The sequence below is a fragment of the Panthera pardus genome, unplaced genomic scaffold (genome assembly GCF_024362965.1).
Source record: "Panthera pardus isolate Hobbes unplaced genomic scaffold, ASM2436296v1 HiC_scaffold_15, whole genome shotgun sequence".
NCBI classification, from domain to species: domain Eukaryota; kingdom Metazoa; phylum Chordata; class Mammalia; order Carnivora; family Felidae; genus Panthera; species Panthera pardus.
Genome location: NW_026526710.1, coordinates 16,017,554 through 16,138,534, shown reverse-complemented (window position 1 = coordinate 16,138,534; position 120,981 = coordinate 16,017,554). Strand labels below are relative to the sequence as shown.

The 120,981-nt window shown below is 48.3% G+C and overlaps 4 protein-coding genes and 1 long non-coding RNA gene across 14 annotated transcripts; 2 read left to right on the top strand and 3 right to left on the bottom strand.

The window, feature by feature from the left end:
• Nucleotides 1–36,685: 36,685 nt before the first annotated feature.
• On the bottom strand, nucleotides 36,686–70,846 carry LOC109253607 (uncharacterized). 3 transcript variants are annotated; one of them, XR_008422169.1, is made up of 5 exons: nucleotides 70,484–70,846; nucleotides 66,993–70,238; nucleotides 49,957–50,177; nucleotides 49,148–49,287; nucleotides 36,686–37,247 (listed from the first exon to the last, which is right to left on the bottom strand). It is a non-coding gene; the product is annotated as an uncharacterized LOC109253607 (long non-coding RNA). The 3 variants fall into 3 exon arrangements; XR_008422168.1 differs by lacking the exon at nucleotides 49,148–49,287 and adding an exon at nucleotides 38,777–38,841; XR_008422167.1 differs by lacking the exon at nucleotides 49,148–49,287.
• On the top strand, nucleotides 69,119–89,705 carry SMTN (smoothelin). Of its 7 annotated transcripts, none has more exons than XM_019426720.2 (20): nucleotides 69,119–69,227; nucleotides 73,989–74,137; nucleotides 74,527–74,620; nucleotides 74,707–74,785; nucleotides 74,881–74,978; nucleotides 75,884–76,204; nucleotides 76,293–76,365; nucleotides 76,970–77,041; nucleotides 77,122–77,643; nucleotides 77,833–78,005; nucleotides 79,943–80,035; nucleotides 81,128–81,280; nucleotides 81,368–81,443; nucleotides 82,489–82,653; nucleotides 82,751–82,813; nucleotides 83,036–83,102; nucleotides 84,066–84,239; nucleotides 84,418–84,535; nucleotides 85,127–85,278; nucleotides 89,402–89,705. In XM_019426720.2, the coding sequence occupies exons 1-20, from the start codon at nucleotides 69,177–69,179 to the stop codon at nucleotides 89,550–89,552; spliced, it is 2,844 nt and encodes a 947-aa protein (XP_019282265.2). In that variant the 5' UTR covers nucleotides 69,119–69,176; the 3' UTR covers nucleotides 89,553–89,705. The 7 variants fall into 7 exon arrangements, with proteins under 7 accessions (XP_019282265.2, XP_019282262.2, XP_053758138.1 ...); XM_019426717.2 differs by lacking the exon at nucleotides 79,943–80,035 and adding an exon at nucleotides 86,231–86,396 and having other exon boundaries at nucleotides 89,402–89,517; XM_053902163.1 differs by lacking the exon at nucleotides 79,943–80,035.
• Nucleotides 89,706–89,862: 157 nt separating this feature from the next.
• Nucleotides 89,863–92,533, bottom strand: SELENOM (selenoprotein M). The gene is made up of 5 exons (XM_019426721.2): nucleotides 92,167–92,533; nucleotides 90,939–90,974; nucleotides 90,721–90,755; nucleotides 90,290–90,368; nucleotides 89,863–90,212 (listed from the first exon to the last, which is right to left on the bottom strand). The coding sequence occupies exons 1-5, from the start codon at nucleotides 92,284–92,286 to the stop codon at nucleotides 90,054–90,056; spliced, it is 429 nt and encodes a 142-aa protein (XP_019282266.1). The 5' UTR covers nucleotides 92,287–92,533; the 3' UTR covers nucleotides 89,863–90,053.
• A 7,728-nt stretch (nucleotides 92,534–100,261) lies between these two features.
• INPP5J (inositol polyphosphate-5-phosphatase J) lies at nucleotides 100,262–109,320 on the top strand. The gene is made up of 13 exons (XM_019426722.2): nucleotides 100,262–100,425; nucleotides 102,063–103,216; nucleotides 103,563–103,679; nucleotides 103,811–103,919; nucleotides 104,129–104,245; nucleotides 104,581–104,756; nucleotides 105,169–105,280; nucleotides 105,421–105,530; nucleotides 105,669–105,852; nucleotides 107,762–107,899; nucleotides 108,062–108,139; nucleotides 108,256–108,360; nucleotides 108,559–109,320. The coding sequence occupies exons 1-13, from the start codon at nucleotides 100,321–100,323 to the stop codon at nucleotides 109,063–109,065; spliced, it is 3,012 nt and encodes a 1,003-aa protein (XP_019282267.1). The 5' UTR covers nucleotides 100,262–100,320; the 3' UTR covers nucleotides 109,066–109,320.
• Nucleotides 109,321–109,433: 113 nt separating this feature from the next.
• On the bottom strand, nucleotides 109,434–119,079 carry PLA2G3 (phospholipase A2 group III). 2 transcript variants are annotated; one of them, XM_019426728.2, is made up of 7 exons: nucleotides 114,306–119,079; nucleotides 113,159–113,291; nucleotides 112,776–112,910; nucleotides 112,206–112,513; nucleotides 111,386–111,515; nucleotides 111,161–111,277; nucleotides 109,434–110,511 (listed from the first exon to the last, which is right to left on the bottom strand). In XM_019426728.2, exons 1-7 carry the CDS (start codon nucleotides 114,844–114,846, stop codon nucleotides 110,307–110,309), a joined length of 1,569 nt encoding a protein of 522 aa, XP_019282273.1. In that variant the 5' UTR covers nucleotides 114,847–119,079; the 3' UTR covers nucleotides 109,434–110,306. The 2 variants fall into 2 exon arrangements, with proteins under 2 accessions (XP_019282273.1, XP_019282274.1); XM_019426729.2 differs by lacking the exon at nucleotides 112,776–112,910.
• Nucleotides 119,080–120,981: the final 1,902 nt, after the last annotated feature.

Genomic DNA, 120,981 nt, shown 5'->3' with positions numbered 1-120,981 from the left:
CCAAGGGTGTTGCAACTAAGACCAGATATCACTGAAACCAGCATAGTCTGGTGGCACTCAGACAACCAGCAAAGCCAAGAAAGCCTGGAAAAAGCAAGAGCTGATAATCACTAGAACCAGAAATGGTCTCCAAAGACCCAGGGCTGATTAAACTCCTTTAAGAAGGGAGGACTTTTGGGGCACAGGCCAAGTCATGATTTCAGGTCATGATCTCATGGTTTGTGGATGCAAGCCCCATGTCAGGCTCTGTGCTGACACCTCAGAGCCTGGAGGCTGCTTCAAATTCTGTGTCTCCCTCTCTCTCTGCCTCTCCCCTGCTCACACTCTGTCTGTCTCTCAAAAATAAACAAACATTAAAAAAAAAAAAGGAGGGAGTACTTTTGTAGCCAACTGTCAGATTCTCTAGATGCTGAACCTTCCATGTCTGACTGAATTTGAAAGGCAACTTCTGTCAAACCTTCTTCTTGGGGTGCCTGGGTGGCTCAGTCCATTAAGCAGCCAACTCTTGGTTTTGGCTCAGGTCATGATCTCACAGTTTGTGAGTTTGAGCCATGCATCAGGCTCTGCACAGAGCTTGCTTGGGATTCTCTCTCTCTCTCTCTCTCTCTCTCTCTCTGCCCCTCCCGTGCTCATGCTCTCTCTCTCAAAATAAAGTAAAAATAAAATAAAAAGCTTCCTCTCAATTGATCTCTGAACATAATAGAGATCCTCCACTGCTTCAACATAAGCAATAACACCCTAGAACAGACCTGGACCAGACTGAGTCCTCATTTCAACTGCGGGCTCACTGACCGATTTGGTATTCAGTTCATTAACTTCTTACCCCTTATTGTATCTTGTTGTGCTGGCTTGTATTGTGCCTTGCTTTGTGTGACATGTGTGAAGCCAAGGTAAATGCCTACTGAAATGTCATTGAGTTTGGAATCCTGGTTAACAATTACGTTAACCTTGCTTTATGATAGAATAAGGGTGACATTATGGAAAGACATAACTTGTGTCTTTGTAGTACGCTCAAGACATGGGCTACAAGAGTTCAATTTAAATTACCTAGGTATAACTCAAAGGATTTGGAGATTAAAAAGAGAGAAACATAGAGATATATGTGTACATGTGTATATTTATGTGTATGGAAATGCAACTTGACCCCTAAATGCAAACTGGTACTCAAGTGGAAAAAAATGATCTGATTTAGGAAAACTAGGTGGACTTACTAAAGAAGGTACAGTATATCTTAAGAGCACATATACTGAACTGTATGAAATGTGAAATCTTTTAGGGGTAATTTTGACAATAATAAAATTTTACATTATGAACTGACTTTAGAAGCCATCACTAAACACCATGTTAGGACATAACTTCACTCCTTATGTGTGGACGAGAAATTAACATCTGATAACTGATGTTAACCTTTAGTTAACAGTCCCTGGGAGACAGACTGTTACTTTGTTTTTTTTTAAGAATTTTTTTAAACATGTATTCATTTTTGAGAGACAGAGGGTGAGTGGGGGAAGGGCATAGAGAGAGGGGGGAGACAGAATCCAAAGCAGACTCCAGGCTCTGAGCTGTCAGCACAGAGCCAGACGTGGGGCTTGAACCCATTGACCCTGAGATCATGACCTGAGCTGAAGTCAGATGTTCAACAGACTGAGCCACCCAGGAGCCCCCAGACTGTTACTTTTAATACTTACCCACATAGAGTTCTATATTTTGGATTTGTTAAGTTTATTCATAATTTATCACTTTCAAAAATTATAAAGATTTATAAGTCTTTATATAATACACATTATCTTTCTCCATTAATATATATTCTTATAATACTATTTTTAATGGTTGCATTTAGTTGGACATTTAAGTCTTCTAGTTTTTTATAATGATAAACACTCTCATACATAAACCTTTGTTCATTTTTCCATTTATTCTTTTATGAATTCATCCTGGGGGCGGGGGGAGGGGGAGTGGGGAAAGGATATGCATTGTTTAGTAACATCTTTGTGGGGATAAAGTAAAATAATGCTGAAAAGAACCTCACTTCTATAATTTTTGCCACTGGGCTTGGACCCAGGTCTGAAAATCCCTGAAGGTTAAACAAACATCTGGGCCCCATTTCAGTTGCCACAGACTAGGCTTGTCCCTGAATGGTACATGGACCCTGACCCTGACACTGACTCTGAGCTCAGGAAATTCAGCCTTTTTTTTCTTTTGAAGTTTATTTATCTATTTTGAGAGAGAGAGAGAGAGAGAGAGAGAGCTTGAGCAGAGGAGAGGCAGAGAGAGAGAGAGGGAGAGAATCCCAAGCATGAGACTCCATCCCAGGAACCACTAGATCATGACCTGAGCCTAAATCAAAAGTCTGACGCATAACTGACTGAACCACCCAGGTGCCCCCAGGGAACTCACGTCTTGAGGGGAAAACTGACAGAAATAGTTACAAAATAATGCAACTCATGTCAAAATGAAAGTGCAGTGTCAGAAGTGGGCTACACTTCTCAAACTTTAACAGGCACATGCATCACCTAGAGATCATTTAAAAGGCAGACCCCTGATTCAGTAGGTCTCCTGGAATAGAGCCTGAGATTTTGCATTTCTACCAATTTCCAAGTGATGTCAAAAGTGTGGTCATTTGCACACCACACTTTTGGTAGCAAGCGTACAAATAGAAGATAAACAGAGCTTTCCAGATGCCTGAACAGAATTTTGAAAGATGAATATGAATTGCCCAGTGAGTTAAGGAGGGAAAAGTTACCTTGATGAGGTGTGGGACCCAAGGAATTTAACAAAAATCCCCTATGCCTGGACTAGCAGAGCAAGACTAACTCCATTTTGTGCTACACCCACCATCTCATGTATAACCCCCATATGACCTACTTATTGCTTAAGACACTCCCCCACCCTAGTCAAGCCGCTAAGCACACCCTTACTGGAAATCGGCTCATATAGGAATGCGGAACCCCTAACCGCCAAACTTGCGCGCCAATTCTTAAACCCCACCTTTTGCCCGCCAAACTTGCGTGCCAATTCTGACCAGAGTGATAGGCAAATTCAAACAGTTACTATAGGGTAAATTGTAATTCAATTGGCCACCTGTGTGTGGACTGACATGACTATGCAACTTTCTGTGTGTGTTACAATCTCATTGGCCACTGGCCCCTATAAAACTGCTACGCCTCTTAACCTAGGGGTCCAAGTCCCTGCTCCGCTGTGTCGGGTATACTTGGGCCCAAGCTCAAGCTTGCAAATAAACCCTCGTGCATTTGCATTGGTATAGGCTCCTTGGTGGTCTCTCGGATTCGAAATCGGGGGCATTACAGAGGGACCACAAGGCAAATGGAGGGCAAAATACAAGCTAGCACACACACCACCCCCCAAAGTGGGATATGTGTTACTCCTCAGGCAAAAACAAAGGAAAAGAATTTTGGCTGCCCAAAAACAAAGGAAAATGGGGAAAAATGGTTAAACTGAATAGAGTCTCAAGCAGTTTACAAGAAAAAGGCAATCCCATCAACAGCCTAAAGTCCAGGAACTCCCTACTGTCTTAATGTTAATGCTTTGATAGATGGCAAAACAACATTAGCTTGACAATAGCTAGGCCTTCAATAATCTGTGAGTCTTTAGCATATGAAAATCCTTTTGGAGCTCCCTCTCCCCTGACTCCATAAAATGGTCCCCATCCCGCCCCGCCCCCCTACAGTGCAGCTCTTCCTGCCCACGGGTCCTGTCCCCATGGCCCCCCTACAGTGCAGCTCTTCCTGCCCACGGGTCCTGTCCCCATGCTTTAATAAAATCACCTTTTTGCACCAAAGACGTCTTCAAGAATCTTTCTTGGCCATCGGCTCTGAACCTCACGAACCCCACCATCACCCCCAAATCTCAACACGCTGGCAAAGGCAAGGGCTTATGAAAAGACACAGAGGCACAAATGGCATGGTTTGTCTAAAGCACCAAGTTCAGGGACGCCTGGGTGGCTCAGTCACCCAGTCAGTTAAGCGTCTGACTTCAGCTCAGGTCATGATCACATGGTCCTTGAGTTCCAGCCCTGTGTTGGGCTCTGTGCTGACAGCTCAGAGCCTGGAGCCTGCTTCAGATTCTGTGTCTCCCTCTCTCTCTGACCCTCCTCTGTTCATGCTCTGTCTCTCTCTGTCTCAAAAATAAACATTAAAATAAATAAATAAAGCTCCAAGTTCAAAAGGTAAGATTCAAAAGCACCAAGATCAAAAGGAAAGATCAAAACAGCTTTCTGACCTTCCCTAAGGTGGCATCAATGGTGATGAAACAGAGGAGGAGGACACTTCAGGGTGAACTCCCCAATTGGATAACTGACTGGATATGAGAAGTAGAGGAGGGCATTGGGGTTAGGGGGATGGGTGCCCCCACCAAGTGATTGAATAAAGAACCTAGTGCAGATTTGACATAGAAAGTAATGAGTTCATTTTGAGATTTGTGGAAAGGAGGTGGAGGAGTAGGAAGCAGTGAGACATTAGTGAGCCCTCTGGGGACAAGCTGGAGCAGGTAACAGGCAAGTTGTCAATGTGTTGGGTAGTCAAAGCCATGGACTGAAAGAAGGATTCTCTAAGCCAAAGGAATAGACTGAGACCCTCAGAACCACCACTGTAAAGCTGCAAACCCGTAAATGATGTTTCTCATCCTATAGCTGAGAATGTGGGGATAAAGCTAGATGCCCTAGACACCCCAAAATTATCATCAACACCTCACACAAAGAAATTGCATGGAAATGTTCATAGCAGCTTTATTCATAATTGCCCCAAACGGGAAGCAATCAAAATGTCTTTCAATAGATGAATGGATAACTAAACTACGGTACATTGATATAGTGGATTGTTATTCAGCAATGTAAAGAAATAAGCTATTAAGCCATGAAAAGACATGGAAAAACCTTAAATGCATATTACAGAGTGAAAGAAGCTGATATGAAAAGGCTATGATTGTATGATTCCAGCTGGACAACACAACACTGTAGAGACAGTAAAATAATCAGTGGATGCTAGTTGTGGTATTGTGATTTATAATAAGAATTAAGCATTTGGCAAATCAAAACCACAATGAGATACCACCTCACACCTGTCAGAATGGCTGACATTAACAACGCAGGCAACAACAGATGCTGGTAAGGATGCGGAGAAAGAGGATCTCTTTTGCACTGCTCGTGAGAATGCAAATTGGTGCAGCCAGTCTGGAAAACAGTACGGAGGTTCCTCAAAAAACTAAAAATAGAACTAACCTACGACCCAGCAACTGCACTACTAGGTATTTATCCAAGGGATACAGGTATGCTGTTTCAAAGGGGCACATGCAACCTCATATTTATAGCAACACTATCAACAATAGCCAAAGTATGGAAAGAGCCCCAATGTCCATCGATGGATGAGTGGATAAAGAAGATGTGGTATGCGCGCGCGCACACACACACACACACACACACACACACAATGAAGTATTACTCTGCAATCAAAAAGAATGAAATCTTGCCATTTGCAACTATGTGGATGGAACTAGAGAGTATTATGCTAAGTGAAATTAGTCAGTCAGAGAAAGACAAATATCATATAACTTCACTCAAATGAGGACCTTAAGGTACAAAACAGATGAACATAAGGGAATGGAAACAAAAATAATATAGAAACAGGGAGAGGGACAAAACATAAGAGACTCTTAAATATGGAGAACAAACAGAGGGTTACTGGAGGGGTTGTGGGAGGAGGATGGACTAAATTGGTAAGGGGTATTAAGGAATCTACTCCTGAAATCATTGTTGCACTATATGCTAACTAACTTGGATGTAAATTAAAAAAAATAATTAAATAAAAATACAAAAAAAAAAAAAAAAGAATTAAGTATTTGGTCTTCATCCCTGTTCTGACACAAAGCTCCTAAAAACCTTGGAATTTGCTAAGTGACAAGAGTGACAAAATGTGTCTTTGTTATGTGAATGAAGTGGCTTTTGGAAAACCCCTAGGTAACCTAAGGGTGGGGGCTCGTTCCCAAGAGAAACAACCACGTGATTCAAGGGTTAGAATTTTCAGTCCCACCACCACCCCCACCTCTAGGGTGGGGAGAAGGGCTTGATATTCAACTCAATCATACCTATATTATGAAGCCTTCAAAAAAACCCAAAAGGACAGGGTTTGGAGAGCTGCCAAGTTGGTGAACACATAGAAATACAAGAGAATTCCAGAATGCCTTCTGGAAACTCTGGGCCTCTTCCCACATACCTTACCCTATGCATCTCTCCCATCTGGCTGTTCCTGAGTTATATCTTTTTATAACAAACTGGTAATTTGGTAAGTAAAATGTTTGTCTGATTCTTTGAGCCACTCTAGCAAGTTAGTAAAACCCAAGTATGGGTCATGGGAATATCTGTCTATAGCCGATTGGTCAGAAGCACAAATGACAACCCAGACTTGTGATTAGCTTCTGAAGAGTTGGGGGGTGGGAGGTTGTGTCTTGTAGGACTGAACCCTCAGCCTGTGGGATCTTAAGCTCTCTCCAGGCAGATAGTGTCAGAATTGAGTTAATTGAGTTAATTGCTTGTGGTGTTGGAAAAGTACACACAGAGGTTCGTGGAGAGGGATGAATAATGAGGCACAGGGGATTTTAAGGCAATGAAATTCTATGATCCTGTAATGGTGGATACAATTCATTATTGCAATTCTCAAAACTCAGAACTGTACCACACAAAGAGTGAACCTTAATGTCTGCAAATTTTTAAAAAATCACATAGGAAGTTGGGGGATCCTAGGAAGGAAGGCAGGCCATGGTAAAAGAATTTGACTCTATGAATGTATGAGTAGGTGAAACAACTTCACTGAAGGGGATCGGCTACTGATCTAAACAAATCTTTGGAATAAGTCCAGTCTTTTTTTTTTTTTTTTTTTTTTTTTTAACGTTTTATTTATTTTTGAGACAGGGAGAGACAGAGCATGAACAGGGGAGGGTCAGAGAGAGGGAGACACAGAATCTGAAACAGGCTCCAGGCTCTGAGCTGTCAGCACAGAGCCCGACGCGGGGCTCGAGCTCACGGACCGCGAGATCATGACCTGAGCCGAAGTCGGCCGCTTAACCGACTGGGCCACCCAGGCGCCCCTGGAATAAGTCCAGTCTTAAAGGCAAAAGGAACTACACAGAAGCATTGCTCTATTGATATCATTGTTTCCTATGTGGGTACAGGTTAACAATTCTGATATAAGAATACTGGAATAGAATGGTTAAATAAATGGGTATCAGGTGGCAATTTTCTGTGTTGGAATAGGAGTTTACAGATAACCAAAGGTAGAAACCTGGAATGATCCATGTGGTATTGGATACATCAACATGAGCTCATGTTCAGCTCTCTCTCTCTCTCTCTATATATATATATAGCTATATATAGAAAAATGCATAGATGTGTGTGTGCATGTGTGTATATAGTTATAGTTAGTAAAACACAAATATTTTTTGCTTTATCAGCTGAAAGGGCCTAAAAGAAATGACACTCCTGTAGCCCCAAGAATGCCTAATGTCCAGATCTTGGTTTCTAATGCTGATCTTCAATAAAAGGAACCAGAACTCCTTGCAGAAATAGTTGGTTCTAGGACAGGTGCAGGAAATACACAAGATGATCCAGGATCATCATATAATGCCAAAGAGTAAAGAAATACTCAAAAAAAAATTAATGAGAATATGTCACAGAAACCAACTGAAACAGTTCCTGATGGCCAAAGCTAAAACAATTTGAGCAAGAAAAAAAGTAGTATTGGATTATGACACAAAGCAAAAAATAAATATCCATTAGTCCATAATGATATAAATGATTGAATAAATTAAGAAAAGGGAGAAAAGACGACAAGTCTTCTACACAGAATGGAATGAGCTGAATAGTGTCCCTCAAAAACTCATGTTCACTGGAACCTCAGAATGTGACTTTCTTTGGAAATAGGTTATTTGCAAACAGAATTAGCTAAAGATCTTCAGCTGTTCCACTGGATTTACAGTGAGCCCTTAATCCAGTGATTGGTGTCCTTATAAGAAGAGAAGAGGACACAGAGATACACAAAGAAGGCCATGTGAAGGTTGAGGCAGAGATTGGAGTCATGCTGTCACAAACTAAGTAATGCCTGGGGTTACCAGAAGCTGGAAGAGCCACAGAAGGATTCTTTCCCAGATCCTTCAGAGGAAACATGGCCCTGCCAACACTTTGACTTCAGACTTCTAGACTCCAGAACTCTGAGAGAATACATTTCTGTTGTTTTAAACCACCCAGTCGGTGGTAATTTGTTATTGGCAGCTCTAGGACTAATACACAAAAGAATTCTAAATAATTTATGTAGATATTCTGCTCTCAAGGAGGGGGAGCATCAGTCTTCACCCATTAGGCACAGTCTGTGCATAGTGACTTCCTTGCAAAGTGTACGATATAGAAAGGGGAACAAAGAGTAACTTGACAGTGGAGAAACCTGACAAACACTACATCAGCTATGCGATCAAGGCCAATATCAACAGTCATAAATCGTGTATGCTTACTATGAGGTAATGAAAATGGAGACCTCTGTGGTCTCCCTCCCAATAGCCCAAAAGCATGAGACAAGCCTAACAGTGGAGCAGCCTAGAAAATACTTGACCAGTAGTTCTCAAAACTGTCAAGGTCACCAACAACCAGAAAATATGATAAACAGTCACAGCCAAGAGGGGACTAAGGAGAGATGACAACTTAGTGTGATGTGGTATCCTGGAGGAATCCTGGAACAGAAGAAGGACATTCGGTGAAAACTAAGAAAATCTGGATAAAGTATGGATTTTAGTTAATTGTAATGTATCAGTATGATTCACTAATTGTAAGCAAATGTATCATACTAATGGAAGATGTTAATAATAGGGAAATCAGATGCAGGGTACTCCATACTATCTTGTCAATTTTTCTATGAATCTAAAATGTTCTGAAAATAAAGTGTATTAAAAAGAAAAAAACTAAACACAAAGATGTTGAAAGTGAAGATCTTTCTCTTCTGTTTTGAAGTCTTAATCCTCAGAGGATTAGATTAATTAATACATTAATAAACTTGGTGCATATCCAAAAAAGAAAATTATTAACAACATCTCCCAGGGATGTGCTCCAGGGAGCCATGGTTGTCATCTCTGGCATCAACCTGTACATCCCAGCAACTCTTGTCTGACTGCATGAGCAGGATGACCCTGTCAGCCCTGATGACCCAAGCCCCTTGTTCTCAGAGAGTCAGTGCTCAAGAGCACCCTACAGAGATGACCCTCCCAGACCACAGCTGATTGGCCCAGGGGTGGACATCAAGTTCCAGTTGAGCAAATCAGACTCTGCCCTGGAACGTGCTTATTCCCTCAAAAGTCAGTCCTGCAGCATTGAACTGGAAGGAAAACAAAAACTCCAGTGGCCATCTGCTGGACAGACAGGGAGAAACAGTCAAGAGGCCAGGAATCTCTTGGACAGACAGTTCCCGCTCCAGCACATGGTGAAAAGGAAGAAGCCTGTCCCTGGCAACAGGTGTTATCCATCAAGGAAAGCAACATGGCATTTTACAGAACGTGTGCTATTTGTACACATGGCAAACAACTATTATAATCCATTTGCCTTAAAAGAAAATGAAGAAAACCTGGGTGGCTCAGTCAGTTAACATCCAACTTCGGCTCAGGTCATGATCTCATGGTTCTTGGGTTCCAGTCCGGCATCAGGCTCTGTGCTGACAGTTCAGAGCCTGGAGCCTGCTTCCGATTCTGTGTCTCCCCCTTTGTCTGTCCTTCTCTCAGCTCACACTCTGTCTCTCTCTCTTTCTCTAGAATAAATAATATGTTAAAAAAACATTTTAAAGAAAGAAAGAAAAGAAAACCGAAAGATTTCTTCACAGGGGGATTTTGTAGAAAGTTTAGTGCTAGTTAGGTTTTTCTTTTTCTTTTTCTTTTTTTTTTTATTTTTATTTAACAATTTTTTTTTTAATGTTTATTTATTTTTGAGACAGAGAGAGACAGAGCATGAACGGGGGAGGGGCAGAGAGAGAGGGAGACACAGAATCGGAAGCAGGCTCCAGGCTCTGAGCCATCAGCCCAGAGTCCGACGCAGGGCTCGAACTCACAGACCCGTGAGATCGTGACCTGAGCTGAAGTCGGACGCTTAACCGACTGAGCCACCCAGGCGCCCCTCTTTTCCTTTTTTTGTAATCATTAATTTTGAATGTGCTGGGGGAGTTATAAACAAATCCTTGCACCTATCAATAATATTTTAAAATAACAATAACAATAATGATAGCTTATGCTTACTAGTTCCCAGTTGCCTTTATAGGAACCAGACTAAGCATTTGACATATACTGTCTCTTTCATTCTTCATTAGCCCCAGGAATTAAGCACTAATATCATCTCCATTTTACACACAAGGAAACAGACACTTGGAATGTTAGTATCTTACCCACAATCAAATAGTGTTTAACTTGTCAGCTGAGAAGTCACAGTGTCCCTAAACAGAAGGAAATGTAGAAAATGTTGAGGCTGCTGTGCACTTCTAAGGGGAATCCATTGAGCTGAACCTGTTCAATGCCATTTGTTTCTGTAACAGAGCCGGAGCCTCCAGAAAACTCAGGAGATCTGCGGGGGCAAGGCAGGACTGTGAGCCGGACAACTGCATAGACCTGTCCTACAGCAAAGCCCATGGAAGAGTGGGCCTAGTGCTCTCCAGTTCAAAGAAGCACAGCTGAGATGTGGCCTACCATGGGCAAGATTTGGAGCTGGATCCCCACAACAAGACCTGTAAGGCAGAGCTGAAGCTTAGAGCGAGTCACATGGGAGGTGTCATCATCTTTGATACCACCAGCCTACTGAAGAACCCAGGCTTCATGAGCATGGCACCAAACCCGATGTATAGTTCCCAAGTTCAACAGCTGCTGCATAGGAAGGAGAGTGCAGTAAGAGAATGATGGCAGTGATGACCAGGACAGAGCTGGTGAATGCTGGACTGGAAGTGAAAGATTTAAAACAAGATGAGGATACACAGTGGAGAAGGTTAGTCACTGAAGTCTTGACTGCTTGAAGGCAATGATTTCAGACTGGAAAACAAAAACTGAAGAAATCTACATGGACACTGGGGAAAAGGAGGTGGATGGAAAAGTTGCCTGGTGATAGTTAAGAAGTAACTGGTCTTCAAGGTGCATAAGAGGGATTTATAGTAGGGAAATGGGATGATTTAGATCTCCTCATAGGCTGCAGAGGGAGGGAGGGAGAAAAACCAAAAAATAGAATCTTTTATTAAAAATTTATTTGTATTCAAGTTAGTTAATATATAGTGTAGTATTGGTTTCAGGAGTATAATTTAGTGACTCATGATGAGCACGTAACACCCAGTGTGGGTTCATCCCAACAAGTGCCCTCCTTAATGCCCCTTGCCCATTTGGCCCATCCCCCCATCGACCTCCCCTCCAACAACCCTCAGCTTGTTCTCTGTATTTAAGAATCTCTTATGGTTTGCATCCCTCTCTGCTTTTATCTTATTTTACCCTCCCTTCCCCTATGTTCATCTGTTGTGTTTCTTAAATTCCACGTATGAGTGACATCATATGGTATTTATCTTTCTCTGATTGACTTATTTCGCTTAGCATACTACACTCTAGTTCCATCCATGTTGTTGCAAATGGCAAGATTTCATTCTTTTTCATCACTGAACAGTATTCCATTGTATATGTATACTACATCTTCTTTATCCATTCATCAGTCAATGGACATTTGGGGTCTTTCCATAACTTGGCTACTGTTGGTAGCACTGCTATAAATATCGGGGTGCATGTGCTCCTTCAAATCAGCATGTTTGTATCCTTTGGATAAATACCTACTAGTTCAATTGCTTAGTCATAGGGTAGTTCTATTTTGTATTTTTTGAGGAACCTCCATATTGTTTTCCAGAATGTCTGCACCAGTTTGCATTCCCACCAACAGTGCAAAAGAGATCCTCTTTCTCTGTATCCTCTCCAACATCTGTTGTTGCCTGAGTTGTTAATTTTAGACATTCTGATGGGTGTGAGGTGGTATCTCATTGTTGTTTTGATTTGTATTTCCCTGATGATGAGACTCTTAACTATAGAGAACAAACTGATGGTTGCCAGAGGGGAGGTAAGTAGAGGGATGGGTGAAATGATTGATGTGGATTGGGAAGTGCATTTGTCATGATGAGCAACGGGTAATTTAAATAAATAAATAAATAAATAAATAAATAAATAAATAAATAAATAAATCCATCCCATAGCCTTAAATATGGCCCTATTACTTTAGAGAGAGTTTTTTGGTAAGAAATTCAAAATACTAGGTAATGGTGAAGAGTGAGGAAGAACAGAATGAACCACAGAATAGGGGTGTCCATGGAGCATGAGTGGAAGAAACTCCCTCTCTATGTTGTGTTTGCCATCAGAATTGTATATGGGAGATAGAGAAGCATGGCAAGTCATTTTGGGACCAGTCTTTAGGGGTGTCAAAGGAACAACAACAGCATCAACTCTACATCTCCCCACCCACAGAGATGTCAAAAGTAGTGCTTTGTGATGTTGAAGCCACCCCAGGGCTACCATTGGCTGGAACAGTGCCTTGATGACCAAAGCCAAAGGGTGTGGCTCCTTGTTGCCTAAGGGAGGGTGGGAGGGTATGTGTATATACACACATAGAGGTCAGGAACCCTGGGATAGATCACTGGGAGGCTTAAATATGGTGATGGGATGTGCACACCAGAAGAACCTAGCATAAATGTAGAACAACCAAGCATAAGAATGAAACGGCCAACCCCACGCACCAAAGGAAGGAAGGAGCAGAACATTTCCTGTCAATCCAACAACAAAAAAAATGACAAGGTGCAAAAGGGAATCACAAGGGCAACGTTAGGCCTTCAACAGAATTCAAAAAGAACAAAGAAAGCAGAAAAGCCAACAATAATAGTCTGTTACTACAGGATGAACAAGAAAATAAATCAAAATCGGCTGGAATATAAAGAGACTCTAGAGAGCTCCGATGATCCAAGTAATGCCCTGTGAGTGGCAGGGGCCAGAGATTTGGACCTATCTCCTGTGTCTCATGAGGATGCAGTGAATTGCCAACTACAGAAAGACCAAATCTGAAAAATAGAGGGTATACCAGTGGTGATGATGGCAATAAGTCAAGTTATCAACAAGGAAAAAAAAAACTTGAGAGCTGAGTCTTTTTTTTTAATGTTTATTCATTGTTGAGAGGCAGAGAGAGACAGTGCGAGTGGGGGAGGGGCAGAGAGAGAGGGAGACACAGAATCTGAAGCAGGCTCCAGGCTCTGAGCTGTCAGCACACAGCACAGAGCCCGACGAGGGGCTCGAACTCACAATGGTGAGATCATGACTTGAGCTGAAGTTGGACACTTAACCAGCTGAGCCACCCAAGCACCCCTGAGTCTTTTTTTTTTTTAAGTTCATTTATTTTGAGAAAGAGAGAGCACTAGCAGGGGAGGGGCAGAGAGAGAAGGAGAGAGAGAATCCCAAGTGGCTTGTATGATGATAGCTTGGAGCCTGATGTGGGGCTCCACACAGGGTTCGATCCCATGAACCAGAGATCATGACCTGGGCCAAAATCAAGAGTTGGACACTTAACTGACTGAGACACCCAGGCACCCTGAGAGCTGTGTCTTAAATCCAGATCTATCTGATTCCAGGGCCCATCCTTTTGAGACCAGTTGATACAGACCTTTCAAAACAATTCATGGGTTATAGTGGAATAGAGCACAGGCAAAGTCTTTGCCTCAGTTTACTCATCAGGGGTGCGTGGCTGGCTCAGTTGGTAGAGCATGCAATCTTGATTTCAGGGTTCTGAGTTCAAAACCCACAATGGGAGTAGAGCTTACTTTAAAAAAAAAACAACAGTTCCTCACGAGTAATACCTACCTCATGATGATTAAAAGAAATACAACCTATAAAATGCCTTCATAGTGTTTGACACATAATAGGCACTTAAGAAACCAGTATTTCCAGTGTTAACTGAGTATAAAATCCAACCAGCAGAAATCTTAGTTGGCCGAAACAAGGACTGTTTGGCCCAAACAAGGACAATGTATATGTGGGGGAAGGGGTGGGGGGGTGCTCTTTGGTTATCCTACTCTTTTTTTTTTTTTTTAACGTTTACTTACTTTGAGAAAGAGAGAGAATCTGAAGTAGGTTCCATGCTGTCAGCATAGAGCGGGACGAGGGGCTCGATCTCACAAACCATGAGATCATGACATGACCCTAAATCAAGAGATGAAGAGTCAGACGCTCAAGTGGCTGAGCTACCTAGGCATCTCTATCCTACTCTTGTTTTTAGGAGGGGATTTGAAAGATTAAAACACACACGCGCGCGCACACACACACACACACACACACACTGTTGCCATGTCTTGCAATGAAAAGCCACACAAGTTTTTAAGATTTTAAATTAGCCACAAACATTTCAAACTTAGGAAATCACACAGAAAAATACGGATTCCCAGTTTCTTTGGACAAATTGGAAGCCCTGGCAGCACTAGATGCTTATTCCCCAGTGCTGCAATCACCGGAGCTGAGAGGTCTTGTTTAGACAGAGGGTATGCCCTCTGTAGGCATGTGTCATAGTCACTACGACCCATAATGTTCCTAACGTGGAGGCCTCTGAGATGGCTCGCAATGTTCTTTTCTAACATTTTATTATATCAAACATACAGAAAAGCAGAAATAATAGTACAATGAACTCTGTATTCATTTCTTATGGCTGCTATTAGAAATTACCGTAGATTGGATGGCTTAAAACAACAGAAATTTATTTTATTTTTTTAAGGTTTTTTTTTTCAGAAATTAATTTTTTCACAGTTCTGGGGGAAGTAAAAACATGAGCAGGGACATGCTCCCTCTGAAGCCTCTAGGGAAAAAGCTTTGTTAGCTTCTTCCTAGCTTCTGGTGATTTCCAGTAATCCTTGGTGTTCCTTGGCTTGTTGGAAACAATCTCTACCTCTGTCTTCACCTAATGGGTTCTCCCTGTGTGTCTCTGTGTCTCTAAACCTCTCTCATTGTATCCTCATAGGATTGAGGGTCCCTTCTAATCCAGTATGACTGCATTTTAACTTGATTACACCTGCAAAGGCCCTATTTCCAAATAAGGTCATACTCAACAATACTGGAGGTTAGGACTTCAATATATCTTTTTAGGAGACACAATTCAACCCACTACAACTCCCCATTATCCATCACCCAGCTTCAATAACTATCTATATATTGCCAAAACTGCTTCATATATGCCTCCCGCCCCCTACTTTTGGCCCATTACTGATTTTTTCCCAGCCTTATGGAGGTATTTATACAATAAAATTCACCAAAGATAAGCATACAATTAAACCAATTTTGGTAACTTTATAAAGTTATACAACCATCACCACAATTATTTAAGAATATTGCCAGCACCCTAACACATTCCCCTGTGAGTGCAAACACTCACCTCCATTTCAAGCTCAGCCCTGGGCAAACAATGACCTGCTTTCTGTGTCTACAAATGTGTCTCCTCTGGGCATTTCATTTAAGTGGAATCATATAATATGAGACCATGTGTGTCTGGCTGTTTTCGTTTAGCATAAGTTTTCAAGGTTCATCCATGTTGTAGCATGTATCAGTATTTCATTACTTTTTATTGCTGAGTAATATTCTATGCTGAATAATTTTCCATTGTTACCATATTTTGTTTATCCATTCACCAATTGGTGGGCATTTTGGATTGTTTCCAGTTTGGGGCTATTATGTGTGATGCTGCCATGAACATTCATGTACAAATTTTTGTGTGGACATATTTTCATTTCTGTTGGGTTGATACCTAGAAGTGTATCTGCTGAGTAATGCACTAATTCTGTTTAGTGCCTAGTGTTTTCCAAAGCAGCATACTTTTTACATCCCTATCAACAGTGTGTAAGGATTCTGATTTCTTCATATTGTCACCAATACTTGTTATCGACTTTTTGAGTATGGCCATTCTACTGAGTGTGAAGTGCTGGATGATGGTTTTGATTTGCATTTATCTGATGACTAACGAATTTGAGGATCTTTGCATGTATGTATTGACTATTTGTGTATCTTCTTTGGAGAAATGCTTATTCAAGTTTTTTGCTCATTTTTGTTTAAGTTTATTTATTTTGAATGAGAGAGAGAACAAGCATGAGCAGGGGAGGGGCAGAGAGAGAGAATCCCAAGCAGGCTCTGCACTGTCAGCACAGAGCTAGACTCTGGGCTCAAACTCACAAACTGTGAGATCATGACCTGAGCCAAAATCCAGAGTTGGAAGCTTAACCAACTGAGCCACCCAGGTGCCACTTTTGCCCATTTTTAAATTGGGTTATTGGGCTTTTTTATTATTGAGTTATAAAAATTGTTTATATATTCTAGATATCAGTCCCTTATCAGATATATGATTTGTAAATATTTTCTCCCGTTCTTTGGGTTTTCATTTCATTTTCTTGCATTGTCAATTTGTTGTCCAAAACCGACCTCCATGCTCTGGAGCCAAAATATAACATGAAGACAGAGTTTGGGATAAAGAAGAACAATAGCTTTATTGCTTTGCCAGGCACAGGAGGCTGCAGCAGGATATGGCCTTCAAAACACTGCACACCTGCCGAGAGGAAGGGGCTGGGGCAGGGGGTTATGGGGAAATACAGGGTCTAGCTGGTTTTGACAGGAATCGTGTACTTGCTGCCAGCCTCTGTCAGGTCTTTAGGGTGGTACTGAGTTCTTCAAACAAAAGGCTAAGAAAGGAGGAGGGGAGGTTTGCAGAAGAGAGGAAAAATGTTACTTTAAAATAGAGTCTTGAGGGACACATGGGCGGTTCAGTTGGTTAAGCATGGCGCAGGTCATGATCTCATGGTTCAAGCCCTGTGTCAGGCTCTATGCTGACAGCTGGCGCCTGCTTGGGAGTCTCCCTTCCTCTCTCTCTCTGCCCCTCCCCCACTCTCTCGTGTTCTCTCATTCTCTCTCTCTCTCAAAATAAGTGAATTAACATTTAAAATAAAATCGAGTCTTATTGAAGCATTAGGGTAGCCCTTTTGATTTTTGTTCAACTTTATGCTTTTAAACTGTTCCACTTTGAAGCACAAAAGTTTTTAATTTTGGTGAAGTCCAGTTTCTCTCTTTTTCTTTTGTTCCTCATGCTTTTGGTGGCATATCTAAGAATCCATTCCCAAATCCGAGGTCATGAGCTATAACCCTCTATTTTCTTCTAAGAGTTTTATACTTTTAGCTCTTACACTTATGTCTTTGATCTATTTTTCACTAATTTTTACATATGGTGTGAGATAAGAATCAAACTTCATTCTTTTGCATGTAGTGATCCAGTTGTCCCAGCACTATTTATTGAAGACTATTATTTTCCCATTAAATGACGTTGGTGGCATCCTTGTCAAAAATCAATTGGCCATAGACACATGGGTTTACTTTTGGACTCTCAATTCTATTTCATTCATCTATATGTTCTTCCTTATGCTAGTAACACGCTGTCTTGATTATTGTTGCTTTGTAGTAAGTTTTGAAATTAGGAAGTGTGAGTTCTCTAACTTTTTTTTTTCAAGATTGTTTTGGTTACTCTTTGCAATTCCATGTGAAATCTAGAATCAGCTTGTCAGTTTCTACAAAGAAGCCAGCTAGGATTCTGATATTGGGTTGAATCTGTAGATCATTTTGGAGAGTATTACCATTTAACAGTATAGACTTTCCAATTCATGAACATGACATCTTTTTCCATATATTTAGATTTTTCTCCCATTTCTCTCAACAATGGTTTTTTTTTTTTTTTTTGGAGTATGTTTTGTGCATCTTTTGTTAAATGGTTCCTAAGTATTTTTTCCTTTTTGATGCTATTGTAAATATAATTATTCTCTTAATTTCATTTTAAGATTGTTCATTGCAACTGTATAGAAATACAATTGGTAATTTTGCATATTGATCTTGTATCCTGCAACTTTGCTGAACTTGTTTCCTACTATAAGCTTTTTTAATGTATTCCTTTGGATTTTCTTCTTTTTTTAATGTTTATTTATTTAGAGAGAGAGAACATGAGCAGGGGAGGAGCAGAGAGAGAGAGAGGGGAGAGAGAGAATACCAAGCAGGCTCTGTGCTGTCAGCAGAGAGCTCCCAGATGCAGGGCTTGATCTCATGAATCATGAGATCATGACCTGAGCTGAAATCAAAGAGTCTGACGCTTAAACCAATTGAGTCACCCAGGCACCCCTGTTCCTTTGGATTTTCTATATACAAATCATGTCATTGGCAAATGCAGATTTACTTTTTCTTTTCCAGTTCAATTATTTTTCTTGCTTGATTTTTCTGGTTAGAACCTTTAACACAATGGTGAAGAGAAGTGCCAAGAGTGGACATTTTGTCTTATTTCTGATCCTAAGGGGAAATTTTGGTGTTAAGCATGATGATAGCTGTAAGCTTTTCATAGTTACCTTTTATCATGTTGAAGTTCCCTTCTATTCCTATTTTATTGAATGTTTTTACCATGAAAAGGTGTTGGATTTTGTCAAATGCTTTTTCTGCATCTATTGAGATATTCATGTAGTTTTTGTTATTTATTCTATTGATATTATGTATTACATTAATTAACTTTTGGATGTTAACCAACCTTGTATTCCTGGGATAAATTCCACTTAGTCATGGTGTATAGTTCTTATTTTCTGTTGTTGGGTTCTAGTCCATTTTTTAAAAGTGTACTGTGTTATTATTATTGAGTTGTAAAAGTTATTTATATGTTACAGATACAACTTATTTATCAAATAATATGGTTCAAAAATATGTTTCCCAATCTGTAATTTGTCTTTTTATCTTTTTATAAATGTGTGCTTCACAGAACAAAAGTTTTTCATTTTATTAAAACCCAATTTAGTTTTTTCTTTTGTGGATCATTATTTTAGTTCATATCTGAGAACACAAAGGTTTTCTCCTGTGTTTTCTTCTAAAAGGTTTATAGCTGTAGTTCTTAAGTTTATGTCTGTAACCTTTTTTCAATTCATTTTTCAGTATGGTGTGAGGTAAGGGTGTAAATTCACCATTTGCATATTGATATCCAATTATACCAAAACCATTTGCTGAAAAAAAAACTACCTTTTCTTTATCAAATTGTCTTGACAGTTTGTTGCAAATCAATTGACCATAAGCATAAGGGTTTATTCTATTTTATTGATATATATCTAGCAATTTGCCAGTTGAGTTTGTATTTGGTCAGTGTAAGTCCTCCAACTCTTCTTTATTTTCCAAATTCTTTTGCCTATTTTAGAAACTTGCATTTCCATATAAATTTTAGGATAGGTATGACAATTTCTACAAAAATCCTGCTAGGATTTTACTGGGATTGTATTGAAAGTGTAGATCAATTTGGGGGAAATTGCCATCCTAACAAGTCCATGATCATGAATGCCTCTCCATATATTCCGATATTCTTAAATTTCTCTCAGCAATGTTTTGTAAGTTTTGGTGTATAATCTTGCACTCCTTTTAATAAATTTATTCCTAAGCATTTTATTCTCTTTTATGCTAATGTGAATGGAATAATTTTTCTCACTCCATTTTTAAATTATTTGTTGCTAGTGTAGACAAATACAATTTTGTTTTAAGATTTTATTTTTTAGGGGTGCCTGGGTGGCTCAGTCGATTAAGCATCTGACTTCAGGTCAGGTCATGATCTCATGGTTCATGAGTTTGATCCCCACATCAGGCTCTCTTCTGTCAGCAGAGCCCACTTTGGATCCTCTGTTCCCCTCTCTTTCTGCCCTTCTCCACCTCGTGCTCTCTCTGTCTCTCTCAAAAACAAATAAACATTTAAAACAGTTTTTAAGATTTTATTTTTTAAGTAATCTTTACACCCAACATGGGGCTCAAACTTACAACTCTGAGATCCAGAGTCCCATGTTCTACTGACTGAGCCAACCAGGCACCCCTACTATTTTTTCCTTTATATTAACTTTGTATCCTATAACTTTACTAAACTCATTCATTAGTTCTTACAGTTTGTGTGTGTGATGGGAGGGAAATTCCTTAGGATTAAAAAAAAAATTTAATGTATTTTAAATAATCTCTACACCCAATGTGGGGCTTGAACTCACAAGAGCCTCATGATCTTCCGACTGAGCTAGGCAGGTGCCCCTCTTTAGGATTTTCTATATGATGACCATGTTATCTCTGAATAAACACAGGTCTACTTTTTTGTTCCCAAAGGTGCCTTTAATTTCATTTCATTCTTTTTGCCTTGATGCCTATCTAGAACCTCCAGTACAATGTTGCATACAAGTGGCAAAAGTGGACACCCTTGCCTTGTTTCTGATCTTAGCAGAAAAGGCATTTCAATCTTTCACCATAATGATGGTAGCCATAGGTTTTTCATTAAACTCTTCTTTTTTCTTCCAAGATTTTATTCAAATTCAAGTTAGTTAACATATAGTGTAGTATTGGCTTCAGGAGTAGAATTTAGTGATTCATCACTTACATACAACACCCAGTGCTCATCATAAGTGCCCTCCTTAATGTCCATCACCCATTTAGCCCATTCCCCTACCCACCTCCCCTCCAGCAATCCTCAACTTGATCTCCATAGTTAAGAGTCTCTTATGGTTTGCCTTCCTCTCTGTTTTTATCCTAATTTTTACTCCCCTTCCCCTATGTTCATCTGTTGTGTTTCCTAAATTCCACATGAGTGAAATCATATGGTATTTGTCTTTCTCTGACTGACTTATTTTGCTTAGCGCAATACACTCTAGTTCTATCCATGTCATTGCAAATGGCAAGGTTTCATTCTTTTTGATGCCTGAGTAATATTCCATTGTATATATGTACACCACATCTTCTTTATCCATTTATCTGTTGATGGACATTTTGGGTCTTTCCATAATTGGCTATTGTTGATAATGCTGCTATAAACATTGGGGTGCATGTCCTCCTTTGAGTCAGTACTTTTGTATCCTTTGGATAAATACTGAGTAGTACAATTGCTGAGTCATAGGGTAGTTCTATTTTTAACCTTTTGAGGAACTTCCATACTGTTTTCCAGAGTGTCTGCACTAGTTTGCATTCCTACCAACAGTGTAAGAGGGTTTGCCTTTCTCCTCATCCTCACCAACATCTTCTTGTTTCTTGAGTTTAATTTTAGCCATTCTGACAGGTGTGAGGTGGTATCTCATTGTGGTTTTGATTTGTATTTCCCTGATGATGAGTGATCTTGAGCATTTTTTCATGTGTCTGTTAGCCATCTGGATGTCTTCTTTAGAGAAATGTCTGTTCATGTCTTCTGCCCATTTCTTAACTGGATTATTTATTTTTTGAGTGTTGAGTTTGACAAGTTTTTTTATAGATTTTGGGTTCTGGCCTTTTATCAGATATGTCCTTTGCAAATATCTTCTTCTATTCCATACGTTGTTTTTTAGTTTTGTTGCTTCCTTTGCTGTGAAGAAGTTTTTATCTTGATGAAGTCCCAATAGTTCATTTTCACTTTTGTTGTCCTTGCCTCCAGAGATGTGTCTAGTAAGAAGTTGCTATAGCAAGGCCAAAGAGGTTTCTGCCTGTGTTTTCCTCTAGGATTTTGATGGTTTCCTGTCTTCCATTTAGGTCTTTCATCCATTTTGAATTTATTTCTGTGTACGGTGTAAGAAAGTAGTAACCTTCTATTCTAAGTTTATTGAGAATTTTTATTATTACTAGGTGTTGGATTTTGTCAGAAAATTTTCCTGTACCTATTGAGATGATTGTGTAGGTTTTGTCCTTTATTTTCACTGGTTTTTATTTTTTATTTTTTATGCCCAATGGGCTTCTTTCATTTACGTTGGCATCTTGGCAACTGTAGGTTGTGCCCCTTATTGTTTACTTAATAAAAAAATGTTTATTTATTTATTTTGAGAAAGAGTGGGTGAGCAGGGGAGGTGCAGAGAGAGAGAATCCTAGCCAGGCTCCATGCTCAGTACACAGTTCGGTGTGGGGCTCAATCTCACAAACTGTGAGATCATGACCTGAGCTAAAATCAAGAGTCGGACGCTTAATCGACTAAGCCACTCAGGCATCACTTAATAATTTTCTTTAAATTAGGGTGCTTGACTGGCTCAGCCAAAAGAACATGTGACTCTTGATCTTGGAGTCATGGGTTTGAGCCCAAGGTTGGGTATAGAGATCACTTCAACAAACAAACAAACAAACTTAAAAAAATAATTTTCTTTAAATCAACTCACTTGAAAAAGTTGTTTCAGGAGCGCCTGGATGGCTCAGTCAGTTAAGCAACTGACTCTTGATTTTGGCTCAGGTCATAATCTCATGGTGGTGGGATCAAGCCCTGTGTTGGGCTCCCCACTGAGCTTGGAGCCTGCTTGGGATTCTCTCTTTCCTTCTCCCTCTGCCTCCCCCTTCCCCACACTTGCACACATGGTTCTCTCTCTCAAAAATAAATAAATAAATAAATAAATAAATAAATAAATAAATAAATAAGTATTTTTATTTTGAAATAATTATAGATTCACTGGAAGGAACAAGAAATGTACAGGGAGGTCCCATGCACTCCACCCAGACTCCCCAGTGGCAACATCTTGCATAATTTAACAATTTATGGACCATGCTTTTGATATCAAAACCGGGAAGCTGATCTCGATATAATCCACAGAACACATTCAGATATGCACTTGTGTCTGTGTATGTATATGTGAGTGTGTGTGTGTGTGTGTGTGTGTGTAGTGTTATGCAGTTTTATTGCATGTGTGGCTGAACCATCATAAGATTCCCTCCTGCTTCCTTTGTAGCCACACCCACTCTACTCCCTACCCATCCTTCATCCCTGGCAACCACTAATCTAGTCTCCATCTCTATAGCTGGTATTTAATGAATGTCACATAAATAGAATTGTGCAGTACACATCCTTTTGAGGCTGACTTTTTTCACTCAGCATACTTTGACGTTCAACCAAATGATTGCCTGTATGAATAGTTTCTTAAGGTTCTTTTTGTTTTTATTTATTTATTTATTTACTTACTTATTTATTGCTGAGTAGTATTCCATGGTCTGAATGTAGCATGGTTTTTTTCACCATTCATCCACTAAAGGACATTTGGGTAATTTTCAGTTTGGGGATATTATGAATAAAGCTTCTATGAATATTTGTATACGTGTTTCTGTAAGAAGGTAAGTTTTCATTGATGGGTTGTATGGTAGGTCCATTTTTAGTTTTGAAAGAAACTGTTTTCCAGAGATGCTGTACCATTTTATACTCCCACCAGCAATATGAATGATCCCATTTCTCCACATCCTCACCAGCATTTAGTGTTATAATTCCGTATTATTTTGTTCTAATAGGTGTGTGGTGATTTTACTTGCATTTCACTAATGTCTAATGATGTTGAACATCTTTTCGTACATGCTTCTTTTTGCCATCTGTATATATCCTCTTCGATGCAATGTCTGTACATGTTTTTTCCCCATTTTCTAATCAGAGTGTTTGGTTTTCTTAATGTTCAGTTTTCGAGAGTTCTTTATATATTCAAGATACTATTCTTTTGTCTGATATGTGGTTTGTAAATATTTTCTCCCAATCTATCATTTGTCTTTTGATCCTCTTATTGGTCTTCTGTAGAGCAAAATTTTTAACTTTGGCAAGCTCCAATTTATCAATTTTCCATTATGGACCATGCTTTTTAAAATAAGAATTGTGGGGCACCTGGGTGGTCAGTTGAGCATCCAGCTTCGGCTCAGGTCATGATCTAGCAGTTTGTGGGTTCAAGCCCCACATCGGGCTCGCTGCACTAAAGCTGCTATCATTGCAGAGCCTGCTTCAGATCCTCTGTCCCCCTCTTTCTGCTCCTCCCCCACTTGTACTTTCTCTCAAAAATAACTAAACATTTAAAAAATAAAAATAAAAATTGTATATATTAAAGGTGTACAACACGATGCTTTGATGTACATATATAGTGAAACAATTACTACAGTGAAGTTAATTAACTTACCTCCTCACATAGTTACTATTTTCCTGGTGATGAGAGCATGCAAAATCTGTTAGCAAATTTCCAATATTATTAACTATAGTCATCATGCTGTACAATAAATCTCTAGGTTTACTCACCCTACATAACAGCAACTTTGTACCCTTTGACCGATATCTCCCCATGCCCCCCACCCCACCACCCCAACCCCTGATAACCACTGTTTAACCCTCTGGGTTCTATGAGTTTGACTTTTTTAGATTCGACATGTAAGTGAGATCATGTAGGGTTTTTGTTTTTTTTTTCTTTCTGTGAATAGCTTATTTCACTTAACATACTGTATGGATCAATGCTTTTGGTATCAAATCTAAAAACTTTTTGCCTAGTCCTGGGTTTCAAAGATTTTCTCCTATGTTTTATTTTTCCCAGATGTTTTATAGCTTTATGTTTCACACTTTAGTTCATAATTCATTTTGAGTTGCTTTTTATAAGGTGTGAGGTTTTCTTTTTTCTTTTTTTCTTCTTGCCATTTTGGCACCATTTACTGAAAAGGTTATCCTTCCTCTATTGAATTGCTTTTGCTCTTTGTTAAAAATTAATTGGGCATATTTATGTGGATCTATTTCTGGATTCTCTATCCTATTCCATTGACATTCCCTGCATTAGGTCCTGTGGCTATATAGTATGCCTTAACATTGGGAAAATGATTCCTCCTATTTTATTCTTTTTAAAAATTGCTTTGGTTGGGGTGCCTGGGTTGCTCAGTCAATTGAGTATCTGACTTTTGATGTTGGCTCAGGTTGTATCTTGCTGTTGTGGGATTGAGCCCTGTGTTGGACTCCAAGTTAAGCATGAAGCCTGCTTGGGATTTTCTCTCTCTGCCCCTCCCCCACTCACATATGGGCACTCTCTCTCTCTCAAAATAAATAAACTTTAAAATAAAACAAAATAAAATTGAGCCCTTTCCTTTTGATATAAATTTTAGAATAAGGTTGTCACTGTCTAAAAAAAATATGTTTTGCTGAGATTTTGATAGAAATTTTGTTAGATCCATAGATGAATGTAAGCAGAATTGACATCTTTGTAATAATGAATCTTTCAATTCATGAACATGATATGTTTCTCTAAGTATTTAGGGCTTCTTTGATTTGTTTCTTCAGAATTTTATAATTTTAATCAGACAGATTCTGTTCATATTTTGTTGGACTTAGGCCTGAGTGTACAATTTTAAATGTAATGATGGGTTACATTAATTGATTTTCAAATAATGAACCAGATTTGCATACCTTGAATAAATTCCACTTGGTTGTGGTATATTATTCTTTTTATTCATTGTTGGATTTGATTTCCTAAAAATTCTTTGAGAATTTTTGTGTCTAAATATATGAGAAATACTGATCTGTAGTTTTTTTCTTTTTGAGCTGCTTTTGTCTGTGTTTGGTATGGGGATAGTACTAGCCTCATAAAATGAGTTAGGAAGTGAAAAATTCTCTTTTATATTCTGGGAGAGACTGTGCATAATTGGTGTTAATTCCTTGACTGTTAGGTAACATTCTCCAGTAAACCATCAGGGCCTGAAGGGTTTTGTTTTGTTTTGTTTTGTTTTTGAGAGCATTTAAAGTTTAATTTTTTAATAATTAAAGTATTATTAAGGCTATCTATTTCACCTTGACTGAGCTTTGGTAGATTATAGGTTTTGAAGAATTAGTTCATCTCTTCTAAATTCAGTTGTTTCTGAACTTAGAAGTTGTTTCTTCAGTGAAGTTATTTGTAGTATTCTTTTATTATCCTTTTAATAACTGCATGATTTGTTGTGATATCTCCCATTCCATCCTGATATTGATTTCTCTTTTTTGTCAGTCTTGCCATAGGTTTGTCAATTTTTAAATATTTCCCCAAAGAAATAGCTTTTTATTTTATTAATTTTCTCCATTGTTTTTCTGTTTTCTTTTTTGTTTGTTTTTCTGTTTTCAATTTCATTTCTCTCTGCTCTTATATTTATTATTTTCTTCTCTCTGCTTTGGGTTTATTTTTCTCTTCTTTTTCTAGTTTCTTGAGGTGGGAACTTAGATTATTAATTTAATATCTTTACTATTTTCTAATGTAAGGATTTTTTTAGTGCTATCAATTTCCCTCTCAGGACTGCTTTAGCTATATCCCACAAATGTTAATATGTTATATTTTCATTTTCATTGAGTTATATATTTTTTAAAAATTTCCTTTGGTAGGGGCACCTGGGTGGCTCAGTCCGTTAAGCATCTGACTTTGGCTCAAGGTCATGATCTCACAGTTTGTGGATCCTGCTTCAAATTTTGTGTTTTCCTCTCTCTGCCCCTCCCCTGTTTGCACTCTGTCTCTCTCTCTTAAAAATAAACATTAAATTTTTTTTTATTTCCTTTGATATTTCTTCTTTAACCTATGAATTATATTAAAGTGTTTAATTTAATTTCCAGGAGTTTGGAGATTTTCCTGTTGTCTTTCTGTTACTGGTTTCTAGTTTGATTCCATTATGGTCCGAGCACATACACTGTATGATTTCAATTTTTAAAAATTTGTTTAAGTTTGTTTTATGACCCAGGATATGGTTCACCTTGGTGAATGTTCCTTGGTCACTTGGAAGGTATATATATTTTGTTTTGGTTAGGTGGAGAGCTCTATAAATGTCCTTTAGACCCTTTTGGTTGATGGTGTTGTTCAATTCTCCAAATCTCTTCTGATTTGCTTAGTAGTTCTATCAATTGCTGAGAATGATATGCTAAAATTCCCAATTATAATTGTAGATTTATCTATTTCTCCTTCTGGTTATATCACTTTTGCTTGTATATTTTGGAGCTCTGATGTTTGTTGCATATACATTTAGGATTGCTATATCTTTTTCATGGATTGATCATTTTATCATTAAATATTGTCCTTCTTTGTTTCTAGTGATTTTCTTGCTCTGAATTCTAATTTTTTGACTATTAATATAGTCATTCCTTCTTTTTAAAATTAATGTTTGCATGATATAACTTTTTTATCATTTTACTTTCAACCTACCTATACACTATGTTTGAGATGAATTGCTTGTAGACAGCATATAGTTGGATCATAATTTTGAAGTAACTATTGATATGTTAGGCTTAAGTCTGCCATTTTATTATGTGTTTTCTGTTTTTTCCCTTTGTTTCTCATCCTGTTGCTTTTTACTACCTTCATATAGGTTAAACATTTAGGTAAAGGTAACATTTTTAGAGTTCCAGTTTGATTTATGATGTTTTTGAGTATTTTGCTTTGAATACAGACACAATATACATATGAAATGTGCAATATATTGTACAGAATGTATAACATACAAATTTATATATTTGTAGTGTTTCTGGTGACTCTCCTAGGTATTACCATATAATTATGTAATTCATCACAGCCCACTGGTGTTGATATTTACCACACTGAGTGAAGTCTAGAAATGATATTTCCCATTTAGTTCCCTTTACCTTTCCACTTTTTTGAGATAATTGTCTTATATAGTTCCTCTATATACATTGTGTGCGACATCAGGTGATATTATAAATTTTGCTTCAATCATAAAATATGATTAAAAATCATGAGGTGAAGGATAGTTTACTTTTATTTCTACCCATTCCATTGCTCTTTAATTTCTAAACCTTCTGTCATTTTCTTTCTGATGTGAGAATAAACTTTAGCCATTCTTTAGTGGCAAGTCTGCTAGCAGCAAATTCTCTTAGTTTTCATTCATCTTAGAATGGTTTTATTTCCTCCTTCATTCCTCAAGGATAGTTTCACCAGATATATGATTTGGGGTTGACAGTTTTTTATTTTATTCAGCAGTTGAAAAATGTTGTGCTATTTACATCCTGATTCTATGGTTTCAGATGAGAAAGTTGCTATCATTGAAGGTAATATTCCTTTATTGGTAATGTATCATTTCTCTCTGGTGGCTTTTATTTTTTTCTTTGTCTTTGGTTTTTAGAAGTTTAATTATGATGTACCTTGATGTGGATCTCTTTGAGTTTATCCTATTTGGGGTTCATTAAGCTTCATGTATCTATATTTTTATGTCTTTCACCAAATTTGAGAAGTTTTCAAATATTGTTTCTTTGAACACCTTTTTAGTCCCACACTCTTTCTCCACTTCTGGAACATGATATGAAAGTTAGATCCTTTGTTATCGTCCCACAGATCCATGTCCCACAGGTCCATGAGTCTCTGTTCAATTTTTTTCAATATTTAAAAAAATTTTTTTTGAAGCAGTTTTAGTTTCAAAGTGAAACTGAGATGAAGGTAGATAGATTTTCCTTATTTGCCATGCCCCATACATGCATGGCCTTTCTTATCAATATTCCTCACCAGAGAGGTACATTTATTAATAACTGATGAACCTATAGTAACACATCATTATCACCAAAAATCCATAGTTATTTTAGGGTTCATTCTTGGTTTTATATAGTCTATCAGTTTGGACAAATGTATAACAATATGTATCCTTTGTGCTCTACATATTCATCCCTCCCTACCCCAACCCCTGGTAACCACTTATATTTGTACTGTCCACATAAGTTTTGCCTTTTCCAGAATATCATATAGTTGGAATCATACAGTATGTAAATTTTTCAGATTGACCTCTTTCACCTAATACTACGCATTTAAGGTTTTACCATGTCTTTCCTTTCATTTCTTAATTGCTCATTTATTTTTAGTGGTGAATAGTATTTCATTATCTGTATGTACCACAATTTATTTATCCATTCCTCACAAAAAGATACCTTGGTTCTTTCCAATTTTTGGCAATTATACATAAAGCTGCTATAAAAGTTTATGTATAGGTTTTTGTGTGAACATACTTTTCCTCTCCTTTAGGTAAATAACAAGGAGCACAATTGCTGGATTGTATGTAAGAGTATGTTTAGTTTTGTAAAAAACTGCCAAGATGTCTTCCAAAGTGGTTGCCATTTTGCATGATCTTTTCATATGCTTATCTGCCATCTTTATATCTTCTTTGGTGAGGTGTCTGTTAAATGTTTGGCCAATTTTTTTAACAAAATTTTAATCAAAAAAATTTTAATTTTTTTACCTTCTTATTGTTGAGTTTTAAGTGTTCTTTGCATATTTTGGATGAGTCCTTTATCAGATGTCTTTTATGTATTTTTTTCAGTCCTTTTTCTCTCTGCTGTGCAGATTGAGAAGGTTCTATAGTCCTGTCTTCAAGTTCACAATTCTATTCTCTATCATGTCCACTCCCCTAATGAGCTTTTATTTTGGTTATTGTAGTTTTTAGTTCTGTAGCTACCACTTGGTTCTTTTTATAACTTCTATTTCTTTGTTGAGATTTTCTGTTTTTACATTGTTTCAAGAGAATTTATAATTATTGTTGGAGCATTCTTATGATGGCTGCTTTAAAATTCTGTTTGTCAGACAATTCAAACGTCTATTTCATCTTATGTGTTAAGATTCTTTTCTCATCCAAATTATGATTTTCCTAGTTCTTGGTATAATAGATGATTTTTTGAGTTTTATTTATTTAAGTAATCACTGCACCTAATGTGGGGCTTGAGTTCATGATCCCATGATGAAGAGTCACACACTCCTCCAACTGAGCCAGCCAGGCACCCCTGACAGATGGTTTTTTATTGCATCCTGGACATTTTGGTAATTGTATTAGGGGGCTGTTGATCCGACTAAAATCTTCTATTTTGGTAATCACCCTGTTCACGTGTAGGTTCTGGCCTATTTCTGTGGGCTTGAGTTCCACTGGCAGCCTAATTTTCTGAGCCCTTGCACAGCTATAATAATCTGCTTCACTCCTCTGGTGATGTTAAGGTTCCTGCTCAGTCCCTTATGGTGCCATATGTGGGGGAGAAGTGTTATTCTGGGTCACTTGCTGTCACCGAAGACCTTCTGGCAGCGGTGGGGTTGAGCAGACGCCGCTGGGCCTAGGACTCCCTATGACACTGGATACCAGAAAAGCAAGGAAACACAGGATTTTGCTGCTGCTGCTGCTTGCTGCTGCCACTGTGGATAGATGGGACTGCCCACCAGTGCCCTGGTTATGGAATGGAAGTTATTATGGCTGAGACTTTGCTCCTGCCCCTACTGGCAGCAAATGAAGCTATCCATATGGGCCACAGTTGTGGAGTAGGTCAATCATGTTACAAAACTCAGTGACATGTATTACCAATTTTAACTCCTTCTAAGAACACAATGGCCACACTAATATGTTTGGAGGACCAGTTTTAAGTTTTCCTCTACAATGCATATAATGATTGATAGGGAAATAAAAGGTATTTATCCTTGTACCACCTGAAATCACTTCATGCACACCTAAGGCCAATTTGGGGAACCAGCCCTACAGCACACTGAGACTGAAGCTTTGTTTGCCCTGCCTGATGGTGTGGTGAGTAGAGATAATGTCCCAAATGACCTAAGGCTATTTTGTGCCAGGAGAAACTCTAGAATGGGTCTTTGATGTTGTCACCTCACCACATTACAGGCCAAAACCATGATCTGGTTGAAATTCAGAAAACAGCTTGGTGTGTGCAAGCTGCATATCTCACCTCAAGCAGCAGCCAAATGCTCATATGCTTCCATATTTACCCACTTACATGCTAATCCACTTATATGATTGCCTGCTTACATGTTTACTTATTTACAAACTTTCTGCCCACACATTAGGTGCTTCCTCCCTGACCTCGTTCCACAATTACATCCTGACACACTTACCAGCTTACGTGTTTACCTCCTTACGTGCCACACATGTATCTCCTTGCACATGTACCTCTTACGTGCTTACACACTCATGTGCTAACACAATTACTCCTCCAGTCGCTTACACAATTACAGACTCATTTGATCGCAAGCTTACACAATTACATGCTTATCACCCACTCACACAGCTCCAGTTCCAGATCTGGTGTGGTCTCAGCTGCAAAGACACCCGGTTTAACAAGGAAAGGAGGTTGGATTTCAGGGAAGGAAGGCCCTTAGTCACACTCCCAGCAGTCAGGCCCACTCTCATCTCTGGCTCCCGCCTCATACCAGCCTGTTCTTGCAAGAGCCCCTGTCCACACCTCTGACAGTTGCCAACATATTTCCTGTGGTCTGAACATTTTTGGTGGGATATTTTTCCTTCGTCTCCATGTGTGTCAAGTTGGAAGAAAAACAACCAGCATTTGGGACACTTGCACATTCACAGCTTTGTGTGAGGCACCCTGTGTACATTCTCCTCTCCAGTCTTTTGGCAACTGGCCTGCTCAATGAACTGATCCGTTCCCTCTGGTGCGAGTCAGAGTTGATTTTCAAATCAGTAGACACTGGCTTCATGGATGGTGTATGGATAAATCTCCAGGGAAGAACATCCTGAATATGGCTAGTGGAGGGGAAAGAGAACTGGACTGGGGAGTCCATTGGCCTGAATTTGGTGTCCAGATGGGCCTCTTCTAAGCTGTGTGATCTTGAGGAAGTCATTTATCCCCTCTGAGTCTCTGTTTCCTCATACAAGAGAAGGGATAACTGGGGACATAGAGAGGCAGAGACTGGGTCCTTCTGCCTTTCTTTTCTATCCCTGAGTCCGGGTACACAATAGACTAGTAAATGCCTTCCAACTGGAACAATCTTGTCCAGACATTCATATTCCGCTGAGCGCCAGACAAGTGATAGGAAAGTGACAGAGCAGTATTCTCAAAGTGGGGTCCCCTCTACCTGTATCAGAATCATTACAATGCTGTGCTAAATACAGATTCCTGGGCCCTAGCACCTCTGGGGATAGGACCCAGAAGCCAGCAATTTAACAACTCGCATAGAGAGAATCGCATGCATAGTGTGTGGGAAATAATTTACACTGCTCCCTTTTCTCCACATAATGGATTCTTGTTCATCCTTCAAGTGAACATCAATGTCGCCTCCACCATGAAGCCTGCCTAGACTCACCCCAGATAGAATTAATTGTATCATCCTCTATGGGATATCTTATTCACATTTGTGTCCCAGACCTATTCCAGGAGCACATAGCAGATGGTCATAATTAAAAATAACCTCCTTCCCTTGACCTGTAAGGCCCTCAATGAACTGATCCTTCCCATTTCTACCTGTCCTCCATACCCCATCAGCTCATCTCTCCTGCCTCTGCCCTGATCCTCAATGTTCCTAGCAGACTGGCCTTCATTCTGTACCTTAATCAAGCCAAGTTTTGTCCAGCCTCTCAGCCTTTGCTCTCAGTCCTTCCTCTGACTGAAGCACTCTTTCTTCAGATCTTTGCATGACTGGCTCCTTCCCACTGCACATTCCAGTTCTAGATCAAATATCATCTTCTCAGAGATACCTTCTCTGCTCACCCAGCTGAAGAAGGTCCCCAGTAACATCTGTCTCATCACACCATTTTCACTTTACCACACATTTCTTTTTAAATGTTTGCTGTCTGTCTCTCCCCAGGGAACATAAGCTCACGAGATGAGAGATCTTTATAAATTTAGCTCTGTAATTCTTAACCAGGGTTGATTTTTACCCCCTGCCCCGGGTCATTTGGCAATGTCTGGAGACATTCTAGGCTGTCACACTGGGCAGGAGCTACTGGCATCTAGTGAGTAGATACCAGGAATGCTGCTAAACATTTTGCAAGGTACAAGACAAGACAAAGAATTACCCAGCCCCAAATAATAATAGTGCCAGAGTGGAGAGATCCTGGTCCAGCTCATCTCTGGTGCCCCAGTGCCTGGACCAGCACCTGGCAAATCTTCCGCAGTTCAAACATTTTTGTGGCATGAACGAATGAAATGTTTCAATTAAAAGTTGGATTTAATTTTGAAGCCCTAAAAGTCCTTAGAGAGCAATTAAGCCACAAGTTTTCACACTCTGTTTCTGAAAGCCTCAGGCTATGGAGCAGAGTTTCAGGAATTCTGTACACCATAAAGAATTTCCAGCTAAATGCTGACGACGTAAATTTTGTGACTATGGTCTGTTTTATATATTGGGGTCCCGATTGTCTGACAAGTTCTCCTGCTTACAAAAATTGTTCCCAACCAGCCCCTTATTTCACCAAGCTGGAAGCCAGGATACAAAGAAGCTGATAGGCCTGGGTCTCCCGAGTACCTGGCTGGCCTTGGTCACAGACTGGCCACAGCTCTGTGATTTGCCAAAGACACAATTTAGGAGCAAGTTGATGTGATATTAGCAGTTACAGGCATCAGAGACTTATGGGGTGGGTTTTTATCTTGGCTATGCCTCCAACCAATTGTGTGACCTTGGAAAAGCCACTTACCTCTTTGAGCTTCAGTTTCCCCCTGAGGATCTACAAACTAGAGATAATAATAGCACCTCCCTTATAAGGGTGTGATGCAGATCTAAGAAGTTAATATGTGAAAAATGTTCAGAACAGTGTCTAGCACAAAGTAACTGTGATATGTCAGGTGGGTGACCAGCTCATCCCAGTCTGCCTGGGATTTTCCTGGTTTTAGCACTAGAAGCCCTGTGTCCCAAGAAACCAATCAATCTAAGCAAAGAGGAATAATTGGTTATCCAGGCTGCAGTGCATGTTTCATTTTTTTTAAATTGTCTGATGTTCAGTATCTTCCTATATTAATGTTGTTTGACTTTTCATTACTTAGTATGTTTCATATAATCAGCATGAGAGAAGGATTACTGACAAATCATTTACACAGATGGGATAGCAGGGGACAACTTTAGCCTACTTTCTTCTTTTTTTTTCCTCCTAGAGTGTTTCCCCTTGCCACATATGGTAATGACATTAGTGACTTTTTGCATTGATTTATGAGAACATTTTTCCTGAGTACTATTTTTCTCAAAACTTTAATATTATCCCCATTTTTTTCAGTTTTATTGGGATGTAATTGACGTACAGCACTGAATAAGTTTAAGCTGTACGGCATAATGATTTGACTTAACCCACTTCTTAAAATTTTTTTAAGTTTATTTATTTATTTTGAGAAAGAGAGAGAGAGAGAGCATGAATCGGGGAGAGGCAGAGAGAGAATCCCAAGCAGGCTCTGCGATGTTAGCATGGAGCCTGACATGGGGCTCGAACCTATGAACCTTGAGATCATGACCTGAGCCAAAATCAAGAGTCAAGACACCTAACCGACTGAGCCACCCAGGCACCCATTAACCTACTTTCTAACAATGAAGCAAATGAAACTGTTGACCTTTATTTATCAATTCATGCAAGGAGACCCACAGCACCTCTACTTAGAAAGCACTTTTTGGGGGGGGGGGTGCCTGGGTGGCTCAGTCGGTTATGTGTCTGACTTCAGCTCAGGTCCTGATCTTGCAGTTTGTGAGTTTGAGCCCGGCATCAGACTCTGTGCTGTGCTGACAGCTCAGAGCCTGGGGCCTGCTTTGGATTCTGTGTCTCCCTCTCTCTCTCTGCCCCTCCTCTGCTCACACTCTTGTCTTTCTCTCTCAAAAATAAATAAAACATTTAAAAATTAAAAAAAAAAAAAAGAAAACACTTTTTAAAAATGCTTATTCATTTATTTATTTTGAGAGAGACCACTCACCTGAGCTGGGGAGGGGCAGAGAGAGAGAATCCCAAGCAAGCTTCTTCGTGCTGTCAGCACAGAGCCCAAGGTGAGGCTCGAGCCCACAAACCACAAGATCATGACCAAGAGTCAAGCATTTGGGGTGCCTGGGTGGTTCAGTCAATTGAGTGTCCGACTTTGGCTCAGGTCATTATCTCACAGTTCATGGATTCAAGCCCCACATTGGACTTTCCACTGATAGTGTGGAGACTGCTTCAGATTCTCTATCTCCTTATCTCTCTGCCCCTTCCCCTTCTCAAAAATAAATACACATTAAAAAAAAAGAGAGAGAGTCAGATGCTTAACCCACTGAGCCACCCAGGTGACCCTAGACAGCACTTTTATAGCCGTTGGTTTCTTACTGGATGTCCTCAAACAAGAGAACTTTGTTTCTTTTTTCCACAAGTCTGTATTTCCAACAGTTTACTGCTTCATACTAAATTTTCCCCAGTAACACAGAATCTTGGAACTAGAAAGAAGTTTATATTTAGTACAACTGTGCTATTTCCCAGATGGGAAAACTGAGTCCAGAGAAGCCACTCCCTTTTCTGAGGTCACATACTAATGAAGCATGACATTGGGGCTCAGACCCAGGGTTCGATTCCTGGGCCAGGGTGTTCTCAGAGGTTCTCAAACTGGGTTCCACATCCAGTGGAAACATTAAGTGTCACAGAGAAGTGGGTAGCTAAGGAGTGAGAGGGAACCTGTGTCACTCAGCAACCAAAACCCTCCTCCTTCTATCACAGAAGCTCCACTTTCATGTGCTAAAAAAATATTTTTTGAAGGCCACTCAATTGTATTATAAGATTGACATTTTCTTCCCTGGAAAATTTGCTCCCATGGAGAAAACTTAACTACTTCTTTGAACCACGTTTTTCTTTTTTACGTGGTTGGAAAAATGGATGCGTGGCCCTTTAAAAGCCAGCAGTTAAAATGAAAGGCTCATTCACTCATGGGAATGAGCTGGGTGAGTCAGGGCGTTGGTAACAACTAGCCCAGATGTATAATCTTGTGCCTATCACTTAGGAAAATGCTGCCGTTAGGGATCACTTAATAGAACCTTAGAGTGAGGGTCCAGGGGGATCCCAAGGTAGACAGTCTGCAAGAAGCAGGATGGTGGGGGACAAATTGCAGTGAGATCACCTAGAACCCAGGCCCAGGGTGCTGGGCAGGGCAGGAGTTGCTGTTGGTGAGTTCTGCTTCTCCCTACCCTCTCCAATATGATTTTAAGCTGAAACAGACAAAATCCAAGACCAGGAAAACATCCTGGGTTGACCCCCCCCCCAAAAGTGGAAGAAAGACAACAAGAAATGGCAAAGCAAAGTTCACAACCTTTGTCCAGAGGGATTCTGGCTTAAAGGAAGGGTGAGGAGGCATCAGCTGATTCCCCATAGCAGAGGTGAAAGCTCAAACTTGACACTCAGCATGACTGGGTTTGAATCTCAGGCTCACCCACTCATTAGCTGTGCAACCTCAGGAAAGTTACCTCACCTCTCTGAGCATCCTTTCCTCATTGGCAAATGTAGATTGAAATGGTACCGGACATATAGGTCCGGTGAAGGATTAGGAAAGAGGAGGGCGGAGCCTGGGTGGTTCAGTCCGTTAAGCTTCTGACTCTTGACTCTTGATTTTGGCACAGCTCATGATCACTGTTTGTGGGATTGAGCTCCCTGTTGGGCTCTGTGCTGACAGCACGAGCCTGCTTGGGATTCTCTCTCTTGCTCTCTCTCTTTCTGCCCTTCCCTGGCTCACACTCACGTGTGTGCTCTCTCTTTCTCTCAAAATAAACAAACTTAAAAAAAAAAGAAAAGAGGAGGTCTCTGCTCCTTACAGTGCTTCTGTGCCAAGGGAACAGTTGTAGCCATTTTCTATGAAGCACCAACTAAGTGCCCGTGTATGGATGCCAGAGCCTGAGCTGTGCAGCCTCTGTCTATTGGGGATTCTACCTGGTACTGCGGTAGTTCAGAGTAGGGCTCTCACCATTGTAATTTGTATCCAAAATAGTTTTGAGTCAAAGAACATTCTGGGAGACCCAGAGTTCATCAGTCTTTGCCATGGGTTACTCTGTTTGGCCAGCCCTCCCCACACAGCAAGGGCTCAAGAAATATTTGTTGAATGAGTGACTCAATGATGGAAGAAATTAATGAAAGATGAAATGTTGGTGAGTGTCCCCTACTGAATGGAGGGAGATTTGAAAAAAAAAAAAAAAACCCTCAGGAATTCATGAACATAATATTGAATGAAATAAGCCAGATACAAGAGAATGTTCAGCGTGATGACATTTGTATGAATTTCTAGAATGGGCAAGATAAATCTGTGATGATAGGAGTCAGAATCGTGGTTACCTGAAGATGGAAGGAAGAGAGCTAGGAAATGGCAGAGCTGGGGTTTAAACCAGAGGCCACTGCCAGCTAAGCCCATGTTCTTAACCCCTTAGCCAAACTGCTGCTCAGAAGCCATACAGCCCGGTTTCCCATCAGATTTTGAGAGCTCCTTTACAGCCTCTGCCAAATGATTGGCCAGGTTCCACTTGCATATTTCCAGTGACAGAGAGCTCATTACCTATATGCTTGCAAAGGAGAACTTGGGAGGAAGAGTTCTAGTCCTTATAATAGCCTCTGCTTTCTCCTGCTTGACCTCAGTTATCTTGTGACTGCCACACCTAGGGACTTTTATCCAGAAGTGGCCTGTCTCCTTGTCCAGTCCCTCCGGCTCAATGGGAAGGGTAGGGGTCATGGTGATAACTTTATAGTGGATTCTCTCACACACGCCATTCTTGTTCCTTTGAAGAGAAGAGAAGGCAAAAGTGTCATGGAGGATGATTTGGGAACAATTCAACAAATGTAAAATGTCCATATTCTATAACCCAACCATCTCTCTTCTTGCACATGCATCCAGAGATGGAGGGGCAAAGAAGCACAGAGCAGCAGGGTTTGTGAGAATAAAAACCTCGCAAACAATCTAAATGTCCATTGATGGAGGACTGGTTACAACACCAGAGTGTGTCCTTCCACTGAAGGATGCCAGAGCAGTTTAAAAGGTTGGGAATGAGGTATCCACCCAAGAGAAATGAGAACACATACCCACATAAAGACTTGCATGCAAACATTCATAGCAATATTATTCCTAATAGCCTCAAACTGGATACACTCCTAGAGTCCACCAACTGGCAAACGAACAAGCAAAATGTAGCATATCTGTACAATGGAATATTAGCAAAAAAAAAAAAAAAAAATTAAAGAAAAGAAAACATGAGGGGTGCCTGGGTGGGTCAGTTGGTTAAGTGCCAGACAATTAACAGCTTAGGTCATGATCTCATGGTTTGTGGGTTCCAGCCCCGCATCCGGCTCTGTGCTGACAGCTCAGTCTAGAACCTGCTTCAGATTCTGTGCCTTTCTCTCTCTCTGCCCCTCCCCGACTCATGCTCTGTCTCTATCTCTCAACAATAAACATTGAAAAAAAACTTTTTAAATTTCTTTTAATGTTTATTTTTGAGAGAGAGACAGAGTGCGAGCAGGGGAGGGACAGAGAGAGAAGGAGACACAGAATCCGAAGTAGGCTCCAGCCTCCAAGCTGTTAGCACAGAGCCCATTGTGGGGCTCGAACCCACCAGCTGTGAGATCATGACCTGAGCCGAAGTCGGATGCTCAACTGACTGAGCCACCCAGGCGCCCCTCCTTGGATAATTTTTTAACTTAAAACAAGCAAGCAAGCAAGAAAGAAAGAAAAGAAGCAATGCAAAAGAGCCTAGAGGCTACAGTCCATCCTCCAGCCCATCTTTTACAATTACTGGGCCCGTGGATTTAGGAAATTGTCATTTGTAAGCAGTAAATTGGATGTGTCTAAACTTAGAAAGGACTTCAGGAATGATCTAGTCCAGTTCCTTTGCTCTATAGGTGGAGAAACTGAGGCCCAGGGAGGGACTGCAGCCTGGCCAATGCCAAAGCTTATTGGGCTTGGGCCAGGGCTGCAGTCCAAGCCCCGGATGAAGCTCCTAGCTCTGCCCCCGCACTATACTCTGCACAAATTGTTTCGTGTCTCCGGGAAGGGGGAGTTTATAAATTTGGCCACGTTTTGGAACAACAGAGCCATAAATGGACATGCCCGCAGGAGGCTGGGAGGTACCTGACCTTTGAGGCTGGGGGTGGGGAGGGGAAGGGAGAACAGGGCCAACAGCCTCAGCCCTGGCCCAGATTCTTGCATCCAGGAGAAAAGAAAACTGGAGAAAGGAGCTAGTCCAGAGGGAGCCTGCAGATGAAGCAGGTAAACACGGAGGGCCACATGGACCTGGGTCAAAGGCCCCCCACCTACCACTGTTTGGCTGGGTAACCTTGGACACACGCCTTCACCTCTCTGAGCCTCAGTGGTCACCAAACCTGGTAAATGATGAGAACGTGTGGAAAGGTTATAAAAATGCAGATGACCAGGCCCCAACTCCAGCTTACAGAGAATCAGATTCTCCCAAGATGGGTCCCAGGCAACTGTATTTTCCAGAAGCATCTTGTGGTAGTCTGCATCACTAGAGAACTGGAATTCAGGAGTCACTGACATCAGCCTTAAAACAGGCTTCTCAAAATCATTATTTTTATTAGACTCTTGCCCATAGAGGAAAATCCGGGCTGCCTAGCATGCCATTCAAGGCCTCCACGGCAACAGAACAACTTCACCCCCTCCCCACTTCAGCCCTTTACATTCATCCCTCCGTTGTTTCAGCAAACAAGGTTGAGTGTCCCCTCTACAGCCCCACATAAAACCAGGTCTCTGCCTTCCCTGGCAGTCCAAAGTGGGAATAAATCAAATTCCACACTCCATGGTTCTCTTCCTTTTTTAAACACATTCACATTCACACTTTCCAAACGAGACAGTTCCTTCAAGTTGGACAGGCCACCATCCCATTTGGCTTCTCTTTTGATGGAAAATCCATATCCCCTCTTCCATGAAGTTTTCCAGCTGTTCTCTGCCCCCCCCACCCAACCCCAGATGGAATCACTACCTATACAGGGCTCTACCCTCTAAATGAATGAGTAAATAAATGAGTGGAATTCCTGATTGATTTGCCTCCCGGCCCTGGCGCAGTTTGTAGCCAATAAAAATGTTTGTTGCAATACAATGAACACTGGATTCTCTGAGCCAACTCTGATCTGAATGCAACTACCACTGAAAAACATTCAGTCAGTCAACATTTACTGAATATGTATTATGCACCGGGCATGTGTAAACAAACCAGATCACTCCAGATGGGGTTAAGAGCAAAAATGAGTGCTCTGAGAGAGAACAATTCAGAGGTGCTGTTTCAAAGAGGGTGGTGAGGAAGCCCCTTGGAGCTGAGGCAGAGCTGGCCTGCAGAGCCCTAGAAGGGGTGACTTGATTTGGGTTTGAGAAGGGCTCTTGGGCTTCTAGGTGGTGAGTGGAGGTGGGGTGGGGACAGTGCCAGAGCCGAGTGATGTGATTAACAATGGTGTGGAGAGGTGGGGCCCAGCCACACGAAGACAGATGCCACAGGGGGGCCTGCAGCTTGGGTGGGACAGCTGATCTTCCAAACTTTAGAGTCTTTGATGCTCTGAGCCTTATGTTTTAAACACACACACACACACACACACACACACACACACACACACACACACACACTTAAAGAAAACAAAATCCCTCAGAGCCTCAGAAGTTGGCTAAAGCCCATAGGGTTGTCTGTTTGTTTAAAAAAATATATTTTCCCACTGAATCTTCAGTTTTGTATTTCCAGCAGCTGGCATCCACCCAAGGGGACAAGTTAGCTGAGACAAACAGGCTTCCGTCCCTCTGTCATTGTCCTCTGGATCGCTCGTGGCTGCTAAAAGGGTCATTTCCTGAGGCCTCAGCAGGGCTAGGAGGGTGAGGTGTGGGGGCCAGGCCTTCCCACGGATGCAGCTGGGTCAGCTGCATTTCCCGAGAGGACATTGCTTTGGGGGAGGGGGTGGGGCAGGCAAAAAGCAGCCCCAGAGGTCAGGCAAGCAGCTCCGGCCCAACACTTCATTAGTAAGTCAGTCACTTGAGGTTTAACAAAACGATGTGGTGAGGTTCCCAGGCTAGCCCACAAGAAGAGCCTGTAGGTCTGATATTGGAGAGTCATTTGTGTAGGATGAGAGGAACTCAGCCCAAGAGAGGTTCTGGGCCACCTGATTTCAGGACTCACCAAATTCAGGCTAGGTGACCTGGGAATGATCCTTTAAGGTGAGGCTGGGCTGTGACTGGAACACAGAAAAGCCCTTCCCTCACTGGGAGGGGCAGGGGGCCCTGACTCTGGGACAGGGGACTCCAGGCATGGAGCCCACTCAACTCCATGACTATCTAAGCCACACACAAATTTTAAGTTACTAGGTTCAGCCCCTCCTAGTTATAATCTGGTTTCTTAAACTGATGCTCTGCCCCTGTGATGGGGAGGCTGCCAAGGCTGTGTCTGTCCCAAACCTATCAAATAACCTCCCACAAACCCATTAATCTTCTATCAGGATCATGCACCTTCCTCTCATGTCACTGTCCCTCATTGCTCTCCCAGTGTTCATTACACTGGCTTGCTTTGGGTTTCTCTTTCCTGCCCCGTGGCCTTTGCCCATGCTGTTCCCTCTGCCTGGATCAAGAGGCAAAGTGCTTCCTAGTTCCTTTTTCCTCCTAGAACTGACGCCAAATAGCAGTACTGATTTGTGCAGTAATTTGCATGATATCATCTTCCTCCAAAGCATCATTAAAGACGTTCTACCATTGGCCTCTAAATTGGCCACAGAAAGGGAAAGAAAGAAAAACGACAGTATGTGGAGGGGCTTTTTGGCCCGAGTCTGGAAGAGGTGCACATCCCTTCTGCTCACATTTCATTGTCTGAGAACATGGCCCCTCCTAACTACAAGAGAGACTGGGAAGTATGGTCTAGCTGGGCCTCAAAGAGGAAGAGATGGATATTCATGCATACTAGCTGACTATCACAGAAATGTGGCTCCCTGACACGAGAAGAAAGGGGTGATGGAGGCCTGGACAGGAAAAAGCCCCTGCTGTTGCAGTACACACCCTTCACATCCTTCCCCAGAGGGAGAGACATGTCTCCTGGGCCTGTGTCCACATTTTCCTGTGAATGTAAAACTAATTAGTGGTCAACTCCTGGAGCAGACATAGCCCCTATCTCATGGACGATCACCTCTACCCACCAAAGGCTGCTCACTGAATGCCTGATGGTGTTGTTCTGGCCTCAGGAGCACACTGGAAGTGCCAAGAATTGGCACCCCCAGAAGTAGCCCTTGGCCATCGAAGGATAGAAAATTGGTGGATAGACAACCCAGCTCCCTAACCCTTTGGTTGGGATGGCTGAGGTATGGCCTACACGGTCTCTGGGAGGTCCCTAGTAGGGCTGAGCTCTGGTTGTTCACCACAGTAACTGCCTTAATAATGCTTCCCCTACTGGCTCACTTCCACTCCCTGTCTTGCTTCCCCACTCCCTGACAGGGATTCCCTGGGTTCACTTCCCAGATAGATTCCTGACACTTAAATATTTGTTTTAGGGTCTACTTCTGGGAGGACCCAAACTAAGGCAGCTCCCTGTGCTCAGGAACAATGACCCATACTCTCCTCCCCTACCATGTCCAGCCTTGTGCTTCAGGGATGCACAGACATCCTTTTGAATTACTTTTAGAAACACACAAAAACACATGTCAATGGATTGGTCATCTTGGCCAGGGCCTTGAGGCCAGGGAGAGGGCCTCATGTACTTGAAAACAAGCCTCGGAGGATTTATCTGCCCATTCTGTTTCTTTCCCACACACAGGAAAATCCTGGGCAGGCAGAGCTTCCTGACTCGGGGTGGGGGGTGGTGGGGAGAAGCTGACAGCGCAGGGTGAAGACTCTCCTCCTTACAAGAGAAAATGTCTGGGTGGTTTGAGGGAATGACTGTTACCTTCCTCACTGACTGGAGAAAGGGAAAGTTCAGAATTCTGAGTTCTAGTCCTCAGTCTGCCACTAGTTTACTGTGTCACTCCGGGCTGTTCCCTCCCCCTGGGCCTCAGATTCCCATCTATACAGGTAGAATAATTGTGCACCAGGATATCTTAGCATTGCTACATTCTGCATTTCTTCTGAACTCAGATCCAGGCCTGGCACACTATTTCACTTGTGAAAACTTTTAAGGGATTCAGGAAGTTAAAGCATACAAGTATGTGGAGTATTTTGGAAAACCAGTATTAGCAACAATTAAGAAGAGTTATAGTGATTTGTCCTGTTAATGGAATTTTCCATGGAAAAATACTTTTTAAACATATATTTTCTTAATAGATTGGCATTCACTAGCAACTTTTCTCTTTTCTTTTTTCCAGGCTCGCTCTGGTCTCTACTTTACAGGCCAAGTTACTTTGACCAACGAGATCATGTTGTTCACTCTCTTAAAACTCATTCATGGATACACAGTGTCAAGCAGGGCCTCCCACAGTGCTTTGCACAATAGCAAATGATTGATTATTGAATTGAATTTGATTTCCAAGCTACTGTGGCCCAAGAAGACACCTTAGAAATGCTTGTTAGAATTGTGTCTAAAGTAAAAGCTAAAAGGCTATGAGTAAACGTGAGGGAAAGCTTATCTGAGAGTAAGGTGCTTGGTATGGACATTGTGGTATTGGTTTTGGTACTCAGTTGGCCTTTTAGCTTCATTTCAGCTTGTAGATAGATGAAGTCATTGCACAAGTTACTCCAGTTAAGTGAGTTGCTATTGTGCATGCGGACCATATTGGTTAGGGATGCATTAAGCTGCAAGTTGTAGGATACAGTAGCTTAAACCATAACCACATTGATTGCTTGCTTGTCTGCAAATCTGGATGCAGGTGGGCATAGAGTTAGTCCACCTGCTTAATGATGTTATAAAGACACAGGTCCTTTTTAAAAAAAAAAAATTAATACTTATTTTTGAGAGAGAGAGAGAGAGAGAGAGAGATTGAGAGCTCATGCATGAGCAGGGGAGGGGCAGAGAGAGAGGGAGACACAGAATCCAAAGCAGGCATCAGGCTCCGAGCTCTGAGCTGTCAGCACAGAGCCTGATGTGGGACTCGAACTCACAAACCACAAGATCATGACCTGAGCCAAAGTTGGACGCTTAACCAACTGAGCCATCCAGGCGCCCCAACACAGGTCCTTTCTACTTTTTCACTCCTCTAACCTTATTTTCAGGGCCTCATGGTCCCAAGATGGCTGTCATTTCTATAAGTATCATCCTTGTTTAAGGAGGGTAATACCCCTGAGCTCTCCTCTCCCTTTTGATCCTTTTATGAGGAAAGCTTCCTAGAAGCACCCTAGCATACTTTCCCTATGTCTTACTAGTCAGAACTAGGTTACATGAACGTTCATATTAGTTACCCATTGCTGGGGAACAAATAACCCCAAACCTAGATTCTTAACACTGCCGTAAATATTTTCCTATCTCTCAGTTTCTGTGGGTCAGTTGGGGATGGTGTAGTTTGGTGGTTCTGAATCAGGATCTCTTAGGGGTGATTTGTGCCTGTGTCTTCATTTATAAAGATGACTACATGATGACATGGAGAATTCGATGCCACTGAAAGAAAAGTTTAACATTACTCACAGTTCTCCTAGAAACAAGAGGCACAGCATGTGTGTGGGGCCATAGGGGGAAGCACCAGTGTTGGTCAGGAGGCAGAAAGGAGCAAGAGAAAGCCAAGGCCATAACCTTCATTAGGGTTTCTGTGGGATAGGCAAGGAAAGGCAGGGTAATGTTTGGGTAGTTTGGGTAATTCCAGTGGGCTCCAGGGCACAGGGGCTGTCCCTAGTTGTCTAGTACCTGGCTTTGGGATGATCTAAGTCAAGGGAAATATTAGCTTGGTATATGAGTTAGATAAAGAAGTGTCAAGGGGGTATGGACTCAGGATTGGTTGGTTTGTACATAAAAGGTGGGCTCACCAACAGGTTGTTTACTGTCTCTAGGAATTAGCTAGCTCTGTGTGGGGCAGTCTTTTACCAGCCAGCAAGGCCCCCCAAAGATGTTTAAACATCATAAAATATAGAAAAGTTAAAATATGATTAATATAGGGGTGCCTGGCTGGCTCCATTGGTAGAGCATGTGACTCTTGATCTCAGGGTTGTAAGTTCAACCCCCAAACTGAGTGTAGATATTACTTAAAAAATCTTAGGGCACCTGGTGGCTCAGTCAGTTAAGCATCTGACTTCAGTTCAGGTCATGATTTTGTCGTTTGTGGGTTCAAGCCCCACATCAGGCTCTCTGCTGTCAGCACAGAGCCTGCTTTGGATTCTCTCTCTCCCTCTCTCTCTCTCTCTCCACCCTTCCCCTGCTTATGCGCATTCTCCCTCAAAAATAAATAAATGTTTAAAAAATAAATAAATCAAATCTTAAAAAATATATGATTAATACAAAGATATCTCTGGCTGATGCTGCAAGTCAAAATGTTGGCCCACATTCAAAGGTTTGACTGGGGCTGGAGCCACTTTCCAGGTCTCTCACTCACATGCCTGGCATGTTGGTGCTGGCTACTAGTGGCAGGACTTAGTTCCTCCCATGTGGGCCTCTCCACAGGGCTGTTGAGTGTCCTCACACTATGGTGGTTAATTTCCCCGAGAGCAAGTAATAATCTAAGAGAGCAAGGTAACAGCAACAATGGTTTTCATGACCTACCCTCAGAAGTCACTCTTTGAAATGAGTCACTAAGTCTAGCCTACATTCAAGGTTGTGGGGATGAATTTCCATCTTTTCAAAAGGAGGGTGTCAAAAAAATTTACAGACATATTTTAAGGCCACCAGACCATTCCTGACTGCAAGGGAGTCTGGAAAGGCAAAAGAGAACAGGATTGTTGTGACTAGCTTAGACTAATCATGATTGACTCATAGCCTGGGATACAATCCCACCCCAGACAAAAATCAGGGTTCAGTTAATGAGGAAAGAGAGGGAAGGCTGGTGGGGAAGCATTTTATCTGCCACAATGGTGATGATAAAGATGAAGGGGACTAAGGTTTCCAGGTATCCTGATATTGCATGAGACATATTCCTACTAAAACATTATTTGTTGCTTACATGAAAGTCAGTTTTTTTTTTTTTAAAGAGAGAGAGAGAGAGTCTCAAGCATGCTCTGCACTCAGTGGCGTGGAACCAGATGCAGGGCTCAATCCCACAACCCTGGGATCGTGACCTGAGCCAAAATCAAGAGTCAGACACTCAACCAACCAAACAACCCAGGTGCCCTTCTGAAAGTCAAATTTAACTGGTGTCTTCTATTTTCATTTGCTAAAAATCTAGCTCCCATGGTGGGAAATAAGTCTTCAATGGTCATGGAAGGAAGCCAGTGAGGAGGTGGCACTTCTTAGGAAGGAGGAGCTAAAGGAAGCCTGGGGGTTCCTGGAAGAGGAACAGATGTTTCAAAGCCTAGGGTAGGTTCCTTTTGGTGGGGGAGAGCAGGAGGGTGAGGTTGAGGCTTTCTGTGGTCCCAGTCTTTCTCTCCTCTTCTCCCAGGCCACCTCCGCATCCACCCAACACCAACACCAACACCCCCAACACCACCATTTCCTCCATTTTGATCTCAAAAGATATCCAGGAAGCTCTATCTAGAGGTATCTCTCTGCAACACCCTGAAAAACCAACTCATAAAGCCAAAGTAGGGGCTGCGGGCAGCGTGGCAAAGTGCATGAGTGGTGTGAGAACTTGGAGCCTGTGTGACCTCAAGCAAGGCCCTCCCCTCTCTGGGCTTCCCTTTCCTTGGCTGTATAATGATGGTTGGTCTAAATCGTCTCCAAGGGCCCTTTTACTTGGCCTACGTGTCTCCTTCCCAAAAAGGAACAAAAAGACATGGGTGGTTTCTCTCGTCCCGTCTCCAAGCCAAATTCAGACGAAAATGTCCAGGGTGACATAGATTTAATATAAACAGTGGTGCACTGATACTCACAAATACCCCAAAAGGAGTCCCAGATGAGCTATTTTTATCCTTAAAACACACACACACACATACACACACACACATACTCACTCCAACCCCCATCACCCCCACGCATAAATTCTTCCAGTTGGTTTTTACAAGACAAGAGTTCCAGTTAAGAGTGCTAATTAAACAGCTTTGACTGTGGGCAGAAGGGAGGCTGGCAAAATCTTCTCTCTGGGCATGATGTCATCATAATTGTGCATTTCTCATGACCCAAGAATGTGAGTGTGTTTGCACTGCACGTTGAAGCCAGTGATGCAAGTGTGGCCTGGTAAACAGGCCCCAGACAGGCAGGCCCTGCAAGGAGCCGCTGTGCAGAGGCCTGGCGGAGGCCCAGGTTGCTCTTAACTCCTTCCTGGCAGGACTGGCTGGTGGGCTGCTGAGTTTTGGCTAGGGAGCCTTCTCTACTCAGCCCTTGCTTCTCTCCCAGCCAGGGTCCCTGCTGGTGACAAGCTCTGAATGTGGAGTCACTGAGACCTGAATTCTACCCACCTGCACCATTTGCTTGCTCGAGGGCCTGGGGTATGTGACTCCTCTGCCCTGAGCCTCAGTTTTCTCATCTGAGAAAATGGGGAGATGAATCAGGGCTTCAGTCCCTTGTCTTCAACTCTACAGTCCACAAAGCCCAAATATCCAAGGGCTTTTCCATATATTTGAAGAAAACTCGTGTGGAGGCCAAACCTGGGGCCCCACTTAGACTCAATACTTAAACTTCTCACTACAGCAATATTCATATATTTGATTGGAGATGGGTGGGCCCAGTCCCCACCAGATTAAAAAAAATTTAATTTAATGTTTATTTATTTTCGAGAGAGAGAGAAACAGAGTGCGAGGAGGGGAGGGGCAGAGAGAGAGGGAGACACAGAATCCAAGGCAGGCTCCAGGCTCTAAGCTGTCAGCACAGAGCCCGATGCAGGGCTTGAACTCATGAACTGTGAGATCATGACCTGAGTCAAGTCAGACGCTTAACTGACTGAGCCACCCAGGCGCCCCCAGCTCACCTTTTAAAACCCCCAAAATTCTGAGTTCTGAAACCTGACCAGCCCCAAGAGTGTTGATCAGGGGTTGTAGGCCTGGGGCACCTGCCTTTTGTTCACTGGGAGACGTACTAAGACACTGCCTTCTGCTGAAAAGTCCTCCCTGAGCACAGGGCTTAGCTCTGTGTCAGCTGTGTCCCAAGCTGCCAGCTCAGTGCCTAGAACACAGCAGTCACCCAACCAACAGCTATTGAATCAATAGCTGAAGTTACTCATACCCCATAAATGCCGGGGTGTTGATCAAGGGGAAACTGAGGCCCGAGCCTCTGAGATAGCCTTCCCTGGATCCTTTCCCACAGAGGGAGTTCTGACTTTCCCCAAAAAAGGTAGCTGCTCACATTTCTGTGTTGGCCTGCTCACAAACAGCTTGGTGACCCCCCTCCGACATTCCAGAGCAGCCTCCTCCCCGGCTGGCTGGTTTGCGGGCATCAACGAGTTTTCTTTGGCAGAAGGTTCAACTGATTGGGAAAAAAAAAAGGCGGGGCGGGGGGGGGGGACAAGTTGAAAGCTGGAGGTGGGGAAGGGGTGGTCACAGGGTAGAGTGGGGGCTTCTGGGGAAGCTGAGATCTGCCAGCTGGCCTGAGACTGTGGACCAGATTCTGGGACCCTTCTGAGGACTGTGACTGTGTCAGTAAGCTCCTGTCTTAATCCTAGAACTGGAGAATTACCCAGACCTGTGCAGAGCTGCCAGGATGGAAAAGGCCTCCCCGGTGTGGTCTGACCTATTCCCAGCTGCTGTGGAGCCCCGAGTAACTCCCTTTTCCTCTCTGGGTCTTCGCATGATAAGGTTGGAGAATCCAGCAAAACAAAGCTGACATTATAGACACAGACTTGAGTCCAGGCCCAGGCTCTTCCTCTGATTGGACAGGGAGTTAGAGCCAGTCACTTTCCTTCTCTGAGCCTCAGTCACCTCATCTGTAAAATGGCACTGAGTTATAGGGATTGTGTCCTGATGAATGTGTTTGGCACATAGTAGTGATAAAGGAATGTTAGTAAATTACCCTTGGCCTGGATAGCCCTCCTGATCTGATGTTCTATGTTAGGCACTAAGCACAGTAATAACCTCATTGTCTGAGCACCCACTATGTTCCAGGCACTGTGCTAAGTGATTTACAAGCATTATTTTTTTCCATCTTCCCAATATCTCTCAAATGGGTACCAGCACTATCCCCATTTGTCAGAGGAGAAGAAGATAAGGTTCTGAAAAGTGAAGTGACTCTCCCAAGGCTGCACAGTTAGTGAGAAGCAGAGCTGGATCTTCTGGACTCTAAACACTTCATACCAGGCTTCAAGAAAGATCTAGCAGCTAATTCTGTGCTCAGCTCCTTGAAGCAAGAGATTCCAAGCCCAGCTGGGCCACACCCTGATGTAACATATGACCAGTGCAGGGGCCTCAGTTCCCCTATTGGAACCATGGGGAAGATCCTCCTTACTCTGCAGCGCTGAGGTAAGGATGCTGGTGACCTTGAGAAGGATTTGCAAGCTATGAGATAGGACAGGCACTCTCAAAGGCTCAGAAATGGGGACCAAGGGAAAGAATTAATCCTTTCTAGTCTCCCTAGCAAGTATCAGATCAGCCATGGAGAGGCTGGAGTAGGGAAAGTGAGTGAGGGATAGTTGCATTGGAAAGGCTCTGGGTTAAGGGAACTACTCAGAAGCTAAGAAGTGAAGAAGTGGTCCCAGCCCTCCCCTAGGACCTGACCTTCGCCACAGTCTGTCCATCCATTAAGAGTTGGGCAGAACTGCCTCTAGAGTCCAATGGATCAGAGTTCAAGTCTCAGTGCCACCCATCTCCACTGGGCATCCTTTGGACTTCCCCTCTCTTCATGTCAGTCTTCCCAACTGTGAAATGGAGGTGATAACAAGAGCCTCATCAGGACTGTAGTGAAGACAAGCCTTGCCCAAGGATATTGGTTGAATAATTATCTCCTGGCACTTGGTCTGCAAGGCTTCTAGTCTGGAAGGAGAGACTATATATAAAGTGTCTGGCACAGGTAGGTGCCCACTGGATGGATGGAAGGAAAGAAGGAAGGAAGGAAGGAAGGAAGGAAGGAAGGAAGGAAGGAAGGAAGGAAGGAGAAAAGGTAGGAAGGAGAGGGAAAAAGAGGGAAGGGGAGGGGAGGGAGGAAGGAAGGAAGGTATGGATGGATGTGATGAGTATCTTACTCTAAGTCACACAGTCTGGAAGTAACTATTCCTGACCTCACACTGGGCACCAACGAAAGCACAAGAGCTGGTTAGAGAGAGGCACTACCTGAGCAAAGTTTTGGAGTTAGGAATTATTACAGCATGGATAAGACACTGGTCTCACTTGCTCAACAAGATCCTATGAGGAAGGGGATCTGATTACAGGCTCTCCCAGAGTCCTTTGGGGCAAACCCACCAGTTTGTACCGGGAGTAAGGCCCCACGGCCCAGAGGAGCAGGCAGGAGCAAGCCCAGCCTGGGGGTCAGGCCTCAGAGGGCCTGGTATGGCCATATTTGGTTTTCAAGGAACTGGGAGGCTTCTTACCAGCTCTGCTGCCCACGCACGGGAGTAAGGCCACCCACAGTTGCTGAGTCAGGCAGACAGCTGGGGTCGGGAGCAGAGGCCCCACAAACAGGCGACTGTAGCACAGTTGTCCAGAGCCTGGCCTCTAGAGTCAAGAAGATGTGGATTCAAATCCTGCCTGACTCTGATAACTGTGTGACTAGGCCAGCCACATCACCTTTCAGAGATTCTGTTTCCTTTACCTGTAAAATAAAATGACAGCAGTAAGGACGAGCGCCATGACTGAGTTTACTATGTGCCAGTCTGTGCTGAGGGTTCTGCCTGCATTATCTTGCTTAATTCTCATCACGATAGAGAAGTATTTTTATTGTACCCATGAAACACAACACATGAGACCAGTGTTTCTCATTTGTGCCTCAATAATTCCTGATCCCAAGCCTTTGCTACAGTCTCCTCCACCTGGAGTGCCTCTCTCTCCCTCACCAGCTCTATGTGTTCGTTGGTGTCCAGTACGGGATTCTGACTGTGGGACGTGGCTATCCCCAGACGAGGAAGCTGAGGCACACAAAAGCGAGGTCACATGCAAGTAAGAGACATAGCTAGGAATAGCTAGGAAGTACGGAGCAACTTCCCCACCTTCCCATTTCTATGATATCATCACTTCCCTACTCAAATACCTCCACCTGCCCCTATAAAACAATTCTCCCCTTTCCCAGTTTCCAATTTGCTGCCAAAGCCTAAAAAAGCCTGCTCAGGCCCTCCTAACCGCCCCATGCAGAAGGTAGGCTAGACAGCACCGCCATTTTATGGATGGGAAAACCGAGGCTCAGAGAACTAAAGCAACTTGCCTGAGAATTAGCAACCAGCCAGAGGGGCAACCAGAATTAGGCTGCAATGCTGACTCCCATTCCAGTGCTCTCTCCATCACAGTAAGCTGACCCTCCACGTTTTGAGAAGAGAGCTTTCACCTCTCCTCCCAGTCAAGCCACCTCTAGACAGATGTAAGGATAAAAGAGAAAATGGGGGGTGCCTGGGTGGCTCAGATTCTTGATTCTGGCTCAGGTCATGAACCCAGGGTCATGGAATCTAGTCCATGTCAGGCTCCATGCTGAGCGTGGAGCCTGCTTAAGATTTTCTCTACCCCGCTCCCCGCCCCTCTCTCCCTCCGCCTCCTCCCCCATTCATGCTCTCTCTCTAAAATAAATAAAATAAAATATATTTTAAAAATTAAAAAAAAAAGAGAGAAAATGAATCTGAGGCCCACTTGAAAGGAAAGGTCAGGCAAGACTAGTAGGGCATTTTGCAGATAGATAAAGAAATCTGGCCTGATCTGAAAATCATAAAAGAATGAAGTGAATGAACAAGCTATAACAGTTCTGAATCAGATCATCCCCTCGTGACATGCAGGAGACCAGAACAGCTTTCTAAACTCATTAGCTCATCTCACTCGTTTCGGAGGTACCTCTTGCCCTACCATGTGTCGGTAGCCGTGCTGTGCTGAGAGCCAGGCGAGAACTCTGCCCCAGAGGAATCATTACCTGGGTGCTTCCCAGACGCGGGGATTTTACATCCCAGTAAAGTGTTCTCCCCAAATGCGGCCACATTTTGTTATTTGTCAAAGAACATTAAAGAAAAGGAAAAATAAAGCATTACTTTCTACTCCCACCAAAAAATTTAATAAGGACTAATCTCAGAATCTAGCAATTTAAAAAAATTACCTTTATAACTCACCACATTGTTCTAGTTTTCTCCCTAGCCGCAGGCTGATGCAAACTGTATCTAAGTGGGCATTTGGCAATTCCAAGATGAGTGGGAGAGAGAAAACATCCACAGAAATCATTCAGAGTAGCTATATTCTTTGGGAGTCTTTGGGTTGAGAGCTACATAAAACTATCCCGGCTACCTTAATACAGATTTTTGGGGAAGGGATTTTATTGGTAGATTGGATTCTAGGGATTATGTAGTAGACAGTAGGGTCAACCAACCAACCTACACCTGGCAAGGACAGAAAACTCCAAAAACAAATAGAATTAGGTCTCTCTCGGTTACACTCTCGCTCTCTGCTTCTCTCTGTTACCGGTCTTCCCTCTCTAGTGGCAGATTGGGTTCCCCCACGTAGCAGATAAAGTGATGGCTAACAGCTCCCATGTTTCATAACTCATGCCACCATAGACAGATCAATTAACTTCTCAGTTCCAGTAGGGGGGAGGGGAGGGGTCCCGGAAAGTGTCTGATTGGCCCAACTGAGTCAGGTGTCTACCCCTGGACCAATCAACTGTGGCTTAGGATTGGTCCGTAAAAACATGGCAGCTTCCATGAAAAGTCATGGTTGGAGTCAGAAGAGGGAAGAAGATCTAGGCCAGAGGGCTGGGCGGAAAATACCATAAATGTCCATTGTGGAGATGGTAAATGCCCTAATAAAGGTGCAGATAAAGTATCACAGGAGTTCAAGGGAAGACGACATGATTTCTAGCTGTGGAGATCAAGTAGACCTTCTTGGAAGAAGATCTGAGCTGAGAATATGTGGAATATACAGAGATTCTAAATGCCATTTCAAATTCAAAGAGAAAAATAATAAGTACTGGTAGAGGAGAAGGTGTCATCTGAAGAAGCTATATAGTAATGCTTTACTTTGTCAAGATTTTTATTATTTTTAAAAAATGAGATATAATTCATATATCAAATTTATAAAATATTTTATTATGAAATAATTTTAGACTTATAGAAAGTTGCAAAAGTAGTTCAGAGTTCTGCTAAAGTCTTCACCTTCTGTACCCCTCACCTAGTTCCCCCTAATATTAACATCTTACACGACCTTGATACAACAATCAGAACCAGGAAATTACCACTAATAGAATACTATCAACTAACCTACAGAGCTTGTTTGAATTTTGCCAGTTTTACTTTTGCTGTAATCCAGAATCCCACATTGCATTTAATTGTTATGTCTGCTTAGTCTCCTCTAATCTGTGACAGTTCCCCCAATCTCTCTTTTCTCTTGTAACCTTGACACTGAAGAGTGATGGTAAGTCATTTTACAAAATAGCCCTCAATTTGAATGCCTAATGTTTTCTCATAATTGGATCAAGATTATGCATTTTTGGCAAGAATGCCACAGAAGCAATGCTGTACCCTTCTTAGTGCATCATTCAGGGGCTACATTCTGTCAACGTGATTTATTACCAGTGATGTTAACATCGATCACTTGGTTAAGGAGGCATCTGGCAAGTTTCTCTGTTGAAAAGGGCCCGTTTGTAATTAGTAAGCATCTTGTGGGGGAGATAGTTAAGACTACACAAAAATATAAATTTCTCATCATTTAAAAAGTGCTATCAAATGTACACTTTCTACTTTTATTCCGCAAACATCAACAGTACACCCACTAAGCGCTGGTCCAAGATAATGGCTTGGTTATGTATGGCCCCATGACCTTGCTAGACCGTAGGATCCTTATCTGTAAAATGGGTATAATTCTGTCTTACCACCCAGGGCTGCCAAGGATAAAGGAGAACCATGCTTGTTGAAAGTGTTCTGTAATGCTAGCTGGGATTGTTCATTCTCCTTCTGGGGATCTCCACTTTGTTGTCACTTCCACCTATCATAGGTCTTCATTTCCATCCTGCCTGCATCCATGCCTGCAGGCTTCTGTCTGTTCTCACTGACCAGACTCCCTCAGCCTATTTGTCAAGCCTGATTTGTGATGTCATTTAATAAGTTTTGGAGACAAAAGGTGAGCCCTGTAGAGACTGACAATTTCCTCCAGAATCTCTGTCTATAATTTTGGGAGCTGCCTCAAGGTGTTGAGTGACACCTGGGACCCATGGGTGGCAGGTGGGAGGTCCTTTCTTCCATGATAGAAATAAGTGGAAGAAGTAAGAAGTAGGAATTGCCTTCCTCCAATAATGTGTTGGCCCTGAAAAGGAAACTCTCACACTCCACAGAGTATTGAACAAGCTTGGATGGATACTTGTCTCTTACAGAGAGCTCTAACATGGCCATACTTTATTTATTTATGCATTTATGTATGTACGTATTTATTTATTTATTTATTTATTTAGGAGAGAGAGCAGAAAGAGAAGGAGAAAGAGAATCTTAAGCAGGCTCCATGCCCAGTGCAGAGCCCGACATGGGGCTTGATCTCATGATGGTGAGATGACCTGTGCCAAAGTCAAGAGTCAGATGTTTAACAGACTGAACCACTCAGGCACCCCTAACATGGGCATACTTTAAATTAACAACTTCATAATGCCAAAGGATGAGCTCACCCCTGACTCAACCTCCTAATTTCTAATTTGAGAACAAGACTTTAGCAAACCAAGAAAGAGGCACAAGTTAAGTAGCAGGTCTCACTAACCTTAGCTGTCACAGTCACTCCTGGGGTTGAATTCAACCTTTTTAATTTTTTTTCCTAATGTGTATTTATCTTTGAGAGAGAGAAAGAGAGAGAGTGGGAGTAGGGGAGGGGCAGAGAGAGAGGTAGACACAGAATGCGAAGCAGGCTCCTGGCTCTGAGCTGTCAGCACAAAGGCCAACATGGGGCCTGAACTCACGAATGGCAAGATCATGACCTGTGCCAAAGTCAGATGCTTAACTGACTGAACCACCCAGGTGCCCCGAATTCAGAGACAGGAGCCATCCATGCTTGGCTGGTTCTTTGTACCAGATCATTATGAAGATCAATATGATAGAGGATGAAAGTGCTTTGGAACTTCTATAGGACCAAGTCAATATTGCTTCTCCCATTCTGTCCCAAGGGCAGCTTTTAGGAACTGCTTGCCCAGAGTAAAGAAGGAAGGTTGAAGCCCCCCAGCTCTGACATCAGCACAAGCCACCCTCTGCCTTCCTTCAGCCAAGCAGATGAGCACCTCAAAATAGAGCCCTCTAAGTAGAGACCCAGCAGCATACAGGGCATTCCCTCCTGGGTCCTGAGCAGTTTCCTCCTGGACAAGTCACAGGCCTGGGTTTCTCCCACCCATCTAATATCTGGGACGCAAGCTGCTGTAGGTTGGACTCTTGCCCCACTAGCACCTGGGCAGGAATTTGTGGCAGCATCTCAAGACTATTTGCCAATTTTATTGACCTCTCCCCAGTGGGCCCTGGGAAACACCATCCCCTGTAGACCACTAAGGCAACAGCTCTTCTCAAAGGCCTAGGAACCTTCAGGTTTAAGAGACTTCCTCCCTCCTATCACCCAGTTGATTCTTGTGGCCACAAACCCAAACTACAGAGTGCACATGAATCCCCCTGAAAATCTTTTTGAAATACAGATTCTGGTTCAGTAGGTTTGGGGTGAGGCCTAAGACTGTTTCCACCAAGTGCCCAGAAGATGCCAAAGCTGCTGGTCCACAGACCACACTCTGAATGCAAGAAGTGTTTACTTCTAACCAACAGGCTGATCACAAGGAGGTCTGGAAAGCAGAAAACAATTTGAACTGAAACAACGACTTTGTTGTTTCTACCTTGAAATTTTTATAATCTTGATACCACTTCTGATGGCCTTCCAGCAGAGTCTCATTTTGCTCAATGTGATCCAGGGAGGTTTCTAGTTTTTGCAAACAAAGAACCTTTCCAAATACCACAAAGCAGTTTGCCCCCCAAGGTAAGAAAGGTTTACTCTCCCTCAGTCCACTCCTTATCTTCCAGCCCCAACCACCACAGCCTGGTTAGAGCCATCTGCTTCTCAAAAGAATCAAGTCCTTTGTAGGGGGACATTTAAATCTCCAACAACATAAAAGCGGTTTTCAAACATTACCCTGGGGATTCCTTATTGCCCTCTCTTAATATTTTTCCAGAAAGAGGGGCATCTGGGTGCCTCAGTCGGGTAAGTGTCTGACTTCAGCTCAGGTCATGATCTCACAGTTCTTGAGTTTGAGCCCCACGTCAGGCTCTGTGCTGACAGCTCAGAGCCTGGAGCCTGCTTGAGATTCTGTGTCTCCCTCTTGCTCTCTGCCCCTCCCCCATTCCTACTCTGTCTCTCTCTCTCTCTCAAAAATAAAATAAAAACATTGAAAATATATTTTTTTCCAGAAAGAGACCTGAGGTTCCTTTCTGAGCTTCAGTCCCTCGTTCTCCTCCCAGCCCCTTAGCTGTCTTGTGCATTAATTAGCTGGTAACTAATTACTCCCTAATTGTCAACCAGCTGACCCATTACAGGTTCCCACCCACATCAATGACAGGACAGGGGGTCAGGGCGAACCCCCTCCCTGTTGGCAGAGACTTGGCTGGGTTTACTTCTCCTGACCCCGCCCCCAGAAGGGGGAGTTATCCACCTGATTGGTCAGATTTCAGAATCCTGACTGGTCTTTGGTGGAGTGTAAGGCATTCTTTTCAAGATCCCAATCTCCACAGGTCCACTGGGGACTTAGGGCAGAACCCCTTGGAGGATTCACTTCAGAAGGAAGCAGCTACCCTGGGGGAATGCAGACCCAGGCTGGAGACGAGGGAGAAATAAAAATGCAGATTATCCTGTGAAATTTCCCGATTTTCAAATGTCAACAACAAATTCAAAAAGTGTTTTTTTATTTTTTTCTAATGTTTATTTCTTTATTTTGAGAGAGAGAGAGAGAGAGAGAGAGTGTGTGTGTGTGTGTGTGTGTGTGTGTGTGCGCGCGCGCGCGTGCGCCAGCGGGGGAGGGGAAGAGAGAGATGGGGAGAGGGAGAGAGAATCCCAGACAGGCTCTGCACTCTTAGCTCGGAGGCTGATGCAGAGCTCGATCTCACAAACCAAAGACCATGACCTGAGCCAAAATCAAGAGTTAGATGCTTAACGAACTAAGCCACCCAGGTGCCCTTACATTTTTTTTTTTTTTTTTTTTTTTTTTTTGAGAGAGAGAGAGCACACACAAGCGGGGGACAGGGGCAGAGGGAGAGAGAGAGAGAATCTTGAGCAGGCTCCATGCTCAGTGAGGAGCCCAAGGTGGGGCTCGATCCCACAACCCTGGAATCATGACCTGAGCTGAAATCAAGAGTCAGATGCTCAAACGACTGAGCTACCTAGGTGCCCCCAAAAAGCTTTTTAAAAGCCCTGTAGGCCAGATACATGTCTATGGGCAGGACCTGACCCAATGGGCACCATGGGTACGGTGAGGTTTGGTGAATATCTAGAGGTGTAAGGGTGATGGAGAGGAGTGAGGAAGGATGCTACCTACATCTCGGATTCTGGAACACCCTTACTGGCAAAGATGTGCTCCAGGAGGAACTCACTGCCACAGGCATATTGAGCAGCTACCATGTGCAAGGTTCTGTGCGAGGTTGGGGGTTACAAAGCACACTGTGAGGTTTCACACTTCTCCAAGTCAGGATGGGCAAATGGCAGGAGACCTGGGTTCTAGTCCTGGCTTGCCCTCCTGTAATTACTTTGTGTCCTCAGGCTAGTTCATCATCTCTGGGATTCACACACAGCCTGTGTTAGCAACAGGTTAACTAAATCGTGTGAGGAAAGATTATGAAGGACCTTGAGTGTCTGTGTAGGGAGTTTGGGCTGGATCTGATTAGGGGGTAGAAGCCACTGCAGGTTCTTGAGCAGGGGAATGACATTCTGAGTAAAGTATTTCAGGAAAATCAATCAGGCCACCAGTGCGGAGAAGAGGGTCCCATATCATCCAGGTGTGGTGTCGTGAGACAGCAACTAAAGCTTATGCAAATCAGATCTTATCATCCCTAGCTCAAAAGCCTTCAGTGGCTCCCTACAGTCCTCACAGTGAAGTCCTTCTTACTGTGGTCCATAGGCAGGACCAACTTCACGGGTGTATGATCTGTGCAGTTCCCCAGGGTCCCGTGCTTGGGTTAATGCTCTACTGTTACCATCTTGAAATTCTTAATAGTTTGTTTGTTTGTTTGTTTTTTAACAAGGGGCTTCATGTTTTCATTTTGGACCAGACCCCACAAATTATATGGCTAGTACCACCCATAGGGACCCTTTGGTCTGGTTCCTGCTCCCCTCTCCCTTCTCATTCCCACCCCGCTCCCCCCACTCTCTTACCCTTCAAACTCCAGTCACAGACTGTCAGCTCCAAAATACCTGTCAAGTCTCAGCATATGCTCACGAACCTCTGACTGGCTGGCTGCAAAGGGAGGCTCAGAGATGGGTCAAATGGGGAAGGAGGGGAGGCCACCTCTTTCCCATCTTGGACCTTTCCTTCTGTGTGAGCAGACATTTTCAGAATGCCCAGACCACACACCCAGCAGGGTCTGCTCTGGCTCTGGCCTTTCCCCAGCTGGAGCCCATTAGCTCCAGACCCTCTTGCCCTGCCCCTTTCTCAGTGATGGGACAATCCTAGAAGTGGATTGGGAAGGGAATGAATTTTGACAGGGCCAAACTGTAGTCTAAAGGAAGCAATAATGAGGGCATTTTAGACTTCTGTCAGCAGAATAGACATGGGTGCTTGGGGGCTTTGTGCTTATAAAGGTTTGTTGAGTGACTAATATACAACCGAGGGAATTTTTTCTTCTCTTAACCAAGTAAATAAAACCATTCACACACACCACAAGAGGTAGGAGGAAGGGACAGAATTTGCACAAAACATAATAAATGTGCTGACCCTGGCAAGGTAAGATCAGAAATAACATCACATCTGTCCAGGTGGCTCACATTTATTAGGCAGTGCTCACATACCAGGATCTAAGCTAAGCTCTCGACGCACATAAGCTCCTGAATGTTCACCCCACCCTATGAGGTTGGAACTATTCCTCTCCTCATTTTGTGGATGAGAAAGCTGAAGCCCAGAGAAACTAAGTAACTTGCCTAATGTCACACAGTGAAGAAGTGAGAGTTGAGACTTATACCCAGACCTGTCCAACTCTAGATCTGTCCTGAATGCTTCACTACCACAAAATAGCTACTAACTGGCTCGCTGTATGATTTCAGGCAAATTCCTCAACCTCTCTGAGCCTCAGATTCTTCACATATAAGTTGTCCCTTATTTAAACCACCCTGTGCTAGTGCTGGTAATAATTTTTTTTTTAATTTTTTTTGATGTTTATTTATTTTTGAGAGAGACAGAGACAGAATGTGAGTGGGTTGGGGTAGAGAGAGAGGGAGACACAGAATCCGAAGCAGGCTCCAGTCTCTGAGCTGTCAGCACAGAGCCTGACACAGGGCTCAAACTCATGAACTGTGAGATCATGACCTGAGCTGAAGTGGGACACTCAACCGACTGAGCCATCCAGGCACCCCTGGAATTAATTCTTTTTAGATATTAGGTCTCTGCTTGACCCTTCATGACAGCCTGGTGAGAGAGAGAATGTGGCAGAAACAATGCTTTATGTTCTCCACCATGTTCCCTCTTCCTGGGCACAAAGGAAGGGCGCATCCTCATCTTCCCTTGCAGTTAGTAGAGTCATGTGGCTACATTCTGGCCAATGAAATGACATGTCACCCCTGGGCAAAGCAATTAAGAGTAGGTGAGCCTCATTTGATTTTTAGTCTCCCTTTCCACATGCAGAAGATTCAAAAATGGATTCCAGGGAGGGCCTGAAGGAGTCATTGCTTGGAAGAGAGGTGCCTACCAAGAGAAATGGGTTAGGAGAGGGCTGCTCTTTATCAGACTTTATGTGAGTAAAAAATAAACTCTGCTTGGGTTAAGCCACTGAGATTTTCAGTTTGTTACATTAATTACACTGAATGAAACTGTATACCAGGGGGGGCCTGGCTGGCTCAGTTGGAAGAGCATGTGACTCTTGATCTCAGGGCCATGAGTTCAAGCCCCACATTGGGTGTAAACATTACTTAAATAAATAAATAAACTGGGGCGCCTGGGTGGCTCAGTCGGTTAAGCGTCCGACTTCAGCTCAGGTCACGATCTCACGGTCTGTGAGTTCGAGCCCCGCGTCGGGCTCTGGGCTGATGGCTCAGAGCCTGGAGCCTGCTTCCAATTCTGTGTCTCCCTCTCTCTCTGCCCCTCCCCCGTTCATGCTCTGTCTCTCTCTGTCTCAAAAATAAATAAAACGTTAAAAAAAATTTTTAAAAATAAATAAATAAATAAATAAACTAAAATAAAGGAGGGGGACATCTGGGTGGCTCAGTCAGTTGAACATCTGACTTCATTTCAGGTCATGATCTCACGGTTAGTGAGTTCGAGCCTTATATCCGGCTCTGCTCTCAGCACAGAGCCCACTTCAGATCCTCTGTCTTCCTCTCTCTCTACTCCTCCCCCACCTCTCAAAGACAAATAAACATTAAAAAAAAAAAAAAACAAAAAAACTGGGGGCCCCTGGATGGCTCAGTTGGTTGAGCATCCAACTTCAGCTCAGGTCATGATCTCACAGTTCATGGGTTCAAGCCCTGTGTCAGGCTCTGCTCTGGCAGTGTGGAGTCTGCTTAGGATTCCCTCTCTCTGCCCCTCCCCCATTTGTACTCTCTCTCTCAAAATAAGTAAATAAACTTAATAAAAACTGTATGCCAGTTATTAATTGCCACAGCAATGCTGCATAACAAATCACCCCAAACTGAGTGCAATAAAACAGTAACCATTTATTTAACTCATGATTTCATGGATTGACAATTTGGGCTGGGCTCAGCCAAAGGTTCTTCTGGTCTCAGCTGGGCTTACTCATTCATCTGTGGTCAGCTGTTGGATCAGCTGGTGACTGACTAGCACAGCCTCAGCTAGGACAACTCATTCCTGTTCCAGTGGTCTCTCATCCTCATGCAGCACAGCCCAGATTTGTTCATGTGACAGCTGAGAAGGTTCCAACAGAACAAGCAGAAGCTACAGGATCCCTTAAGGTCCAGGCTCAGAACTGGCAGTGTCAACTTCCCTGAATTCTATGGGCCAAAATTAGTCATATGGCTGAGCCCTGATGCAGGGGGTAAGGAAATAGATTCTCCTGATGGGATGGGTTTCAAGGTCACATTGCAAATGGGCTTGCTTACAGGGAGGCAAAGCATTGAAGTTATTTTTTTTTTAATGTTTATTTTTGAGAGGGGGGAGGGGCAGAGAGAGAGGGAGACAGAGGATCTGAAGCAGGCTCTGCACTGACAGCACAGAACCCAATGCAGGACTCAAACTCAAGAACTATGAGATCATGACCTGAGCAGAAGTCAGACACTTAACGGACTGAGCCACCCAGGCACTCCGCATTGAAGTAATTTTTGCAAACAATCTACTACAGGAAGTATTAGTGCCCCCATTTGAAAGACAAGGAAACTGAGGCTCAGGAAGATGAAGTAGATAGTGAATGGAAGAATTGGGATTTAAGCAAAGCCTGAAGCACTCTTCAAGCCCCAAGTTTCGCTAGTGACTCTGAGAAATGGACCTCTTCATCCAGAAGGAACCTTTCCACCTCTGCAAGCTGAACCTAGAATCTAGCACCCTAGCCTCCTGGGGGAAGAGGTCCCAAAATCTGGAACTTGCTCTAGCCTTTGGAAGAACAGGGCATCCTTACAGAAATTTGAGACTACAGAACATCTTGAGCTCCAAGCCTGAAGCGTCTGTGACTGCAGTAAACTGGGGCTAGCAGATGATTCTTCCCCTCCTGGCCTTCATACATCAGATGTCCCTAAAGACCTACTTTGCTGTGTGACCCAGGCATAGCCCACACCCCACTCTGTGCCTCAGTATCAGGAAGCAAGTGTAAAGAGAGAAGAGTTCAGCCTCTGGAATCACAGCACTGGCCTCCAATCCTGACTCTTGCTGTTTGTCCTGGGCAAGTCCCTTCTCCTCTCTGAGCCTCACATTTCTCTCTCTTCTATAAAACAGGTACAAGAAGAGTCCCTACCATGGAGGCTGCTGTAAGAATTGAATGAGTGTGGGGCACCTGGATGGCTCAGTCAGTTAAGTGTCCGACTTTAACTCAGGTCATGACCTCACAGTTCGTGAGTTCAAGCCCCGCGTTGGGCTCTGTGCTGACAGCTCAGAGCCTGGAACCTGCTTCCGATTCTGTGTCTCCCTCTCTCTCTGCCCCCTGCCCTGCTCACACTCTGTCTCTCAAAAAGTGAATAAACATTAAAATAAAATTAAAAAGAAAAAAGAATTGAATGAGTGAATACATAATGTAAATGCACGATGTAAACAACCCACTATCCTCAAGATGGGCGCCTACTATCTGGCAGGTGGTATTAGTATCATCTCAACCAAACCCCCATTTTACAGAGAAGAAAACAGAAGTTAAGGCAGGTGATGCAATTTTCCAAAGCCACACAGTTAAGGAGCAGTGATGTCCCAGCATACTCAGGTTTATCTGATTCCAGAAGCCAAGGTCCTAACTTCCCTAGAGTTTGAGAGTCCTGGGTTAGAGTTTGAGAGTCCTGGGTTTGAGTCTCAACTCTGCCCCTTCAGCCACATGACTTTGGGCAAGTCCCTTTTCTCTTTGGGTCTTTTTTCCTCATAAAAATAAATGTTTTTCCCATAATACCTCAAATGGGAAAATACACAGAAAATGCTTAGTGCAGCATCCAGGACAGACATGTATATGCTCAGCAATTAGAGGCTGCCATAATCATTAGAGGAGAGTTGCTTAAGTCTCTGTGCCTCAGTTTCTCTATCCATCAAATAGCGTTAATAATAGTCTTATCTTATTGGAGTGGCCATGAGGAATAAGTGAGTTACTGTGAGCTAGGCTTTAGCACAAAGCTTGGCACATGCATATACTTCATAAGCACTCGCTTTTATTTTTAAAGTCCTGAAACCTGTTTCAGGCCAGCACAAGACAGTAGGGGACCCTAGCAATCCACTGGCTGCAGCTCCAGGCATTGCCTTTGCTGCCACTCAGCTATTATTAAGCCCAGAGTCCTCCTCTCAAATCCAGATGGGGAGCTAGAAGGGTGGGCAGGGCCGGGCCTGGCTGGCGGATGGCTGGGAAAGCTGCTTGGAGGCCGGTTTGGGTTTGGGCCCCACCCCGCCTGCCCTCCCTCGCCTGCAGCCGGTCCAGCTGCCACGTCTACACTTGGCTCTGAGGTCTGCACCAAACACTCCCTCGCACTGTGGCCGCCTCCTCTGGGAAGGTTCAGAACATTTCCACAGCCTCAGCACTTTACCCACTCCAGAGAGACCAGGTCTGTGTGGAAACTATGAACTGGACACTGCTCACCTCTGGAGCCTGCAAAGGGGCCATCTATGCTCTGGCATAGAGGTCTTCATGCTTTCAATGAGACCTATTGGGTCCATCAAGGAGAAAGGGACACACAGCTGGGTTCAAATCCCAGCCCTGCCACCAACATGCTGTGTCAACTTGGACAAGTGACCTTCCCTCTCTGAGCTTCAGTTTCTTTATCAAATGGATATAATCTTAGCACCTACTGCACAGGGTGGTGATGATGATTAAATGAGTGAATGGCACATAATAGGCACTCAATATGTGCCAGCTATTGTTATTTCATGCTTGGGCGTGCCAGGCCAAGGGGGAAATAAGAGATTTGGGATGCTGGGGATCTGGGGTGCAGAGTGGCTCCACATCCAAATTGCTATGTGACCTGAAGCCTGTTCCTTGTCCTCTCTGGGACTCAGATTATCTATTTGGATCATAACGCAGGCATCTAGGATTCTGTGATGCCAAGATTCAGCAGCTATGCTGAATAGTTAAGAAATAGGACAAGGGCCCATGTGGGCAGGTACAGATCCCAAATGGCAAAAAGCAGGGTACTATGGTTAAGAATAAAGATTCTGGGTTCAAATCCTGCATGAGGTGCTAGCAAGGCTCGGCCTCACTGAGCCTGTCTCCTCTTCTGTATAATGATGGTCCTACCTCACAGGGCTCAAGCTGTGAGGGTCTTGGCAATAACAAAATAGCCTCTCATGTATTATAAGGGTGATCTAGAGCCATGCTCCAATCCATGGAGCCCCTGTCATGAACCTAGATGGATGTCAGGCATCAGGGAACTCCCAGAAATCACAAGAGGTCCAGGCCAGCCCATCCAGAATCCTCTCCTTTTTCCATGAGGCTGAGTTCCTGGGGTTCATCACTGCACAGTGGGCATCTCAGGCCTCCTTCCCCTTCCCAGAGCCCACTTGCCTCCAAGTTTCCAAGGAAGAGTCATTCCTTTCCCATCCCTCAGCACTTAAGGCCAGGCCCCCTTCTACTCCAAGCCCGGAAGTTTATCTGGCACTGTCGCTCAGAGAACACAGCAGCTGGATGACATCATAGAGGAGACAGCCTTGTCAAACTGGTTTGCCAAACAGGTCCCCAGTCCTACTCCTGGGGCTGCTGGCCATGATCATGGGGGCCTCCAGTTCTGCCCATGAGGAGGAAGGTCACAGCCCTTGGATCCTGCCAACCTCAGTAAGGACCAGTTGTCCTCAAGGACCTCATGCTCCAGCTTCACCTGCTTGACTTTTCACCAACAAAATCCTCAGTCTTACCTCCCTTCCTTTGTTCATGCTGTTCCCTTCACCAGATTGCCCTTCCCCATCCCCGCAGCATGCCAAACAGCAAGTGAGGGCTTCATTTTGTACAGCTTTTAGGGTCCAGATACTGTGTCTCCCCCACTCTGACTAGGCTGTGAGACCCCACCAGCAGGCCCAACCCCGACCCATGCCTAACCCTACATCCTTCCCTGTAACCAGCAGCCTCCCAGATGCCCTCATAGACCCAAGGTTCTGGCCTTGGCTGGCCTCACAGGTACTTGTGAACGTATCCCAAGGTGGGGTCTCCCTGAAAGTCCTGGTATTTTATGTTGTCTAGTCTGGGGGGAGAGAACTTAGGGAGCTCAGGCCATAATTCCTACATTGTGCAGATAAGAAAATCAAGGCTCTGAGAGGACCAAATCTTTGCCTGGGGCAGAGTCAGGGCTAAGACCCATCACCTTTCTTGCCTCCTGATCCCAGGCCTTGGCTGTTTTTGCAGGACCCTAGATGGGGGGGGGGGGGGGGGGCGGAGAGGAAGCCAGGGTAATTCAGGGATCTGGCACTGCTGGCTTGGTAAAATATTTATTCTCAGACTCAAGCACAAGAGCAAAATATTACCCTTGGCCCTTGAGCTGCTCCAGCCACTCTCTGCTCTGCCAGTCCAGGATTAGATCTGGAGGGATCTGGACACTTTCTATTATAGCCCCTTGCTCGGGAGGACCAGAAGCAGGCCAGTCCAATCCCATCCTTTTTCAGATGGATAGAATGAGGCCCAGGCTTCCCCAGTGCCTACAAGATATGTTCACTCTGCTCACCCGGCATTCAGGGCCCTTCACAGATGGGATGACCCTTATCTCCATTTCTTGCTCCATCCACAACCCATCTCTCCTCCTTTTCCTACTTACAAACCTCCTGTCCTTTACTCACACTATTCCCCTACCACAATGCCTTTCCCCCTCTTCTCTGGGTGATGAATTTCTATGCATCCTTCCTCAAGGATCGGTTTGCACATCACTTCCTCCAAGAAGTCTTCCAGGATTTCCCCCATCCTAGAGGCAGCAAGATGGAGGAAAGGGCCTTAGGCATGAGGCAGAATTCCACTCATTTGAGTGCTATTACCAGCCCAAGGTGCCTTCACCTCCCTAAGCTTCCTTCTCTGTAAAATCCAGGTAATACTTGTCTTGCACAGTGCTCAACTTGCAATAGGGCAAAGCCTGTGTTTGACATGCAACAGGTACTCAGATAATGCCAGGCCCTCCTCATGGGTTGTTTACTCCTTCCTAAACTGTGGCTGAAAGCTTCTCCAGCACTGCATGCGGCTAACCTTTGATCTTTGTTTCACCACCACCACTATCCCCCCCCCCACCCACCCTTTACAGGGAGGAAGGAAGAATCAGGCAGGTAGGTCTGGAAGAGGACCCCAGCCCTGAGGGCTTGACGTCAGGGAAGGACCCAAGCATCTCTTCCTTACTGCAAACACCTGGTGAGCACGCATGACAGATTAAGTAGGTGGGAGCACACTCACCTGTGTGGTTCCTCCCAGCCTGCAGGAAGGAGCGAGGGGTGAGGGGCGGGACTAGGTCGAAGCAAGCCATTCATTGGAGCAGACAGCCACATTCTCAGGCAGGCCCTGAGAATCCCAGCTAGCCTAGGTGTGCCCCACCCCAACGGGCTGTTCCAAGGGGCACCCCAGGTTTGAAGTAGAATCAAGTTAGCCTTGATTGGGCTCTGTTTGCTCCTCCTCCCGTGTGACCTTCACAAGTCTCTTCCCTCTCTATGTTTTGGTCTTCCCATGTGGAAAGTGGAACCACCTCTCAAGATGTGGGGATCAAAGAAGATGACACTTTTTAAGAGTCTGGGAGTCTCTCTAGATGGGGGTGAGGTGGGATGGGTGGTCCCAGAGGATCTGGACAGCAGGGCTGTGGGGCTCTGCTGGGACAGTACACTGAAACCACTCCCCCACAACCCCACCTCACAATGGGTAAAAGCAGATGCTGGACTTAAAAGGTGTTGGTATGAATCACACAGTTCCACTACCTATCAGCTGTCGTCCTCAACTGTAAAATGGGGCATTAACAGTTGGGCTCAAAACAGTCGTTATAGGGATTATATGCCTGGTACATGGCAAGTGCAAAATAAATGTGTTGGTATTGTTTTTATTTGACAGACAGGACTCCAGACCCCACCTCCCGGGTTCCTTAAACAGGCAGGGTCCAATGACCCTGGATCTGTGGATCTGTGGGAGGGTCCTGGGCCTCCAGCACGACATGAAGTGGCTTTCCCCAGTGGGTCTAAACTCTTGGGTCCTCTGGCTGATTCCAGGTGTTGTCTTGGGCATGTTGTCTCTGTCTGGGCCTCAATTTCCCCCATTTGTTGAATGAGACCATGGACTCTGTATTCCCCATTTAGGACTAGCGCAACCAGAAGCGCACCCTCAGGGGGCTGGGGAGGGAAAAGCATGACAGATGAATGAAACGTCCGTTCAAAGGTGTATCGACTGGGGAAAAGTTACTGTGATTGATCCTGCTCCACCTGAGATGTTCTTTGTGATGCACCAACATAGGGTCGAGGTGCTGCCGGTCACAGTCCCTGCTCTGAGGTGGCCGGGACCAGGTGTCCCAAAAGCAGCCTGGGCGGCAGCCAAGCCCAAATGCTAACGCGAGAAGGGGGCGGAGTCGGGGGAAGAGACAGGGTCTCACGAACAAAGAGGATGGCGGAGAGGGGCAGTTCTGAAGATTCCGCGAATCTTCAGACGGACGATCCCGAGCCACTTACCCCGGCTTTCGGCGCCCTCCCCGACTTTAGTGCAAAGCTGCGTCCTCCTGCCGACTACCGCCCAACCAGCCAAGGCCCCGGCGGCAGTGGCCCCAAGACTACAAGCCCCTACAGTCCTGCCCTCGAGGGGCGGGGCCTGCTACAGGGGCGTGGTCGTCAAATTGAATTTCCCCAATGGGGCACGAGGATGGGCGGGACCCTCCCAAGGATTGGCTGCCGTGGCGGCTCAGGGCAGGGCTGGCAGGGCCGCTGGCGCGGCTGGACGGGCGGCGCTTGCAGAATCTCGGGGACGGTTGCTGAGGGGGACTGGGATCCCGGTCGCGGCGCCTTCCGCCTGACCGTTCCTAGTCTATCTGTCGGATCCCGAGTGACCTAACCTGAGCCCGCGCTGGACGGGTGGGCCGGACTGAGAGGTGGGTGTGCAGGCCTCTGGGCGGCACCAGGACCCTCGACGGGTCCTGGGGGTGGAACCCGGATATCTGAACTAGGGTTCTGGGACTCCCAGACGTGGAAGCTCCCACCCATCCACGGGGGCTCTAAGCCATGAGATAAGGTTCTAGACTGCGGGAAAGGATATCACGGACCTCCAGGAGGCTCCACAACCCCCAGGGACCCTAGACTATGGGGGCACACGCCTTGGGGAAGGTCCCACATTACTCTGAGGCTTCTCTTAATCCCCGGAGACCCCAGACTATTTGTATGACAGGGAGCCCTGTCCCGCAGCAGCGGCAGTCCCTAAGGACTTCCTGGGCGTCCTAGATTATGCATTAGCGACCCCTGCCCTTCAGTAGACATGGGGGAATTCAGTGTCCATGGAACCTAAGTCTGGTGATTGCTGAGTGACACCCTTGGGATTACCCCAAAGTAGGTAGATAAGAGGCAAGGACCCCCCCTCCCCCAGATGAAAGATGGGTGGTTGACACCCACCCACGCCTAAGGGGATGGGACAAGCAAGCAGCGGCTTGAACTGGCAGGGTCTGAAGAACCCCAACTGTATGAATTAGGAGCCCCCCTCAGACCCCTTTACCGGATGGGGTGACTCGACAAGTGACTGTTCTGGGGAGGGGGAAGGCATGACTGAGAGATGAATCATTGAGGGGGGGTGGCAATCCTGGGGCCATTTCAGTCACCATACATTAACTAAGCACCTATGGTGTGTCAGGCTGTGGGCCCTCAAATTCCATAGACATGAGGGCTGCAGGAAGAAGGAAGGAGCTGCACTAGGAGGTTGGGCCAGGATTTAGGGGGCCATTTTGATGCAATGATGGAGCAAAAAAAGCCCCTAGGGGCACTTTGGAAGGGGGCTTCAGAAGCCAGAAGTGGCCAAGATTTTGATTAAATCCGTTCCTGCTCTTTGGGTCTTTGGAATCCTATTTTCCCCTTGTGACAAATCCCCGCCCTCTCCAATCCTCAGTTTGCCTATCCAGAGGCTGGACGTGTCAGGTTCTGTAGGCCATTCTAGCTGGGGAATTCGATTCTAAGTGTGTAAATTGGCAGGAGGAGCCGGTTGCATGGACACCTGGCTTCATGAGGTCTGGGCAACTGGCATCAGGGGGAGGGCAGGAAGGGGAGGAGAAAAGAGGAGTGTGTATAGAGGGCTGCCCTCAAGAATTGGAAGACAGGAGGTTACCTCCGATGGATTAAATCACCTGGGGTAAGGAGGGCAAGTGGCAGCAAGGATTTGGATATGGGCTCAGCCCACAGAGACTGAGCTTTTGGTCCGAGTGGGGGCTGGGCAGGCCCTGGGGATGGGTGGGTGGGGCAGGAAATGAGTCTGGCAGGCACCCCCTAGTGGTGAGCATGGCTGTGGTGGACCTTCTCAATCCTATAAGCTCTCTGATGCTTAAGACAGGGTGAGGGCCCAGTTTAGGCCACACAGCAGGCTGGCATTGAGTTCGCTGTGTTGGAACCAGGGACTCCCACACTTGGTTTAAGTTTTTCAACATACCACCCTAGGGCAGAGAGCAACCCCCAGCCAGCAGCCACAGGTAGCAAGAATGGGATACCAACAGATTATCATGGGTTAGAGAAACTGAGGCACAGGGCCCAAGTGTCTGTGGTTTCTAGAGGTCCCAGCAGGCCTGATTCATGTCTGTCCCCTGCAGATTCCTTGAGCTGGTGTCAGGTGCCACAGGCACCAGGGATCTCACCAGGAGGGGACGGACAGAGCTAGGAGCCATCGTGATGGCAGATGAGGCCTTAGCTGGGCTGGACGAAGGAGCCCTGCGGAAGCTGGTAAGTGGCCCGATCATCCCTGCTGTGATAACAGGCAAGCCAGGTCAGAGGCAGGGCCTGTCCAGGCTACCTCTCAGCTGACAAGAGGAGGGGAGGGAGGAGGGGGTAGGATGAGGGCTCAGGGGAACAGGGCTAAACCTGTTATGCATGGCTGATGCAGAGGACCCAGTAGCATGTGCCTGTCTGTGCCAGGTGCTGAGGCCTGGTCCCTCCCAGTCCCCCCACTGCTACCACCTGTTTAAACAGTAACTGCTGAGGACTCGCCCATGTGTAACCACAGGTGTGGGGAGGCTAGATTTGCTCTCCCAAGCAACAGTCTGGGCAGTGTCCACCCCTGGAGGCTGGCCCAATGATAATAGTAGCAGCAATGATTAAAAATGCCATGGCACAGTAGGGGTCAGGCTGGGTGCTAGACCATCTCACAGAATGCTCACAGCAGCTCCAAAAGCCAAGAGGGCACTGTGGCTCAGAGAGGTGAAATAACCTCCCTTAGGGCACCCTGCTAGGAAGATAGAGTGCCAGGATCCAAACAAACCCCAAAGAGGGCCATGGGGGACCATATCTTAGGTAAGTCAAGGTCAGAAGAGCCCATAAAAAGAGACAGGCTTTGGGGGCCCTTATAAGCTCTGTCACTTCTAGTCTGTCATTTTTTTCTGAGCCTCAGTTTCTTTACCTGTAAAATGGGAGCTGGAGATGTGTGCAAACATATATGTAGGTCCTAGAGTTGGCATGGGGATGGAATGAGGCATGGGCCCAGATCTTAGGGTGGAAGAAGGATGGGCCCACTCTTTCCTCACTTTCTTGAGGCCCTATCTAACCATAGCCTCCCCCCTCCCCCATTGCCATGCACAGAAAGGCTTTAGGGCAACCAAAGAGGGCAGACATGTACCCACTATCAAAGGCAGGAAGCTGCAGCACTGGAGGGGCCAGAGCTCTGCGCCCACCCTCCCAGCTCCGCCCTTGACCCTTGTGAGGGTGGACAGTGGAGGGGGAGTGGGATTAAAGATTTACCTTTCCTGGGGCGCCTGGGTGGCTCAGTCGGTTAAGCGTCCGACTTCAGCTCAGGTCACGATCTCACTGTCCGTGGGTTCGAGCCCCGCATCAGGCTCTGTGCTGACTGCTCAGAGCCTGGAGCCTGTTTCAGATTCTGTGTCTCCCTCTCTCTCTGACCCTCCCCCGTTCATGCTCTGTCCCTCTCTGTCTCAAAAATAAATAAATGTTAAAAAAAAAAAAATTAAAAACAAAAAAAGATTTACCTTTCCTAAGAGAAGGCAAGTGGCCTACCCACCCCCATACCATTCTTCCGGACGCAGGGGTCACTCGGCAGTGTCCAGTGCTGCCATAACCTACCCAAGGCAGTCAGACCAGCACCTTAGACTCTCTGGGTGTCTGCCATCGGGTTCCCACCACGTCAGCTCGACCTCCCCCCTCAGGTCAGGAAGTCAGATGGGGGTAGTAGACGCAGAGCGTTCCAGAAAGAAAGCCAGGTCCCCGCGCATCTCCATCTCTAGGGGTCCACTCTGAGGCTCAGGGTTCTCCAGTCGCCACTCCCTAACCCCATGCAGAGTTTGGGTGCTGGGTTTTCAGAGAAGCCAGAGCGGTAGCTGTAATCGGCCCAGCCCCGCCCCCTCCCTGGGAAAGGACTAAACCACTCGCTGCCCCTCGTCTGGGGGCGGCAAAACCGCCCAAAGTCTTTCGCATCCCCAGACCGGTTGCTCCCGCCATTACTTCGCCCGGGCATTGCCGAGGGTCCCGCCCAGAGCTCCGGCCTGGCTCCCGCCGGCCTCGTGGCAAGAACGGCCGCGTCCCAAGCCGGGCCCCTCCCCGCGGGGTCGGGCCTTATAAGGGAAAGCTGGCCGGCGCCCCAGCTTCGGGCCGATTGGGGACCCGGGCAGCCGCTTCCGGCCTACGCTCCCGCACATTCCTGTGGACGAGGCGGGGGTGCCTGCGCGGGATGGGGGCACTTGGGGACAGGCACGCCGCGTGCCCCTCCGCCACATACCGGACGCCCTCCTCCTCAGTCCCGGGTTCAAGTTCAGGCTCCGACGCTCCCTAGCTGGGTGACCTAGGGAAGCTGCTTAAGTTCTGTGAACTTCGATTTCTTCTCCGCAACGAGAGACATTAAAGCAGGCGGTGGCGGGGGGCTTCCTGTCTGGCTCCCGACTGGGCGCCTAGTGCTGGGCTCCCCGGGAGAGGCGTGGGCCGTGCCCTGCCTGGGAGGGCGGGCGGTTCCGGAGCCTTCGGACCTTCAGCGCCCCCTGGCGAGGCCTCGCTCCACTGCCGGCCCGTCCCCCATGGGACTGAGCGAATGCCTGGAAAGTCTCCTGTATTGTGCTAATGGGGAGACTGAGGCCCAGGGAGAGCCAGAGCGGGTCAGACCCCACCCCCTACTCCCAAACGGCGAGGGCCTTTGCGAGGGCAGAAAGGCCCGGAGACCCGCCCCCCCGCCCCCCCCAGGAGGAGGAAGTGCCCTCTTTCCTCCCGGGAGAATTTCACTGGGCAGTTTCAGAAACCGCCCTATCCCCTTCCCCTTCCCTCTGGTGGACAATGGCGCTTTGTACTTCCTTCCCTCCCTCCCACAGCCCCCTCCACACACAACGGTGGGGCCTGAGAGGGTAGGGAATATAGGACGCACAGCAGGGTTACTGTGGGCAGGCCTTTGCTTTCAGGCCCAAAGGGGAAAGGTCATGCTGGGGAATGATCAGTGGAATGAGGTTGTCCTTCCCCCAGCCCCATCCCACTCACTTGGGGAGAGTATCAGACAGGGACCAGGGACTTCTACTTTCCAGATGGGGATAGTGAGGCTCCTAGGGATTACAGAGTTAGCCAAGTTTCCACATCAGGCTGTTTTCAGAAATAAGAACCCAGTCTCTGGAACCCAGGGCATTGGGAAGGGGTACCCAGGAGACAAAGGGCTAGTCATTTTATCTCTTAGCCTCTTTATCCTCTGTCTGTCTCGGTCTCTACCCTCTGGTCTATCTCTAGTCTAGACTCGAGAGGGTTCCTAACATAGTATGCCAAGGTCCTTGAGGTACCCACCATGGCAGACACACCCCAGCAACAGAGCTATCTTCAGCCCAAGGCAGACTCTGGAGTCTGAGAAACCTGGGTTCAAATCCTGGCTCAGGTCATTTGGCCTTTAGCAAATGACTTCTCCCCACTGAGCCACAGTTTCTTCATCTGTCAAATGGGAGTAATAAGGTACCTAGGGTTTCTGTGAGATTAGGACAAACTGGGGACTCAGCGCAGGACCTGTTAGATAGGTTCTCAATGTTACTGATATCTCGTATCTTGTACTCTTTTGCCCTTGCCTCTCTCTCCTTCTGAGTGGCTGGAACCAAGGAGGGGGTGATGTTTACTGCATGTACAGCTATGAAGGGGGGACCCCAAGTCACTGCCCCCATCCCCATCCACTGCCCTGAGGTGGGAGTCATTGTTCCATTTGGCAAATGAGAAAAACAAGACACAGAGAGGTTAAGGACATGCTCCTGACCACCCAGCCAGGACTGGACTGAAGCTGGAGCAAGCTGGGGGTTCTGGCCTGAGCCTCAGGGACCCTCCCATAGCTCTTCAGCAATGTGGAGCCTGAAGGAACCATGGAGGGATCTGTCCCCCGGGGCTCTCCCTACTCTTTTCAGACTGGGACAAGTGATGGCAGAGTTGGGCCAGCCCATGCACCCTGTTGTAACTTGGACCCCCACCCGGGAACAGGAAGGAATGATGGGGGAGGAGCTATAAAGAAAGGAAGTAGAGGGTTCCTGGACCCTCCCCCTGAATGATCTGGGGAGTGGGGACAGAGGAAATCACTTTGCCTATACTTGCTCCTATTTGGCTCAGGCCCATACTGGGGATTTATCTCAGCCATTATCTTCCTGGGGTCCCTGTGCCAGTCCTCTCTCTCTTGAGATTGGGCTGGGGAGGTGGGTGGTAGCAGTGTAGGGGAGGCAACAGAATTGACTGACTCTGCCCAGAAAAGGTGCCCTTTCCTGAGAGTGGTTAAACCAACCATCTCCAATTTCTCAGGAATTAAGGGGCTAAGAAGCTGGTGGGAGCACCTGTCCCTCATTGATGCCCTCTCTAGGGCCCTGGGTAGACTCTAATGCAGCTCTATTATCTGAGGGACTGACCTTCCTACTCTGGGCCTTGGCCCCTTTGACGGTGGATAGCGCTGGGCCAGTACAGGCAGGAAAAAATAGCCCCCAGCCAAGCAATAAACTAGGACTCCTGAGCACCTGCCCCTGCCTCAGTTTTCCCATCAGTCCAGTGTGGATGAGGCTGCCACCCCCAGCAAGACTGTAGTGCTTTGGGACTAGAACATGGGAGTCTTCCTTGCTCACAGGGTGGACTCCATCTGCCCTAATCACCCTTCCTTCCCCAGGGACACTGTTGGGGCCCTGTAGGGTAGCCTCCTTCTTCCTGCAATACTCCCTGGCCCTTGGGAATTTGATGAAGGACTTTGAGTGACAGGAGTTGAATCTCAAGAAGGAGCGCCTGGCTTGGCACCTGGCACAGATGGGCAGTTGCTTGCTGCCCACTCTGTGAACCATAGTGCACAGTAGGCTGTCCAAGAGCTCTGGTTCCATAAGCCAGGTCTCCCTGAGACCCTGCGTGGGTGGGAGGGCAGGCTCGTGACAGACATGTGGCAGAGAGAGTGGAGACAGACCACTCATTGTGGCCCAGGCCAAGCTGTGGGCAGCTGGTGCCCGCCCTCTGCCCCTGGCAGCCAAAATGATTTGCCCCTCACCCCCACCTGCCCCACAGTTGGAGGTCACAGCGGATCTGGCAGAGCGGCGGCGCATCCGCTCAGCCATCCGGGAGTTGCAGCGGCAGGAGCTGCAGCGTGAGGAGGAGGCCCTGGCATCCAAGCGCTTCCGTGCTGAGCGGCAGGACAACAAGGAGAACTGGCTGCAGTGAGTGGCCAGGGAGGGATGGTCATGCAGGTGGGAGGAGTATGTGCCAGGGCTCGGCTTGTGTTGTGCAGGCAGGCATGAGCACAGGTGTGTCCGCTGCCCATGTGGGTGTGCAAATGGCAGTATAGGCAGGCATATGGAATATACAAGGATGTTTATGGGCATGGACCACTCACCAGTCATGGAGTCCTGGACACACCCACGTAGATAACACGTCTGAGCCTGTGGTATTAGTGCTCACGTACATGGGCATGCATGTGCCAGCATGTAGCCAGAGGGTGTGCTTAGCTACCTGTTCCTCTGTGTACCCTGTCCTGCCCCTACCCTCAGCCCACATCCTCCATGACTTGGCTATGGCAGTAGGAGTTATAGTCATGATGTCCCTGCAGCTCTCAGCAGCAGGAGGCGGAGCAGCAAGCTGCTCTGGCGCGGCTGGCAGGGCAGCTGGAGTCCATGAATGACGTGGAAGAGCTGACTGCACTGGTGAGGCCCAGGGCAGGGGATGTGGCAGGGCAGGGGAAGACCTGGACTCCACAGTCCAGCACCTGCGGCCTGTTTCTCACCCATAGCTGCGAGGTGCTGGTGAGTATGAGGAACGCAAGCTGATCCGAGCTGCCATCCGCCGCATAAGGGCCCAGGAGATTGAGGGTATGTGCCCTGCCCTGGCCCTGCCCTGTGTACTACTGCATGCCACCCACAGCACCTGCTGGCCACTCACCTGACATGTTTTCCTTCCCTTCCAGCTGCCACGTTGGCTGGGAGGTTGTGCAGCGGGCGTCCCAACAGTGGCTCAAGAGAAGAGAGCAAGGGGCGGGCAGCACACAGGCTGGAACGGTGTGAGGTAAGGAATGTGAGCAAGGTGGGCGGGTAGCCCAGTGTCCTGTGCCCACAGATGCCAGCAGCACAGAGCACCTACTTGTCTTTGCTAGACTGGTACCTCATGGGGTGGGGAGGTGTTTGGGGGACACTATCTCACACCTCTGCCTAGTCTCTTGGATAACCTCTGGCCACATGTCCCCCAATCCAGACTTTGTATCTTCCCCTCAAAGCCAGACTGTCTGCACAGCTCCTGAGTGTGTCTCCCTTACCAACTTGCTGGCCTGCCTGCTTCCATAACTGCATTTCACCCCACCATGGCCATCCAGCTTCCACTCAGTAGCCAGTGCAATCTCCCTGAAACGCAGATCTGAACCTGACCTCCCTAGCTTAAACCTAGCCTGAGGCTGTCCTTCTCCCTCCAGACAGCCCACATCCTTAGCTTGACTCTACATATCACACCCCAGCTGACTCTGTGGAGCACTGTTCTCCAGGGAGTATGGGTGAGAGGTCGGGCCATGGAGGTTCCTTCAGTGGCCAGCAGAGGCCGCTGGTCCCAGTCCTTGAAGGACTCCCCCTCCCTGCCACCCCACCCCAAGCTGCCCTCCCCCCACACACTCTGATTAACCAGGCCAGGATCAGGGGTCAGAGGCCTCTGCTCCAGGGATCTGTTAAGGTTGGGAGTCCCCAGGAGGTCTCCTGTCATCCCCAACCCCTGGCATAGTATCTAGTCCTCTTTGAACCACACTTGACCAGGCAGTGCCAGGAGGTTAGGAAGTGAGTATCAGAGACCTCCCATGGTGTGCCAGTGCCCCTGCATGTGCAGGTGTGCCCACAGGAAGCTATGCCTAACCCCTCTGCTTTGCATGCCCTGCCCTGGGCACCTGCCAGCCTGGGGAGCCTTGACTGCATCCTGTGGGTCTCCCACAGGTGCCGGAGCGAGAGAAACAGAAGCAGCAGGCAGAGGTCCCAGAGCCAACCCCAACCCCCCAGGGCACCAGCCGAGATGTGACCACAGTGACACTCCTGGTGCAGGCCCCACCTGGGGGCACACCCAGCTTACCTGCCTCACCCGTCAGTTCACCTACCACTGCTTCTCCTGAGCCTCCACTAGAGCCTTCTGAGGCCCGGTGTCCTGCTGCTGAGGCTGTGGGCAGCCCCGAGTCACCCTCCAGCCCACCCAGGGCCACCAGCCCTGAGCCCCAGGAGCTGCCAGCCACCCCCAGCACTGAGAGGCAGGTGGTCAACAAGGTGAGTCTGGATGAGGGACAGGGATGCCAAGCAGGTGAGCTCCTCAGTTTGGGAGTCAGGCCCTGCCCATGCTATGTCTCCCCTGCAGCTCCTGCCTGGCCCCACAGAGCCCCCAGCTGTCCAAGGCCCCACCAAAGGTCCCTCCGACACAAAGAGAGCAGGTGAGGGTCCCCATAGGGGTAGCTACAGGCCTCCCCTTCCCTGTCTGGAAAATGGGCTCTAATGCCTAGACAGCTTCAGCTTCCTCAAGAGGAGGCAGTCCCTAACACTCCTCCCACTGCCCTGAAGTGTCCCCACCCCCAGCCTGGCCCTCCCCAACCCCCATCCCATGGCCAGAGGCCTCCCTGCAGCCTTGAAAGGCAACGGGCCTCAGGCACATTCTTTTCCCCAATAAGGGAGTGCGCCCATCTCCCAGCTGAGGCTATGGGCAGTGCTGGACAGGAGGGGGGGGCGGGGGGTGTCCTGTATCCCCATCAGCAGGAAGGATCTGGGCACCCTTCCTCCAGCCCAAGCCTAGCCCCAGCCCCCAGGAGTGTCCAAGTCATCCTAGGGTCAGTGCAGGAGGAGAAGGAGGAGCCTATAAGAGAGATACAGCTGAGTGGGGAGGCCAGGAGCTATGGGAGGTGCAACATGGGACGGGGAGGCTGGAATACAGGAAGGGGTTGGGAAGCTGAGGAGGTGTGAAGGAGAGACTTATGAGAGGCGGAACTTCCATATCCACTCTCCTCTGTCTTTCCCCACCTGGCCATTTCTCCAAACTGCCAGACCTGGCTGGACCCCGTCCCTGCCAACGCTCCCTGTCCATGCTCAGTCCCTGCCAGCCAGCCCAGAACCGAGGTACTACCTGTTCCCACTATTGCAGACTTGGGGCAGTCCCTGTCCCACCCAGTCACTGATAACCCTCCTGTCCCTTCTAGAGCCCACCACTCTTGCCAGTGGACCTTCCTCATTCCAGCGGGCTGGCTCCGTGCGGGATCGTGTGCGCAAGTTCACATCTGATTCTCCTATGGCTGCTGGGCTTCAGGAGGGTCCACCCCAGTTGGTCCTGGGTCCCTCAACCCCCACAAGACTCCTGGGCCCCTCCCACATCAGCACTACTCCTGCCTCCTCTTCCAACAGCTCCTCCTCACGGGGCCCCAGCGACACCTCCTCCCGACCCAGCAAGGAGCCACGTGGAGCAGCCAGGCCCCTGGCCCAGCTTCAGAGCTGCCCCCGGGAGGAGGGCCCCGGGAGGCGGGGCTTGGCTGCCAGGCCCCTTGAAAACGGAGCAGGGGGGCCCGTGGCCCGCTCAGAGGAGCCCAGTGCCCTGCTTCCTGTGCCTGTCGGCACTGCCGAGCCAGGGGCCAGTATGAAGACCACATTCACCATCGAGATCAAGGATGGCCGTAGCCAGGCATCCACAGGCCGAGTGCTGCTGCCCACAGGCAACCAGAGGGCAGGTAGGCCTCCCCCCTGTCTCCCCACTGCTGGGGATGAGCATTTGCAGCCAGCTCTGCATATAGAACGAGTGCTGTGGTCAGGCTTCAGGGTGTCTCCAAAGGATGTGCTGTGAGCAAGGGGCACCATTAACCTTGGCTGGCATTACCCTCACCCCAGCTGATCTAACAGTAGCCCTTCTCCTCCTCCAGAACTGACACTGGGACTACGGGCGCCTCCCACCCTCCTTAGCACCAGCAGTGGGGGCAAGAGCACCATCACCCATATCAGCAGCCCTGGGACCCTGGCTCGCCTGGGTAGCGTCACTCACGTCACCAGCTTCAGCCATGCCTCCCCTGATAGCCGGGGAGGCTGTGGCATTAAGGTGAGCCCCTTCTTACCCCACCAGCGTCACCATCCATCAATCTTATATAAACTGCTTCAGGATGTAGGGCTAGCAGGATTCCTCTGCTCCATTCCTCCCCCACTGAACACATGGGGAAACTGAGGCCCAGAGAGAGAAGGTGGCTACCTACAGTCCAGAACCAGTTGGTGGCAGAGCTAAAGGCAGACCCTAGTGTATCAAGCCACTAGCTGTGTCAGAAGCTTACTCTGTACTGGCCTCAAGCTTCTCACATGCTGATCTCTGGTCTTTAGTCCAAAATGGGTTGGTTGATTCCTAATGAACAGATGGGAAAATTCAAGCTCAGAGAGGATGGTGAGGACTTGCCCCCTCTTCCTATGGCCCCAGTGCCCCTGCTCCTACTCCATACTGGAGCTCAGCCCCAAGAAGCAAAGCTGCTGATCTGCTCATCCAAGATCAGCCTAGCTGGTTAGGAGATTGGAGATTAGTGATTACCATCTGCGTCAACATCTCTGGGGGAGGGGGGGTTGAACAGAAACATTGATGGGGGGACAGGCAGGGGGTGCCAGTCAGGTGAGGCAGCAGCCTAACAGGTGCCACGGGAACTGAATACGCCGCATCCCTCCATTATTCATTCCTGAGCCTGGGATCAGCTGGCTGGAAGCTCAGCTGGGGAAGGGATCCCCAGTGGGCCACCTGACTGCCCAGGTAATGTCCTCTGTGCTGCACCAGGGAATGAATGGGACTTTGGTTGAGGTGAGATGGCTAGAGCCAGCTTTGGGCCTTCTCAGGGGTAACAGGGAGAGGGTGGGGGGAAGAAAGCACCCTTACCCCCACAGAGCAGGATTTAACTGCTCTCTGCCAAGAGAGTGAGGGGATGGTAGCTGAGGCCCTTGGAGTGGGTGGGAGGTGAAACAGTGAGCCCTGCATGTGATACCACTAACGCATCTCAATTTCCCCATCTAGAATCAAGGGAAAGCAGAAAAGTGCCTAAAATGTGCTCAAAGTCTGTGGTTGTATTCAAGCACCACAGACAGGCCAGAGGATATTTATCTCAGGGACGAGATGCTTGTTATAGCAGATTGCTCAAAGTCCCGCCTCTCTGTACCTCCATTTCCTCCATTTGTCCAAGGATTTCTAAAACAGCATGGCATGAAGGCAAAGGAGTGCAGGCTCTTGGAGTCTGGCAGACTGGATCCTCACAGCTAATGCAAATGGTGGCCCAGGCAGGCCCATTTATTGCTTCCTGCCTCAGTTTCCCCATCTGTGGGGCATGGGGCCCTGGCCTAGGTAATTCTTCAGAACCTGTGCAGCTTTGCCGTGTTGCCAGTCTGTGATCTCTGCACGGCCAGCACCAGGCCTGGCCGTCTGCCTGCTTGGACAGGCCACCCCTCCCCCACAACCCCCTCCACAAGGAGCCCAGAATAGGTTTCTATTTGGGCCACAGCCCCAGCTGGCGGGTGGCAGGCTGGGAGGCTGGGAGGCCAGCAGGGGCGGAGCAGGCCCACTGCCCTTGCCTTTGCCCTCAGGCCAGCTGCAAAGACTCTGACACTGCCAGCCAGAGGCAACTGTCCCTACCACTGTCCCCATCGTCATCCCACCACAGAGCCCCTGCCATCACCATGCCGGGGGTACCAGGGCCCGGGTCTGAGCTGGCTGCAGCCCTTGAGGAACGATTACACTTGGCGTTGGAAGAGCTGCGGGCAGTGGCTGAGGCAGGGCGGGCGGCAGTGACCCAGGCAGCTGAGGCAGCTGCCTCGGCCGTGGAGCCAGTGGCCCGGGCAGCTGAAGAGCTGCGGGTGGAGACAGCAGCACTGAGCCGGCGGCTGGATGCACTGGGCAGGCAGGTGGAGGTGCTGAGCCTGCGCCTGGGGGTCCCACTTGTGCCTGACCTTGAGCCTGAGCTGGAGCCCAGTGAGCTGCTCCTGGCTGCTGCCGACCCCGAGGCCCTCTTCCAGGCGGCTGAGGATGCCGGGACCCCTGTGGCCCACCCGCCTGCCTTCAGCACCCGCCGCCGCTCCTCTGCTGGCCCTGCCCGCAGCAGCAGTCTCGTAAGTCCCTATGGGCTGGGGGGACGGGTGGTTTTGAGCAGGTTCTGCCCCTGCTGACTGACCTTTGGTGTGCCACTACCTTCTCTGAGCCTCAGTTTACATATCTGCAGAGGGGACTGGAGTGCTAGTGCTCTAACACTCAGGCAAGAGAGTGCCAGGCTCCTGGCCCTGAGGCATGCATGGCGGCTGCCCTAGCAGCCCCTGGCCAGGGCCCAGTCCCCACCCCCATCCCTACTATGTCCCAGTCAGGCTGAGTCTCCCTAGAGCAGCTGCCACCTCAGCTCTCCTTACCCTTACAGCAGACTGAGAGGCCCTGCCAGGAGGAGAGGGGCTGTGATAGTTGGTCTGGGGGCTTGTCTGCAAGTGCTTAGAAGATGTCCTGGGAGGGGTAGGGTGCTAGGTTGGGACCACAGGCCCTTTAGAGGGTAGTTCCCAGTATGGAGCAGGGAGCAGGAGCAAGCTTCGGAGAGGACTTGGCTCTGTGCAGTCCCAGTCAGACACCTGGTCAGGAGCCCAAGGGCCCTGGTCCAGCCCCTTTGGGGTGTGTGTGTGTGTGTGTGTGTGTGTGTGTGGCATGTGCTGCCTGGGCACTGGCCCAGGAGGGCTCAGGCCTTGGGAACTTCCAGGACAGAGCACAGCCTGCTTGGGAGGAGGCTGGGAATGAAGCAGCAGAAAGAACTCAGGTTTAGGAGATAAGCTCAGCTCAGACCCCAGGCTACATCACACTTCTAGGACTGTGGGCAAGTCATGCAGCTACCCTGAGCCTCAGTTTTCCCTTGTGTTAAATAGGGACAGTAAAATCCCTAGTGTTTATACAATGCTTACTACCAAATGAAAATCACCGTTATTGACACTGTTAATTATATTAACGCAATTCCACGTACACGGGAAGCCCTACAACAAGGCTGTCAGTGCCTCTTCTCTGAGTCTGACACCAGACGACCATCTTTGCACAGGCAGTCTGACTGGTTAGTAGTTATTTCCAAGGCTGTGCCAGCAGACCCAGGGCCTGGTCCCCTAACCATTGGCATGGGCATGGTTGGTTTTGTCCACACCCCTCCTTAAAGTCCATGCCCACTCCCCACCCTGCAGATGGAGCCAGAGCCAGCAGAGCCCCCATCTGCAGAAGTGGAAGTGGCTAACGGTGCTGAGCAGACCCGGGTAGACAAAGCACCAGAGACGCGGAGTCCCTTGAACACTGAGGAGCTGATGGCCATCGAGGATGAAAGCATCCTGGACAAGATGGTATGGCCAGATCTGGTGGACTAGGGGTTGGCAGGGGGCAGGGACCAGCAGGCACCAGGTGGGTAATGACAGGGGTTCTATCTGCAGCTGGATCAGACTACAGACTTTGAGGAGCGGAAGCTCATCCGGGCTGCGCTACGTGAGCTCCGACAAAAGAAGAGAGGTAGAGAGCCTGTTGCCCCACCCTAGATCCAGTTGCTCCATTCCCCAGCTGCTCCTTTTACTCTGGGGTCCATTCATGGACATGCTAGTTCAGTACCTGCCCTACCCAGCTTCTTCTCGAGACCCAAATATTCCCTTGCCTCCTTCTCCCTGGATCCAGCTTCTCCCTTCCCTAGCTACATCTCTCCCCCTGACCACCCCAGTTATACTGTCCCCAACCAGCCTCTCTTCTCCTTCCCAGACCCAGGTACTCCCTCTCCTAGCTACTCCTTCTTGGATCCCATTGCTTCTCCACATACTGCCAACTACTCCTTCCCTGAATCCAGATACTCCTCCCAGCAGCTGCTTTTCTCTCCTTGAGTTCCACTGATGACCACTGTAGCTCTGCCCCTACCCAGCTTCCCCTTCTCTGAGCCCAGCTACTTCCTCCCTGGACCCAGCTATTCATTTGCTTGGATTCTAGGTTTGTTTCCTTCTCTAGATACTCTCTGAATCTAACTGCTTCCTCCAGGCCCCATTGATGGCCACCTGGCTCCTATGCACACCTACCTACTTCTTTAGGCCCAGTCACCCCTTTTGCCAGCTTCTCTCTCAATTACTCCTTCCTTGGATCTAGATATTTCTTCTTCGAGCTGCTCTTCTCCCACCTAAGACTCATTTAAAGACCCACTCAGCTACTAGCCTCACTCAGCTTCTCCCTCCCTGAATTCCGCTACTTCCTCGCTGGATCTGCGTATTCACTCTGAAAGCTACTCATTCCCATAGAAATTCCCTTCTTGGATCCAAATACTCCCCCTTTGAGTTCAGCTCTTCCATATTCCTTTGTTTCTGCCTGAGTCCATTGCCACACACCACCTCTCCCCCACCCCCTGCCAAGTTATAGCTATCCCCTTACCCTCAGCTACTCCTAGAGAGGGCCCTTGTCCCCTGTGTCTTCAGTATTTCTAACAAGTTGCTCCCCCCACCCCATCTTGTGTGCCCGTACATATGTGCTCTGTGGGTGATGGGTGGCCCTTCTGGGCATGCATGGGGCATCCCCCACCCAGACCAGCGGGACAAGGAACGGGAACGGCGGCTACAAGAGGCACGGGCCCGGCCAGGGGAGGGCCGTGGCAACACAGCTACTGAGACCACCACGAGGCACAGCCAGCGGGCAGCCGATGGCTCAGCTGTCAGCACTGTCACCAAGACTGAGCGGCTCGTCCACTCCAGTAAGAGGCCAAGCAAGGCTCAGGGCTCCAGGTGGGAATATATCCACCCCACTGGCCCCATGGCTCATATTCTTCCTCTCATCCCCTGCCCCTCCAGATGATGGCACACGGACGGCCCGCACCACCACGGTGGAGTCGAGTTTTGTGAGGCGCTCGGAGAGTAAGGCCGCCTGGTGTCGCCCTGTGCCTGACTGCCTGCCCACCTCCTCAGACTCATCCTCAAGCTCTCTCTCCGTACCTTCATCTGTGTGTCTCTCTGTCCAGCAGTCACTTTCTCTTCTCTGCCTGAGGCTACCACCATCCCCCCCACAATAGCCCCCTGCCCCATCTCCTGATGTCCAGGCCCAAGCCCTCACCTTGCTCCTCTTCCCCTTTACTGCAGATGGTGGTGGCCGTACTATGGTGCAAACCAAGACTTTCTCCTCTTCATCATCCAAGAAGATGGGCAGGTGAGCATAGGTACCCATCCCTAGACCACAGAGGAGTCAGTGCCACATGGGACCTCACTATATACCCATTCTGCAGAGGGGTAGACCAAGGTGCTTTAAGGTGATAAGCATACAGCCAGGGAGAGTCAGAGTAGGAGTCAGACCACTCCTGCTCCCCTTATGATCTCACCTATTCCTCAGCCACACCACTGAGGAGGCCAGAGATTTGCTCAGGGTCTCACAGCTCTCAGTGGCAGTGATAGCATTGAGCCCTTAGAGAGGCCTGCCTGCCAATGAGCTGCCTGGTGGCACTGCCACTTCTCAGTGTCTGCAGACCACATCCCATGTCACAGAGCACCTTTGCACTTTAGCCCCATGAGGGAGGAGTACACCTCTATCATACAGAGTGTATCAAGGCTGTTAGGAGCAGAATTCATACTGGAAACCACAGGCCTCCAAGAACTCTGACTCAGAAAGACCAGTGTTCGTGCACTGCCCCCCATGCCCTCTGAAACCTGAGGCCAGGGGCCTGTTTCCTCATCTTTAGTGGAAATGATAAGGGTCCCTCCCTCCTTGTGAAATTTAAAATGGCACATAGGAAAGGCTCAATAGACATAAGATGATGATGATGATTATTATTATTATTATCATTATTATTATTATTATTATGCTGGTAGGTATTATTAGTTGCTAGTGCCCAGAATCTGAACTCATCTGTAACTGGATCATGCAGTGAGCCTTCTCAGAGAACTGCCTCCAGGGCCAAGTCTGTTGAAGGAAAAGAGTGGCTCCCACCTTCTTCACCTTTGAGCCTCAGTCTACCCTGTAAAATAGACGTGATAAGGACGACTCCCTTGCAGGCCGGCTTGTGGGTTGTGGATATACCACAGAGTGTAGAGTCTGGAGCACGACAAGTCCCTTCCCTTGGCAATTGGGGGTTGAGGCTCAGGAGGGGCCTAACAGTCGCCTCCCTATCCCCCCCAGTATCTTCGACCGCGAGGATGAGGCCAGCCCACGGCCCGGCAGCCTGGCCGCACTCGAGAAACGCCAAGCAGAGAAAAAGAAAGAGCTGATGAAGGCGCAGAGCCTGCCCAAGACCTCGGCCTCCCAGGCGCGCAAGGCCATGATTGAGAAGCTGGAGAAGGAAGGCGCCTCTGGGTGAGCGACAGTGGGCGGGGCTGGGCGGGGCCTAATTAGTGCATGGGGTGGGGCCAGAAACGGGAAAGCGCTGTGGGAGCAGAGCTGGGAGGGGCCTGAAGGACAGGGAAGGCGGGGCCTGGAACCCACTGGGTTGGCCACCAGCACGCCTTGTGACCTGCCTGACGTGCCCCTGCAGCAGCCCTGGTGGACCCCGCGCAGCCGTGCAGCGTTCCACCAGCTTTGGGGTCCCCAATGCCAACAGCATCAAGCAGATGTTGCTGGACTGGTGCCGAGCAAAGACACGTGGTTATGAGGTGAGCTCTACAAGGCCAGGCAGCCCGGCTTCTTTCTCCTACCCCCAACCCCCACCCTGAAGCTCCGCACCTCCCTCTTGGCAGAACTCCTCACCCCCTGTGCTTTTCATAGTCCCCATACCTGGCAGGGACGATGGAAGCCCTCTTTTGGGATGAGGAAACAGGCTCAAAGGAATACACACAACATACCCTAGATCCAAGAATAAGTGATTAAGTGGGAGGGCCTAATGAGGGCCCAGTTCAGAGCCAGACCTCACCCTCCGAGTCCCCCCTCATTCCTCTTGGGGGTAGGGGTGGAGGTGAGGGGGCTTGGTAAATTTCTGTAAGTAAGGAAAGGAGTGAAGGAGACATAACCATGGTCTTAGCTGGGTGGTGCTGGGCCTCCTGGTTGCTCTGTGACTGTAAGTAGTAGACAAGGGAGTTGACAAACTTAATTAAAGGATGCTCGTGTTCCCACTGCCCATCCCCTGTGCAGCCTTGGGCAAGCTATAGGGCCTCTCTGACCCCAGTTGCCCTATGCCTGGAATGCCAAATGCTGGGGGCAGAGAACTCATAGGGAAGCTGACCAGTCCTCCCACCACCCATACATAGCACGTGGACATCCAGAACTTCTCCTCAAGTTGGAGTGACGGGATGGCCTTCTGTGCCCTGGTGCACAACTTCTTCCCTGAGGCATTCGACTATGGGCAGCTCAGCCCACAGAACCGGCGTCAGAACTTTGAGGTGGCCTTCTCATCTGCTGAGTAAGTGTGGGCCCCAGTCCTGCTGGTGTCAGCTGGGCATCTGGGACTGGGCATCTGGGCCAGGCCCAGCTGCCCCAAGGCCCCTTGGAGCTGGCCAGCTGCACTGTCAGACAGCGGCTGAGACCCCTTCCCCAGAAAGCCCCTGTCCTCTCCACCCTGCCCACCTGCTGCTGAGTGTGCCAGGTGCCCGCCGGAACGAAGGAGCCGCCGGCCCGCCTACCAGCCCCAGCCAAGGCCCACCAGGTGGCCCTGTCCATATCCCCTCCATCCTCCCTCTGCCCCTTACTCCCTCTCTCTCTCCCTTTCTCTGTCCTGCTCTCCTCCCACTATCACCAGAGCTTCCTGCTCCCACGGGATCCCGGCTGGAGATTCCAAAAGGAGGCTCCTGGCCTGGGCACCGTGCCCATCCAGCCTATATAGGTGTTGCCAGAGGCTTATATAGGACATTAGCAAGCCCTCCACTTTGGAATCGTTGCCCCGTCTGCTCACCTCACCCTCAGCACCCTCCATCTGTCTTTCCTTCTCTCCTTTTCTCTTTCCAGTTCCCCCAGATTTCTTCCTCTTCCTCCTCCCCCACCTCCTTTCACGCCTCCCTCACCTCCCCTCCCTGGGGCACAGCCCTCCTCTCCAACCTCAGTGCCAACGCCATTGCCCCCCACCCCATTCCCGCTTTCCCCAAGAGTTCTCTGCACCTGTGACTGGTCTGGCCCCCCACCCCTGTCTGCATTGCACACCATTAGTGATGGGTAGTGAGCGGCACGTCCACAATGGGAAAGAGGCATGCGGGGGGTGCCGGCAGACTGCAGCACTGAGAACGTAACTGAACTCTTGTCTCTGTGTGTATGTGTATGTGTGTGTCTCTGTGTTCTCCCCTTTCTCTTCTCTGCCTCTTCCCCCTCTTCTCTCCTGGGCCCTGCCTCCCTGCCCCTTCCCGGCCCCCTATCCTCCCCAGGACCCATGCGGACTGCCCGCAGCTCCTGGACACAGAGGACATGGTGCGGCTTCGAGAGCCTGACTGGAAGTGCGTGTACACGTACATCCAGGAGTTCTACCGCTGTCTGGTCCAGAAGGGGCTGGTAAAAACCAAAAAGTCCTAACCCCTGCTCAGGGGCCCCACGGTGAGAAATGCCTCCTCGCCTACCTGCACTGTATGCTGGAATCTGCTCAGAGGGGCCCAGAGAGAGACCGGGAGGTGGGTGGGAGAAGCAAGGGGACCCCGAGAAGAGCCAGAAGGAGCCAGACATGGCCCTATCTTCTGGTAGTTCAGGGCCTAGCAGGCAAGACCATTCTTTTAATGGGGCAGTGATGACCCACATGAGCAGGACTGAGATGGAGGAAGCCCAGGAAGGAACCCCAGAGGAGGTACCTGACCCAGCCTACAGGTCCAGGACAGCTATCTGAAAAAAGTGCAAACCAAGCTAGGATCTGAGTAACAAGTTCAGGCTAGAGGAGGGAGAGGGAGTCCCAGGCAGCGGGGTGAGTCTATGTACAGGGCTGGGGGCGAGAGAGATGGAGAGCATAGCATACATACTCAGGAAGGGAAGGATGTTTAGTCTGGGTATGAAGGGGAGAAGAGAAGGAAGTTTAGTCTGCATATGAAGGGCAGAAGGGAAGGAAGTTTAGTCTGGGCTTGAAGAGGAGAAGGGGCCACAGGTGTTTGAACTTCCTCCTAAAGACAGGAGTCATAAAAGATTTCCAAACAGAGAAGGGGTCTGGTTAGCATTCTAGAACAATATCTGGATGAGGGATGGGGGTGGTGAAGGAATGTGCTAGATAGCTGGAGCAACTTAGAAGTAGGAGAGGCTGACTGATGGATTCAGATTGGGGGTAGGGGGAGAAGGAGGCTCAAGAAAGCCTACTAGGCCTCAGGTTTGGGCACTGGGGAATTGGTGGTGCCACACTCATTGGAGAGCTCAAGAGCAGGGCCAGTATAACAGGAAGATGTTTCTGGTTAGGGTTCTGGGTCTTCAAATCAGCTATGACATTTTCTCTCTAGTTACCTTACCTCATGGCTACAGTAGGAATTCAGGTCCTGAGCTAACTGTCCATTCCAGAGAAGTTGCTCAGAGAAGGGAGAGAGGTGGCTCAGAGTCTTGGAGGTTTTAGGTCAAGAGACAGCTGGAAACTAGAACTCCATATTCCCCACTTAGAGGCTCTTTTCTCTACCCCATCACTTTTCCCACCCATTGTGCAGAGAGAAGAAAAGTCAAAGGCCCAGAGGGAGGGGATTCCCCAAATGAGTCAGGGACAGAGCTAGGGATGCACTCAGATGCCCCTCAGGGCCTGGAGCCATGTGGGGGGCAGCCCACATGTGTACACATCCACCCATAGATAAGCCATGCAGGTGAGAGGAGGATGGGTTTGGTTTTGTCTCCAGGTCATATATGGACTTACAAGCTGCTGCCCAGCAGGCTGGCCTGGAGGGAAAGGGGCCCAGCCCAGCCCTGATCCAGTTGGAAAGTGTGACTCAGCCGTGCTGTTGCTCGAATTGCCCTCTGTTTGGCCTGTCACTGGGGCAGCTGAAGCCCTGAGCTGTGAGCCCCAGTGTAAACAATGGCTTTATAAGGTCTCCAGGGAAGACACCAGAGGCGGGAGGGAGCTCCACGCTGGGGAGCCCAGGATCCCTGAAGAGATAGCCACAGTTTGAAGAAACTGCACAGAGAGGCTGCCTTCTTCACCATAGTATAGCTGGGAAAATAAGTCCAGTCTGGGGCAGAGACGCCAAGGGCACATAGCACGTCGGCAACAGAGTCAGAAACCCCCTCACTCATCTAAGTTCTCCCAAGGTCTCAAATGAGGCAGAGAACTTGTTGCTATAAAGATGGGAAAGTTGAGTCACAGAACAGGGCAGGGCTTTATCTAGCACACACAGGTGATCAAGGGTACAGTGTGGACTGAAACAGAGGTCTTCTGCCTCCCAAGCTTCTTTATGAAGGAGTCCAGGTGAGCTAGGAGTAGGCTCCAGTCCTACCATGGTCCCAGGTTTGACCTTGAAGGCACAAGATGGAAGGTAGTCCTGGGCCCATTGGTGTGTTACCGATAGGAGCCATTCTTCCCTGTATGCTTTCCCTGCCAAAGGAAACTCAGTTAACGTGGACTTATGGGAGGGGGCAAGGCAGAAGAGGACTTGCTCTGGGAGAGGAGGGGAAATTGGAGCCAGGGAGCAAACTCTAGCTTTAGAGCTCTGGGGCTGTCAGTTGCTTAGTAGCTGCAGTCCATTCACCCCAGAGTGGGGAGATGACTCTTCAGTAGGGAAGAGGGGCTCCAGACAGGTGTCAACACCCAGGGCTAGGGCACTTAAGTCCCAGGAGGCCCAGCCTTGTACCTACCAAGCTATGGGAACTGAAACAAATGAATTCTGCTCTGTGACTCAGTCTCCCTCTGTAAAGTATGGCTGGAACTCTGGAGGATGACAGATGGATGGTCCCACTCTTGAGCATGTTGTAGGTGTCCTGTCTGTATTGCTTGGGACCCTCATCTGCTTCCCCTGCTCTACCCAAGGAGGGGGATAAGGGTTAAAGAACTACACACACACACACACACACACACACACACACACTGTCTTATATCTCCTGTAGCAGGATTGTCCCCTGGGGCAAGGACAGGGGTTCCCATGCCTCTCTACAGGAGGTACCAGGCCAGGCATCTGAGATGCCCAGAGGGTCACTGGGGCGGGTCCTGGCTGCAGAGAAAGATGTGCCATTGGTAAGGCCCCTCTGGATTCAATGGCCCAACCCAGAGGCTTTTGCCAGCTGGGGTGTGCCACTGAGGATATGCAGGAGGTGGCCCTCCAGAGAGAATATGGGTGAGGTCTGGAGTCAGGAACCTCCAGGGCTAGGGGTAGAGACCTGGACCCTGCCCGGAGTGGGATGGGGCATGGCTCTCCTCCCATCTCCACCCACACCTGCTAGGCCTAGCTCCCCATAGTGATGCTTCTAGGCTTGGGTCAGTGGGCCCTGGGGTTTCCTGTCTTCCCAGAAAGCTTTTATCCCTGCACTCAATCAAGAATCTGGAGTTTATGGAAGACCAACAGGCTGCAAGCAGTGAAAAGACCTCCGGATAGAGGGTAGCCACAGGAAACGGGGCCAGCGCTGACAAGTACCCCCGTGCCCCCTTCCTGCAGGATGCTGGTGGACTGCGTGCCCCTGGTGGAGGTGGAGGACATGATGATCATGGGCAAGAAGCCCGACCCCAAGTGCGTCTTCACCTATGTGCAGTCGCTCTACAACCACCTGAGGCGCCACGAGCTGCGCCTGCGCGGCAAGAATGTCTAGCCTCCCTGCCCGCACGGCCAGCCTACGGCAAGATGACCCCACCATCCAGGCACCATCCCCTCCCTCTGCGCCTGCCCACTGCTGCCCTGTCTGTCGCGACACCTTGCCCTGCATACACACGCTGCGTTTTGATAAATTATTGGTTTTCAACGACCCTGACTCCTCTCAGCCTGTCTTGGGGGTTGAATGGAGGGTAGCTTGGCAGGGTGTGCACACATCCCCACTCCAGCAGCCAAGTATTTGGGGATGCTGGCAGTCTTAGGGGGGCTCCTATTCCCCACCCTTCCGCAACAAAGGAGTCGAGTCTCAGTTAAGGCTGAAGAGGATTTAATTGAGCTGGGGAGGGAAGAAAGGGGGGTTAGCAAGAACCCCCAACTCCATCTCTGCCGGCTCTGGGACGGGGCGTCGGCCCTCAGCGAGGGAGGTGTTCCCGGGACACTGAGCGCTTCATTCTGTCCCCAGGGCTCAGGCGAGGGAGGGAGCGGGCCCGCAGACCCGGACTTAAAGGTCAGCGCGGGCCGGAGCGCCTTGGTCGGGCCTGGCAGGCGCCCGCAGGTACTCTGGGGGAACAGGTTCGTCAGGCGCCGCCTTGCGGTAGAAGCCGAGCTCCTGCACAAGCTCATTAATCTCCTCGCGGGTCATTTCGCTGAGTGGGATTCGCTTGAAGTAGAAGAGGGAGGTCAGTGCACCTCGCCCCGCCCTTAGCCCCGCCCCCCGTCTGGCTTCCAAGGCCTCACCTCCAGTTCTTCGTAGCGGTGGCCCAGCAGGACGAGCTCTGGGTCTGCCCCTGGGAGATGTTTCATTACCATGTTGTGACTGGAGTTGTTAAGGTGGGTTGTGGTGACCTGAGGCAGGTGGGGTCTCCCACCGACGAAGAGAAAGTGAATAGCGCTGCCTCTTTAGCCCAGGTAGGGTAGGGATCCACATTTACATGTGAGGAAATTAGAGTTCAAAGAAGCAAAGGGCCCTCTTTTTCTGTGTCAGTGGCAACCATCACTAGTCAATTTCTCTTGCCTACCACCTAGAAATTCTCTGGCCAGTCACTATCAATCAATTCCACTTGTCAGATGAAAACCATTTGTCATCCCTATCTGTAAAGTTAAGTGGAAGGAGATTCTCCCAGATCCTCCTCCCCATTCTCCCTCCCCCAGAATGGAAAAAAGGATACTATAAAGGGATATCCTGGGTGACAAAGGCCTTCACCTGGGGAAGAACCAGAGCATCAGACCCCAACCACCTTCAAACACCAACAGGAAACTGAAGCCTGCTAAGGTCACACGCCCTTGACTCCCATCCCAGGGAACTTCCCCCACCCAATCTTTGGGATGTTACCCTCCCCTCAAGTTCAGTGGTGACAGAGCTGGAGACCCCTTCCTTCAACCTTACCTCCTTCAGGCGATTCAGCTGTCATCCCCCACAGGTCTGGAGGGAGACAAAAAGGGATAGGTCAGAAGTCCTTCATGTCTGCCCCAACCACACCCTCCAGACCATTTTACCCTCGTCCCAGAGTTGGGTGGGGCTATGGATTACCCCTGGAACAGCAGCTCCCAAGGTATGGAGATGGAGGTTCCTTATGGGCAAAAGGGGGAACTCTGTAAAGATGGGAAAACTGAGGCTTCTGAACATTAGGAGAGAGAAGAGCAAGGCCAGAGACCCAAAGGGCACTTACCAGCCTTGGGGCTGTTGCCTGCACACCTTACTGACTGTTGACTCACTCCCAATCAATGCCCAAAAGAAATGATTACTTCTTTCAGGCAGTAGAGACCGAGGCCTGGTCTTTGGCCCCTAAAGCCTCAGGGTGAAGGCAGACCAGAAGTAAACAGCTCAGAATTGCCCTGGGAGATCCCATTAGAGATACCTGCCATCTGGTCCCTGTCTAACCCCATGAAGAACTGCCCCTCCATTTGGTTGCTTCCCCAACATGGGAGGGTGGGTGCTCTCCCCCAGCACTCCCAGAGGGAGAGTGCCACCTCCCAGCAGGAGTCCAGACCCCAGGAACACCCATTCTAGTCTTCCCTCCTCCTCCCCCTCCTTTTGTCAGACAGTAAACTAAGGCCCGTAGAGGATCTGTGATGATTCAAGTCACACACAAAACAGGGGCTCTGGCGGGTAATTTCCCCACAGAGGAGGATGAGGGACTACTGCTGAGTTAAGTGTTGGTAATGCAGTTGGCTTTTGCGTGGTGGGGCAAGCGCCCAGAGTCTTCCTTCCCTCAGGCAAGGGAGAGACAACCGGAACTGGGTGGGGGAGGAATTCCAGTAAAAACTGGAATAATGGGAGGATGTAAAGTTGGGCTCCAGAGGGCAAGTTTAGAAGAGTCACAGGCCCGGAGTAGAGTTAGGGGACAGGGCCAGTGTGTCTGGGGACCCGCTGTCCGGCCGGATGGGAAACTGGGGAGGAGTTCGTATTTCCAGGCCGCAAGATCGCATGTCTGGGGGCTGCCACGGTGGGTGCTGGGACATCCTGAGGCTGGGGAGAGGGGAGGGATGGTTCTGGCCCTGAGGGGAATTTGGGAGTCGGGAGGGTCGTCGGGTCAAAATGAGCGGTGATTCCAAGGCTAAAAGGCCACAGGGTTGTGGGTAGTGGTCCCTGAGCTAGGGACCAGCGCACTTACCTCTACCCGGGCTCGGGCCAGGCCGTGCAAGCGGTTCCAGTCGGGCCGGAAGGTGGTGACGGCAGCCGCAAGAGCCGCAAGAAGCAGCAGCAGGGGTGGTGGAGGAAGCGGGAGGTGCATCGGAACCGGGCCGAAGATGATCCGCAAGAAGGAGGCGAACCGCTGGGCCCCTGCGCCACGTCTGGGTCCACCGGCTGGCCCCGCCCCCACTAAAGGCCCCACCCAGCTAGGGACCACGCCCCTAGCTGTCTGTCTCCTCCCCAGGGGCCTCTAGCTCTCTCCCAGCGAGGTTCGGGGTCTTCTCTGGTCCGAAATCTCCTCTGGCCCTCAGGCCTCTAATTTTCCAGCCCCAAGAGTGTCCACGCTCCCTCTGCCTGCCGAGAGCGTAGAAGCTACGGCAGGATGAGGCCAGACAATGCTCCCTTACGCCGGCAGGGGGCGCGGGAGGGATGCAGACAAGGGAGTTTCTGGGCCAACCACTCGACTCGAAGATGGGGGAAACTGAGGCTTGAGGAATTCTTGTTGGTGTCTTTTATTGCTTTGGATGAAATTCTGATCTAGGTTTCAAGCCCCTGGAGTACACATGATGGCGAACTGTGCAATGTTACGTACTTTGTAGGGGCTGGGAGGATAAAAGTGTTAATACACATAAAGCTCTTTAGAACAGTACCGGGAACATAAAGCTCTTTAGAACAGTACCGGGAACATTGTTTGTTAGCTTTCATTATTTCATTTCTTACCTCATAAAGGTCCTGTGCACTCTGTTTTGCAAGTTGAGAGACAGGCTTAGAAAAGTAGAGCGATGAGGTTGTGGATCTGGGATTTGAACCTGAAACATCCCTGTGCTCATCTCATCAAACCAAAGATGACTGGATAAGGACACCACCTCCCCTCTTTAAGCCTGAGGCAGACACAGCAAATTAATCACCGTGCTCTTTCTTGTTAAATCTAGACGGAATCAGAATCCTTCTCAACATCAAGCCAAAGCTGCATGATGACTTTCATAGACCCTTAGGCATTTCTGCCTTCCTGGGCCTTTTCGTCCATTAAAATAAATAAATAAATAGATAGATAGATAAATAAATAAATAAATAAATAAAATATACATTAAATATTGCATTTTACAACTGCTTTGATTTAAAAAAATGAATACAATCTTGACTGGATTAATTATATGTTTTTTTCTTTTAATTTTAAAAGAAATGAAAATTAAAACATATTCATAACCTCTAAAAGTGTCATGGGCCCTAGACACTGAGCCTAATGGATGAAGTCAGGTTTCTTTGCTTATACCCTGCTATTTCACATTCATTGACTTGATTGTAAAGATATAATAATAATAGGATTAGAGTTGTTATTTAATACCCATTCTTTGTAAATACATTAGGGGCTGTAAATATAATTAGTTTTGTCCAGACTATTGACATGATAAGCTATGTCTAACACTCTATTTACTGCTGTGGAAATGTGAATTCATCCAAGTTTTCCGAGGGGCAATTTGACTCAACAAATCAAAACCCTAAAAGCATTTCTTCTACCCAGTCATTCCACTTGTCAGAATTTGGCCCAAAGTAATCATCAGAGAAGGGACCAATTGTTAGGTTATCAAAACATTGTTTACCCAGCTGTGGACTTCAGGGTCCATGCTCTGGCTCAAATTCTGGTGCCCAAGGCATGGGCAGTGGTGTCTGTGGGAGGAGCTGCTGAGTGTCGCTGGGCACTGGATTCCCTGTACCTTCTGGCTTTCGCGTTTTGAGGCATGGATTTATGGAACAAAAAGCAAAACTGGAGTTTCCCTGAGGACGAGAAAATTCCACCCATGGACTGCAGCAGCCCCTCCTGCCCAGAAGTTTCTAGACTACTGGCATGTCCTACAGATTTCAGGTGTGCCATACCCACCTCTACAGTTGTATAAGCCAGTTTTTTGCAATAAATCTCTTAATGTATTAAAAACAAACAAACAAACAAACAAGCAAGGGAACCCAGCTGGTTTAGTCAGTAGAACATGCAACTCTTGATCTTTGGGTCATGAGTTCGAGCCCCACATTGGCTGTGGAGCCTACTTAAAAATAAAATTAAAATATTAAAAATATATATTATTTAAAAAAACACAAAACCACTGTTTATAATGGTGAAAAACTGGAGTCACAACCTAAGCATGTCACATCAAGGAATGAGTTAAATAAGTGATGCTACCTCCAAAGGATAGAAAATCATGCAGTTGTTTTAAATGATGCAGCATAGTGTTGAATGACATGGAGAATGTTCATAGTTATGGTATTAAAAAAATCAAGCTATAAAACAGTAATATCAGTTGGGAGTTGTGATGCTCTGGGCTGCAAGTCATCGAAACCCCAAGTTAAACTGACTTAAACAATAAATGAAATCTGTTGGCTCAAATAACAAAAAAATTTAATGGCAGGGAGGGCTTCAGGTGAGTTTTGATCCTGTTGATAAAGTCACCAAGACCTGATCTCTCTCCATTCTGCTTTCCATAGTGTCAGCTTGTCATTAGGCCAGTTACCTGCATGGTGTCAAGATGGCTGCCAACAGCACCACAGGCTTCTTTATTCATATCTAATTAAGGGAAGATGATATTTTTTGGTAAACTTCTCAGGAGAGAAAGCAAGCTTTCTTTCCCAATAGCCCTTAGCAAAAGTCTCCTTATATCTCACTAGTCCATACATGATCCAATCATATGGCTAGGGGAATGGAAATTGCTCATTGGCTTAACCAGTTGAGACCCATTCCAGAAGCCTATCAAGGATATGGGCTCCAATGGATGTTGTAGCATCAACAGAGTAGCCAACTAATTTTATAAAATACACATATAAAGATACATATGCCTAGACCAAATAACAGAATTTAGAAGGAAACACCCCAAGAAGTCAAAATGGTCATCTCTTGGTAGATGAAATTACAGGGTGAATTTTTTCTCCTTTATACTTTTTCCCATATTTTCCATAATAAATATGTATTAGCTAAATATAAACAGTAAACATTGTTTACAAAAATAATGGGACAGGGGTGCCTGGGTGGCTCAGTCGGTTGAGCATCCGACTTTGGCTCAGGTCACGATCTCGCGGTCCGTGAGTTCAAGCCCCGCGTCGGGCTCTGGGCTGATGGCCCGGAGCCTGGAGCCTGCTTCCGATTCTGTGTCTCCCTCTCTCTCTGCCCCTCCCCCGTTCATGCTTTGTCTCTCTCTGTCTCAAAAATAAATAAACGTTAAAAAAAAATTTTTTTTTTTTTTTAAATAATGGGACAAATGCCATGGGTTCCCTCAACCTTACCCCATACCTCAGCAAGAGCCTCAGAGTGGCTGAAGCCAGTGGTCCCATGGAGCCTGTGGCTTTTCTGCTGACAGAGCCAAACCTCAGTGCCTCATGGGCCCACGTTGTTCACTGGACAGATGCCACCAAACCACTCTCATTGCATTAGCCTAGATGCTGTGGCCTAGAAGGGCCACAGCCTGGGCTGCTGAGGGTTGACTAGCCAGCCAGTAGAACCAGTGGTAGAGACACTGGCCATAACAGTACCGGGAACATTCTGGCATCAGTACCCATGGGAGGCCCAGGATCTCCCAGAACAGATCTCTGCTTGTAAACCATGCCCTTAAGTGGCATTTTGTAATCTAGGCTAGCAGCTTTCCTCAGATGGGTCTGGGTTTGGAGTTTTGTCTCTGATGGGGTCAGACTCAGGGTCTGGGGCAGCCCTTAGCCTAAGGCCAAGTTTAGAACTGAATCTGGGACTGGAGTCAGGGCAGGGCTCAGTCAATAACTGGGCTTGGGCCTCAATCAGTGACCAGGATCAAGGCTCAGTCTATGACTACACTCAGGGCTCAGCCTTTGACCACATTCCATGCACAGTCTGAATCCAGGGCTTAGTGTGCCACCAGAGTTGTGTGACCTGGGGTCAGAGCTCATTTTGAAGTCAGGATTCAATCAATGATTTGGCTCCATGCTCAGTCTGTGTCTGAGACCATAGCTCAATCTGCCACCAGGTTCAGGGGTTAGTTAATGACTAGACTCAGAGCTCAGTCTAGACCTGGAGTTGGGGCTCAGTCTTAAATCAAGGGTTAGTCTGGACTGGGGTTAGAATTCAGTCTGTGACGATGGCTCAGTCTTAAGCGAGGATCAAGGCTTAATCTGGGTCTAGAATCAAGGTCTCAAACTGGGATCAGCCTTAGGGGTTGGATCAGCCTTGGGCTCCAATTGGGTTCAAGTACATGTGTAGAGTCACGGTTCAATCTAAGACTTTGGTCAAGGTAAGGTATAGGCTTAGTCTTGGCATGGGATCAGGGCTCAGTTAACACCAAAATTAGGGTTCAAATTGGATCTGGGATCAGAGCCAGGGTTTAGTCTGGCTCTATGCACAGTTCTGAACTCCAGAAAAGCAATTTCTGGATACATGGGAGCCCGGGGCAGGTCAGCCTGCAGGAAACAACAGCCCCCAAGCAAGCTTATATTCTTGCAGTAAGCCTCCCCTTCCCTGCCGAAGCCGGTGTCCTAGAGCCTTCTAACCTACATGGCTCTGCTGCCCAAGATCCCCTCGCACCAGAATAAAAATAGCCACTCACTTCAGAGCAGCTGACAGCGGGTGCTGGGCTGTCTGGGAGGAGGGGGAGCTAAAGAGAGGGAGGAGGGATGCCTGAGCTCAGCTCCAGCTGTGTGACCTTGGGAAAGTCACTCCTTCTCCTTGAACCCATTGCCTGTGGGGCAGAATGGGAGGTGAGGATGACACCTGTGCTCTCGAGAGGGTGAGGATGAGGAGACAATGACATAACACGTGGCACTCAGTACCAGTAAGGAACCTTGGAGTGAAGGGAGGAGAAATGTTCCTCTGTGCCCTGTATACTTCCTTCTCAGTAAGACCTTCTTAATGCTTACCTCTTCCACCTTCCCATAATACCCTATGGCACACTGTACATCTCCAGAGATTTATCAGCTAGTGGCCACAGTGTGACTTCCCTTACTGTGGGTCTCAGTCAGGGTGGTCAGGGAGCAAAAGGAAGGAGGGCACACCCTTTTGTACCATTACCATCCTCAGGTGCCCTTGAGAGGTGGCTCAAGGAAAAGGAATAGGAAAGAGAAAGTCTGTCTTCCCTGCTTATGGTGGATTTACTCTGAGCCAAAGGACTATGAGGGCACATATCCAAATTTTGCACGCTTTCATAGCCCAGACCTTCCATACTTCATTCTTTTGCCCCTGCTCCTCCCTCTGCTTCCCAGAACACTTCTCCTTTTTCCAATTTGGCAATACTGACTCTCCTTCAATGAAGGAGTTCAACAGTCACTTCTAGGGGGGAGAATTATTCACTCCCTCCCCAGGAACCTTACTCTTTGACCCCTACTGGCTGTGTAATCCCTGGAGCTCAGTTTCTTCCTCTGTCGAATGGGGATCTTATTACCAACCTCACAGGGTTACTATGGAGAGCAAGTGAGATAATTTGTCAATCATCAGCTCCCTCCTTTCCTATTCCTGACCTAAACAGCCTGAAGTGTAGCACTAAGAGTTTCCAAGAGGGGGTTGGACAAGATGTACCCTCTGCCTTAGTACACCCCCCACCCCGACTCCCTAGAGTGAAAGGAGGGAGCCAGGAGGGGCCTTCGGAGACAGCCATCTCCAGGGGGGCGGTTCTCCCTGGCAGCTGCCCCCAGCCTGCCGCCCGGAGCCCCAGAGCCTGTTATCAACCTCCTGAGTCATCACACCAGGAGCTCAAATATAGCTCTCACCCTGCTCCCTTCTCACCCAGGGTCCGCCCCCCCCCACCTCCTTCCCCTGGCAAAGCCACATCTGGGTCTCAGAGCCCCTTTCCCTTCCCCCCAGGAATGTAACTAACACTGGGCCACCAGTGATCAGTTTCAGATCAACCAAATGGGCAGGTTGGAGCAGATAATGATGGTGATATTGATGACGATGATGGCACTGGTGATGATAACTTCAGAGCACCTGCCCTTACTGAGAGCTTGCTTGTGCCGGGCTCCATGCTAAACACTTCATAAGTGTTATCTTGTATCTTCACAGCAATCTTAGGTGGTATCTATCATTTTTATCTCCCTTACACAAATCAGAAACCAGAGTGACCTCCCCAGGTAAGTCAGTGGCAGGGCCAGAAACAAAATCCCCTATGGGATCTGACTTCAGGGAGAGAAGATGATAGAAAATCCTGGGCTGTCCCGCAGTGTGCAGGAACGCTCTGCTTGCTCATTTGCATGATATTTGCCTGGCTTCCGAAGGACATTGATGCCCCTGTCCTACCCCTGGATGGCTGAGCCCTATGACAGATCCCAGTCCCTGCCTCCACCCCGCTTCCGGGATTACATCCGAGGCTAGTACTCATGGGGGCCTCAGCTTTCTTTTCTGTACAATAGGAGTCAGAGGACTGGGCAGGGTTAAGTTCAAATTGTCCTTCCCTCTTTAGTGGCTTGAGCACCACCACCATGTCCACTCTCACCTCTTCCTTCACCACCCCCTCCACCTTCACTTTCAGCTCTACCACCATCTCCTCCTCCATCAACATAACACCCCCCACTGTCTCCCTGCCCCTACCTCTCCTTCACCCATTACTATCACCCTCATCATCATCACCACCCTCCCTTCATTCTACTACCTCAACCATTGCCAACATCTATAACCCTTATCACCTCCACCACCTCCATTTATATGAACCACGCCACAGTCTCCATCATCCGTGTCAGTCCTCCACTTCCAACATCATAATTATGTACATCACTATCTCCACCACTACAGTCACCTCCCCGGTAACCATCACTTCCACCACCCTTCATCACCCCCAGATCCTTTCTACTCCAGGGCCCTAACGTGACCTGGGCCTTTGCTGCTGCAAATCCCAGCCTCACAGAGACGCTGGCCTGGAAACACAGACTAGACCCAGAGACTGTCAAGCAGAGGTGGGAAGCCCATCCAGGAGAAGGGAATGAGGCATCTGTCCACATGGCTTTCACACAGGGGCCACGTAGTCCCATGGGGATACAGAGGTGACTGTTGACCAACAGAGAGCTCTGGGTACAAAACGCTGCACCTTTTCTCCCTAAACTGAGTGAGATCACTCCCCTTGGAACAATCGAGTAATTCCAGAGGAATCAGGATTTCAGGGGCTGCTTAGCAGATAAAAGTAAGAGAGGGAAAGAGAGAGAAGCAGAGGGCCCACCGTCCTCCCTGGCCATCTCTGAGCCCTGTCATGCATTCACTCTTCTCACTCAGTGATTGAGTCAACTGCTCATTCAGCAAACACTTCCCCAGACCTCGTGCTGGGTCTTGGCCTTCTAAGTTTCCCAAGCCTATATTTGACCTGCCAGTCTGTTCCCCCACTGCTGGGCCTTTCTCCACCCTAGTTCCCTACCCCCAGATACCCCAATTGGTTCCTGCAGGTCTTGGGTCACAGAGAAAACTCCCTTTCCTCACTGAAACTCCCAAGACCTCCCCAGCTCACCAGGTGACCTTGAGCTAGTCCCTCACCCAAACCACAGCCAGTGAGTGCCTAAGAAAAAAGATGAGAGGGGCTGGCCTGTGGAGGCAACCTGGGCTGGTGACAAAGTGTTTGCAGGATAGCAGGGGGTGGTGCTGAGGCTGAAATGGGAGGGGACTCCAGTGGCTGGAGCCTGAGTCTGGCTCTGGGATGGAAAGGATCAAGCCAGGCTGGGGCGGGCACCAAGGCCTGAAAATGGGGCAAAGGTGGGGGCCAAGGCAAGCCCTGGGCTGGCAGGGAGTCAAGAAGGTTGCAGGATCATGGCAGGGATTCAGGTGCCTCTGCCATCCTGAAAAGGGTGCTGGCTCTGAGCTACCTGTCTCTACCTTATCCTCAGGTGTGTCAATATCCTACTCTTGAATAAGGGCCAACCAACCAGGCCTACTGGCAGGAGGATGGGGCAGACAGACAGCCCCCCTCCATGCTGCCAGTTGGGAACCAGGCCAGGCCAATGGGCACACTCTCCACCCTGCCCCATGGCTATTGCAGCCTCAGCAGTCAGCCTGAAGGGTTCCCAGAAGGTAGGCCACCTCTAGGCTGGGAAGTGGGTGCCTGTGTCTTTAAATTCTCAGCAGGTTGAAACGGCTGATGACATCACTGGTTCCCGGGAGCGGAGGAGCTAGAGCTAGAGCCCGAGGGAGCCCGGGCTGCTAGGGGCTGCAGACATGGAGGGCCAGAGCAGCAGTGGCAGCAAGAGGCCAGGGACCCGGGCTGGCCTGCGCCCCCTGCCCATGCCCCATGGGGTTTCTCAAACTGAGGCACCTTCCAAGGTAAGACCCCTAAAACCTAGCCCTCCCATGCCTGATCCTTGGTCCCACACACCCCCACACACCGCAGGCACCCTGGTGCCCCTGGCTGAGGGGCTGGCACTCTCCTTTGCCCACCAAGCAGGGGCTAGGCAAACAGGACACTTTGGGGGCTGAGAGGGCAGTGATGGGACACCCAGAGAGAGATGGAGTTAGCCATAGCTAGGAGCCCCCAGGAGAGCCCTAGACTGGGTGTCAGGGAATCCAGCTGTGCTCCAGCTTTGCTGTGTGACCTTGGGCAAGTTGCTTGTTCTCTCTGAAGTAATGCAAAATGAGGAGGTTTCTCTTTGTCCCTGAAGACTAAAACGGTGACATCTGGGATGTCTAAGTTGTTAGTGCTGGAGGCGGTGTAGTGGTTGGGGGGACACTTGGAGCCAAGGAGGATGCCCAAAATGCAGCCTCAAAGAGCTAAGTTTGGGGAGGAAGGTGGAGGCAGAGTTTCAGGTTCTCTGAACCGAGAAGGACACTGGACACAGACAAAGCTGCATGTCTGGAGGCAGGAATGGGGCCACCTCAGGGCGAGTGTAAACCTTCTGCTCTCCCTGGCAAAGGACATTTTATCCCGTCTTCTGGAGACAGGGGCATCAGAAACAGAGGACAGATGGGAAGGGGGAGAAGGTCCCAGCAGGGCCTCATGTCCCCCCACTCCACCTGCCAGACAAAAAGAGGGTACATGCTTGCCTGTCCTCAAAGGTAGGGGAGATGGGGAGAAGGTACAATTTGGGCACAGAGAAGTGCAATGCCAGGATCAACAGAATCCTGGACTTTGAATATTAGAATCACACTTGATGAGAATGGATGATTCCACGGGCTCAAATGAAATCCTAGCAAATGTTGGGGTCATAAATGCAGAGACTATGAGACCAAGACTTCTCAGGAACAAGGTGTGGCCAGAGACCCTTCACCAAATTCCTTCATTTTACAGACAAAAACTGAGGTCTTGGGCAGAGAGGTGCTTGCCTAAGGTCACACAGAGCTGGGCTTGGAATCGACATGGCCAGTCTTAGTCCTGGGGTCTTGCTCCTACGTGGAACTATGGATACTGATGAGGAGGACAAACAGGAGCACGACCGAGGAGTTTGGGATGCTTGGCAGCGATGAACCTGAGGGTTCCTGGGTGCTGTGAAGGGAAGGAGGGGTATTTAATAAGCTAGACCCGAAGTGTCCAGAGAGTACAGATCTGGGGTGTCAGGTCAGTACCCCTTAGCCAGGGGAGCAGCAGGAAATGCAAGGAGCGTTGCCAAGAGAAGATGGCTTCAGCCATCCAACGCTCCAGCATGACCAGGGCATTGGTGTCAGCCAGGAAGGCAAGGAGATAACCCTTAGGTTCAGGCTCATACCTTGCCTCCTTTGAGTTGGGGTCTTAGTTTCCCCATCTAGGAGAGGTGTCAGACTTGAGGGAGGGGATAAGTTTCTGCATCCTGTTTCCTCCCAAACTGAAGGTGATTCACAACAAAATGGATTGAGGTGAGAAATTAGGAAGAACTTCCTTGCAAAGATGTGTGTTTCTTAGCTAGATGGAGTCTACCGGGGTCTCTATGGAAGTTGGGGCCCAAGCCCCTGGTTGGGCTACCCTAAGTCTTTGACTTGTCTTCTGCAAGGTGGACTCAAGTTTTCAGCTCCCAGCGAAGGAGAATGCAGCCCCAGTACCCTCCGAACCAAGATTGGCTCTAGCACCTGTGGGGCCACGAGCAGCTAATCCACCTTCCACAGAGGGGCCAAGGCTGGCTCTGGTGTCTCCCCGACCCATCCTGGCTCCACTGTCTACCCCTAGCAGGCAGAAAACAGCTCCTGCCCGCCACAGTTCCAACCTGGCTCCAACGTCTGTGGGCCAGTTAGTCATGTCTGCCCCAGCTGGGCCGAAGCCTCCTCCAGTGACCTCAGGCTCAGTCCTGCCTCCAACATCCCTGGGGCAGCTGGTAATGTCTGCTTCAGCAGGGCCAAGGCCTCCCACAGCCACTCTGGGGCCCAGGCTGGCTCCAACATCCAGGGACCAGAAGCAGGTGCCACCTGCCTCCGTGGGACCCAAGCCAGCACTCGCTGCTTCGGGCCTGAGCCTGGTCCTGGCATCTGAGGAGCAGACACCACAGCCCCCCTCCAACTCTTCCCCAGTTTTGTCATCTTCTCAGGAACAGGCCCTGGCTCCAGCATCTGTGATACCAACCCCAGCCTCTGTGGGATGGACACCCGCTAAACAGAGGGATGCCCCAGCCCCTAAACCTCTCCCCTCTTCCAAAGGGCATCTCCAGCCTTCAGCTCAGACATCTGGTCCTACGGGCTCCACATCCTTGATCCAAACACCCCCAGACCCCCGAATCTCCCCCTCATTCAGAGCCCGTCCTGAGGCCCCCCGCAGCAGCCCTGAGGATCCTGTCCTGTCCCGGCCACCCCAGACCCTGCCTCTGGATGTGAGCCAGAGCCCTCCAGAGCCTACTACCCGTTCCCCAGGACTTCTGTCCCCCACCTTCCGGCCAGGGGCCTCCTCGGCACAGACTGTGCCCCCACCTCTGCCCAAGCCACCCAGGTCTCCCAGTCGTTCCCCCAGCCGCTCTCCCAACCGCTCCCCTTGCGTCCCCCCAGCCCCTGAGATGGCCTTCCCCAGACCTAGCACACAGGGGGCAGGACCTAGTGGACACCTGAGCCCCAGTATTCAGCCCCAAGAAACTCCAGCTCCGGTCACCACCTCCCCTTCTACATCCACCTCATCATCCTCTTGGTCAGCTCAGCCTACCTGCAAGAGCGACCCTGGCTTCTGGTGAGGGGGCCCTCTCCCGAGGAGGGTTGGTGGGGCTTGAGCTCCAAAAGTAGCCATTCTTCTAGGGTGGCTTACCCTACACTGCCCCAGTTTATTTCCCTGAGGAAGACTCCTTGCGGGTGCTGTGCCTACTGTGGGATCTTTAGAAGACAGCATCTCCTGCTAAGGGACTTGCCCACCTCTGCCTCCCTCCGGGAGAATCTAATAGGAGGGATATTGGGCCCACAGTCCTTCTGAGAGCTTACACCCACACCTGCCTCCGTTTATTTCCCCAGAAAGAGCCCTGTGGGAGGGAGGTTGAAGATGAGGGAGTGGTGCCCAGTGATAACCCCTCCTACACCCCCAGGATCACTGTGGTCACGTGGAACGTGGGCACCGCCATGCCCCCTGACGACGTCACATCCCTCCTCCACCTGGGCAGCGGTGGCGATGACAGTGAAGGGTCGGACATGATTGCCATTGGGTGAGGGGGCAGGGCATGTGGACCCCGCTCCTGAACCCCTTATGCCTCCCAGAGCTTTGCCCATGGGAGGGGCTTCTAGGGCACTCCCAGACCCATAGCGACCTCACCTCCCACCCTGACCCCACCACCAGGTTGCAGGAAGTGAACTCCATGATCAACAAGCGGCTCAAGGACGCACTCTTCACAGACCAGTGGAGTGAGCTCTTCATGGACGCGCTGGCACCCTTCAACTTCGTGCTGGTAATGTTTCCCTCAGCCCCTGGAAGGGTGGAGACCCCTGGACTTCTGGCCCTAGCTCTGCCTGGACTCACCGTGGGGCCTGCTGGGCCTCTGTTGCCAGGTCTGTGAAATAGGAGGATGGAGGAGCAGATCTGAAAGACTTGGGGAAAGGGCACAGTGGGGCGGGAGAGTTGTGTGGGGTCCCTCAGCCACGTTGCCTCTCACTGCAGGTGAGTACTGTGCGGATGCAGGGCGTCATCCTGCTGCTGTTCGCCAAGTACTACCACTTGCCCTTCCTGAGAGACGTGCAGACTGATTGCACACGCACTGGCCTGGGAGGCTATTGGGTGAGCATGGGAACAGCCCTGGAGGGGACAAGGCCCCAAGGGGTCTATAGATTAGTTCCCTGGTCCCCCAAGCATAGGCAAGGTCCCCTCCCCTTTGTCCTCTTCTTACCCTGAGGTTTACTTCTCCCCAACCCCGCCCAACACCCCACACCATTTTCTAGACCCAGCCCTCTTTCTGTCCCTGACCCGTCCCAGTGTTCCGATCCTTTCCTAGAACCCACCTCTCTCTAAGCCTTTTCTAAGGGCTGGCTGGCCTCGCCCCTCTCTTGCCCAGCTCAGTGCCTCTTCTATTTGCCTAGGCCCCGCCCTTGACTCACTCCACCCTGTCTCCCAAGGGCAACAAGGGTGGAGTGAGCGTGCGACTGGCGGCCTTCGGGCACATGCTCTGCTTCCTGAACTGCCACTTGCCAGCGCACATGGACAAGGCAGAGCAGCGCAAGGACAACTTCCAAACCATCCTTAGCCTCCAGCAGTTCCAGGGGCCCGGGGCACATGGCATCCTGGATCACGAGTATGGGCGCTGGCGGGGCTGGTGAAGGAAGGGTGGGTCTCAGAAGACAGAGTACAAATACTTGGCCACAGGAACCTGAGGGCCAGCCTGGGTGGACCTTGTGGGGGAGAGGCAGAGCCTATGGGGGTGGGTGACCACCTAAACTACATCTAGGAACACGAATGCTGGTAAGTTTGATGGTGGGGCAGAGCCTGCTGGGTGGAGCTTTGCTGAGGGGTGGGGCCTTGCTGAAGGCCCCAGAACCTAACTTTGTTCTAGATCCACATCCCCCTGCTGCTCCTTGGCAGGGTAGATCTGCTGCCACCCACTCCACCCACTGCATCATCACTAGGGGCATCCAGTGCTGTCGTTGGATGGGGGTAGAGAAGGATCTTTCACCCCATGGACCCTCCTGACCCCCACCCCTGAACAGCCTCGTGTTCTGGTTTGGGGACCTCAACTTCCGCATTGAGAGCTATGACCTGCACTTTGTCAAGTTTGCCATTGACAGTGATCAGCTCCACCAGCTCTGGGAGAAGGACCAGGTATAGAATCCCAGCCCACACCCTAAACACCAAGCACACAGAGCATGACTGGACACACTTTTGTATCCTCAGCTCTCGCCCTTGCCTTCACCTGCCCTGTCCAAGCTGTTGTCCAATTCTGCCCTTTTGGACCTTCACAGCTCAACATGGCCAAGAACACCTGGCCCATCCTGAAGGGCTTCCAGGAGGGGCCCCTCAACTTTGCACCCACCTTCAAGTTTGATGTGGGTACTAACAAATATGATACCAGGTGAGCTCAGCACTGGGACGAGGTGGACACGTGGGCTGAAGTCGTCTGGATAGGGAAGAAAGCGGGGCAAGAAGTAAGGCTGGGGGCTGTGCCTCAAACCCTATCCCCTGAAATTTGGGTCACCCCTGCTCACCGCAGTGCCAAGAAGCGGAAGCCAGCCTGGACAGACCGTATCCTGTGGAAGGTCAAGGCTCCAAGTGTGGGTCCCAGCCCTTCAGGACGGGAAAGCCACCGGCTCAAGGTGACCCAGTACAGCTACCGTAGCCACATGGAATACACAGTCAGCGATCACAAGCCCGTGGCTGCTCAGTTCATCCTGCAGGTGAGTCCTGGCTTCATGTTCCCCTCATGACATCCCCAGGTCCAGCTCAGCATCCCTTCATGGGGACATCCCCATGGCCCACCAGTAATCCCTTGCACCTGCCTTCAGCAGCATCCATTCATCATAGCAGAGTGGGAGTGGGTTATGATCTCCATTTTCAGATGAGGAAACTGAGGCTCAGAGACACAGCATCATACCAGGGTCACACAGCTGATAAACAGAAGAATTAGGATTTGAACCCAAGCTAGCCTAATTTCAGAGTCTATGCCTTTTCCACTAATCCCTAACTCTGTTCTGAGAAAGGATTAGGGCAATTTATGCTAAAATTCACTTTATATATTCATATAATAAGACCAGCAAAATCAAAATGTTTATTCAGACTCCATATAGTTTTCATTCATATTTATTCATTATTTGTTTATCATTTTACTATGTGCCAGGTGCTATGAGTGAGGTAGTAATGGGGAGGAGGAGTAGAGACATGAAAAATACAAAGCTAAATTCTAGTTGCTATAATTTAACATTGTGTTTAGGGTTGAGGTCTCTGGTTTGCAAAGTAAAAAGGAGAAATGCTAGAATGTCAGAATGGGACCTGAGAGACCATGTAGTCCAACACTCTGTTTTTCTGTGGGGGAAACTGAGGCCTTCCAGTGGGGTAGGCATGTACCCCAAGCTGCACATACTCTCAGCAGCAGAGGAGGGTAGATCCCGCCTGTCCAGTCCTGAAACCCAACTCTGGGCTCTCCGATTCCCTTGATCTGATAAGAGGGAGCCCTGCAGACCAGAGAATGTTTTCCCTGGTAACTTTGTCATGTGGTCAGTCAGTGGGCCGTTGGCCAGTATCCTCAGCTGGGAAGCAAATCTGCCCACATCTGGCCTCCCATAATCTTTGGTAAAAGACTTGGGTGTCAAGTTTAACCTTCAGTCAGGAGCCTCACCTTCAGAACCACTCCTTCTGGGTGACTTTTGAGTGCCACTCCTTTTGGGTACCCTGACCTCCCCTCCTCATCAAGGACTCTGACCCTTGCAGAATGTTACCTGTCGAGCACCTAATACATGCTGGTCCCTGTGGCTTTGTCATCCCTTTGAATGCCTTAGTAGGCCCTGAGATATCTAAATTCTCCTCCTAGTTTTACTGGTGAGGAAAATGAGGCTCAGAGAACTTAAGTCTCTCATCCAAAGCAACACAATCAGAATGGGGCTTAGTGGGAGTTTTGACCTGCAAGGCCCTGGAGAGCGTTTCTAAGAGGCCACCCCAGGCAAACCTTCTGTTAGGAACCTAGGGACAGGGAGAAGATGTGCTGGTTTCTTCTGGAACAGCCTGGCTCAAAAACTGAGGAGTGAGGGAAACCTGAAACCACATAAACAGGGGAGCAGACAAAAGCTGGAGGCTGACACACCATCTGAGTCCTGAGGGACAGAAAAAGAGCAATGACAGAAACAGGGCTACACTATTCACTTCAAAGCTGTATTCTTACTCCCTTACGAGGCTATGGGCATAAAGAGCCCTGGGCTGGAGGGTAGAAAGCCCAGCATTTATCCTAGACCTATTCTTTTTTTTTTTTTTTTTAAGTTTATTTATTTTGAGAGGCAGGGAGAAGGGGCAGAGAGAGAGAATAAGAGACCGAGAATCCCAAACAGACTCCACATTGTCAGCACAGAGCCCGCTGCAGGGCTTGAACCATGAACCATGAGATCATGACCTAAGCGGAAATCAAGAGGCAGATGCTTAACCAACTGAGCCACCCAGGCGTCCCTATCCTAGACCTGTTTTGCCTCAGTTTCCCAGTCTGTAAGGTGGTTTCAAAGGCCCTTTATCTCAGCCTATTTTTGCTGACTCAGGCCCAAGGGCCCTAGGTACATGGGATACTCGAGGGTCTCCCCTGATGTTCCCCCTGCCCCTGGGCAGTTTGCCTACAGGGACGACGTGCCGCTAGTGCGGCTGGAGGTGGCAGATGAGTGGGTGCGGCCAGAGCAGGCTGTGGTGAGGTACCGCATAGAAACAGTGTTCGCCCGCAGCTCTTGGGACTGGATCGGCTTGTACCGGGTGAGAAGGGCAGGGATGGTCAGTGACCCAGGGAAGGGAGGGCCTGGAAGAGCAGCTGGGTACCCAGGGGGAATTACTGGCTTCTCCAGAGTTTGTTGCTACACTGGGGGGGCCACTGGAGTAAGGTGATAGGAGTCATAACCCTGATTCCTCTCGCCCCAGGTGGGTTTCCGCCACTGTAAGGACTACGTGGCTTATGTCTGGGCCAAACATGAGGATGTGGATGGGAACATCTACCAGGTACTTAAGGGGAGGGGAAGAGTGGGAGGAAGTCCCTGTGGCCCTTGGGCTCAGGACTTGGCTTGGGCAGTCTTTGAGGCTGACCCCAACCTGGGCCTATGCCCTGGGCCCATCAGGTGACCTTCAGTGAGGAGTCACTTCCCAAGGGCCATGGAGATTTCATACTGGGCTATTATAGCCACACCCACAGCATCCTCATCGGTGTCACTGAGCCCTTCCAGGTGAGTAGGTCAGACTGCAGGATCAGGGGTGCTAAAAGCCCCTGTTCAAATGTCACAGCCTCCACATTCTGCTCCATGATCTCCTACAAGTAGCCTAACCTTCCTGGGTCTGCCAATGGGCAGGGTTGGAGTGGTTCCAAGACGCCTTGAATGGCTGGTTGGGGAGTGAGACAAACCAGTAACCAACCTTCCTCCCAGATCTCGCTGCCTACCTCGGAGTTGGCCAGCAGCAGCACAGATAGCTCAAGTGCCAGCTCAGAGGACGAGGATGACAGTACCCTGGAGCTGCTTGCACCCAAGTCCCGCAGCCCCAGCCCTGGCAAGTCCAAGAGACACCGTAGCCGCAGCCCGGGCCTGGCCCGCTTCCCCGGCCTTGCCCTGCGGCCTTCATCCCGTGAACGCCGCGGTGCCAGCCGCAGCCCCTCACCCCAGAGCCGCCGCCTGCCTCGGATGGCCCCTGACAGGGGCAATGATGGTAGCAGCCGGGGGAGTAGTGAGGAGGGGCCCTCTGGGCTGCTTGGTCCCTGGGCCTTCCCACCACCTGTGCCTCGAAGCCTGGGCTTGCTGCCTGCCTTGCGCCTGGAGACTGTTGACCCTGGTGGTGGTGGTTCCTGGGGACCTAATCGGGAAGCCCCAGCCCCTCATAGCCTGTCTCCCAGTCCCCAGGGCCGGCAGGGGCTGGAGGAAGGGGGCCTGGGGCCCTGAGGATGGATGGGCAGATGGGCCCAGGCAGTCCCCACTGTGTCCCAATCTTCTGCAAACCCACCTGTGTCCCTCTTGCTGCTGCTCCAGCTTTATCCGCACCTGCCACTGTCTTGGCCAGGGGTGGCCATCTGGGGTCCCCCAAACTGAGTTCCGGCACCTCAACTGTGACAATCAGCAAAGCCCTATTGGCCCCCATCTGGGATGGGGGGGGCAATCCTGGAGGTCATCAATTAGAAATTAAATTCTCCAGCATCACTCCTGACTCCTTCCCAACTTGTTAGCAGTCTCGGGGTCGGGGTAGTCAGAGGATCAGACTAAAGAGGAAGACGATGACAGATCTGACAATTACCAGGCACAAGCTGTATATATACATTACACATGCCATCTCTTTTACTCTGCACCACAACCCTGAGTTGTGGTATTGAGTTCAGTGCAATTCTTAGACCCCTTTCACAGATGGGCAAACTGAGGCCTCCAGGAGGTGAACCTCTCCAAATCAGACACCTAACCACAGTTTGGCTCTATGTTACAGGGAGGGAACATTTACAAGGTGCTAAGCACTGTCCATGTATTGGTTTACTTAATCCTCAACAATCCTATGAGGTAGGTCCTGATTACACCCTGCTTTTTCAGAGGAGGAAACTAAGGCTCAGAGTCAGGGAGGCCCCTTGCTCAAGGACACAGAGATTTGGGCCAGGGCTGGGCCAGGAAGGGCATGGCAGCTGTTAAGAGAAGGGATCCCCCAGGGAGAAGAGTTAGGAAGCCCTCTCTAGCCACCCTCCTCTTTCCTGGATTCAGACACAGGCACTTCTGTGATATCCCATCCTCTGACCTACTGCCTCAGGCCTCAGCAGATAGGTGCTGGGGTTCCCCTGAGCAGGGTCTTGAGACACGTGTTAATTTTGCGACCTGAAGATACATGTACCTCTTACTAGTACCTCCTGAGGCTGCTGTAGTAGGTTACCCTTTCCCCATTCCCCAGAATGAGCCTCTTGAACACCACATCCAAGCACAGAGGGGTTGTATCACCAGCTCAAGATTGCTCAGCACAGCAGGAGACGTGGTCCAGCATTTCAGCCTTGCTCCCTCTTCCCCCCATCCAGCCTCCTGGCTGTCCACAAGGGCCTGTGCTATGCTTCAATCTAACACATGGAGAGTAGGCCAAGACCCCCAGGGACTAGCAGAGCCAGGAGCAAGGTCCAGTTTGGTGCCCAGGAGAGCTGGAACTGAGGTCAGTGGTTCTAGGATTTCTGCTGTCTGTCAGGTCTCCAGGCTGCCTGGGTCAGCTGCAGACACCGGTCATAGAATGACATGGGGGCTCTTGGGTGATTTGAAGGCCATACCTGCCCCTCATCTGTGTTCACACCCCAGAGCTGGAGTCGCCTCTGCTGAAGTCGCTGCAAGTGCCGAGCTGACACCTTGATGGCCCTAGGGTCTCTGAAACAGCTGTGAATGGAGAAAAGTGGGGCAGGTGGTCATGGCTGCCAAGGATCCCACCCTGCTCTGCAGACAGGGGGACCGAGGCCTAGAGAGGAGCAGGGCTGGCGCCAGGGAAGGGTGGGTTACATCTAGAAGGGGGCAGAATAAACCTGGGCTAGCACCCAGAGGCCCCAGTTCTGCTGCTAGCTGGCTGCAGAAACCCGGGCCAATCTGGACCTCGGTTTCCTCACCTGTGAAAAGGGAAAGGTAACAAGCAGCTTTCTCTGGGAATCAGAATTGAAATGAGATTTTAGGTTAAAAGCAAGAGTTAAGCAAGTAAGCCTTTTACTGTGTGCCAGGCAGGCCTTGGGCTATATGTGTCACACACGCCATTTCCTTGGCTTCTACATCCATTTTACAAATAAGAAAATGGAGACAAGGAGAGGTGACTCAACTTGCAACATCACACAGGAAGTGAAAGAATCAACATCAACCCATATGAACCAACTGCAGAGCTGAACCTGGAGCACCAGGGAGTAGGGTATGATGAAAATGGAGCTCAGAGGTGCCCTAACCCCTTTCTCCATCCCCTTAGTCCTGGCACACATCCCCATCCCCACAGGCAACCCACCCCTTGGGAAAATGTCCCCTCCCTCCTGGCCTTGCCGTGACTTACCCTGTGCCCTCAGCACAGTCCAGTGGAGGGGTCAGCTTGAAACAGGTTGTGCCTAGCAGCTCCCAAAGTACGCTGGTGCCTGCAGGTGGGCTGTGGAGCCTCAGGAAGCGTGCCAGGCTGAGGGCAGAGGCAGGATTAAGCTAGGGTAGTGCCTGGCCACCCAGCAGCCCCCTCTTAGTGACTGGCAGCAGGTTGCCACCCCCCAAGGGTCCAAGCAAGCCTCACCGGCGTGTGCAGTTGCAGTGGAAGAGGGGCTCATGAGCACTATTGAGCAGCTGGAACTTTGTTTCCTGAGGCCCGATCTGCTGCTCACATTGATCCAAGTGGTGGAAGCTGCGGCAGGCTCGGCGGACATCTGGGTTGGGGGAGCATGGTGATGAGGGTAGCCCAGTCCCCAGCAAAGCCCTCCAATGCCCACTGCCATTTAGGAGGAACATAGGCACATGCGCTCAAACACAGTGTCCTCGTGTCTCATGCCCTTCGTGCCCTCAGAGTGCCACACACATCACACACACATATCACACACACACACACACACGCACACACAAACACACATGGCAGTGCCACCATAGGGGAAGCCCAGAAGAAGCCTATGGGCTTCCATAGGGGAAGCCCAGGGTGATCAGGAAAGGCTTTTTGGAGGCAGACTGCTAAACCGAGGCTAGGAGAAAAATTCAGGAGAGTGCTCCAGGCAGAAGGAACAGCATGAGCAAAGGCCCAGAGGTGGGAGAGAGCAACCAAATGAGGTTTGTGAGTTTCAGCTGGGAAGTAGAGTCTGCAGGACCAGCACCTGAAGGCCCCTGGGTGTTCAGACATCATCATCTGAAGTAAGAGGAGCCAGGTGGGGGCTCAGTGAGGAGTGATATGGTCAAGTTTAAGGCTTATGAAAACCCCTCTGGCTGCAGCATGATTTTATGGGAGAGGTTGGGAGACCCCCAGGAGGAGTTTGGAACAGGAAGGGAAACAACACAGGGTCCTCGACCTTGTACAGAGGCAGGGACACCTTCCCACATCAGGAACCCCCAAAGTTAGGTTTGGAACTCACCCTGAGGTTTTAGGCCACTCCATGGCCCCTGGAGGCCTGGATGGGTGACCTCCAGCCAGGCTGTGGGGGTCATATCAGGCTGGGTGGAGGCCACAGGGGTCCAGAGGGCTGTGGTGTTGGTTTTGCTGGGGTGCTTAGACCCTTTCCATTGCGGTGGTCGCTTCTGAGGACGCTGCTTCTGTTGTGGCTTGCTAGGGGCTGGGTTCTGAAGGCTGGGAGGCTGGGGGGTGGCTGGGGAGCTCCAGGAGGCATTATAGAGGGTCCTGGGCTGGAGGTGGGCAAGAGGTATGGAGCCATACCTTCTGCACCTGGAAGGTGGCAATTGGTAACTCATAATACCCCTCCCAGAAGCCCTAGGTTCCTCTCCATGAGACCAAGTTTCTGCCAGTCCCATCCCTTGTCCCACTGGGTTGTATTGGGCACCCAGGGAAGGTCTGCATCCTGGCCCTGTCCTGAGGAGAAGACAGGGAGGATGAGGCATCATTCCTTGGAGGACAGACATACAGGCAGGCATCCCTCCCTGGGCTCCCTCTCTGGCTGGGAAGGAGATTGAAGGGGGCAGCTACATACCCTCCCCACCAGTACCACGCCACACACGCCTCCTGCTCCTCCAGCACGAAGCAGGGGACCTCCAGCACATTGAAGAAGGCCACACCCACGATGTCCGAGATGGAGTCCTGCTGGTTCTTCAGGCATTGCTGGAACCTGCCCCAGAGCTGGTACTCAGGTCCCTGGACCACAGAGAGCCACCTGGCTCCTCCTCCAGCCCACCCAGTCACTACCATCCAGGTGGTTTGGGATCCAAGAGTCTCTTCTTCTCCTAGGGTCAGCTTTCCCACCTGCATGGTAGGGTGTCTGACTAGCTGATTCTTTAGGATTCTTTGGAATCCCAGTCTCTGCACCCAGGAACTACTCCACCCGTAAGTCCCCAACCCTCTCTGCCCACTGCCAACCTGGCATCACAGTCACAGTGGGAGATGGTGTGGAATCGGTAGTTTCTGATACCATAGCTGTACTGGAAGGGCGAGATGTTCTGTGGGCATCGGTCATGTTCCCGGCAGCAGAGATCAGGGCCTTGGAAGATCCCTGCAGGAAGCAGGGGCAGGGGCACCAGCTCAGCAGGGTCCTGGGCACCACACACTGGCTATGCCCATCCAGTGCAAGAAGCAGGGACCTTATTCTCACCCCAGCCCTGACACAGATGCCCTGGGCGGCCTCAGACCACTGTCTGTGGGACACTCAGTTTCAAAGCTTGAAGACAGCACCCACGCGCAGCCTCTACTGGGCAGCTCCAAGTGCCGGGCAGCCCACCCAGGAGCCCTTGTCCAGGAAAGGGACTTACTCAGGGACTAAAGTCTGCCTCCAGAGCTCCCAAGCTCACACCGCAAATAAAACTCAGAAGTTATGAATGTGTGTGGAATGGAATGGCAAACAGACAGGGTGCAACCTTTCTCATTGGCACGATGAAGCATTGTCAGGATGCCAGTCTGCTCCAACTCAGGTGCCAAAGCCTGCCCCCAGCCTGCCATGCATGCACAAAGACAGCTGTACTGACAGTGCAAAAAAGTCATCCATGTTTGTTTGTCAGTAAAAAGCAATAGTGCCTTTTACTGAGCATTTCCCAAGTGCCTGGCACTTCCCACACCCAAGCTCACAGCAGCCCTGTGAGGGAAATGTCACTTTCATGGTTCAGGTGAGAAAACCAAGGTTCAGAGAGGGGAAGTGACCTGTTCAGCTTGAATTTGCTAACCCAGGCCTTTGGGTCTCAGTGTCCATTCCACTGGGCACCTTGTCCTCATAAAGCCTCCTCTTAGGTGATGGTGTTTTGGCTTGGCCAACCTGGGACCCATCCCAGTCCACCCCCTCCCTGGGATGGTGATTAATGAGGACTCCAAGGTTTGACTAGGACGTTTCCCATCTATGACCTAATTCAAGCAACCCATGATGAGACTTATGGTCACCCCATTTTACAGATGAGGACATTGAAGTTTACAGTGGTTAAGTCATTCTCCCAAGGACACACAGTCTGGAAGAATGGGGGCCAGGGCAAAAGCCTACACTTCCCTCCCCTACCCCCTGGTCCACATCCCCATCACTCACCCAACTCTGTGGAGTTTCCGGCAGAATCCCCGACTCCACACCACAGCGTGCCAGGCATAGTCCAGCCTCTCTTCAACCGCTGGTGTCCTATGCTGCTGGGTGCTCCTCTGTGTCCTTCTGCTTGCTCTTCCCTGACCCCTGCTGCTCGCTTCTCCCTAGCCCCTGCTGGACCCTCTTCAGTCCCTCGGCAGGCTCCCCACTGACTCTGAAGTGTGGCCAGGGCTCTCTGCAGCTCAGGTCCAGGGGTGTGGATGAAGGTGCCCCGGGTGATCTCACCAGCACAGAGAGCACTAAAGGCTGCAGTGAGCTCTGGCTCATCTTGCTGGCTACAAGATTGCAGCCTCCCGTGCTCATCCCAGTGGGTGTGGACCAGGGCCAGTCCCTGGGCATTCTTGCCCAGAAAGCTCAGGGTCCCCAAGGGGCTGCCGGGGATGGGCCTGGCCAAGTGGCAGGAGGTGCTGTCCCAGAGGAGGGCAGAGGAGCTCCCCACAGCCACTCCCAGGAAGCTCAGCATCCCTAACAGCACTACCAGAATCCCCATTCTGTCCTGGCCCAGCCCAGTCAGACAAAGCCCCCACAACACCTACCCCTGGCAGCCCACGAGGCAGCAGCTTTAAGCAGCTGAGCGGAAGCGGTGCCCTGCTGCGGCAGGGCCAATGAATGGAGCTTTGGGAGGAGTAGGAAGGAGGCTGGAGTGTGGGGTGATCTCTGGCTTGTAACTGAATCCACCGGCTGGGCAGGCCGCTGATTGGCCAAGGAGTGTACTTGCCAAGGCCCACGCCCCCATTCACCATGCCTTTCTCATCCAGTCACCTGCTGCCAGCCCCGCCTGGATGGGGACTGTGGGAGCCAAAGCCTTGGGCCCTGGGGCAGGGGGCCAGGAGGGGATCCCTTTATTCCTAGGGAGGGAAGAGGGTTCAGGGGCTCAGAGGAAGCTCCCAGAACTCATCCTTAGACCGCCACCCCAGTAGTGGCTGCCACACCCACCTCCATGAAGTTGGCAGAGGGCCATGGCCTCTACCAGAGTTGGGTGAAAGAGGTGAGGGCAGGGCTTGGGCCCTGTAGCCACCCCCACCCTGGGAGCTCCTGAGGTTTCTGGTAAAGGGAGCATCCATCTCCTGGCCACCTGGAGTGTGCCCTCCCACCATCACCCAGTGTTGGTTCTAAGAAAGCCTCTTGGCATAATCAAGGAACAGCACCCCAGGGCTCTCTATTTCCTGGGACTCAAAGGCAGAGGCCTGGCCAAGCAGCAACCCTCTTGATCTGATGGTGGAAACATAGCCAGAGCAGAACTTGAGAGCAACATGGGGCGGAGCTATGCTCCAGACTTAAAGGGACTACGGCCCCCAGAGGAGTAGAGGGCTGGGCAGGGGTCTCAGTCTGCAACCATCTCCATCCTTGGACTGTAGCCACCAGTGGGACACAGTAGCATCATGTGCTCCCCAAGAGGAGTGGCCTCTCCACTAGGGAGAGTTTACAGCCAGCACGTGTTCCTGTGTCCCAAAGCTAACGTATCATTCGCCTTCCAATCATCCAGGGAAGTTGGGGTGCTTACACCCATAATGCAGATGAAGAAACTGAGGATCGTTGAGGGTGAGGAAACCTCAGGGGACAGGATCTAGCTAGGGAGGGGTTAGAGGCTGGCAGTATAGTTCTTGGAAAGCTTTACTGGGAGATCAGAGCTGGTAGGGACAGTGATTGTCATTCTTCCCATCAGCCTACTGCTCCTCCAACATTCCTCCCAATCTCCATCCAAGTCTCTTCCAGGAGGGTGAGCCCCAGTGAGGCAGAGCCACGGGCAGAGCTGGGGGAGATGCTCACTGTGCATAGCAGGTAGAAGGGGGGGCTTTAGGGTGTGCAGGCCCACCTCTATACTCAGAACCAGCCTGGGCCTGTGGTTCAGGAGGTCATGGCTGGGGACAATGAAGAGGGAGAGAGGGTGGGAGTAGCCCAGAGCCAAACTCCTTCTCTTCAGAGGTTGAGAAAAGGGATGTGGAATAGAGTGTGGTGGTGGGAAGGGTAGGGAGACCTGGGGTTCCTAAAGGTAGGAACACCACTGAAAAAAGGTGGGTCCCTCTGGGAAGAATTCTAATGTCTTGAAACCATTGTTCTGGTAATTTTCCCTAACTGGAGGAATAGCCACCCACCTCTGCCCACCTTTTCCATATTACAGAGCTCATTACCCACGGTGGCTGGGAGGTCCCATGGCAGGAACCCAACTTTCAAGGTCAAACAGACCTATCTGGGGTATTGACACTGTGTGACCTCAGGCTTTGAAGTCTTAACTTCTCTGAGCCTCAGTCTCCTTATCTGTATGATGCGTCTTATCACAGTAGTCAGTTCACAGGATGTTGGGTAAAACTCTCCACCCAGGGACTGGCATCCAGGATACTGTCACTAAAGTCTCAGGACATCCCTGGGCAGGAAGCAAATTGACCAGGAGAAAGCAAGTCTCCAGATTTTCAGGCCTCAGCATCCATCAAAGTTAGTTCCAACTAGGCCATGACCTGGTTTTGTGACTTCAGGCTTGTCCCTCTCCCTCTCTAGGCCTCAATTTCCTCCTCTGTACAGTGAAGAGCATGATGGCGGTGACCTTTGAGGTCTTTTTTAGTCTGGGCCCCAAAAGAAGGCAGGCTGGGGCCTGCCCAGGCCTCAAGGGAAGGTGTCACTGGGTTTTCCCTTCAGATTCCACCCAGTGGCCACGTCAGTCAACCTACAGGACAAGCTTTGGAGCCCTGCCTCCCATTGGGTGCCCCTCAAAAGCCTTACCACAGAGGATGGCAGTAGCCAAACCAGCAGGACAGGATAGGCCAGGCCCTGCAGACAAAAGGGGAGCTGAGGCTTTCTTCTGGATCCCCACCTGTCTGGAGTGCGGCAGGGTTCAGAGTGAGTGAGTGAGGGGCAGGGGTCTGTGGGGTCTGATCATTTATCGCTCTTTCTGTCCATCGGTCCCCATCGCTCTGTCACCTTTGGCTTCTCTCTCATCCTTCTCTCCCTTGGTCTCTTTCCCTCTCTGGCCCTGATTCTCCTCATTTCTTTCTCTCTCCTGTATCTCTCCCTCTCTCCGTCTTTCTCTGACTCTAACACTCCATCTCATTTTCTCCCTCCATTTCTTTTTCTTTCCTCTGTCTGTGTGGCTTTTCACTGCCCCTCCCCCTGTGTTATTGTCTCTGCTTCTCTCCCTCCCTCTCTCTCTATCTCATTTCTTGTGCCCTTGTGTCTCTGAGGATCCCTGTCCTCTCCCCTGGCTCTCTTTCCCTCTTTTTCCTGTTTCTCTCTTAATTTTTATCTCTCTATTTTCCTTTTTGTTTCTTGGGGTCTTCTGGTTTTTCTCCTCCCTTCCTGTTCTCTTTCTCACTCATTCCCTCATTATGTCTCATGGTTTCCTCACTTATGTGTGTGTCTGTGTGTCTGTGTCTGTTTCTCTCCCCTCATTCTTCTCTCTTCCTTCCTTCTCTGTTTGTTCTCCCCCTCCCCACCCTCACCCCAGGCCCAGGACCCAGGGTACCCAACCTTTTCCCAGCCATGGTCTCATCTGATGCCCACAACCCCTGCCCCTCCCTAGGGAAACAGGCAGGGTAGGGCTTCTCATCCCACTATTGAGATGGATGGAGAGTCTCCAAAAGGGAAGTAACTTGCCAGGAGTCACACAGTAGATTTGGGAAAAGCCAGGTCAGACTTTCCTTGGGCTGTGGGGAGGATTTCCCGTGATCCTGGGAGACTCTCAGCTCCCCTACCACCTCCCCATCTCAGGGACTTCCTCCCCACTGCCTGGAGCCCTTGGAGCTTGCCTTCTCTACCCCACCAGGAGGGCTCTCTGCAGCTCTCTGTGCCAGGAGAATGGTGTGGGCAGTGCCTAGCTCCAGAACATTCTGCATTCATTCAAAAACAAATAGTTACTGAGTGTCCACTACTGCCAGGCACAGGGGGAGGCCCTGAACAGAAAGAGGAGGGAAGGGGGACAGAGCATGCTCAAGTAGGGAGATGGAGAAGAACTCATCCCCTGAGGGGACAGGGTCTGGCAGCCCAGGGGAGCCAGGGCCTGAGTGTCACTTGGGTCCTCTAGGAAGCCACCACTAAGATGGAGCTAGAAGTGCAAGAGACTTATTGGAGGAAGTGCCTGTGAAAGATAAAGGGGGGAGGGAAGAAGCAGGATTGGGCAGGGAAAGCCTTCAGACTGTGTTGCAAGTTTGACATCTATGGGGAGAGAGTAGAAGGGATGGAGAACTGGGTAAGGGCATCACACTGAGGTGCCACTCTGAGCAAACATCAGCCAGCCAACAGGGAGCTCTGATGTAAAAATTGCCCCATGGAAGAGCCCTGGCTGGGCAGAAATAGGCAGGCCCTAGTGCCTGGCTGTGCCCAGTCATTGGTTGGGGGCTGTCCAGGAGGACAGTGGCATCCACTCCAATGCTGCTACAGATGCTGATGCTGCCACACCTGGGAATTTATCTACACATTTGGCTGAGGCAGCCCCCACTACAGACCAAAAGAGGAAACTCAATGGGCAGATGGAGTCTAAAATCTGGGAGGAAGCCCAGAAGGCAGTCTTCTCTGTGGTACAGGACCATCCCTCATAAGATTTCCAGGTAGGAGTTCAGCCCCAAGAATACCTGGTATAAACTAAGCCTAGTCCTAGGTCTGAGGGAATAAATAATGAGACACACTGTATTTAAAACTAGACATCTCAATATGTAGAAAAAACACATTAGATTCAATTCAACAACTTATTAAACTAGAGTAGAAAAGGGAGAGAGAGAGAGAGAGAGAGAGAGAGAGAGAGAGAGAGAGAGAGAGATGGGGAGTCAGAGGGACCATTGAAACTATTCTAATTGAACAACATTAGAAGCTGTGGTGGTTTAAAGATGGGCACAAATTCTCTGATACCCCTCCCTTAAAGTGGTGTAGACTACTTCCTCTCCCCTTCAGTGTGAACTGTACTTAGTCACATGTTTCTAATATATAAAATGTGGTGGACCTGATGTAACTTCTGAGACTAAGTCATAGAAGGCATTTTACCTCCCTTCTTGCTCTTTCTCTTGTATCACTTGCTCTGGGGAAGCCAGTTGACGTGTCATGAGGACACTCAAGCAACCCCATGAAAAGGCCTATGTGGTGAGTAACTGAGGGCTTCTGTCAACAGCCATGCAAGTGAACCACTTGGAAGCAGACCCTTAAGGCCCAGTCAAGCCTTCAGATGAATACTGCACCACCTGGCCTCCCCTATACCCACCGCCTTTGGTAATAGCTTTATTGAGATATGATTCACATACTATACAATTCACCCATTTTAAGTATACAACTTAATGGTTTTAAGTATATCTAAAGTTGTGCAACCATCACCGCGACCTAATTCCATAACATTTTCATCATTCTAAAAAGAAATCCTATAACCAGTAACAGTCATTCTGCCTTCGTCCCTTCCCCTAAGTAGCCACTAATCTACTTCATGTACATCTCATATAAATGGACTCATAAAATATATGGTCTTTTGTGACTAGCTTCTTTCACTTAGCATAATGTTTTCAAGGTTCATCTGTGTTGTAGCATATATTAGAACTTCATTCCTCTTTAAGAGTGGATAATAATATTTCATTGATAGATATACCACATTTTGTTTATCCATTCATTAGCTGATGGACCCTTGGATCGTTTCCACTTTTTGGTTATTATGAATAATGCTTTCACAAACATTCGTGTAAACATTTTTGTGTGAACATATGTTATAATTTCTCTTGGGCACATACCTAGGAGTAGAATTACTGGGTTATGTGGTAACTCTATCTTTAACCATTTGTTTGATTGTTTTATTTTTTTAAGTTTATTTATTTATTTTGAGAGAGAGAGAGAGCGGGGGGGCGGGCAGAGAGAGGAGAGAGAGAGAATCCCAAACAGGCTCCACACTGTCAGCACAAAGTTCAATGTGGGGCTCAAACCCACAAACCATGAGATCATGACCAAGCTGAAATCAAGAGTCAGATGCTTAACTGACTGAGCCACCCAGGCACCCCTTTGTTTATTTGTTTAAAGTTTATTTATTTTGAGAGACAGAGAGAGAGAGAGAGAGAGAGAGTGAGAGTGCGTGCATGTGTGAGAGAGCATGGGAGGGGCAGAGAGAGAGAGAGAGAGAGGGAGAGAGAGAGACGGAGAGAGAGAATCCCAAGCAGGCTCTGTGCTGTCAGCATGCAGCCCATTGCAGGGCTTGATCGCACAAACCGTGAGATCATGACCTGAGCCAAAATCAAGAGTCAGGCACTGAACCAACTAAGCCACTCAGGTGCCTTTATCTTTAGCCATTTGAAGAACTGCCAGACTGTTTCCAAAGTGGCGGCACCATTGGACATTCTCACCAGCAGTGTTTAAGAATTTTGATTTCTCCACATCTTTGTCAATATTTGTTATTATCTATCTTATATCCATCCTGGTGGGCATCTCATTATAGGTTTTGTTTGCATTTTCCTAACAGCTGTTCATCTTTTCATGCTTACTGGTCATTTGCATATTTTCTTTGAAGAGATCTTGCAGATATCTTCACTGTAACCTTGTGAGACCCTGATCCAGAACCACTCAGATAAGCTACTCTCTAATTCCCAATTTCAGAAATTATGTGAGATGATAAATGTTTGTTGTTTTGAGATACTTATTACAAAGCAATACACAACTAACAGAGAAGGAT

What these genes read in the sequence shown, in the direction of transcription:
- SMTN (XM_019426720.2), top strand. Translation starts at nt 69,177, where the DNA reads ATGGCAGATGAGGCCTTAGCTGGGCTGGACGAAGGAGCCCTGCGGAAG. An exon ending in TGGAAGAGCTGACTGCACTG is followed by an intron (nt 74,621 to 74,706) that starts GTGAGGCCCAGG and finishes TCTCACCCATAG; the next exon opens with CTGCGAGGTGCTGGTGAGTA. An exon ending in GAGAAGGAAGGCGCCTCTGG is followed by an intron (nt 84,240 to 84,417) that starts GTGAGCGACAGT and finishes GTGCCCCTGCAG; the next exon opens with CAGCCCTGGTGGACCCCGCG.
- INPP5J (XM_019426722.2), top strand. Translation starts at nt 100,321, where the DNA reads ATGGAGGGCCAGAGCAGCAGTGGCAGCAAGAGGCCAGGGACCCGGGCT. An exon ending in TGGATGGGAACATCTACCAG is followed by an intron (nt 108,140 to 108,255) that starts GTACTTAAGGGG and finishes TGGGCCCATCAG; the next exon opens with GTGACCTTCAGTGAGGAGTC. An exon ending in GTGTCACTGAGCCCTTCCAG is followed by an intron (nt 108,361 to 108,558) that starts GTGAGTAGGTCA and finishes CCTTCCTCCCAG; the next exon opens with ATCTCGCTGCCTACCTCGGA.
- PLA2G3 (XM_019426728.2), bottom strand. Translation starts at nt 114,846, where the DNA reads ATGGGGATTCTGGTAGTGCTGTTAGGGATGCTGAGCTTCCTGGGAGTG. An exon ending in GAGTGGCCTAAAACCTCAGG is followed by an intron (nt 111,516 to 112,205) that starts GTGAGTTCCAAA and finishes CCCCCAACCCAG; the next exon opens with ATGTCCGCCGAGCCTGCCGC. An exon ending in CACTGCAACTGCACACGCCG is followed by an intron (nt 111,278 to 111,385) that starts GTGAGGCTTGCT and finishes CTCTGCCCTCAG; the next exon opens with CCTGGCACGCTTCCTGAGGC.